This window comes from Hydra vulgaris, chromosome 02 (assembly GCF_038396675.1).
Source record: "Hydra vulgaris chromosome 02, alternate assembly HydraT2T_AEP".
Taxonomy (NCBI): Eukaryota; Metazoa; Cnidaria; class Hydrozoa; order Anthoathecata; family Hydridae; genus Hydra; species Hydra vulgaris.
Window position 1 is genome coordinate 66161342 of NC_088921.1, and position 144179 is coordinate 66305520.

General features: G+C 27.8%; 2 protein-coding genes and 1 pseudogene across 11 annotated transcripts in view; all 3 read left to right on the forward strand.

Moving 5' to 3' along the window:
• Positions 1 to 1820: 1820 nt before the first annotated feature.
• Positions 1821 to 100586, forward strand: LOC100199249 (uncharacterized). Of its 5 annotated transcripts, none has more exons than XM_065791733.1 (9): positions 1821 to 2096; positions 16818 to 19751; positions 36922 to 36982; positions 50833 to 51429; positions 60871 to 60918; positions 67379 to 67426; positions 76211 to 76633; positions 84923 to 85012; positions 99952 to 100586. In XM_065791733.1, exons 2-9 carry the CDS (start codon positions 16965 to 16967, stop codon positions 100365 to 100367), a joined length of 4470 nt encoding a protein of 1489 aa, XP_065647805.1. In that variant the 5' UTR covers positions 1821 to 2096; positions 16818 to 16964; the 3' UTR covers positions 100368 to 100586. The 5 variants fall into 5 exon arrangements, with proteins under 5 accessions (XP_065647805.1, XP_065647807.1, XP_065647809.1 ...); XM_065791734.1 differs by lacking the exon at positions 1821 to 2096 and adding an exon at positions 7949 to 8128; XM_065791735.1 differs by lacking the exon at positions 60871 to 60918 and having other exon boundaries at positions 1926 to 2096.
• Positions 100587 to 134110: 33524 nt separating this feature from the next.
• LOC136077115 (zinc finger MYM-type protein 1-like) lies at positions 134111 to 136307 on the forward strand (annotated as a pseudogene).
• Positions 136308 to 140557: 4250 nt separating this feature from the next.
• Positions 140558 to 144179, forward strand: part of LOC136077116 (uncharacterized) — a 5240-nt gene continuing 1618 nt past the window's right edge. For 4 of the 6 annotated variants that reach the window (XM_065791741.1, XM_065791739.1, XM_065791742.1 and 1 more), the window contains exon 1: positions 140632 to 143732. In XM_065791741.1, coding sequence (XP_065647813.1) covers positions 141231 to 142478 — 1248 coding nt within the window. In that variant the 5' untranslated portion in view covers positions 140632 to 141230 and the 3' untranslated portion in view covers positions 142479 to 143732. Of the gene's footprint in view, positions 143733 to 144179 lie in introns of all 6 variants that reach the window. The other 2 variants (XM_065791738.1, XM_065791740.1) reach the window with 2 other exon arrangements.

The following is a 144179-nucleotide window of genomic DNA, read 5'->3' on the forward strand; positions in this document are numbered from 1 at the left end:
CTTTTGTCAATGGAATTTTTAAAGAACTTGATAACTTTTCTTTGAAAACTGTTGTAATAGTTTTAATTTTTTTTTCCCAATACTCATATGATTCGCAAATGGTTTTCCATGAAGCGTGACATGCCAATTATACTGAGACAATCAGAAAGTTCTTGTCTGTTTTTATTTATTTCAGCTTGTTGTTGAACGTTAAATACGTTTTCTTTATTTATACTTTCATTTGTGTAATTATCAGCAATATCAATGTTATCAGTATTAATTTCAGTGGAAGCTTTTAATTTGACTAAGCAATTTGTACAAATTTTTTGAACAGGTACAATATTGAACCTGTTGTTTAAAGCTATGGTTTTTAACATGACTTCTCTGAGAGATGCTAAATTAAAAAATATAACTTAATTATATAAAATGGGCCTAGTATTATTAAACATAAAGAATATAAAATTATGACAAAGTAACATTTATAAAAAAATTTATTACAAGCTTTCCTAACCTTTGCACGGTCTTTTGTGAACTAACAGCAGATCACAGCATTTATTCTGAAACACAGGGAACTTTTCAAGATAGAACTTTGATGATGAAAACATAAGTCAATAATCAAAACTAAATTTTGCTCATCTGTAGCTAAATCTTGAAGAAAGTTTATTCCGATGTGGTTTGTAAACATTAAATTGTGACAATTTGATGTTAAAATCAATCCAACTGAGCATTGTGATGTTTTAACCATTATAATAATATTTAATTTCAACATTTTATTTTTCTAAAACCAACATTAAATAAATAATAATTTCTCACATGAGTATTATAATCAAAACTCAAATGTTACAACCAATTGCTCCATTTAATTAATTAAAGAAGAAACCAGAAATTCATTTTTATTTTAAACTAAATAAGTGTAATCATAGCTATGATTACACTTATTTAGTTTAAAATAAAGCTGAATTGCTGGTTTCTTGTTTAATTAATTAAATGGAGCAATTGGTTTTAACATTTGAGTATTGCATTTCAAAGTTTTTCATCAACTATAAGATCTAATAACTTTAAGCAATGATTTTTGATTTCTTTCTTCAAAAGTTTCTATACCTATTAAATTTTGTAAACGCATGGTTAATGAAACTGTGTATACTTTAACATTTTGGTGTTGCTATAGACGTTGCTAAGAGCGCAGAGAATAAAAAAATGTAAAAAATCTCAAACTTTAAAAACCCATATCTCTTAAAATAATGAAATTGGCTCCAAATTATTTTTGATTATTCCTAACGACACTATTAACTGCATTTGTGCCAAAAATCAAGTATTTCTGAGATGGTGGGTTATTTCGACTTATTGTTTTGACATGGAATTACCCGTTCGCAGTTCGCATTTCGCAGTTCGCAGTTCGCAGTTCGCAGTTCGCAGTTCGCATTTCGCAGTTCGCAGTTCGCAGTTCGCAGTTCGCAGTTCGCAGTTCGCAGTTCGCAGTTCGCAGTTCGCAGTTCGCAGTTCGCAGTTCGCAGTTCGCAGTTCGCAGTTCGCAGTTCGCAGTTCGCAGTTCGCAGTTCGCAGTTCGCAGTTCGCAGTTCGCAGTTCGCAGTTCGCAGTTCGCAGTTCGCAGTTCGCAGTTCGCAGTTCGCAGTTCGCAGTTCGCAGTTCGCAGTTCGCAGTTCGCAGTTCGCAGTTCGCAGTTCGCAGTTCGCAGTTCGCAGTTCGCAGTTCGCAGTTCGCAGTTCGCAGTTCGCAGTTCGCAGTTCGCAGTTCGCAGTTCGCAGTTCGCAGTTCGCAGTTCGCAGTTCGCAGTTCGCAGTTCGCAGTTCGCAGTTCGCAGTTCGCAGTTCGCAGTTCGCAGTTCGCAGTTCGCAGTTCGCAGTTCGCAGTTCGCAGTTCGCAGTTCGCACTATACCGACAACCTTGCTTTAGGAAATTAGTAAAATATATTATAAACGCAATTCGTGCGGAAATTATACAAATCCATTAGATGGACTTGAAAATGTGGTGTTTATCTGAAACGATTTTTTTTTTAAAGTTTACTGTTTAAATTAAAGTAAATTATGTGGTTAGATAGATATGTTTAGTAAATTACTCAGTTAATGTAATTCAGTTAATATTTTATTTAAAAAAAGGTTTGTAAAATAATTAACTACTTAAATATTTTTGATGTAGATCTATGCATTTGCTGATATTATAATACTCGATATAAGATACGGTGTTGAATAAAAGTTGAACAATTCTGAAAATTAATGCAATTTTGCAACAATACCTTAAAGTAATACATCGTTGCAATTTATTTATCTAAAAAGTTCTTTCAAGTCACTTCTGGTGTCTTTAAAACTCATCTAGTTCAATACATTTTTTATACAATCATTACTAAAAACTTAAAATGATTGTTTTTATTAAATAATTTTTGACAAAATAATTAAAAGCTTTTAGATTTTAATGCAATTTTAATAAAGATTAAAATTGCAGCTTTTAATAATATGAAGTGGTAATTTAGCTCAATCAATGTGATTTTTTCATCAGGTTTTACAAGTTTTGGTTATGGTGAATTTACTTTTGATATGTTTAAGATAATCAAAATACAACATTTTTCAAAAGAAAGCAGGAGAATATTTGAACAACTTGAGGCCATGCAATTCACAATGTTACATATGAGCCATTCTGAAGCCAATGTGATTAATTCATTAAAACAAAAATGAAGAAAACCTGATTTTAAAAACATTAAAATGAAAAATTATCTTGAATATAATCAGAGCTATTAAGTATAAGTACTCTTTAATATATAAAAACACAACTCCCTTAAAAACCAAAACATTTATTATTTATTCTGTTAAAAAGATACCAAAATTAAAAAAATTTCTAAAAGTGGTCTTAATCATGTTTTATTCTGAATGACTCTTACATATGGCTTTCAAAGTCATTAGCAATGACTTTAAAAGCCATATGTTTAATAACCATAGCTTTATTTTTTGAATTTAAGTGAAGGCTACTAATATGAACACCTTCTTGTGTGTTGGCATCAAATCTAAGAGTAAATTAAATTTGCAACTATCCAAAATATTAACTCAAATTGTTTATCTAATTTTACTTATATATTTTATAAAATCACCTAAAGAGAAGAATGTATTTAGTTAAAAGATAGAACTTCAAATAGAACTTCAAATATATTAAAATTAATAAAAGCACTAATCTTTCAATTTTTTAATAGCGTTATATTTAAATTTCTCCAATAGTCTCTTTTAGTTATATTCTTTGTGTATACCACAATGTGTAAACAATCATTTTTTTGTGTGTATATCACAATGTGTAAATACGCATTCTTTCTGTATATCACAATGTGTAAATATGCATTCTTTGTGTATACTACAGTGCGTAAATAGCAAGTGACCAGGGTCCCAGCCTGGCTCCATCCCTGGCTAAAAATGAGACTTTTTGCAAACCCAGCTCCGGCCATGGCAAATAGGAACTATTTTTTAACTTCTCTGGTCATTTTTATTCTATGACGATTTTTGTTCTTTTGTCAAAAAAAATATTTATTAACAATTAATTTCATTATCTGACAGTGTTAGTTAGAGATATTTGATGACTGTTAAATTTCTTGATTATAAAAAATGTTTAATTACGCTGATTTAATTTAAATTGTATATTGATAAAAAGGAAATTTGTGAAAGTATATGTGAGATCCTGATTTTGCATTACTAGTACAACCAAATACAAAAACCAAATACAACCTATAACAGTACAAGTAGGCATTATAAATTTTGATTATAAGTTTACTGTTCAGTATTTTATAACCATCAAATTAAAAACATTAAGTATGTATATTTGTGCCAGTTTTAGACAATTAACATTTAACAAAAATACAGACAAATTATTATTAATTAATGCAATAATTAACACATTAATTAATGGCAATAATTCAAGACAGATCAGATTCTTTATTTATTAACGAACGTCAAATTTAAGAGGTATATCGAATAACAGGGACAACAACGCAGGGGGAGGGGGCACATGCCTCCCCACTTCTTTTCTAAAGGCTCTTTTCTTTGGTTTTTTTGCGCAAAATTCGGGTAGTTCAGAATGTCAGATGAAAAAACTTTGTTTTTTTTCTAATATATTTTTCATACTATGAGAACAAATATGTTCCTAGGACTTTTTTAGATCTTAGAATAAAACAACGCAATATCGCATAATTTTAGGGGCTTTTTATTTATTGCTTAGTCATTCTAAATAATTAGTAAATTTAGTTCAAGTTAATATTTCAATATTTACAGTTGCGATATGATAAAAAAAAGATGTTTAATGTTGAACTTTTTATTTAGTTGTTATAAAAAGACTTTAGTACTCCTTTCATTAAAATCATTTGTTTTAAATATATTTCGACATGATTATTTATACTAAGTTTTTTTGTTTGACTTCCTGAACTTCATGCAAAGCAAATTTAAACAAAATATTGTTAACCAAATCAAAATGCTATTACTAATTTTATACCGGTAATTAATATAAAATTTTTTTTTATCAGAATCTTGATTGAAATAATAAACATTCATCATTTATTAACATTAAATATAGCGCAATAACAGTTTATAGCAACAAATAAGCATAAAATACTTGAGGTTTTTGATATCTTTTTAAATGTTAAAGTTAGAAAATTAATCACTAAATAAATAATAAAAAGATTTAAGAAAAAAAATTTAAATTTTTCCAAAGTTTTATTTGTCAAAAGTCTACTGTGACATCAAATACTAAAGCTTTTATGAATTAAACGCGCTTCAAAGAAAAGCCGAAGTCTGTAGATTGCAATGTATAATTTAAAGACTCTGATTTTTTGAGTAAAATGGAGAAGGCAAGCTTGACTAAAATGACAAGATTAGTTTTTCTCGGTATGCATTCATTATTTTTTTTTAATCTAAAAAACTTGGTTCAAACCTTTTTTTTCAACATTATCTTTAATATGAACACAACAGGTGTTGGGAGTTTAGGATCCCTTAAATTAAGAAACTGCTTAAGATGGTGAAAAATGTGGAGTAGAATGAAGCTTGACTTTAAATTGTAGAGAAAAAATAAATGCTATTAAACTTTTATTCCAGGAATAGAAGTTTCCAAAATATTAAGTATATAGACATATATGTTTGCTATTTATTTAGATGCTGGCATACAATATCCTGTCATATTTATATAAAATTCAGTATTTATATGGTATAGTATTTGCCGAAAGAGAAGGTGATCAGTTGGATGGTGGTGTGACTCAAGCGAGATAAGAAAATTAGGCATAAGCTTAGACAAGTTAAAAAAAAGGTTGTATTGTAAGTTAAAAAAAAAGGTTGTATTGTAGTTAAAAAAAAAGATTGTAACAACGTTTGTTAGAAAAGATTAAAGTGATTTTGGTATCAGCATGTAGAGAGATAGCAGCTTTAGGAGTGGTAGAAATAAGAAAATTTGAAGAAAGTATCTTACATATTGTATGAATGAGCTTTAGTTAAGAAAAGAAAATGCTTTAGATTGTTTATACTAGAGAAAAAGCATAAAAGAGGAAGGCTAAAGCCTGATAATGATGGTAATGATTATCATGATCATGTTGATCATAATGATGTTTATATATGTATATATAGAGTAAACTAGGGTAAGAGTAAACGAAAAAAAAAGTGAACGGTTTAGCAATTTTGTCTCTTTTGCATTTATTGAAAGCTAAAACAAAAAATCTTTAAAAATGCCAAGCACCATTTTGTAGAGAATTTTGTGCTCTATCTAAAGGTGTAAAAATTATTTTTAAAAATTTAGTTTTGCCTTAGCAAACCTCTATATTCTCACCCTTGTAAAAAAAAAAATTTTTTTTTAAAAAAATCAACTTCTAAACTCCCAAAACTAAAATTAAATTTTACTGAACAAAAAAGGCTTTTTTGGAGAAAATTTTATGCCGATCAAGATTATCTTTTCAAAATTGAATTTGCTGGTTCCGGAAAAAAGTTATGAGCGAAAAACCAATATAAATATTTTTCGGGGAAAGAGTAAACATGCTAATTGCTTTGCTATTTATCTCAAAAATTACAAATCGCTCAATTTCAAGTACCATCTGAGCCTGCTTCATCATCTTCATCTGAGCCTGCTTCATCATCTTTATCCAAGCCTGTTTCATCATCCTCAACTAAGCCTTTTTCAACATCTTCATGCAAGTTTGTTTCATCATCCTCAACCTAGCCTGCTTCATCATCCTCATCCCAACCTATATATCATCTAACATCAGTCAGCATCAAACTCCAACGATTCACCAACTTCAAAATTTAACAACAGCGCCAGCTGTTAAAATGCTTTGTTTACATTTTAAAAATGCGCCAAAAAAAAAAGTATTTAAGCTATGAGGAAACTTAAAAAAAAACTTACATGATTATTTTATATTTAACTTATTATTTTATATTTAATATATATACATATATATTAATATACTATATAATATATTTATTTTTTTAATTTATAAAGTTATGCATATTTTATGATTATAAACGCTTATAAACTAATTCTATAATTTATTCTATAAACGTCGTTCATAGAAAATGTAAACGTTTTTCGTTGACGTATTTCTCACAAAAGAAACAAGTTAGTTATTTTTTCTTTTGTTTTTACTACGAAGAATTATTAAGAATCTTTTTTTGTTAAATGCGGGTATTTATTAAACAATCATTAGAAGTAAGTTGTTACTTTTTTTAAAAGAGTTTCGTATAATATTATAAAAACATTAGCCACGATAAAAGTTTAAAAGTTCCAAACGTAATTATAAACTTAATTAAGCGTTATAGTTTATTATTTATTTTAGTCAAGTATTTTTTCGGTTTTTTTTATTTTAGTTTCAGTTAAGTTTTTTTTATTTTTCATTATTTTCTTCTACGAAGATTTCTTTTCTTTTTTCAAAATAAATTTTGTTTAAGTTTATTTATTTAAGATAAAAGTTTCTTAAGTTAAGATAAAAGTTTTTTGGCGCATTTTTAAAATGAAAACAAACTAATGTAAATGTAAACAAAGTCTTAACAGCTGCGGTCAATTTTTCAAAATGATTTAAAAACAACAAATATTTGCGTGGTCATATTCGCACTCCAAATCGCACGCCTTCCTGTCCAAGCCTGCTCCACCATATACCACACGCAAAAAAAGCCCAAAAGAGTCAGCATTCTGAGAGTTAAAGGCCAGTGTCTATATACATCTGAGGTGCTCGAGAAACTAAAGCAAGGCAATGAGGCCAAAAAGTCAAAGCAATTAAAGATTTAGATGAAACTCAGCAAGTGCAACATTCAAAAAAACCGAGACAAGATAAAGACATCAAGAGGTGCAAAAAGTGTCGCAGAGTTTGGGAAGAAGCATTGCCAACTCAAAACAAAATGTGATACCAATGTGAAGCTTTTAATTGTAAGTCTTTGCCATCGTGTTTGCCAAAAAACTACAATATTGTTGAAGAGTTTTTTTTTCATGAAACAAGGCTGCGAACCTGCTTCTGCTGATGAAACAACTCTTTTTTTTAATTAATAAATATAATTTTTTTCATATATTTGATTAAAATAGTGTAGTGTAAACTTAACTTCCAATAAGATTAGTTTTCATTTTATTTTTAATTTATTTTGCTTGATTTTCTTAATATCCTTATTTAGTTTTGATTTTCTTAATATCTTTATTTAGTTTTCATTTTCTTAATATCTTAAAAAATTGTTATTAAAAATTAACTAGTTTATTTTTCCCCAATTAAAGGGAAAAGTAAAAGTTTTTTTTCTTCATAAAAATCAATTTTTTTAAAGATTTTCAAAATATTTTTTCTTAATTTTTATATATTTATATAATATAAAAAAATCTCTTTAAAGCAAAAAAAAATAAATAAAAATAAACATAAAATATTTTTTCTTTTAAATATTCGAGTTTAAAGCTAAACCGTTTACTCTCACCCCAATTTACTCTATATAAATTATAACATTTATTTTGAATAAAATTTTTTTTCAGATGTATAAATGTTTATGCAGCTCCTGTCACAAACCTGATCCTGGCGCTGGCTATATTTTATCAAGCCCAGCCTTGGCCCTGATCAAATATCAACCCTGGTCGCTTACTAATCGTAAATACGCATTCTTTGTGTATACCACAATAAATGAATATGCATTCTTTGTGTACACCATAATATGTAAATATGCATTCTTTTTATATATCACAATGCGTAAATGCACAATCTTTGTGTATATATTAAACATACAACAAGAGTTAGAACACATATCAAAAAATATTTTTTTAAACCAATATTGGAAATCCTAAGGTAAAATCTTTGAAAATTGATGAAAAAATACTAGCATAGGAAAGGTATTAGTAAAGAAAAAAAATTCATAAAATATTTTCTGAATAATTTTGAAATGCCACATTTTTTTATATCATGATTACCAAAACAACATTTAAAAAAAAGTCCGCCTCCATTTGTATAATAAAATGCTGGATTTCAAATATACATATATATATATATATATATATATATATATATATATATATATATATATATATATATATATATATATATATATATATATATATATGGGCAATTCCACATAAAAGAGGAAAAAAAAAAAAATTATCGGCGACTTATAATAACTTCATTAAATTTATTTTCCAACTATTTAAGAATACTTTTAAGAAACAAATTTATTAAAAAAATAATTTTATCATACTATAACATACTCTTAAAGTTGTAAGGGTTATATGAGCATTTTTTGACGTTTATATATAGTTATGTTGTGAAGCGTTGAAAAAAGTTTCAGTGCTGTTTTTTTAAATAACTATTACTTCTAAGTTTGACTAAAAGGCAAAATCAAGCATTATGCATAATATTTTTTATAAAAACGAACTCTAACTAGGTCTATAAGAAGAACATATTAATGAAAACAAGACGTTACGACCGTCACAAAAAAAAGTCGAAAAGCTTTTTCTATCCTTCGTATCGAACTTTTTAAAACTACAACCATGGTAAAAGTAAAGATACTCATACATATTTTATCATCGTTTCAAAAAAAAAACATTAAAATGCTTTAAATCACCCTTTCAACATATTACTAAGTACGTTACGACCATCACGATACGTTTGCTTTTCCGTAATGGCTTCTTGACTTAAAAAATAAAAGTTTAAGCGCGAACGATATAATCCATTTCAAACGATTTACGTCATTTAAACCAAGTTATAATATTAATCAACTTTGTTTATTGTTTAATTTGCAGTTTGTTTATTCATTTTATTACTAAACTTGTTAAAGTTTTTTTTGAAACCATAAGTAACTGTTTTCAAAAAATTGATGTAAATAATTTTTTTTTAAGAAATAAAAACTTTTTAACAAAAAGGCAATTTTTTTTAGATTAAACGTTGTTTATAGTTTGCCCTGCAACTTTTTGGTTTAATCGATTTCGCGGTTGTTTTTTTATTTACAACATTTCGCGGGTTTTTTTAAAATATATAACGGAGCATATATCATAAACAGCAGCCGTTATATTTAATAACATATTTAAAATGCCAAAATCAGATGCTGAAAGATCGAAAGCTTATAGAGCAAGAAACAGAAAAGCTTTGTTAGAAAAAGAAAGAATTAGAAGTTATCAAAAGAGGCAGTTATTGACACCAAGAAAAGAAAACAAACAAAAAAAATCAAGCGAAGGTTCGCAACCAAAGGCTAAGAATGAAAAAAAAACTTGATTTCATAACTAACGTCAGTCTAAATTCTACGCAAGACAATTCTTATAACTGCATATCGTCAATGAGAAAGGCATTAAACAAGTATTTATTATATTAACATATATTTTTTAATATAATTGCTTACACATAATTTGGGTTCTTTTATATCAAATAACATATTTAGGACAAAACAGGCTCTTCCAAAATCTCCAAATAAAAGACGAACTATTTTAGAGCAGTTGGGTGCTGAATATGGCCTATGCACTGCTAAAGAAACACATCGAGTTCACTTTACATCAGAAGAAATTAAAAAAGTAAAAGTATTTTATGAAAGAGAAGATATATCAGTTATGTCTCCTGGAAGAAAAGACTTTATGAAAATTGACGGAGATATAGTTCAAAAACGCTACTTAGTTATGAATTTGAAGGAGCTGCATCAACTGTATTGTGAGGAGAATGCTGACAAAAAAATTAAATTGAGTAAGTTTTGTGAATTAAGGCCAACATACATTCTTACGTGCAAAGATACACCACTTGAAACATGTGGTTGTATTTATCACAGTAATTTTACTTATTTGTGTGCTGCTTTGGCAAGTAAAATACCTTTTCCTTTGTATTGCAATAAATGGTTAGAAAATTATGTATTGTGCAAGCCCCCAACGTACCAATGTTGGATAATGAAATGTTCATTGTGCTGTGATAGTAAACTATTGAAAGTTTCTTTGCCCGAAATCGGAGACATGGATACCTTAATCACCTATAAATGGTGGATTAAAGAAGATCATCGCTGTGTACTTAGTCAACATAAAAAAAACATAAAAGATACTTTTAAACATTTCCGCGACTATTTACCAGAGTTTACTGAGCATCATCTCACTAAAAAGCACCAGTCTGAGCAATACCGCAGTCAAAAAGAAAATCTCGAACCAGGCCAAATTTTGATACACTTTGATTATTCACAAAACTATACATGTGGTTATCAGGATGCTGTTCAAGCTGCTTATTGGTCGCAGTCAACTATTACCTTGTTTACAGTTGTAATCTATCGCTACCAATTAGAGTCAAAATCATTTGTAATAATATCCGACGATAATGATAAAACAAAACGCGCCACTACAACATACTTAAGTGAAATATTTGACCTCTATTGCATTGATTATTTAAAAAAAGTTATATTATGGAGTGATGGTCCATGCACTCAATTCAAAAATAGATACATGGCCAAATTCATACAACATTGCTCTGTGAAATATCATTTTCAAAGTATAGAATGGAACTTTTTTGCTACCTCTCACGGTAAAGGAGCAGTTGATGGGGTAGGAGGGTCATTAAAGCGATTTGTTTGGAACAGCGTAAAATCTCGTGAAGTGATCGTCTTAAACGCTAAAGACTTTCTCTTAGCATCAAATGGGTGCAAAACTTATGTTAGACTTATCAACACAGATGATATTAATCTAAGGTGGGCCTTAATATCTGATAAAATAGAAAAAGCGAAAGCCGTTACAAATATTACCAAAATGCATTTCTGGCAAGTAAAAAATGGAAAGTTTTTGGTTTCAAAATTCTCTAATATTTTGTAATGGGGTTGCGGAACTATTTTAAAATTTATATATTAGTAAAAAAAATTTACTTGTCTAAGATATTTTTTTCCTATATTGGATTCCCGGCTCCGCAAAACATTTGCGAGTCGTATGAAAGTACATACTCCTAGATATTGAGCTATACTAAATAGAGTTAATAAAACAAAAAAAACAGGGAGCATAAATAGCATTAAGCGTTCGTTGCCTACTCCAAATAAAACGATCCCAGTATTGAAGAATCACCATGGATAACCTTGATAATGTTATAAAGTTCATATTTTTTAACATAATTTAATTGGTTTTTATAGACATTTATCTTTTTTTATTTCATTTATTGCGTTATTTGTTGTTTTTCATTTTTGGCTTTTTCGTTACGACCGTCACGACATAAAACTTAATAAAATTCATGGAAAACTTCAAGCGAAAACTATGAAACTTACCATATAGTAAGTTCAATGTGTAATTAAAGAACACAGCAAAGGATTTTTTTTCTCTCTGTGTAGGTAGCTGCATAAAGATTGACAAAGTTTATTTGTTTAGATTTGTCAAAAAGTAAGCGTTACGACCGTCACGCTACGTTGAGTTGATTTTTCAAATAAATTGAACACTTGAATAATTTAACTTTTGAATACTACATTATATAATAGTATTTAACATTTCTGGAAATTTTCATGTAAATACCATTCTTGGTTCATTTTTAATGGCTGAAAACGAATCAAATGTTACGACCGTCACTTGCGTGGAATTGCCCATATATATATATATATATATATATATATATATATATATATATATATATATATACATATATATATATATATATATATATATATATATATATACATATATATATATATATATATATATATATATATATATATATATATATATATATATATAGATCTATAGTTTGTTGGCTTTGGGAAGAGCGGAAGGAAAAAAGTGATTCTTACGCCAACACATACGTCACTTTTAATTACTTTTGACTTTCGTCCAACATTTCCGTGTTGGACGAAAGTAAAAACCATTAATTTAATTACAAATTAATTGTTATATAAAAAAACCACAAAAACGCAAATTTAATTGACCGGAATGTTTTTAAAAACATTCTGAATGTTTTTAAAACATTGTGAATGTTTTTAACAATATAAACAATGTTTTTATTTTTATTTTTTTTAACAAAATGTTTTTATTTTTATTTTTTTTATTAAAATGTTTTTATTTTTATTTTTTTTACTGTAAATCATGCGCGGAGTGTTGCTACATCGACTATCTTATAGCCTGACTCGCAAGGGAGTGCTGCTACATCGACTGACAAATAGCCTGACTCGCAAGGGAGTGCTGCTACATCGACTGACAAATAGCCTGACTCGCAAGGGAGTGCTGCTACATCGACTGACAAATAGCCTGACCCGCAAGGGAGTGCTGCTACATCGACTGAGGGTTTGGTTCGGGCAGGCAGTCTATCATTATTAAAAAAAAAAATTCCGGTCTTGAATTTAAATTTTTACCTTTTGTCAACAAAATATGGAAAAAACTTTCGGACAACATCTAAGGGTTCTATATATATATATATATATATATATATATATATATATAAATATATATATATATATATACACTTATATGTTGTCTGAAAGTTTTCTTCCATATTTTGTTGACAAAAAGTAAAAGTTAAAATGCAAGACCAGATTTTTTTTTTTTATTAATTGATAGACTGTCTGCCCCAACCAAACCCTCAGTCGATGTAGCAGCACTCCGTTGCGAGTCAGGCTATTTGTCAGTCGATATAGCAGCACTCCCTTGCGAGTCAGGCTATTTGTCAGTTGATGTAGCAGCACTCCCTAGCGAGTCAGGCTATAAGATAGTCGATGTAGCAGCACTCAATGCATGATTTACAGTAAAATAAATAAAAATAAAAACATTTTATTAAAAAAAACAAAAATAAAAACATTTTAATAAAAAAAAAAAAAATAAAAACATTGTTTATATTGTTAAAAACATTCAGAATGTTTTAAAAAACATTCTGGTCAATTAAATTTGCGTTTTTGCAGCTTTTTTAAAAAACGATTAATTTGTAATTAAATTAATGGTTTATACTTTCTGACAACACGCAAATGTTGGACGAAAGTCAAAAGTAATTAATTTAATTAAAAGTAAAAAATTGAGTGACGTATGTGTTGGCGTAAGAATCACTTTTTTCCTTCAGCTCTTCCCAAAGACAACAAACTATAGATCTATATATATATATACAACCCTTAGATGTTGTCTGAAAGTTTTTTCCATATTTTGTTGACAAAAACTAAAAATTAAAATGCAAGACCGGAATTATTTTTTTTTATTAATTGATAGACTTATTATAATTGATATATCTATATATCTATCTATCTATATATATATATATATATATATATATATATATATATATATATATATATATATATATATATATATATATAGATCTATAGTTTGTTGTCTTTGGGAAGAGCGGAAGGAAAAAAGTGATTCTTACGCCAACACATACGTCACTTTTAATTACTTTTGACTTTCGTCCAACATTTGCGTGTTGGGCGAAAGTAAAAACCATTAATTTAATTACAAATAAATCGTTTTTAAAAAAAACCACAAAAGCGCAAATTTAATTGACCAGAATGTTTTAAAAACATTTTGAATGTTTTTAAATATATAAACAATGTTTTTATTTATATTTTTTTTAATAAAATGTATTTATTTTTAATTTTTTTAATAAAATGTTTTTATTTTTATTTTTTTTTAATGTAAATCATGCGCGGAGTGTTGCTACATCGACTATCTTATAGCCTGACTCGCAAGGGAGTGCTGCTACATCGACTGACAAATAGCCTGACCCGCAAGGGAGTGCTGCTACATCTACTATCTTTTAGCCTGACCCGCAAGGGAGTGTTGCTACATCGATTGAGGGTTTGGTTGGGGCAGGCAGTCTCTCAATTAATAAAAAAAATAATTCCGGTCTTGCATTTTAATTTTTACTTTTTGTCAACAAAGTATGGAAAAAACTTTCGGACAACATCTACGGGTTGTATATATATATATATATATATATATATATATATATATATATATATATATATATATATATATATATATATATATATATATATATATATATATATATATATATATATATATATAATAACATTGTAATAACTCATTTAATTGGTTTACAATAATACAATCAGAAAATTTGATTAAATTTATTTTTTGTAATGATAAAATAAATTTTTTATTAAATGTTTTTTAATGCAGCTGTTAAAATCTTTTATAGTAAAAACACAGTTTCTCTTACTTTTCTTCAGAAATAGTAAATTGTTTCTAATGTGACATATTTTATGTTTTTCAGTCAGAATCATTTTCACTTCCTGAAGAATTTTTTTATACCCTCTCAATCATTGAATTGCATGATGTAGATAAGGTTATAAATATAAATTCAAAAATTAATTATTCAAAATTTAATTTTTATTTTCATAAATAAAATTTTTCTTAATGCTTGTTTTGTGTTTTATGTTTGCATGTTTTGATGTTAATACCTAGTCTGTATATGTTATGAGATCACGTGGTCAAGGCTTTTGTGGGTTTAGGAATTTTGATTTAGTTATGGTTTTAAAATTATGTTGATTTGTACTGTAGAGAAAACTCCATTTTTTTATCAAGCTTCAATAATTAATTTGTCATTCTTTACATAATTTTTTTATCATGCTTTATACCATCATAATATCATACCAAAAAACTATTTATTAACCACCCATTCGGCTAAAATTTGTCTAGTCTTATTGCAGAATTTTTTTAATATAAGAAAAATCTGGCTAAAGTTTTTTAAGTCACAAACTCCTATCCTTGATTAATTTTAACTTAAAATCTTTGATTACAAGTTAAATAACAAAGAATAAAAGTAGTGCGCTCTGTGTGAACATTTTTGCACACCCTAAGGTAAAGGGATTTTAGTTATTAACTTAAAAATGAAAATCGTGAAAATTGGAAAATATTTCCAACACAAGGAACAGTATTTTAGTAAAAGATTGTCTAGTCATAGCTGAATATGGAGTTAAACAGGACATAGATAGCTAAGGGTACATGCTTAATTACAAGACCCAAAATATAGGTGGGGAAGACCAAAAATATAAGTTTTTCAGGAAATATTTAATGAATAAATTATCAATACTATATACTTAGTTGTATAATAGGTTAATAATAAAATTATATTATAAAGTTTGTTTAAAATTAGTAGAATAAAACCAGGTCAAAATGCACACTAATCAATAAAAATTAAATAACTACGCTTTGCAATGAGTTTAGCAACTTTTACCGTCTCTTTTGTAGCTTTTTTTTTCTTTTTTCTTTGATGAACTTGATCCCAATTTCTTCAGTAAAACATTTTATGCTAAGTTTTGACATGTTGCACTACTTGGATTTCTGGCTCAAAAAGTTGGCTTTAACTTCATCTTGATACCGTTTTTGTAATGCTCAACACATGCTTGATACCTATCAAAGCTCAAAGTTGGTATAGTTTACAAAGATGGTAATCGATGTGTAGTTAGAGTAGGTGCTGCGGCAAGTGCTGAAGATGATGAAGCTGTGACTAAGCTAGATGGTATAGTTAAATAAAGACATAAACCAGTCTTTGTCAGGCTTGCCATTTTTGAACAAGTGCAATTGATCTTTGCATTTAAGGTAGCCATTAAAAAATTCTAGGAGTTCAGTTTAAAATATAAATCCATTCATCAAGTGTTTGGTATGCATGCATCATCATTCTTTCTGTTTCATTTGAGAGTAACATGGTGGTTTGTGACCTTTTAGTGTTGAGACTAGAACGCCATGTTTAAATGCAGCTTTTTTCAGTGAGGTTATGTTTTCTTTCATATCATTTAATGCGACTAGTATATTATCTTCCTTGTACTAGTATATTATCTTCCTTGTACTTCCTTGTATGTTATTTTAGTTGACATTTTAAAATGAGGTTAAATTGAATTGAGTGATATAATCATCACTCAATTCAACTTAACTCAGAAATAATATAATAATTAAATTTTAATGAGTAAGTGATAATTGTATTGACAAATAACATAATAATCCAGTTTTAGTTAAACTGAATTTAACACTAAGTTAATTAGATTAAAATAGGTGTTTAGTTACTTGCAAAAACTTAACTAATTAATTGTGTGGTTTTATCAGATAAAAGATTTTTTTTACTTTTTTGATTTTTTATTAACTTTTTGTTCTTCCTGCATAAATGTTACACTATCAAAATTGAAACTAAATTTTCAACATGTTGCTAAAATTATTTTATATCAGTTTTGTTTCTAGTCCTATTTTGTTCACAACAATAAGAAATATATAAAAAATTTTGACTCTCCATTAAAGTGGTATAAAAAATAGAGTTAAATAAACATATAACTTTATCAGTTCAAATAGAGGAGATAATTCTGTATTTGAATCTATTTTTATTTTTTTATAAACCATATCTGTTATGTTTTTGTATTAAAAAATTATATTTTATCATGTTTGGTAGAATTTGTTTCATCTGATTTAAAATTTTCATTTTATTTTAGGTTTTTGAAATTGACTTCCATCTTGATATTGGTAATGTTGCAGATTTTATGAAGAAAAAAGTTTGTTTTAGACTACTTCAAGTAAATAATAAATATCACATTTACTATTTAATAAATAGCATACAGATCGATTAGTGATATTTAAAGATGCATGAAGTCAGTCTAAATTTAGAATGTAATCCATTTGCACAGTCAAGTTTAAAAAAAATACTGGTTAATGATACTAATAGTTGTAGTCCACGAAAAAAGAATTTTAAAGAATTAAGTCTAAATAATCTGTTTGAGTTAGATTTAAATGAATTAATTAATGGAAGTACTGGGTATGAAGTAGTTTATCTTGATGACAATCAAGTTCTAAACTTATCTCAACATGAAGACATAGACATTGTAGATGCTGAAAATATTCTCAAGTTATTCAAAGAAACTGAAAATATTGATAAAGTAGATGATTCAGTTCTTACAGATAAAACTTTTAATACCAAAAACTCATTTATTGAACTTTCACAGCAGAACCATCACCAACGAAGTATGCCTTTAACTAGCCCTGTTTTGGAAACATTAAAGTCTGATTTATTTCAGCATTCAAATCTTCAAAATTTTACAGGTAAAAATTTTAATACCAAAAAGTCAATTGTTGAGCTTTCACAGCAAAACCATGACCAACATTGTATGTCTTTAACTAGACCGGTTTTAGAAAAATCTAACTCTGATATATTTCAATATCCAAATCTTCAAAATTTTACAGATAAAACTTTTAATACTGAAAACTCATTTGTTGCACTTTCACAGCAAAACCATGTCCAACATAGTATGCCTTTACCTAGACCTATTTTAGAAACATCTAATTCTGATTTATATCAACATCCAAATTTTCAAAACTTTTCAGAGGAAATTTTTAATACCAAAAACTCACTTATTAAATCTTCACAGCAAAACCATGACCAACATAGTATGCTTTTAACTAACCCAGATTTGGAAACATCTAAATCTGATCTATTTCAACACCCAAATCTTCAAAATTTCAGCAGTATAGAAGGAAAATATTCAATGAAAAAAAAAAGTCAATCTATCATAAACACAATTATTTCACTTTCAGAAACATTGCGTATTAAGGAAAATGATTTAGACACATTAGACACTGATTCAGAAGATCAAATTTTAGTTGATAAAAAAACTTTAAAGCGACTTCTTGATCTAGTGATGAACAGTAAACCAGTTCAGGCAATAGCAAAGAAGGAACAGCTATATTGTGGTTTTTGTTTAATAAAGTTTAACTCTTCAGTTAATCTCTATAAACATTTAAGTAATTTTCATTTAAATGGTAATAATAAAGAAAAAGATGCTGAAAGAAGTTTAAATAAAAGTCAGCTCTTCATGTGCCAAATCTGCAAAAAAATATTTGCATCAAAAAATGTTCTTGATCAGCATGAGCTTTCCCATCTGGATTGGAAAAATTATATCTGTTCATTGTGTGGTTTGCGATTTGTTGGAGCTCAGTTATTTTTAACTCATACCAAATCTCATTCAAATGGAGAAGAAATTAATCATCTTACTTGTCTTGAATGTAATATTGATTTTAAAACGGAATTATTATTTGAATCCCATTTAAAAAATGAACACAACTGGAAAAGTGTAATGTTGTCATCAACTAATCAATTGCAAATTAATGAAATTACATCTAGTCAAGATGCTAATGCTGCACAAAATATGGACAATTCAGAAATTTTTTACAGTGATCATTTTATTTTTCGATGTAATAAATGTTGTAAATGCTTCAGCAACAATGAAAGTGTTGTGGCACACATGAATTTTATGCATAAAAATATTCTTTGCAAACAATGTGATATATTTTTTTCATATATGACAGACTATGATCAGCATATGGCAGATCATTTAATTGGAGAACGTTTTGAATGCTCTATTTGTAAAATGTATTTTCCTAGCTCTGAAAGCTTACAACAGCATTTTGATTCTAAGCATACCCTTTCTAAAGAATTCCTTTCTAAAGAAATCCACTCGATGAGTCAAACTATTACTCCACTTGAATGCAAAATATGTCTGGAGAAATTTGTGAATGTTCAAGATATTTGGATACATGCTAATTATCATTTTAGTAAGAAAGACAATATTTTAAGTGCTAATGAAATCCTTGGTAAAACAGAGATTGTACCCTCAGAAGATGATCGTGTTGACAGTTTTAAATTATTGGCTTTAAGTTTACACAAGTCGCAATTAAATAATTGTAACTTGTTTCTAGATGAAAATCAAGGAGTAATATGTGTTTTTTGTCATAATATAATGCCCCTTGGTGAGCACAAAAATCATATAAATAAACATATGTTTTTGCCAAGTTTTTGTTATATGAAGTCTTCATCAAGAGAATTAACTCCAAAGAAAAATGCAAAAGTTGATTACAATAAAAAAGTATCAAGTAAAAAAACATTTCAAAATTTGAATAGTGAAGGAATTTCAAATAATGATGAGTTTGTAAATAATCTATTATCAAAAGTTGACATGACACAAATTTTTAATATCTTAATGGGCGAACAAGACACTGAAATTCCTAAATCAGAAGTTTCAAATAACTTACAAAACAATAATTGCTTACAAAGCGTCAGTAATGAAAATTTTTCTTTTTTTCCTGATGATTCAAATCGAAACTTCAAAAGTTATTACGAACTTCTGGAAAGTAGCCCTGAAAAACATGATACCCATGAAAGAAATTTTACTTGCAGTAATTTTAATGAAGATATGCCACCAGATATATCTTGGAATATGCGCACTTCTCTAAATCCAGCCGACTATCAACCAGTATCATCTGAAAACCTTCAACCTTCCTTTAGTGACTGCAGAAACAATTTTGCACTGAGTGAAAATGATTTTCATAAAATAACAGAAACTCTTAATTTTGATCTAATAGATAGTTCTACTAGGGTAAGTTTTGATATATTTCAAGTGTGTCTAATAGCGCTTCTGTTATAATATGTATATTAGTGTGATTCTATTTTTTAGTTTGTCATGCAAACCTTTTCTAAAACATGAATAATTGTATTCTAAGAGCAACTAAATAAAAAATAATTAAAAATTTGAAAATTTTACTAGGTCAAAAAAAAAAGTTACTTTATGGAAATAAGACAAAATTATTTCTTTTTTTTAGTCTTTTTATTTCATACATAAGCAAAAGAAATACGACAAAGTTTATAAAGTGAAGTTATTTTTTATTCGACATTGCATAAACATTTCTGTTAAAAAAAGTCTCTCAAGAGCATCATCAGACTTAGCCCGGGAACATCGGATGTCCATAGCTCAGAGTCCTCTCTCAGCTACCTTATTTGTTCGATGCACATTCTTGAATGAGATTTTAACACCAAGAATATGTCTTGTCAGAGCTTCTTGGGCTTTAATGCAACTTGATGTAGTTTCTTTTAAGTTTTCCCAGTTGGGTTCCTCTCTCATTTTAAACCATGCAAGTGACCAAGAACAGCTAATAAACTTAGCTATTTCTTTCAATAATAGTCGTTCTTCAGGAAGTAGAAAGTAGCCTAACAAGACATATATTGCTCTGCTGTTCCACCTTGCTGAGTGAGAACTTGGTAATTTCGTTGGTAGCTGCAGTTAGGGTAAAATATTGGTGTCCAAATAGTGCCTAAATGCAATACATAACCTGGAAAAATAAACAATAAAATGGATCAAGCATTCATCACATATACAAATCATTGATATTGAAAATAATAATTTTTAATAAAACAAACCTAGCCAATAGCTTATAATCATCTCTCCAGGTTTTTACAGTAGGAGGAGGATGAGGTGTTTTATGCAGGATATTGTATGATTCTTTCAATTGCGGATACTTATTTTTTAGTTTTCGAATGAACTTAAAATCAGTTAGAGTAGGCGATTTTGATGGTGTTGGCAAGTGGAAAATTACCATTTTTTTCAAAACAAGGTCCAAAATGTGAGCATTGCATCCATAATAAGGAACGGGCCTGTTAAATAGCTTAGATCTTAAAATCCCTACTACTCCACCAGAACCATCATAAGATCCACCTGAAGTAAAATGGAATAACTTATTTAATTGTATTATTTTATTATTTAAAAATAAGTAATTTTAATTTTACTAACCTGTATTGACAGAGCAGGTGTCACAAATTATAAGGGATATTTTATGCACAACATTATACTCTAACAATGTTTCCGTTATCAAAGCGGCTAGATTTTTAGAAGTTCCGCTAGTATGTAATGTTTTGAGGCCAATGTACCAAAATATTGGTCCATCAGACTGAAGGGCGATGACCATGCGTTCCACTTTTTTAATCCCATAATCATATGGTGCCACACCTTTTCCATCAAAGTGTAATATAAAGGATAATTGAACAGACAAAGCTTCTTTAAGTTTAAGTAGAGTTGTGACTTGCAACCTTTTACCAGCTTTAAAAATAGCCGATTGATTTGGAGTTGGAATGTCACTATGGAAATAACTTAATGAGCGAGTTACACTAACTCCTTTGTGGGTTGAGATACCAGCTTCTGCGCACATAATGGCAATTGGCATCGCCTTAAACCAAAAGTAAAATTAATATAAATTTAATAAAAAAACTTTTTTTATTTCCAAAAATTATTATTACTCACCTTTGATTTAAACTTCCGTTTGGGTCGTTCAAACAAAGGCTGAAAATCATCAACGTTATCATCATTTCCAGAGCTTGACTCTGTGTACAGTTGCTCTACATAATCAAGATCCATGTTTTTTGGTATCAACTGCCTGTTAGCAGGATGCTCAACAACTGTTTGGCTGGTTAATACACAGCTCTTTCTATCATCCATTTGATGATTGTAGAAGATCTGCTCTTCCCTCTTTAGCTTTATATTTTTATTAAGGATATCAAATGGCATAAAAAAATCCATATTCGATTTTCTCTTCAAACTTAATTTATAAGCATTCACAACTTCATTCAATTTTTTTGTGATGTCAGCTCTGGATACTGAGGGCATGCTAAATTTCACATTCCAGAACTGCTCCAAATCTTTTGCTATTATTTGCATAACAGCTCTTGATGGTGGTGCGGGGCATGTGTCAGCTAGATGGTGATAGTAGCCAAGAATGTGGCGGACTTCTGGAATAGTCTTGAAATTGGCTAAGGATTTAGTCCGTAATCCATAAGGCGCTGCTGAAGCAAGCAGTTCCCGAGATTCCTTTGAACACGGTGGTATTAAGTTGTTTGCTTTTCTCTTTAATGCTCCTTTAGCACTTATGTGGGACATATTTAGGTAAATATAATTATAACTAAAATAGAAAATGGAATACAGTTATTTTATTTCTAATCCACCAATAATTGTTAAGCTAGTTTTATATTATATTCACTATTAACTTCAGCTAATTAAAAAAATATCATACAAATTATCCATTTTTTTGCCTAAGTATTTTGTCTTATTTCCATAAAGTAACTTTTTTTTTTGACCTAGTAAAATTTTCAAATTTTTAATTATTTTTTATTTAGTTGCTCTTAGAATACAATTATATATATATATATATATATATATATATATATATATATATATATATATATATATATATATATATATATATATATATATATATATATGTATATATATATATATATATATATATATATATATATATATATATATATATATATATATATATATATGTATATATATATTATAAGCATTAAAACATCATATACGGTATCATACTATTTATTTCTTTTTTAAGTAATATTTCGGCTCATAGTGAGAGTCATTATCAAACTAAAACAAGGTTTAAAATAAAATTTGCTTTTAAAGTTTTAGAGTTTTAGTTTGATAATGGCTCTCACTATATGAGCCGAAATATTACTTAAAAAAGAAATAAATAGTATGATACCGTATATGTTTTAATGCTTATAATATTATTACACATACTATTAAAGATGTCGCTTAAATTTTATATATATATATATATATATATATATATATATATATATATATATATATATATATATATATATATATATATATATATATGTATATATTGTGACTTTAGAATAATAGTGTTTTATCTTCATTTTTTAATGTTGAGATAATTTAACTTTCAGTTTTTAATTGTTTTATCATTTTACAGTTGTTGTTTGTATTGATAAACAATGTTTTTAATGTTATTTATGTTTTATAATTAATCTTACATTTATTTGTATATATGCTTATTAAACTTTCCAGAATAAATAATTTATTGAGATATTAGCAGAAACTTTATAATTTTAGAGACTTTTTTTTTCTTTTTCGAATAAAAATTCTGGCTCTTTAATTTTTTTTTTTTTTAATACTGGTTTGATAAATGTGTTTTTATAGTTGATTATGATGTCAATGCAAAAAAGGTTTTAAAAGTAACATACACTTGAGTTATTAAAGATGAAATAAGGAAAATAAAATGTTTCCCTTATGCAATTAATTTTTATGTAGAAGAAAGGCTTCATATATAAACTTTTATAAAACTTATAATGATAGAATAAAAGTACCTAATACTAACTGAATAAAAAATAAATTGTTTCATAATCATCGTTTCTTTGGATTCAATTGAATTCTTTATCTGATAAACAGATATACTCAAAGGAGAAAGTTTAGAGAAAAGATATCGAAACCGTCCTATAAAGTTTAAAAGATGTTTATTGGTGGAATCTGCACTAAGTAGATAGGAAGAAGGAAAACAGTGTGCTTCCATTTAAAAGAAATTTTTTGAGAAAGAGTTACTCCCTGTCAAATTCTGCTTGACTACAGCAAGGCTTTTCTCTCAAAACTCATTGGTGAATTATGCGCATAATAGAGAGTTTTCTATCCTGTTTTTTTTTGCGCTTACAGGCCATCTGGAAATGAAATTGTTGAATGTTATCATGGCACAATCAAGCATATTACAGCCAGAAGCAGTAAAAATTTGTTAAAGATGGTATATTGGTATAGTGTGGCTCCCACAACATATGGCAAGGAAACATCTATAAAAAAAAAAGAAAAAGAAAACGATTCCTCACGAAAAAGAAAATATATGAGCTTTAAAATATCTCAAAACTCAAAAACTCAAACTCAAGGCGAAATTTACTTTTTGTTACGTTTTTAATTGCGGTTGAAATAAATTACTTTAAAACTTATCTTTTGAAACATTTTATTAAACTTACATTAAACGCTTTTACTAATTACTTCTAATGATTGTTTAATAAATGAAAATTTTTTATATAAATTGTTGTTTATTTAAAAATTGAAATTAAATTATTGAAATGAAATAAATATAATATTTTAAAATTGTATTAACTTTTTTTTTTTAAAGTTGCGAAGAAAATTTTTTTTTTAATGTAATGTTGCCAGCCTTCCCAGGAAATGCGTGCGGTTTTTCATCTTGTATGTCCATGCATGATTATTTTATTTTAGACAACTTGGTTACGGCCGTTAGCAAGTTTTATTATGTGTTGGTGAAAAAAGTTTTAAAAACAAAGAAAGCAAAATAACAAAATAGGATATTGAAATAAACTTAAATAGAAAATAATAATAACAATAATTTAAATAATTTGTGTACTGTTTTTATTTTTGTTTCTTCATAGTGGTTGTTATTTTCGAAGTCGAAGCAATAAAAAAACAACAGTTTTAAACATTAAAAAGAATGATTTTCCCATATTTTATTAGTTTTTTTAGAAGGTGAAAATATAAATTGTCATCTATTTGTAAAACAAATTTGTATAATTTTAGAGTAACAAGTATATATCTAGGGTTAATTAAAGGGTTAATCGTGATTTGCTAACTCTGGAAAAATATCTGGTCTTCAAAATTTTAGTTTTTGCAAAGCCATGTACTTTGTTTTCATGGGGCAAATTATTATTAGTTAGTTAGCGAGAAAGTTATAAAAAATAAAACAAAACAATAAACTTACGACTACAAAAGTAATAACACTCTAGTCACTAACTGCATTATAAAAGTAATAAAACTATAATAGTGTTTTTACTTTTACAAAGCACTTATTACTTTTAAAGTTTATTCTTTGTTCAAACAACATTAGCAATTCTAAACATTAAATAGAGTAGAAAAACATCTAGAAAAAAATAAAGCGGATATTCAAATATTATTAAAACCTTCAGTAACATTTACAAATCACTTAAACATTTTTATAAAATTGTACTTTATAAAAAGTTTAGCATTATGAAAAATACCAAACTTTTATTGGTTGATTTTAAAATTAATGCACGTTTTTACAGACCATTAGTAACATTTTTCATAATGCTAAACTTTTTATACAGTATGTTTTTATATAGTTGTTTAAGTTCCTTAAGTTTTAAATATTATTTAAATATCCATTCTATTTTTCTAGATGCTTTTCTCCTTCAATTAGAATTTGGAATTACTTATTTTGTTTGAACAAAGAATAAATTATAAAAGTTGTAAGTGCATTATAAAAGTAATAAAACTATTATAGTGTTATTACTTTTATAATGCAGTTAGTGACTAAAGTGTTATTACTTTTGCAGTTGCAAGTTTATTGTGTTATTTTTTATAACTTATTTGGAAAATCATTCTTTTTTATTGCAGACTTGAAAATGTTTTTTGTTTTTTTTGCTTCACCTTATCTAATTTTTTTCTTTAAACATTTTCGCTTCCAACAAGGCTGCAAGCAACTACTAATTAAAGTTGGAAGTTTCTGAAAGAGAAAAGATTAAGATTGTAGAATGAGTTAAAGATTGACAGACCACTTAAAGGATTGCAAATTATTAAGCAAGATGAAGGAAGCGAATTCCAAAGGACTGATGTTCGAGGACAAAAACTTGAGGAATAAGAGTTTTTAGAGCACTTAGGAACAGTCACAGAAAAAGGATGAGACTTAATTGAATAACGAGTAACACAAGAATGACTTTTAGTAGATGGCACAAGAGACACTAGCTCTTTAGAGCAGTGCCCATTATAGTATTTGTAGAAAAGAGAAAGAGAAGCAACATTACAATGATGTGATAATGGTTGGAGGTTGGCTGCAAGAGCAGGTCTAACTATGTTTACAATGCGTTTTTGCATCTTGTCTAAAAGAGAAAGCGTCATTAGAAGATCCGCCCCAGATATGGCAACAGTATTCCATACAAGGCCGGATTTGAGATTTATATTGATAGAGAATAGAATCTGAAGTAAGAAAGTGATGAGCTCGATAAAGAAATGCAACCTTAGCAGATGCTAATTTTGCAACAGATTTGATATATGGTTTCCAAGAAAGATCGGAAGTAAGAGTTAATCCTAGAAGATGAAGAGTGGATGACTTATCGAGTACATTACCATTCATAAATATAGGAAGATCTAAATTATTGCGATAACAATTGGCTGAAAAAAATTGAGTTTTATCTGTATTGAAGTTCACCAGCCACTGTGAGCCCCATGCTGTAGCAGAAGTGAGGTCCTTTTTTCAAGCTCAAATGCCCCCTCCAAGCAATCAGAGGGTGTTGGTTTCTTATCACGACAAGAATAAATGGTAGTATCATCAGCAAACAATGCCACCTTAGATGTGAGAATATCTGGAAGATCGTTAATGTAAATTAAAAAGAGTATAGGGCCAAGGATAGAACCTTAAGGAACCCCTGAAGTTACGGAATAAGAAGAAGAGTGTTGTCCATCGAGGACAACTCTTATGCTACGATTGGAAAGGAAGGATTCAATAATCTTAAAGATGTTACCAGATACACCATAAACAAAAAGCTTATGGAGAAGACCAGCATGCCAAACTTTATCAAAAGCTTTAGTGATGTCAAGAGTGATGACCTTAACCTCTCCACCTTTATCTAATGCATGATAAAACCTATCGGTTATTACAGTTAGCAAATCAGCTGTAGAACGAGAAGATCGAAATCCATATGGATGATTAGAAAGGAAGTTATCAGACTCAAGATGAGAAATTAAATGTTTGTTAATTAAAGATTCAAAAACCTTCCTTATAATAGGAAGAAGACTAATGGGACGGTAGTTAGATGAATCAGATCGCTCTCCAGAATTTTTGAAGATAGGGATAACAGATGCCGCTTTCCAGCAAGCTGGAAAGCAAGACTCTGATAAGCACTTGTTAAATAGTTTTGATAGTATATATGACAGCTTTGGAGAACACATTTGCAAGACAATCACAGGTATGTTGTCCGGGCCACAAGCTGTAGAAGAGTCCGAGCAGAAAGTCACTTTAGATATGAATGTCCAGCAAATATCAACCTGTTTGTTGGCAATATCAGGTAGAATGCAACTAATGGAATAAAGAGATGATATTGATGAAAAGTTCATAGCAAACAATTCAGCTTTGTCTTTAAGAGAGGTGACAAAGTACGAACCATACAAGAGAGGTGGAATTGCAGATTTACCCTTATTATTGATATTGTTAAAGATTCTTCAGAAGTCACGAGAACCAAATTTATGTGATGAATTACGAGATTTCATGACCTGAGAATAGCGGGCTTTGGTGTTAGACAAAACCTTTTTACAGTGGTTTCTAGCAGTAATAAACAGATGTCTGTTATCTAGAGAATTGTTTTGCTGATAGATATGAAAGTAATGATTTCAACTGGCAATTTCAGCAGCACAATGTGAGGAAAACCACGGGGAAGAGCGAGGCTTGACCTGGAGTCGTCGATTGGGAATAAAAAATTCCATGCCAGCTTGAATCCATAAAGTTATATAAGAAGCACGTTTGTCAACAGAAAGACAAAAGATTTCTACCCAAGGGCCATCATAAAGAAAATCAGAATGTAAATGCCCAGGCCAAGCATGTGGCTATTGGAGTCTTTACGAATTAAAGGAAGATAACCATCAATACTAAGATCGCAAGATGAGACATCTGAACTCAAATTAATCTCACAAAGAGCAAGTAGGTCTGGTGCACTTTGTAAGAGATAAGACTGATAATGGTTTTTTGTGTTTTTGGTACTTTATTCATTTTTAAATTTGTTGAAGAACTTGACTCAAAGCATAAATAGTACTCAGAACACTGTTTAATAGCCCCAGCAATTGCCACATTACTAATAATAAGCCCTAAACCCTAACAAATGGCTCCAAATGTGGCCTTGGCAATGCACACCAAAAGTACAAACAGGGACACCATCCATGTGCAACATGGCACTGTTAATACTTTGATATTTTTCAGGAAACCTGACTACCAGCCGGCCTTAGAACCATAAAACTGAGTTTTAGAGCTGTACCCTCATTAGGAGATAATAGAATGAGTTGCCTAATAATAGAAATAGAGACACTAGCAAAACCCATGCATTGAGTCAAGATGATCCACCATTCAACATCCTAAACTAGAAACAATGTATTAAAAATACATCTGCGCCAGCCTAATAGATAAAGAAGGGGTGCGAGGCTGGTCAACTGATGGAATCTGTTTACCTCTTAAGTCTTTGCCTAGGAGGCCTTCTACAAGACAATATTTGGATGTATTTAACATCTGGGGGTGTTTTAAGTTGGAGTTGGCATCTCCTAGCCTTTGCCTAAAAAGGCATATATTACAAGGCAGCAGGACATAAAGCAGATTGTACTGGGTTACATGTTACCAGTAGCAGGATCACCTGACCTGACCACAGTAGCAGGATAACCTGACCTGACTTTTGTTGCTGAATATAACAACCACTCTAAAGAAACAAAAATAAAAACAGTACACAAATTATTTAAATTATTAATTTTTTTTTATTTTTTATAATTAAATTTCTTTCTACTTCCTATTTTTTTAGTTTTGGTTTTTTTGTTTTTAAAACTTTTTCCGCAATGATTATTACAAAACTTGCAAACAGCTGTGACCAAGTTGTCTAAAATAAAATACCTGCGTGTGGTCATACAAGACAAAAAACTGCACATGTTTTCTGGGAAGGCTTGATGTAGTCTTTTTAAAATAGTAATTTTTAATCATTTCATTAGTAATTCAAGTTTAAAAACTAAAAGCTTTCAGACAATTCTTAGTAAAAATAGAGACAAAAAAAATAAAGCAATTAAATTATTTTATTGCAACGGGAAGATTTTAATTAAACTTATTCATAATTTAAATTATTTAAAAAAAGTAATCCTATGAAAGATTTTTAAAAAGACATGGAAAAATGTTTGAATTGATCATAAAAATCACATGCCTACTAAAAAAATATTTACATATTTAATTTACACAAAATGTGTTTATTTAAACAATCTTAATTTTTTATTTTTTTTAAAGCCTTCGCGTAAAATTAAAACGTTAGAAAAGATTAACAGTTAATTGTTATTCATAAAGTAATGATTTTTTATTGCATTTAAATTGTTAAAACATTAAAACATCTGTGGTCAATTTGTAAAGAAAAATTATTAGTTTGGTCAGTTACAGAATGCAATCACATGCCATTCCTGTCCAAGCCTTTATGTATATTAAGTAAAAATATTCACAAAGATAGAGAGAAAAAACAAACATAGAGAGATTATACAAACATGATAAGTAAACGTTTTAAAAGTCTAACTTATATTTATTTTATTGTATAATTAAAACTAATATTAGTGTTATAAATAGAAGATATGTAAATTTCAAAATTATACTAATGTTTGTTTGTTTTGATAATGATAATGTTTTAAAACTAAAAATCTATTTTAATTTTTTTTTTCTTTGGATTTAGTAAGAAAATAATAACAAAATGTTAAAAAATGTAATGGAAATAAAAATAAAACAAAGCAGAAAAGCGGTATTCTTCGTTTAACTATAATTTTTATTTTTTCGAAAGTTTCCAATTGAACTTATATGCGAAACGATTTTATTAAAAAAGAAGTAAACCCAATCTAAGTAAATCTGCTTAAAAACTCTGCGTTAAGTACATTTATTATTCAAACCAGATTTATTTTCATTGGAAAGAACTATGCAGATTAATGAAGTTAATATTAACCTCTCAATCAGAAGTATAATGGCAAAACAACAAATGTTTTTCCTTAATAACTCAATAAATAAATTGTTTCGGTAATTTTGATAAACTCAAAACTGTATTTCTAATGTTTATTTACAATATAAACATAAGTTGTCTTGGCACTTAAAATCCCTTTAACAATGTAAAAACAAAAACATGTTTTTAATTATTATATAAATATTTTATTATTAATAAGATTAATATACTAAAATTATATAATTTTGAATACAAAAATAATATAAATAAGAATACAAAGTTAAATTTTTTTGAAAATTAGGAGGTAGAACCTTATATCTCTCATCTACCAATATGCTATTTTGTCTTATACCAATTTATATTTTATTGTTAAATTCTCTCAACATTACTAAAGGGAGATAGAACTCTATTATTCTAACGTCACAATATATACATGAGTCATTACATGCCAAATGAACCAAGTCCAACATGGACCACCTCAGATTTTTGTGAAACTTGGTGGATTGGTTTGTATCAATGAGAAAAGCAGATTCAATAATTTCAACTTAAAATCTTTTGTAATTCATGAAATATGGTTACTTGAAATTTCTGATTTTTTAAAAAATAAAAACATTAGCAAAAACATGTTTTGTTCATACTTTAAAGCTTTATATGTTGAAAAGTTTTTCAGAAAACTTTTTATTTTTTTTTATTTTATGCAAATCTAGACTTTGTTTAATAAAACTTTGACATCAATTTTTGGAATGTCACATTTTATCCATAATGGCTACCTAAAAAACCTAAAAATTTTTCTTGCTATTATAGAAAGTTGATTTTTGATGGGTCAATATACAAACCCTGCTATTTAAGAAGTGAAAAAACATTTTTTTTTTAAATAAATGGTAGACTTCCAAATTTTTAGAAATTTAGTTATAAGATATAAATCAGTACAAAGTTCTAATTGATATAATTCAGTACTAAAAGATATAAATCAGTACAAAGTTCTAATTGATATAATTCAGTACTAAAAGATATAATTCAGTACAAAACTCCTAATAATGTCTCCAGCTAAAACTTAAGAAATTGTGCCTTCACTTTAAACCAACGGTAGCCTAGGATCAACACTGATTTTAGTAAGAATTTTTTTCAACAGATTTAATCGATTTTATTACAATGATTTCAGAAAGAAGAATAGTGGTTACTCATGTGGAAAGTTACAATATCAGAACTATGAAATTTGCACAATATGCATTATAAGCAATAAATATAGAGTTGTTGTACTTTAGTTTATATTATATATTGTAATACAAAGTATGTTTATATGTAAAAGTATTTCATAATCATACCAGAAATAAATCTTGAACTTGAATTAAACTCAGTTTTTAAATTGCCATAGCACCCCTTTTTCCCCTTCCATTATTTACTTTTTAACATGTATATTTTTGGCCAGAATATAGAAAAAATTGTAGTTGAACATTTCTTCTTACACAGTGTCTCTAGTTTTATGTTTGATGCATGAAGTGTCTTTATGCAACACACAACTAATCATGAACATTTAAGAGCTGTGACAAAAGACATGTTATTGTTCTTTTATATCTTTATATTTAAATTTTTTCATTTTTTATCTATTTATTGAGCAAAAACTCTTAGAAACCTTATTTTATATTTAAAAGCTTGTATTTAAATATATCTTTTTAGTTATTAAAAATTAATGGCAATTTCATCATTAGATCTAAATCAATGTTAATTTAGATCTAATAATGCACTTTACACGTTTACAACTTTGTTTTATAAACACAACATGGAAGAAATCAGCTTTAACCATTAGATAAAAGCAAAAAAATAAAAATAAAAACATGATATAGTTTATGTAACTCTTCCAGTGGATGATTTTATTCGAAAAGTTCGTTAACAAATAGACTAATTAAGAGGCCATCAGTACATAGTCAAAAATCAAGCAACATATTTGCAGCATCTAAAAATTAAATTACCAAGTTACCAAGTTTTACTTGACATTGCTGGTATTACTATATGGAAGAAAATAAGATAAAATGTAAAAGTGTTTGTATCATCTCAGATCATTTGCAACACAATACAAACTCAGTCCATTGTTTCGTTTATAAAGCAATTAAACATTTAACAAAGTCGACGCCTTACTTTAACCATTGCATTTATTTTAGTGATGGTTTATTTTAGTGTCACAATACAAAAATTATAAAATCATATTAAAGTTATGACACCATGAACAAGATCATGAGGTATCTGCAGAATGGCATTTTTTTGCTACATTGCATGGAAAGAGTGCTTGTGATGGCATTGGGGACTCTATCAAAAGACTTATAGCACAGACCAGTTTACAGTTAACAGATCTTATCAACTCACCTTAGAAAATGTATAATTAATGTAGACAAATTATTAAAGGAATAGATTTTTAACAGATTTCAAATGATGCAATCGTATTACATTGCATAAAGTTTAAAATAAAAAAATGCTATGCTACTTGTTTAACTATTCCAGAAACAAGAAACCACCATTGTTTTACAGCACAATTATCAACTACTTTACAGATAAGATGGGTGTCATTAGACAATATGTATATTCATGTAAATTTTTCTACAATGCTGTTTATGCTTCTTATTAACCAGGAAGTAATATATCATGCGTTTATGATGCAAAATGGTTTTAAGACAATATTGTGGAAATATCTAAAGTAAATCAAGATATTTTTATCAAGTTCATAAAGCAGTCTATTTTCTTTCAACTTGGCCACATAAAGAAGATAACTGATTCCAATAACGTCTGTTTCATGCAAAGTTTGATCTGTAAAAGTTCAATATATTTTTTATTGTTTTCAATGCATTTTATCCAAATTTCATAGTTCTGAATTTGTAATTTCATATCTCATGACCCACAAAGGATTTTATGCTAAAGTTTTCTGGAACTGCTCATTGATATAAACCAACCACCAAGTTTCATTAAAATCTGAGGTGGTTCGTGTTGAAGTTTTAAAATTTGGAAGGGAATATATAAATAATAATTAAATAAAAAGTAATAAGTAAATATAGTAATAACTAAATAAAAATAACAAAAATAATTTTAAAAAATTTATTTTTATACCAAAATATTAACTTTATATGTATAAATAAATATAGACAAATCAGGCTTTTTCTAATTTAAACTTTTATCAATTAAGACTCATCAAAAAAGATTTTCTGTCGAATCTTTATTGATGAAACAGTATAAAATGAAAAAAGTTTGATAAGTGATTTTCTACTAATTTATTCTCTCTTTTATTAAGTATATTGATCTCTCTATTTTGTAAAATATATTTAAAGTTATTCACAGACACACACACACACACACACACACACACACACACACACACACACACACACACACACACACACACACACACACACACACACACTAGGGTGCATCACAAAATAACAATTTAAAAAATTGATTTTGTCTGACACCTAGTTGTGTTCTATATATCAAAAAAACAATGACTTTCAAAAATTTTAGAATAAGAAATATTTTTAGAGGTCTCCCGACACTCTTGAATATTTGACCAGTTCCTAATATTTATAAAATATATAGTTTTTTAAAAGTAGGTCATGTTGGGTCTCAAATTAAGCAAAATTTTTAAAAAATTTCAAAAATAATAATTAAAAAAAAAAAACATTTTATATTTCACTGCTATGTATATATAAAACTACAAAAAATGCACCTTTTTCATTTTTATTTTAAAAATGTCATATTTATTGCATGAAAATCAAATGTGAGTTTCTTTTAATAAAATGATGATTATTTTTAAAATTTTTATAAAATATCACTTAATTTGAGACCCAACATGACCTACTTTTAAAAAACTATTTTTTTGAAATCATCAGGGACTGGTCAAATATTCAAAGGTGTCGGGGGACCTCTAAAAATATTTCTTGTTCTAAAATTTTTGAAAGTCATTGTTTTTTTGATATATAGAACACAATTAGGTGTCAGACAAAATCAATTTTTTAAATGTGATGCACCCTAACACACACACACACACACAAACACACACACACACACAAACACACACACACTATATACAACCCTAAATATAATTATATATATATAAAATTATATACAACCCTATATATATATATATATATATATATATATATATATATATATATATATATATATATATATATATATATATATATATATATATATATATATATATATAGATCTATAGTTTGTTGGCTTTGGGAAGAGCGGAAGGAAAAAAGTGATTCTTACGCCAACACATACGTCACTTTTAATTACTTTTGACTTTCGTCCAACATTTTCGTGTTGGACGAAAGTCAAAACCATTAATTTAATTACAAATTAATTGTTATATAAAAAAACCCACAAAAACGCAAATTTAATTGATCAGAATGTTTTTAAAACATTCTGAATGTTTTTAACAATATAAATAATGTTTTTATTTTTATTTTTTTTTAATAAAATGTTTTTATTTTTATTTTTTTTAATAAAATGTTTTTATTTTCATTTTTTTTACTGTAAATAATGCGCGGAGTGTTGCTACATCAACTATCTTATAGCCTGACTCGCAAAGGAGTGCTGCTACATCGACTGACAAATAGCCTGACTCGCAAGGGAGTGCTGCTACATCGACTGACAAATAGCCTGACTAGCAAGGGAGTGCTGCTACATCGACTGACAAATAGCCTGACCCGCAAGGGAGTGCTGCTACATCGACTGAGGGTTTGGTTGGGGCAGGCAGTCTATCATTATTAAAAAAAAAAATTCCGGTCTTGCATTTTAATTTTTACTTTTTGTCAACAAAATATGGAAAAAACTTTCGGACAACATCTAAGGGTTCTATATATATATATATATATATATAATTATATACAACCCTCGGAATTAGGAAAAATGAGGTCAGCAGTAATTTGCCAACCTAAGTCTTTTAGAGGTCGGCAATAATTTGCCAATCTAAATTTTTTAAAGGCCGGCAAAAAAAATTTGATACAAAGGTCTTATAATAATTCATAGAAACAAGGTCTGAAATTTTATCTCCAACACTATGAGGTCGGCTGTTAGGTCGGCATTGCTGAATGTCACTCTCATTCCAAGGGCTAATTCTAAAGCCTCAGTCGATGTAGTAGCACCCTGCTGCGAGTCAGGCTATTTGTCATTCGATGTATGTACTGAAGCCCCTGCAACTTCTGTTTTTCTGTCTTTTGCATGCGTCAAGTGCTGCATTTATATATGTATATATATATATATATATTTATTTATTTTATATATATATGTATGTATGTATGTATGTATGTATGTATTTAAATATCATTAAAAGGTAACCATATTTGATAAAGACTTTTTTTTTTTAATTAACATTACAACTAACATTTTAATAATAATTTGATTTTGTGTTATTTTTTCTGTTAACCCCTAAATTGCTTTTTATGTATGTCATGAAAAGTGCAAAAAAAATTATAAGCAGTAACTCTGTAAAACATTTTTTGAGACTAATGATTTTTAAGACATCATTTATAATTTTTCAAATATCTAAAATATCTTATTTTGTAAAAAAATCAATTTTGATTTTTTTTACCTTTCAATATTAAAAAAAATGCTTCTGAGTTTAATTTTATCAAAGGAAGTTACATAAGTAAAAGTAAGTTTTAGTTTTAACAAAAAGCATAACTAATAATTTTGTTAAAAAAAAAAGAAACACAAACTTTTGAATTATTTTCTGTTGTAATTTTTTTTAACATAACTGTTATTCATAATTATTTTATATATTAATTTGGAAATTTCCAATGAAAGATTGCATTAAATTGCTTATGATAACTATTTTAGTCACATTTAAAGACTTTTTAAATAATTTGGTAAGACTTTAAAGTTAATGTACATAGAAATGTGTCAAAAAGCAGTAAGCAACAAAGAGGCAAATAATAATTGTGAAGGACAGCTTTATATTTGTAACAGAAAAATTGCATGAAGATTAAAACTTCAGAATCTTGTATCAGAAATACTTCTAAAACATTTAAAGTGAAAGTTGGCATCTAATGTCATACATCTAAAAATCTTTAGAGCTTGAAAACAGTCTTATATTTTGTTAAATACAAAAATCCAAGGTTCAATTATCTCATCAACTCAATAACACATTCAATGAAAACTTTGAAAAACACATTTATTTAAGTACATTGAAAAAACATTTTACTTAAAAAAAGATTAAAAAAGATTCATTTTCAGTAATGAAAACAACTTTAAAGTAATAAATATTAAAAGCAAAGTTTTTTAAAAAGATTTATATCTGAAAAGTATAGTAATTGCTTTGTTGTGCCAAGATTACATGTTTTTTTTTTTAACAGATTGTGTGTTTCTCAAGAAGCGGGTGCTGCTGCAGGACTTATATGACTACGCATACAATAATTGTTTTTAGTCAAAGCTCGCCTTCTTCGTTTTGTTGTAGGCCAAAAAGTCAGCATAGTATATCCTGCAATCTACAGACTGATAATTTATTCAAGAGCGTTTTATTCCTAAGATCAGTACATGACATCATTGCTTTTTTTGTTTGTGTAAAAGGTCGATTATGTAAACATACAAAAAAATCAATGGCATCATGTAATAAAACTCCTAGGAAAAAAATGGGCTTGAATAAATTATCAAGTCTGTAGATTATATATTATGCTTACCTTTTGGCCTACAACAAAACAGAGAAGACAAGCTTTGACTCAAAAAAAGTTAGTTTTTCTTGGTATGCATTTATTCTTTTATTTTAATCAAAAAAATTTAGCCCAAACTTTTTTTTTTATCATTCTCTTTAATATGAACACAATGTCTCAGAGGTTTGGGATCCCTTTAAACCATTTACTTTTTAACTACAAATGAAATAAGTGAATTTTTAAATATTTTTTGATAAAGATTTATTTTTACCTGATTTTTGTAAAAAAACAATGATTATATGAAAAATCATTTAAAAAAAAAAAATGATTTTTTTTTGAAATTTTTTAAGTTTTTGGCTTCTTTTGAGTACCAGGTTAATCTACTTTAAAAGAACTTTTTTTTTTCAAAATATTAAGGAGCAATTCAAAAATGAAGGGTTTTGAGACACTCCTAAAATAACTTCTATTCAAAAAATTTTTCAAGCACAATACATAATGCACATTGACTGGATTTAGTCCTCATTATTTGCTGAATACATTGATATAATATTTTATGTTATTTAACATTATATATTACAGGGCAATGATCATTTTGGCACAAGAACTGAAGTTACTAAAAATAGCTTTGTTTCGAGTTCTGGTAAATGTTTTTATTATTATCATCATTTTAATCTATTTGTATAAATTATTTTTGTTGGTGCACCAACAAGTGCATTTCATGTAAAAAGTTGCTTTAATTTTTATTGTTACATTTTAATAGAGAAAATGGCATCCTGGAAACTCATTTAAACTACACAAATGTTGAACAAGTTTTTATAAGGCATGTGTTAAAATATGTTTAAACAACACAATCATAAACAAAAGTATATATGTATATGTGTGTGCATACATTTACTTTTCTTAATCCTATCCTCCCCACCCCCTCCCTTCCTTTATAGAATTAGGATATATGCAATTTTGCCATAAATAAGCTAACAATAAATGCCAACTCAGCATTTAAATAAGGTTTACATAATAAGGCAGTATTTGAAGAAGATAAAATATACAATAATATATTTTGCTTAAAGTGATGTTTGATATTGTAAGTTGCAAAAAGGCTAAAAAAATTATCATTTAGACCATCAAAGTACTTTAAAGTGTGTGCCTTTCTTATTTAATTTACATGTAGTTGAGGTCTAAAAAAATTATGATATTTAAATCTGCTCCCCCTAAATTTTTATTTATTTAAGAACTCATATTGACAACTGGATTTTTTTGTACTTTTATACTTTTCTAGATAGTTATATACATACATACATAAACAACGTACGATATATTTTATTACATACATATTTACAGTTATATTTTAAATATATTTTAAAAAATAACATATTTTACCTTTAAATTTTGTTTATTTTGTTCAATGATATATGCCAGCTCAATTTATATACCACCATTTGTTGTAGAGGGGAGATCTTGTGTGGCCAAGAAAAGCTTGAACTGGAACCATGTGGATGAATAAATTAAACTTTATAATCACCTTCTCTTATGTCTTTTTTAGTTATAATTCCAATCCACTAAAAGTTGTTATATTTGCAAACTACATAATCCATATGATTATGATTAATCTGCTGCACAACCAGGTCATTTGGTATCTGCACAATGTTAAATGTCTAAAATTTATTTTGTTGATTCCTCATTTTAATATTGTACTTTATTTATTGGTATAAAATGGTGAAAGCATGTTGTTCCTGGAAGTTCTTCTGATTGATTGGTTGATAATCAAGCTTTATTTATTTTTGTTTTATTAACCATTATAAAATTGAATATTTTTTATATTGGTTTCACAAAATACAAGCAATACTTAAATCTGTCCTTTTTAAACTGGCTTATGCAGTTGTTTATTTTACTGTCACCGATGTCATGGCAAGCAGACTTACCATGACTTGTAGCAAAAAAAAAACCATACAGCTTCAATATCAAAATTTTTTTGAATAAAAAGAATAATAATTTTTGCATTGTGCTCTAGATTCATCAGAAAAGTATTTAATATTACTAACTTGAAGAGTGTTTGTCTTAATGTAATTAGTTACCTTAATATAATTGATATGAAAAAAAAAAAAAAAAGCTGTTTTTTAAAAATAAAGTATATATCATGATCAATTTCATCAGAAAGGAACCAAAATGACTTAGATATCAGTACACCATTTGATTTATACTATATAATAATAGGATAAAGTGTATATTGTGATTTATTCCAGTGGTAAATTTGCACTTAATCCTGAACAATAAATTGGAAGTTCTTTGCAAAGTTACTCAATATTGTACAGTGATTGCGATTTAATAACTTTTTATAGTCTTTAAGGTACTTAGCAAGGTACTTACAATCAATCTGTTAAGAATATAGAAACACTCCTTTGATGTGTTTTGAATATTTTTTTAAATCTAAAAATCTATTTTTTATTTTTGTTTCATTCATTGTTTTAAAAATATCATAGTAAAAAAGATAATTTAATATATCTGTTTTTTATTTTTGTTTCATTCAATATTTTACAATGAATGAATAAAATAAAGAGAATAATAAATTTTCATTGTTTTATATATTATTTGCTTTTATTTTTATTTTTTTTAGGTTTAAATGTAAGACTGTTATTTGAAATCTGGCCTAAAATTGTATCTAAGGTCACAGTGTATTATCTCAGAATCATTACTTGAAGTAATGAGTTTAAGAATTGGCAACTTATTAAAAAGTAGTTAAAAATTATACTACATAACTTATTTTAATAACAGGATAAAAACAAAATAAGCCATAAAAGAAATCTTAAATATCTAAACATCATCACACAAAACACCTCAGCTAAATCTGAATGAAAATATCATCACAGGCCATGCAACTATTTCAAATTTATTTGATAATTATTTTAATTCTATCCGTAAAAAATCTTACCATCAAAATGAACTTTATATAACTTTAAATAATGACTTTTTTTAATTGCTTAAAGCTAATAGCTTCTTGATTGATCCTGTGAGTGAAGATGAGGTATCAAATCTTAATAATAATGCTCCTAAAGTAAATAAATGTTAAAAGTTATGGATTATTAACATAATTACCTTTTTTCTTAGACTTACTTTTAACCAGGGATGCGGAGTCCTAAAAGGACTCCGGCTTTATATCTCCATTTTTTCCAAGTCTGTAGTGTCCAGAAGCTCTAAATATGATTGCTGACTTATGATCTGCTATAAGAAAAAAGTTCATGAGATTTAATGACGTAAGACTTTTTGTTTTTAAGCCCGGAGTCCTGGAGTCCCAGAGTCCTTGCCACCATTATACCTAAGGACTCCACATTCAAAAAATGATTGTTCCTCTAACCTAAAAGTAGGGGGGGGGGCCCAAAATTGTAGTGGGGGGTCCAAAAGTAGGGGGGGTCCAAAATTGACTTTTCAGATTTTTTGTAGTTTAACCACTTTTTCTTAATTAATTATTTATGCTGATTTCCAATTTCACAATGTTTTACTTCATTATCAATATTTAGCCTTTTACTTCAATTTTAATAAAAGTGATTATTTTGACAAAACAATTTACTGTTAAATTAAATGTAATCATTATTATTTTCAAAAATAAGCAATGTAAAACACAAGGTAAATTTTTATTTTATTTTATTAATAAAACATGTTATCATTATGCCTAGTTATAAATAACACAAAAAGTTAGACATTGAACATCATCAAGATAGTCTAATATTAATAATAATTTGTTTCGACCTCTATTGAAAGTGCGAAATAACTTTGTGGAAGTCATCGTAGGTGATTGTGGATTGCTGTGATGACTTTCCAGGTAGAACCTTCAAATTAGTAGCATATTCTTCTATAGGCATAAGAGGACGCTTTTTTGTATTTTTATCAGAAATCATAATTTTAAATAGAGTTGATTTACGCGACAATGACCTATTTGTATCTCTAAAATAAATTACTTCATTCTTCAATCGTTTTTGGAATTTTATCAGATCTTGCCCTTTTTCAATATTTTCACAGACATCTGATGCACTAGTAAATGGGCCACCTTGTAGTTTTAAACAAGTTAAAATGGAATTTCTCCTGAACGCCTGATGTAAAGCTTGTTATTCTTTTTTACTTAAGCCGTTTTGTCTCAGTTGAATCTGTCGCTGGTTCCAACTGTATTCTATACTTTCAATTTTTCTAACAATAGGATCCATTTTCCATAATAGCTCTAAATTATTTGAATCTTCATTTCTTAAATGGTTTGAATATTTAAGAACATTACCACGTGAAACTGTTGAAAGTGGCCGTTTTTTTCGAAGTCGATTGCTATGAGTTCCATGCTGACGCTCAAGTTCAATATTATTTGTAACTGTTTTATCAACTCCAACAACCTGATTAAAAAATTAATACTCATCAGGTAATCGATCATTGTTTCTATCTCCTCTTTGGTGTTGAAGAACTATAGCTAAACTTGGCCGAACTATATTTGCAAGAATAATGCAATCATCAAAGTTCTTTGATGTGTATTTTCGAATTACATCAACAACTTCTAAGCCATAATCTTCTTTAATGAGATTTTCAAAAAGTCTCTTTGATACTCCTTGAACACATGGCTCTTTAAATTCAAGGAATTGTTCATTTATGATATCATTAGATAAGCTTGCATACATCTTGCTAAAGAATTTTTGCAGTTTAGAATGCGTGGCTTTACCTTTAGTTTTACAGAAAAATGGTGAAACAACTTGCATTCCAAAAGCTGCTACCACGACTAAAGTAACTATAATGTAATCAAAATTCATAGAATCTTGGACTAAACAAGCAAGTTTGTTTGTGATATATTCATGTTGGTCTAAAAACTCCTTAAAGTCATCCCAGTGAAAGCAAACTATAGAAGAACATTTCGAAAGACATTCAAATCGAACATCTTTAAATTAAAAAAAAAAAAATATCTTTGTTTTTACGCTGCATAACAGTTTTAAATTCTTTATGATAATTCCATGGTTTTTGAATAAAACTCGAACCAAACAAGTTTAGTAACCATGATAGAAAGGTTAAGGATAACATTTCCGTACTTTTGTTAATAGATATATCTAACAGAAAGCCTTTAAAAAGATTATCCATATTCATTTCATTTTCAATTCGGTTTAGAACTTTTTCAATAGCTCTGTCAAAACCTAAAGCTGTATGTGAAGTGCAAAACAGTTGACCAGCAGGAATTTCTCTATCGAGTATATCAGCTGTGATTTTAGATTTTCCTATGTTATGAACAGTACTGTCAGTCATATGAACATCTACCTTCTGGTATAGTTCTTCTGAGGTGTATTTTGAGGCTTCCTGTAACATTTCGAATGCTGTTTTTATTCCATCTGCAATATTTGCTGTAGTTTCTGAAGCAATTGCTAATGTAGGCAAAGGAAAATAATATTCTCGGTTAATATGTAAACCAGAAGGTGCAAAGGTCCCAACATGCTTTCGAGTGGTAGAGTCAGTTGCGTGAGTTAATATCGCCACTATTTTTAGCTTGAACACCTATATTTGCAATCAAGCTAAGAGAATACACATGCATCTGTTTTAGTTTTTTAGGTATGGCACTGCGTGTTGGGAGTGTGTTAGAATCAATAAATGTGTTCTCAATAGCTTCACAATCATTTTTATCGTACTTAGATATACGGTCAGTTTCCTCTGGAATTTTCCATTTTGTTTTAAAATTTGATTGCCGATTACTTTCAGTGCAATTTGTATTTCCCTCATCGAGAATCCTTCTCCATCTAACTCTGCACATGCATGGTAGATATCACTTAAGACAAAGTTTTTTGATTGTCGCACATTAGGTGAAACATAAGTATTGTGAAAACTATCTTCAAATATTAATTTTGGTTTTGATCTTGTCATGTATGGCAGTTTTGGTTCACTTACATCAACAAACATAACTCTCTTTTTTTTATTTGGTTCAGTGTCTTTTTCAAAGAACTGATATTCATTTTTTGTTAATTCTCTTTCAAGAAATTCATCTTCGTCTTCAAATTCACTTAACTCGCTATCATCATTATCAACATATATCGTCTGATAAACTGCTGTTTCACTTCTTATCTTTTTCTCCATTTTTCTTTTGTCATTAATAACTTTTTGATGGAAAGATTTATCAACATTTTGACATGTAAAATTCCTGCAACCGCGCATGTTTTCTAGATACGAGTAGTCTTCAGCATTCATTGAAATACCGAAAAACTTCTCTAACTTTTCACGACGTTGTGGATTGAAGCAAAAAATGTCAAATAGTTTTTAAAGGGATTTGTTTATAGAAATACATCTACTTAAAAATCACCTAGCCTGTTTTTGTCAACACCTTTTAAGTAGTGATATTCATTGATTTCACTTTGCAGACGTTTTAAAATGGCCTGATATGATATTGTGTAGATATTACGTTCTGTCCAATAAATTTCTACTAACTTTGTAACTCTTCGACAAGCACTTTCAAAAGATAATTTATTGTTGACTTTGATAAAGACAAGTAAAAGAACATCTCTGAGTAAAGGCAACTTTGTATGATAAAATTTATTAACTACTGGGAGAATTTCTAAAAGGTGTTTGTTTATTTTGATTTAAAACTATTTTGTTATTACGTCTCATTACAATTTTTTTCATTTTAATTGATATCTAAATTTAGTTAACAATAATAGAAGCAAAGTATTCTCTTGCAAAGTGAAACAAAAGCTGTTTTTTAAGTATTGATAAAGTTTACGTTTAAACAAAAAAAGTTTTATTACATTTTTTTTTAAAACGCAATTATTATTCATTTTAATTCAAATTTATCCAATCAAAATTTAAGTTGCATAAATTTTAACATAAAGTTGCTCAACTTTTTGCGCAAAATAATCTTTGCAATAATTTTTTTTTTTTGTATCTTTAAAAATGTTTAAATAGAAGTAGAAGGCCAACCACAAAAAAATAGAAAAAACTGAATTGTTTTTTAAACTTTTCTAAAAAAATTAATAAAGAATAACTGTAATAATAAACAAAAAATATAGAATTTTGGACCCCCCCCCCTCCTACTAAAAGTCTTATTTTTTTTCCTATTAGTAGTCTATACACTTACTTATATTTTTAAAGTTCCTGGATACCAAAAACTTGGATAAAGTAATCTTTTTGTGACTTTCAAATCCGGAGTCCTTTTTGAGACTCTGCATCCCTGCTTCTAACAAAACAGAGCTGATCATCTTTAAATTGAATCTGACACCAATTAATAAGCACTTAAATTTTAGACCAAAAATTTATCCTTTAGGTTTTATTGAATATCTTGGAATTAAAATCAGTTCTAATCTTTCTTTTTAAGACCATCTAAATTGCTTGGCAATAAAACTTAGCAGACCTAATGGAATGTTGTTCAAATTCTGCCATTATGTAAATCTATTCTAAATTAGTGTATTAAAACTAAGGGACCTTGCAGTATTCCTTTAATAACTTAAAACTTAAAATGAAAACTTTCCAATTTATCATTTAACAGTTTCTATTAATTCCTTAACTCACAATTTTTCTGGAATTAACATCACAAAAACTTTCCCTCATCATTTAACAGTTTCTTAACAAGTAAAAACTGTCCTTTTTGCTCTATCAGTAGCTTAATCTTAAATTCAGTACAATCTTTTTAATTCAAACTTAATTGGAAAAAATAAAAGTTCGAATTTGAGAGATTTTTAAATTATAGAAAGTTGACTTTTTACGGTGACATTTCATGGTGACTTAACATTTAATCGAATTAAAGAGATTTGAATAAGAGAGATTAGGCCAGGTGAATAAAAAAAAGCATAATTAAGTATGGAAATAAATCCATTTAATATTGATGTATTAGATCATAGAAGTAACTACCTCCTGATCTAAAATCTTTTAATTTAATTTCTGACTTTAAAATCAAGCTTTTTAATTATTTGTTAAAAAAATACAATTATCTTTGCAATTTATTGAAAGTTATTGAAATTATTTATTATATTTATCAATTTCCAATCTTTCGGTTTTTAGTTTTGATATTTTTAACATTCTGAAATTACTTATTTATCTGTCTAATTCCTCTGGTTTTCAATCTGCTGTTTTTATTCTTTCATTAAATATTTCATTCTGTTAGTACTAATATTTTGACATTCTTTATTTATCTATGTATTTTATTTTTTTTATTCACCTAATCTCAAATGCTTAATACAAGGAGGGAGTGGGGCGGAAATAAAAGTGAAATCGGAATTTTAGTCCAGATTTAATAAACAGGGGGTCTTAATAAACTGATAGGTGAGAATTTTACAGAATAAAAGCCTTTCCGGGAAGTGTCTGCAGTCGCGCAACTTGTTCATCCACATTTAAAGTAATTTTTTTAGACACACTGACCACAGGAGTTTGCTCTTTTGAACTTTTTGGCGTTTTAATAATTCGCGACAAAAAGCTAAACTTATCTACTGAGAAAAAAAAAAATTTAAAAAAAGGAAACTAATTTGTTACAAAAATATCAAATTTTAATTATATAAACTAGAAAAATTTAATAACTTAAAAATGGAAATTGAAAAATTTTTTTTACAGCTTTTGTATTCTTTACTTTAGGGTGGTTGTTTGGCCACAAACAACCACCCTAAAGTAAAGAATTTTTTTCTCAATACTTATATAATAGGAAAATAAGAAAATAAATTTATTTGTTTGCTATTTATTTATAAAGTATATTATTTGATTAATAAATTATGTAATCACAGAAAAAATTAAAAAAAAAAGTGCATGGTTTATTTTACAAATTTATTTACCACATTTGATGCTTGTCTGAAATTGTTTCCTTTATATTGCCCAATTTCCAACGTTAATATAAGATACTAAAAATAATGAACATAATGATTATTCTGTTTGAAAAAATGTATTTAAAAACTCTTCAAATTTTCCTTAAAAATATTCAGTAAATTAACCATGCACTAGCCTTTGCACAAGTTTTTGGAACTTATAAAAAATTATTTGGATCTTTGTAGTACCATCTTCAATATATCAATAGTTCATCAGGAAATAAACGTTTAAATGCACGATTTGGAAAATCTAAAGAAAGTGCAGACTATTTTAATGGGGGTAGTGAAAATAACCAAATATTTTAAATTTTAACCTTAGTATTAACAACTTTTTATTGTTTTGCATGAAAAATTTGTTAAAAATAAATTATTTTTTTTTACAAATAAATAGCAAATACTTTTCTTCTATTCCTGTGCAATTATAGAAACAATAAGTTTAACAAAAACATAAAAAGAAGAATTTAAAAATTATGCGTATTTCCAGCACAAGTAGTTAAGTCTTTTCTTAATATACTGACTGACAAGTTGCAAATAAATTGTATATCAAAAAATGTTTTTTTTATGTTATATTCTTATCTGCTTTTTTCCTCGACTTTATCAATTTTGGTAGTGGAAAATAAGCATCGCTCTTAAAAAAAAACAGTAAAATATTTAGGTATATTTTCTGTTTCATATATGATTTGTTTCCTTTCTTCAAGTATTGCTGTTTTATTCTCTGTAGTTTCTTAAAGCTTTTGCCGCAAATTCTTAAAATGCTAACTATATAAAAACGTGGTTAAGTTGTCTAAAAAAATTACCTTATATGTGGACGAACAAGTTGTGTGACTGCACTTGCTTTCAGGGAAGGCTTAGAACACAAATAAATAATTTTTTACAGCTGTATTAGTATAGTTCCATAGAATTCATTTTTTTAATTTATCCTACTAAGCATGGGTTAGGTGTAAAGTTTCTGAAAATTTATAAACTTTCTCCACCCCCACCCCCCTCTCTCTCACTCTCCTTGTATTAAGCACCTAAGATAATTTTCTGTACTTTTTACTAAATTATTGTTGCTGCTGTCATTGTCTTAGTTCATAAAATTCTTCTACTATTATTATTTTTGTTATTATTGTTATTATTATATTATTATCATTATTATTATTATTGTTATCAGTATTATTATTATTGTATTTACTATTATTGACAAAATTTATAATTGCTTTTACTATTTTCATCATGGTTTATATTTATATGTTGTATATCGCCGGGGATAGTGCAAATCCGCGTAACTAGCTTTGGATAATACTGTGTATCTGACAAATGTAGCCAATTTGAGATTTCGTTGGCAATGCATGCAGGATTCTAATTGGCATCCGCCAATATTGAGCTTACTTTCATTTGACCTACAAAATGCAGGTTATTGCCCAAGAACAATACTGCGTATCTGGGGCCAGTAAATGTCAGTACCGCGTATGTAGTTGGTTATCATCTTGAGCGTATCTGTAATGTTGTTGTTAAAATGTGTATTTAAAAAAAGTTACCTCATTAAGTTTTATCGTTTTTTTTTTAAAAAAACCTAAAATGCGCGATCATGTTTTTATAAAGAGAAAAGTTTTTGTTTACATTTTTTTGTCGATTAATAATACTTTTTTTAAATTTATTTTCACTATCTATGTGTTTGCAGGACTATATCTCTTGTATAGGATTAGTTTTCCTACTTCTAAATTGAATATGATGGGAGTCTGTTAGTTTTGTTAATATTAGCATTTTAAATAAAATTAGCATTTTCAATAATTTTAAATAAAATTAGCATTTTAAAAAATTTTCAGTTTAAATTTTCATCTTAATGTCATTAGCACGGTTCACCTTACAATATTCAGTCATTAGTAATGACTGAATATTGTAAGGTGAACATTTTGTATTTTAGCCAATTTATATAAATGCATTTCTTATTTAAAAATTTCACCAAATATATAAATCATTATGAATATTTTTTCTATTTTTAAATACATAATTTTTTTTAGATTTAAGATTAAAATGGCAAATAACAGAAAACTCTTGTCAAGAAGATAAAATACATCAAGTTATGACATTGAAAGCTTTTAAGAAAATGACTGATAATTTACCATATGTTTTTGTGGAGTTTGTACATACTGAAAACAATAGTTCTCCAAGTGAATTACCAACTTTTGACTTTTCAATAGATGATTCTGTTGCTGATCCAAATAACAATCCAATCTCTGAAATAACAAATGTTGAACAGATAGCTTTCATTCAATCAATAGACAGCAATAATGATTTTTTTCATGAAAGAAATTTGGAACCTGAAGTAGCAGTTAAATCTAGGAAAAGGAAGCGAAAAGCAGAACAAATGTCTTCAAAAAGATTTAGGAATAAGAATTTGAGAATGCTAGGTCATGAATACATAGGTTTTAGAAAGACTGGTGAGGAAAAATTTTTACAAGGCGCTGTAAGACCTGCGCAAAAACTTAGAGAGGCTTGTAAATCAAACAAATGCTTACAAAGTAATGTGATTAACTGCAAAAAGTTTACAGAAAGTGTAAGACTAGATATTTTAAAAAAATTTTGGGAGATGAGCTGGATAGCCAAGAAAATCTTTGTTTTATTTTCAATTGATAAAAAATCAACTAAAAGAAAAAATACTGACAGGGCTAATACAAGACAAAGTATTAAAAAAGTCTGTTATTTAAAATTAAATAACAATAAAATGAGAATATGTTTAAAGACGTTTTTAGGAACGTTGGGTATTAAAGAGTGGACAGTTAGGTACTGGCTAGGAGAAAAATCTTATAGGGATACAACAACAAAACGTTATGATACTGCATGGCCTTGCGATCATTGAAAGAGTTAGTACAAATATTTTTAAGAGTCATGCCTAAATTACCTTCTCACTTCTGCAGAAAGGAAAGTAAAAAATTGTATCTAGAACCCATAATACAGTCTAAATGTGAGCTCTATTATAACTATGTTAAAAAAACTCCAAAAAAAAATGGACAGAAAACTATTTGAGGATGAATACATAACTTTGTTTCAACCAAAGAAAGATGCATGCGATCTATGTTGTTCATATAAAACAGGAAATATTACAGAGCAAGATTATCAACAACATGTATCACTGAAAGATTTAGCTAGAAAGGAAAAAGCTTTAAACAAAATAGCTGCAAAAATGGAACAATTCATGTTAGCACTGCTGATTTACAAGTAGTGAAATTATGTCCATACTTGACATCCAGTGCATTGCATTTTAAAATAAAACTGATGGTTCGTAATTTTTCAATATACAATCTTGGCACTAATAAAGTAAAGTGTTATTAGTTTGATGAAACAACAACTGATTTAAAGGCATCAAACTTATGCTTCATTTTTTGTTGATTATTTAAATAAAATCATCGATGAATCCCCAAAAGATGTCATAATTTTTATTGATGGATGTACATCACAAAATATAAATGCCATTGTTTCGAACGCACTTCTGCAATTGGCAATGCAAATAAAAGTAGTCATCTCACAAAAAATTTTAGAAAAGGGTCATACTCAAATAGAGGTAGATTCAGTTCATTTGGTAAGAGAAAGAAAGTTAAAATACTTCGAAATATTTTTACCTAGTCAATACTCTTTAGGTACCAAAGAAGCTAGATGCAATCCATCTCCATATGAGGTAGCAATCGTAGACCATACATTTTTTAAAGATTATAGTATTAAAAGCTACCTTATTTATGATACAATCCGTCCTAGAAGAGGTACTGGAGCAAAATGTGTGGTTGATATCAGAGCTCTAAAATACAATCCCAATGGTACAATAGATTTCAAACTAATTCACGATGAACAATTTAAATAATTACCACAAAGACCAAAAAGAGTTTAACCAGTGATTCCATCACAACTCTTTACTGAAAGATTGCCATTTTCAAAATCAAAATATGATCATTTATAACAGTTAAAAAGTGTTATGACAACTTACATTACAAAAATGATTTTCTTTTATTCTGTTAAACTATAACTATGATGACAGTTGTTATTTTTTGAGTAGTTGAAATAGTTCTTATACTTTTTTTTTGATGTTTTTTGTAATTTTGATGTTAATGAGTAACATTTTTCTTAATTTATAATCATAAAGATTTATTTATAAAGTCATAAAGATATATTTTTGTTAAGCAGCTGAAGATGTTCTTTTATTGTTATGAGTTTATTTTGTGATATTATTTCTAAAACTTGCTCTATTGTACCTAATAAGGTAATTAAAAAGGCTGTTCAGGCTAAGTAAAATGTAAAACTAAAGCAAACTGTTATTGAAATATTGTTATACTATCAATGTTTATATTTTGAAGAGATTTCGGAATATGTATATATATATATAGATATAGATATAGATATAGATATAGATATAGATATAGATATAGATATAGATATAGATATAGATATATATATATATATATATATATATATATATATATATATATATATATATATATATATATATATATATATATAGATATATATATATGTATATATATATAGATATATATATATATATATATATATATATATATATATATATATATATATATATATATATATTTTCTTTTTAATTAGGCATGTATGATGTAAGGCTTTAAACAGATATTACAATTCATGTTATTATTTGATTATTATATATTTATTATTTTGTAATGATATTACTAGTTTGATTTCAATACTGCATAACTTATCCACGTAAGTGTTCTAGCAAATTATTAGTTTAATAATTTGCTAGAACACTTACGTGGTTCTAGCAAATTATTAAACTAATTTAAAACACCTAATAGCTATTATTGACATTACAAAGAACATTAATAAAACTCTTTATGCCATAATGAGCCCAAAATCTGTTTAAGTAAAAAGAAATACACAGTTTTAACCATCTACTGTAAAACTATCTGCAATGCAGATATGCGCTCCTTACCTGTAGTAGATTTACGGGTTTGCACTATCCCCGACGATATGTAGATATTTACTTTATATTAGTTTTTGTACTATTGTAAATTTTCTTGAAATGTCAGATCTTATTTTGATATATATTTGATTTAAAAAGTTAAATTTGAAAGAATTGTGTTATTTGTTTAATTACTTAAGTGCTGTCTAAAAATAGTTTTAATGCCTAGTTAATAGTTTCTTAAATATTGTGTAAGTGAAGTATAAATTGGACTATATATTGAATCTCTATCTTTTTTTTCAAAACATCACATTGAATGTCTACACTTACCTATGAACCACATTGTTTAAAAAAAATTTGCTTCTTTATAAATAAACTTATACTGTGTTTATCTTTTTTTGTCATATGCTTTATAGTTATTAAAAATAAAATAACATTTTTACCTGAATATAAAAAATTAATGTCATCCTAATAGTATCACAATATAAAATGACTAATTAATATCATCATTATAATAATAATATTATATAATAATTAAAATAGAAATCTGTTAAAAAAAAGTGTTAATGTTATGTATACGATTATATATAAATATTGTGCGTCTCTAGGTGGTTAGCTGTTCAAATTTTATTTATTTTCAAATTTTATTTTACAAACCATATTGTTATGGTGATTCAAATTTTATGATTCCTTTCATTAAATTTACAGAGGTGTATAAATAATATAATCTTAAATTATTCCATAGGTTTGTTACAAATCCTCTGTGTTTATCATATAGATTTTTTCATATAGATATTCCAGATGAGCAGCTTCAAAATGTTAACATCACTGAACCTTCAAGATTTGACTTGACAAATACTGTTACTGACAAAATCTCCTCTTATTGTGACAAGTCAAAAGTGGATCTAAATCTGGATTTGTCTGCTAAATCAGATATTTCAAAGTTAGAACGAATTTATGATAATTCCAAAAAGTATAAATGTGCTTATTGCAGATATTCTTCAAATAATACACAACATATACAGGAACACACTAACTCTCATACTGGCGAAAGACCTTTTAAATGCAATGAATGTGCTATAAATTATACATCAAAAACTGCTTTACGAAGACATTGTTCCCGAAAGCATAAAAATGCAGAAAAAAATTTTAAATGTGATCAGTGTGAGTACAAGACTTATCAGCTAAGTACACTTAACACTCATAAGAAAATTCATTTAACTGAAAATCATTTAAAATGTGATAAATGTGGGTACACCTGTTACAGTAAAGCTCGATTAGAACAACATATTCGAAGTCACACTGGTTTAAAACCTTATAAATGCAAGAATTGCAACAGAAAGTATGCAAATAAATACTATATGAGGGTGCATGAGGTTAAATGTCAGTGTAAGTATTTTAAAAATATTTTTGTTTTTTTAACTTATTTAACATAACAATTCATAATGTATCTATCACAGACCTTAAATTAGACTTAAAAACAAACTTAATTAAATTTTTCACTACATGCATATATCATGCACAAGCCTATGAATGCAATATACTAGCATATATGACTAGATTTTTTTTTTACTAATGGCTTTCCATATATTATTACATATACAGTAGGCAAAAAAAATAAATGGCGCAAGCTTTTTTTTAAAATTTGTATAAAAAGATTTAAAAATTGTTGTTAATTTTTAAAGCAAAAACTATCAATTATTTGAAAACAGCATTGCATTGAAGCATTGTATTTAAAAATTGTCAAATATAAGATCATATGAAAGAAAAATCAACTGTGCATATAATCATCAAATATTTTCTTGCAAAAAAAAAGATCACTTTGTCTTCTGTAAACCTGATCTCCAATTTTAAGTCTAGGATGTGCCACAATTGCCTAATGGGATTAAGATTAGGAGACTGGGCAGGTCATTATATGACATTAATATCATTCTATTGAAAATATTCCTTTGTTGCTATGGCAATATGTTTCAGGTCATTGTCTTGTTGAAACACAAAATTATTTAAGAATCTAAATTTACGAGCATTGAGCCTCAAATTTTGTTTTAAAACGTCTATGTATGAAATGGTTTTTATAGTTGATTCAATGAAAGTTAATTTGCCAGCTCCTCCCCAAACCATTAATCCCCACACCATGACATTTCCACTGTGTATTTTACTGTTCCTCTCATGCAACTTAATTTGTATGTTTCGCCGTATTTCTGCCAAATTTTTTTGAGTCTGGCAGAATGAGATTAGGTTAAATTTGGATTCATCATTCTAAATTACTTTCTTCCAATACTCAATCAGCATGTGCACATACTTTTTTGCAAACAATAATCTTCCTTTCATATTTCTTTGACTCAAATAGGATATTTTGGGATATACTATACCGTAAAATCTTGCTCTCAAATTCTACTTCAGATAGTTTGAGCTGAAATCATGATTTTATGGTTGTTTTGAACTTTGTCCGCAATCTTTTGAGCAGCTTTTAAGTTGTTTTGCTTAACTTGTAAAATAATGTTTTGATCAATGGCAGCAGATGTTTTTCTTATTATCTAAATGTCTTTTGAAAATTATTGATATTAATAAATACTTTAAATGTTTTTTAAAAATCATGGAGGTTTTTATCTACATTCTATTTTTAAACTGATGTCATTTTAGACATGATATTCATTTAGAAGTTTTTAGAGATTATTTTTCATATATTTCAGCCGTTAAGAAGACTCAGTAGTTTGATGGGTGCAGTACGCAACATAAAAAAGTTACTTAAAAAATATAAAGTTATCATAATAGAGATAATAGCTCAAACCTGGCCTGGGTTAGATATCAACCCTGGTCGCTTACTACTGCAAGCCTTGCTTGAGAAAACTTAAATCAAACATAATAATATAGTATCAATTTGCAGTTGCAGACTACTGGTTACTGCGTACTGTGCTCAATCTCTTTTTCTGCACAGCTGCCTTTTTCAGCTACTAAATATTGTTTAACAATAAATGGTGTTATGTTGCTATAATAATTATATTTTTTAAATTGCAATCACATAATGTTAGAGTAGCTATCTATATAATGATAGCATTATATATATTAAATAATGCACACCAATTTACTTGTCTAATAGAAAGGTTTGTTCGGTGGAAATTGAGTTTTTGGGGTATCATGTTGGGTAGTCAAAGTAGCTTGTATGATAAAAAAGCTAGAACCAGATGTAAGTAGCATGTAAAGGTTTAACATAATTAGCCATGTGTTAAAAATATAACACATTACACAGTTAGTGATATCTTTACCTACTATTTTTTTTTTTTTTTGATTTCTTGAAAAGAGGTCACATGAGGCGTCTTTAGTTATTTTTTATTGTGATTTAAAATTTTGCTAAAGAATGTGAGTAACTTATTAATATTATTTTTTTTAACAGACTAATTATTTATCTTGAAAAAAACTGTTCATAAATTAAGTCCAACAAATAATTTAATTTCAATCATTCATTTATAGCACATTTTTTAAAATCAACTTTTTTTCTTATAAAATAACTAAATAAAGTTATTACTAACAATAGTTTGTAAGTGTGAATTCAAAAACATTATTTATTGTTTATTTTGCAACACCTTGAATAACGGAATGTTCACAAATCATGGTTTAAAAGGAACTTTTTATCTCTCAAATTTTATCTCTTACCAATATTAACCAGGTTTACTTGCTTTTTGTAAGCTTATTTGAGTTCTGTTGTTTCGTTATTAGATCTCAGTGTTGATGAGTAAAATCTCTGAATTATTAGATTTGAATTTTTTGAACATTTATGTATTGTATTTGTATAATATTTTCTACATCTTCACTCTTCTCTTTATTAAGTGTTCTCTTTCTTCTCTTGGCCACATTTTTTCCAGTTAGGTTTTTCATCATTTTGATTTAAGTACATTCTTTTTATTGCTTTTATATATATATATATATATATATATATATATATATATATATATCACAGGTCGCAGGAGTTTTAAGAATTTGCGGCAGTACTTGAAGAAAGGAAATAAATACTTCATGAAATTGATCCAAGTTGAGGAAAAAAGCTGATAGGCACATAAGAATATAATGAAATTAAAAATGTTTTTTGATATACAGTTTATTCGAGACTTGACAGTCAGTATATTAAGGAAACACTTTATTATTTGCATTAGAAATACAGGCAATTTTGAAATTCGTTTTTCAAATATTTTTGTTAAATTTTGCTGTTTTTATCAATGGACAGGAAAGCAAGAAAACTAATTGCTATTTATTTTTAACAAGTATTAATAAGTTTTAATAAGTTTTAAATGTAAAAAACTAAAGTCATTAATACTAATATTCAAATTCAAAATATTTGCTTATTTTCTCTACTCCCATTGAAATAGTCTGCACTTTTGTTAGATTCTCCCAATTATGCATATAAACTCGATAGTTTATTGAACTATTGATATTGATCATGCTCCTAATGCTTGTGGGCTAATGCCCGCAAGCTTTTGGAGCATGAGTATTTTGTAATTTACTGCACGGTATTTATTTAATTAAAGCACAGTATTTTGTAATTTACTGAACTTTTTTAACGAAATTTTTAATAGCCTATTTAAAACTTTTTTTAAAGTTTTTGAATAAATTTTTTTCAAACAGAGCAATTGTTATGTTCATTATCTCTAGTATTTCGAATTAGCGTTAGAAATTGGGCAATATAAAGGAAACAAATTCAGACAGGCATCAAATGTGGTAAATACATTTATAAACATAACCATGCAATTTTTTTATTTAATTTTTTTCGTCATTACAAAATTTATTATTCAAATAATATTTTTTACAAACAAATAGCAAACAAATAAATTTATTTTCTTATTTTCTATTATATTAGTATTGAGAAAAATTTTAAATATAGCAAAAACATTTTTAAAGGCAAAAAGATGTGAAAACGAATAAATGTAAGAAAAAATATTAACAAAGTTTCACAAATAGTTTCAAATATATACGGGCTGATAAAAATCGTGAAAAAATTGCATATCAAAACTTTCAATTGTTGTTAAATTGTTATAAAATGTTTTTTTTCCTCAACATGTATCAATTTTGTAAGCTAAAAATAACAACCACCCTAAAAAAAAGAAGTATAAAAATTTCATAAAATAATTTTTTCTTTCATTTTTTTTTTTAACTTATTAATTATTTTTAGTTTATTTAATTAAAATTTTAGTTTCGTTACAATTTTTTTTTTTAAAATTTTTTTTTTTCTTAGTAGATATGTTTAATTTTTTGCTGTGAACTATTGAAACGCCTTAAAAGTTAAATGATGCTAACTGCCGTTGGCAGTGCGTCTAAAAAAAGTTTCTTTTTAATGTGGACAAACAAGGCTTGCCACTCCACTTGCTTCCTGGAAATTTTGTGTATAATTATATATATATATATATATATATATATATATATATATATATATATATATATATATATATATATATATATATATATATATATATATATATATATATATATATGTACATATTTTAGGGTGCGTCATAAAATAAAAATTTTTGAAAGTATCTGATGATACCCCCTTAATGTGTTCTATGTAATGAATTAATACTAAATTTAAAAAATGTTTAAATCAAAAAAATTTTTAGGGGTTGCTCAAGACCCTTAAACATTAGATGGGTCCCTAATATTTTGAAAAAAAAGTTCTTTAAAAGCATATCATATTGAGTCTCAAAAGAAGTGAAACTATATAAAATTTCAAAAATAATTAAAAAAATTTATGGAAACACAAGTTTATTTAAAAAAAACTATGAAAATATGTACTTTTTCATTTTTTGTTAAAAAATAATAGTTTTTAAGCCATTAAGTTTAAACTAGTAATCTTTCTATAAAATGATTGTTATTTTTGAAATTTTTATAAAATTGCACTTCTTTTGAGACCCAACATGATATGCTTTTAAAGAACTTTTTTTTTTCACAATATTAGGGACCTGTTGGATGTTTAAGCGTCTTGAGCGACCCCTAAAAATTTTTTAAATTTAGTATTAATTTATTACATAGACACACCTATTTTATATATATATATATATATATATATATATATATATATATATATATATATATATATATATATATATATATATATATATATATATATATATATATATATATATGTATATATATATATATATATGTATGTATGTGTATATATATATTCATATACATATACATACAGGCCTCGGCAGGAAGAAATGAGTGCGAGAGCAGCAAAAAGCTCTCCTAAAACGAACATGGCGAGCTATGAGAGTTGCTTCTCTAAACAGCTTCTTAGGAGAGCTTTTGGTTTTTCGAGAGCTATCTGTTCATTCATTAAAAAAATTGATTGTTAATTACAAAATTTTGGTTTTATACTTGTTACAAGCCCAGGGCGCGACAAATTGTTTTTTTTAAATGAACATTGGTGTTCGTATCTTTATTTAATGACGAATGTCTAATATAAGAGATATATGTCATTTAAGGAAGTTTTATTTTCAAATAATTTTTATTCCAGTTAATAAGTTGTTAGATATATCAATGATGCTTATTGAATTTAATTAATTTTTATTTCTTCAAACCAATTTTTCAGGCATTTGCAAAGTGCGGGCAAATTAATGATAATTAATATGCAATGACCTAACTGTTGTAAGTTGTTATTCATTGATACTAAATAATGAATTTTTTTCAATTTATTTACAAATAAAAAAAATAAAAAGAGCTAAAAATTAAATAAAAGTTTTTTCAGCAAAACTTCTTTTCAACATTTTAAGTTTATTTTGAAGTAAAATTTTGCATGCTTTTGTTAACACATTCAAAAACCATGGTAAAACATAATTACTATCTTTCATAGCGTACTTAGTTATTTTACTTAATAGTATCATTATTGAATAAAATAATCACGTTTTAGCATGGTTTCTTTTAAAGTCTTTAAATGTATTTTAAATTTTGGTAACTAATTTTTAAATAAATCACATGATTATTTGGAGAAAAAAAATTGCTGAAGTAATGCGTATTTTTTTAAATATTAGGCTGAGGTTTCCATATGCAAAAATATAGAAACGTGGTGTTCATTTTTCTGCCTTCTTTTTCTAACAAAAGTTTGTACTTTCATAGATTTGTCGCGCCATGTTAAGCATATGTTTGTTACGTTAATATTACAAGAATACAAGTTTTATATCATTGCAGCATAAAAAAATTCTTTAGACAAGTGTTGTTTTTATTGCTTATAAAAATAGCTTTATATTTTCTTATTGTTACAGAATGCAGGCATTTGAAGAATTATTAAAAATAATTATTAAAATGACTGCCTTTTTTTATTTTAGTGACAATTATAACTATACTTTTAAGAGAAAAAATTTTACTTCTGCAAGAGCCATAAATTGCTTTCATAAACCATTTTAGGAGAGTGTGGGCAAGAGCTAAAGCTCTCAATTCCCTTCGAGGTCTATATATATATACAGTACTGTAAATAAACTTTAGACCACTTACATTTTTTCAAAAAATCCTGGAGAATTCTTCTCTAATATTTAAGTTTGTAGTTCTAAATTATAAACTTATTAAAACACATTTATTTCACACAAAATATTGAAATATTACAAACTTTTTAATGTCAAACTTCATAAAAAACTCTTAATATTTACTATGTCCTCTTTTTGCCTCAATCCCAACCAATATTCGTCGGGGAATAGATTCATACAAGTTAGTTATAAAATTCTGGGGTATGTTGTGCCATTCTCTTTGAAGTACTTCAAAACATTCTTCAGCATTCCGGGTTAATTATGACCTATTAGTCTCATTACGGATGATACAGCATGGTGCCTTAGGATATCCACAAAACGTTCCCTGGTGAGTTGTCCTCCCCCCCCTATTTTGATCAAATCACCTACTCCAGATGAAGATAAACAGTCCCAAACTTGTAAAGAGCCTCCTCTGTGTTTAATAGTAGGGTTTAAACACTCTGGCTGATAGGCTTCTTCAATTCTTCTTCAAACATATTGGTGTCCTTTCGTTCCAAAAGTTTCGAATTTGGACTCATCGATGAACAGAACCCAATTAAACATTTCCTGGGCCCAATCTTTGTGTTGTTTTGCATATTTAAGTCGTTTTTCTTTATTGCCACACTGTAATAATGGTTTATGATTTGCAACACACCCTCATAATCCCGATTTAAGTAGGTGCCATTGAATAAAAGAAGAGCTGACATTTTTCCCAGTTGCTGTGTTAATGTCTTTTGCCAGCTCGGTTGATGCTATTTTCAAGGGAGTCAGTTTCTCTGATTTCTGTAACAGCATTCTTCGAATATCCTGTTTTGGATGTAGTTGTTATGACATCATTTTAATAAATAAACAAACAAATCCCTCATGTTTCCTCGTCAATTTTGTTTATTTATTCAAAATAATATATTCTTTCAACTTTTTTTATATATTATTAAACTTAAGTACGCTTTAAAAAAATTGCATAGGAAAAAAATTGTAAATACATTTTGTATTTTTTGTAAATATATATATATATATATATATATATATATATATATATATATATATATATATATATATATATATATATATATTGGTGACTTAATGTTCATTGTACTAAATGGTTTGGTTCTAGTACCATCTTGCTTGGGTTAAAGCCTAAAAATTTCTTATTTATTTACTCAGATTTTGTCTATTTCCAGACAACCCAAACCACTAACCTTTGCTCTTTGATTTGTTTCTTATCACTGGCTTGTGTTCTCAGTTAAGTTCTCAGTGTTCTACACACTATTCAAAGTATTTAATATTATGATTTTACTAATCATTTTGTTTCTTTACAAGTTTACTTTAACCTTATCATGTTAGAGTACGATGAGTACATCCTTGGTCTCATGTTGTTTTTCATTATATTTAATGTATTTTCTAATTATATTTTAATTGTACATTTATTATATATTTTATTACTACTGCGCAGACCTGCAACTGTAGATTTTGTTTAGTGAGATAAGTGAGTAGTGTTACACAAGTAGTAATAAATATTTGCATGACTCTTATTTTGAATATTTGTTTATATTATATTATTTAACTTATAGATAAAATAATTGCATAAGAATAGAATTATATTATATTTTAAAAATACATTAGAACTGTATTATATATTAAATACATTAAAATATATTAAAAATAGTTATTTTAAATTCATTAAAAACAATAAATGAATTTTCTATGAATTGTTGTCCACAAACAGAAGACATCATTGTGCATTTTTATTTACTCAAAAGGGTTTTGCTTATGTTTTGTGTGTGCAGAACTTTTTGTATGTTCATAATGTTTTTGCAACATATTCTATGTGTTCCAGAATGTTTTTGTAACATTGTAAAGGATGATATTTTAAAAAGAATAAGATTCTATCATGTTCTAATTATCATTATTGATAGTTATTCATGGAATAAAATAAGGTTTATCCTCTGAGATAAAAAGGAGTAAACTAAATGTCAAAATGCATCTGAGGTAAATGTGGCAAAAAAACACCCTGTGTGTGGTTTTTTATCAATTAGTATGTTAGCATCTTTATTAGAAATGTTTGGCATAAAATGTATTATAATCTATCAACAAATAAGTTATGAAAGAATGCTGCCACAGATGCAATTATGCAAGCAGCAGTAGTGGAAGCTCCTCATTAAAACTGTCAAAGATATTTGGTTATGTGTGTTGTGTGTATTCTTTATAGCATTTAAAGGTATAGTTTTGTTAAAGGGATTCCCACATGCTGAGACAAGTTATGTTTATTTTGTAAATAAACATTAGAAAATATGTTTTATGGTTATTAAAATTACCAAAACAATTTATTTATTGAGATCAACTTCATCAATCTGCATAGTTTTTTCCATTGTAGAAATATCTGGTTTGAATAATAAATGCATTTACCGCAGAGTTTTTTAAACAATTTAAATTAAAAGATTACATAGGGTTTACCTCTTTTATAAAAAAATGTACTACGTTAAACATTTTAGTTCAGCTGGAGACTTTTAACAAAATAAAAATTGTAAATAAACAAAAATTACTGCTTTTCTAATTTGTTTTATTTTTATTGCCATTAAAATATTTTGTTTTCGATTACTGTGAAATAAAATGTATTTTCAGTATTTCTTACTAAATCCAAAGAAAAAAAGTATTTTTGGTTCTAAGATTTTATTAAAAGAACATTTTTCAGTATGATTTTTAAATTTACATATCTTAAATTTTATGGCACTAATATTAATTTTGTTTTTAAAGTAAATAAATATAAGTTAGACTTTTAAAGTGTTTTATTGAACGTGTTATTTTTATTCTGTTATTATAGGTTTTATATAAAGTTATTATAGTATTTTATATTAATTATTCTTCTATATAAAAAATTAATTGCATAAGGGAAAACCTAAACATAACGTGTATAACTCAAGTTTAAATCATTTAAAAAAACTTTTTTGTATTGACATCATTTATTAACTACAAAAGCGGATTAATCAGACCAGTATTCAACAAGCCTGAAATTTCCTTCCAGAAAAAAAAAAAAAAGCGTCAAAAATTATAAAGTTTTAGCTAATACTTCGATGAATAATTTGTTTTTTTAAAAGATTAATTAACATGAAACTTATTTTTTAAGGATTATTTATGATATGAACACTTAATCACAATAATTTCTTACAAAAACTCAGAACAGCTAAATAACAAGTTAGCATAGCTGAACCCTGTTTTCGAATGTCCTTAGGGTGACTTAGTGGGAGGTTGTGTTGAATGTTGACTAAAATTTAGAAGACTGTTTTAGCAATGGCAAATATATAAAATTATGTATATTTATATTATATTTTATTATTAGCCATGAAATTACAAGATATAAATAATCATGCAAATTTGAATGAAACAGGTAATTTTTTATGTAAACATGTTTAAAGTATTAATAAATTTTTTTATAAGTTGTATGATTTGTAATTTTTTATTTTTTTTTTAAATGGTAGCCTATAGTAGTTAAGTAGTAGTAATAACAATCACAACAAGAAAACAAAATTGATTAGACATGGTTTGCATCTGTTTTTCTGTATCTGTGTTTCTTTATATTTACAACTATAATTTTTTGAATGAACACATGTATTAAAATTTATGAAAATTTGCAAAATTGCTTGTTTACAAAAACATTTTTTTACTTAGTGATAATATTTCTGCACATTTTTTACACTTATTTTAATTTTTATGAAAAGTCTTTTTTTCTGGTCTATTGCCTAAACAGTAGGTGTTTCAGGATTGAAGCGTTAGTTTGGTGGCCAGCTGACTTGGTTTGCTGCAAACTATTGGGAGTATGCATTTTTTTAACGTTTTTAAAAATAAAATTTAACAGTTTATTTTGAGAAGACTATCAGACTCAGATCATTCAAAATACTGTCCATTGGCAGCTACGACCTTCTCTTATCTTTCAGGTAGCATGTGAATTCCACGCTGGAAAAAGTCTTGGTTTTTTGAGGCAATCCAGTCATTGACTCATTTTTTGGTATCATAAGAAGAAAAATGCTGCTCAGCCAGGCCATATGTCATCGACAAGAACAAATAGTAAAGGGAGGGGGGGGGGAAATGTTTGGTAAGTATGATGAGTGAGGTAGGACTTCCCATTTAAGTTTCTCCAGGTAGTTTTTTATATCATTTGCAACATGGGGTTGCGCTTTGTCATATTTAAAAATAACCTTGGCATGTCTTTTGTGTATTTCAAATTTGTCCTGCATATTGCAAACTTTTATTCTTTAATGCTTGGCTCAGCTCATCAATCTTCCCGTTTCGTTTAAGCTCATAATATATTTCACCAATTGCAGAGCATGAGCTTGGAATCATGAATTTGGTTTTGCTATTGATGTTGGTTGCTCATCGGGCTTGACCCATGCTTTTCTGCATTTAGGGTTGGTGTAGCGTATCTACTTTTCATCACCAGTATTAATTCTATGTAGAAAACTTTTTTGTCATGTGAGCAGCTGTTCGCATGTAAAAAAATTGTCTTTTGGTGTCCCTTGATTAATCAACTCTCAATGTTTCTGCAATCTCTTCCTGTGTCTGGCATAGATCTTTGTCAAGTAATGCCTTTAATTCCTTATCTCTCAGCTCCAGGATGTTCTTCATTTTAATTGAGAAGAATGAAATCCCCACACTTTAATTGTTGAAACTATTTTCTGCATGTTTGTTCTGAAGGAACAATGTCGCCAAATGGTTCCACTAATGTTCTATGTATCTTAGCTGCTGTTGTCTTTCAGTGGAAGTAATGTAAAAGAATTTTTGAATGGTTTTGTAGGCACAAAGTCAGCTGTATTTAAAATTATGGATAAAAACGTCTTTACACTCCAGTAGTTGAAATTAGACTGATGTTTGCAACCTAGGGTTTTAGCTTTCAGGTAAAATTTATTTTAGCTTGATTGGATATATACCTGCCATAATATGAGTCTCAATACAAAATGCTCATTTTTAATGCATACTTCTAATACTTTACTTGTTTTTTGTTTTAGAACATAGCCCATTGTCACATTTTAGCAGCCCAATCCTTGTGTTCTTTGCATAATTTGAGGCAATCACATATATTTTGTTAAGAAAGCTGTTGCTTTATTCCACTACAATACAGTTAAAGATTAAAGTCTTTGGCAAGACATCTTTAAACTATATGGGCACAATACATACACTAGAATGCAGTTGAGTAAGAATTTGTGAACTTGAAATCTTTATGTTTTGCATAGCCAAACCTCATATCATGTAGGTTTGTGTGATAATTCTTTGTCTTCCACAGGATTTTCCAGGAATGATGCTATCTGATGGCTTGGTGCACTAAATGATATTATTAACAGTCTTGGGCATCTTCAAATATCCAATAATCGTTCATTCAGATTTATTGTCTTCCATTGAATGCTGTACTTGTGTACGTTTAGCAAGTGATCTTGCAGCTATACTCTAAGATAATGATTTAGTTGCACATGATTTAAATGTATGTATATTTTAGTGTAAGATATTTTTGTATAGGTTGATAACTATGCAATCACTTAAGCAATGTGTGATTGTTTAAAAAGTTGTCATATTTTGCGTATATAAGTAGTTTTTTATAATAAGTGTGAGTGGCCTTTTTTGTCTCAGCTGTTTTTTTCTTTGAACATCATATAATTTACCTATGACTCCAGAGTCATTACACTATAATCAAATTGACTACTTTTTTTTTTTTTGTGTTATTTTTATATATTTAATTATTTTTATTTGCAACTTTCTTTCCACATACAAACCCAAAACTCAATCCTTGTTAAACAAGAATGCTTGGTGGAGTACATATTAAGGCTTACCAAAGTCTTTTATAGGTCTCTGGAGCTTATCTTAAATAGAATATAAAATGTACTGAATTAAGAATTGTGCGTATTAGCTTGCTATGTTAAAATGAAATTTTTTCTGAATTGTCATGATTGTCTGAGGATAAAAATAAAGAAAATGGTTTTGGAAGTGCGATTGACACAAAGGAAATAAAACATTGAAATGAACAAAAATTGACTCCAAGAAATCTCCAAGAAAGGATGTAAAAACATATTTTTTTCAACATGAGAGTTTATCTAATAGTTTTTATTGTTTGATTTTTAATAACACTCATAAAAATTTATAATAATTTGCCTATTATTTACTTTTGAGAAATTTTTTATAGATATTTTTACAATTATTTTTAATAATAGACACTTTATTTTCATAAGAATATAAAAAGAGTTAAACAGGAAACCAAAGCTTGATGCTTTGGTTTCCTGTTAAACTCTCCTTTTAATTGATTGCCAAGGCCAACTCAGATCATTTATAAGCTGAATTATTACCACTTTAAATTTTTTTTGTTGCCAGGACCTCTAATTAACTCTATACTGTGATTTACAAATATAATAAATTGTGTATTTGTATGATTTAAATATTGTTAATAATAAAATGAAATTCTTTAAACAGTTATTATATTGTTGACCTCAAAATAACATTTACATTCCCCTAGCAGAGCATGATCTGTATGATAGACTAAGAAAAAGTATACCAAGCTGAACTTTGAACTGTTGGCATAACATTTTATATGATTAATGTTTTAAAGGGCTAAGCTTTTAAACTCTATTTGCCATAGCCCTTCAGAAAGTATGTGTTCAACCTTAATTTTAAACCACATAGACATGTAAACTCTAACAATGAACTCAACCACAATGAATTAATTTTAGGTTTTTTGAGTTCTTACCATCCAACTGATGTTTCATGTTTGAGTTACTGTTAAAGAAAGTTGCTGGAAGAGAAAAGATGAAGTTTATAAAGCAAAGTAACAATTAAGAGATGACTTAAAAGATTGCAAATTATATGAATAAGGAAAAAAAGAGGAAGGGAGCAAATTCCAAAAACCTGATGTTCAAAGAAAAAAACTAGGTGATTAAGAATTTTTGGAACACTTAAAAATAGTCACAGTAAAAGGATGAGATTTAATTGAATGATGAATATGAATATTAGTAGATAGCACAAGAGACAATAGCTCTTTTGAGCAGCGCCCATTGTATTTTTTATGGAAAAGAGAAAAAGAAGAAACATTATGACGATATGACAATGGTTGAAGGTTTGCTGCCAATCCAGGTCCTACTATGTTTAAAATGCGTTTTTGCACCTTGTCTAAAAGAGAAAGGCATCACTCGAAGATCTGCTTTAGAATTTGATATATGGTTTACAAGAAAGATCAGAAGTAAAAAGTAATCCTAGAAGTCGAAGTGTAGATTACTCATCGAGTACATTACCATTCATAAATATAGGAAGATCTAAATTATTGCGATAATGATTAGCTGAAAAAATTTGAGTTTAAGTTTACTAGCCACTGAGAGCCCCATACTGTAGCAGAAGTGAGATCTTTTTCAAGCTCAAATGCCCCTCCAAACAATCAGAGAGTGTTGGCTACTTATCAAGTCAAGAATAAATGGCAGAATCTACATCGAGTCTGCCATTAATCGTAACAATAATTGTTACGATTGAAAATTATAACAGCACAATGAGTAGAAAACCATGGAGGAGAGTGGGGTTTGACTTGAAATTGTTTAGACGGAATAAAAGATTCCATACCAACCTGAATCAAAGAAGTTACATAAGAAGCACAAATGTCAGCAGGAAGAAGAAAGAATTTTACCCATGGCCCATCAAAAAGTCAATCACAGAAAGAATCCCAGTCAGCTTCAAGGTAGTTGTAAGAGGTGCAATGATATCACAATATAGGGGAATTCTTATAATGAAGAGATAATAGTTTTATAGAAATCAAATTTTGATCAGAAGCACCTAAGGGTGAAAGAAACTGAAGACTGACTAAGATTAGAAACAAGACATAAATCTAGTAGAGAAGGTAAATAATTTGGATTGTCTGGAAAGCGATCATATATTATCTAGATTTTTCTAGATTAATAAAAAGCAAAATGCTAAGTTTAATATTTTGCTTTTTATTAAAATTCTTTACTAAATGATTCCTGTTTTTCCAAAGTCAAATTGAAATTTTTTTTTCTTGTTTTCTAATGGTTTGTTGCAATTCTTTGTATGTTTTTTTGTTGAAACTACAAATAGAATAATTGATTTTTCCTTATTTAATTTTTTTTTGTAATTTCAATACAAGCATATCTTTTCTAGGACTTATATCACTTTTATCCACTCTTTTTTCTTGATTTTTTTAATGATATCCACTCTGCCATGATTGATGATATCGATTAACTTGCAAACTTTTGAAGACATTTTGCATAAATGTTGTTTTATTAAAATAGTATTTTTTTTAAATATAAAAATAATTAGTTTTGACAATTTGAATAAATTTTCTATCGTTTTTATATCACATAGAATTAATATTATGTAGGTGTAAACAAATACTTACATTAAAAACATGCATGGATGCAGTACCTATAGTTAGATTAAAAAGTCAATTACAAAAAATTAATAAATTAATAATTTTCATACATTTCATGGTAGTTTAACATAATTTTTTTTACTTTTTTAGTTTTAAGTTTGAAATATTTTACACAGGTTTTCCATATAACAGGTTTTTGTAATAATGATTTTTCAAAATTATCAAATAGTCTGATATGCCTTAGTTGCTTTCACTTATCTTATCAGGCAAGTTTGAATTTTGTAACCCTTATTATAGAAATAATGATAAAATGCTTATACAATTTAAATGAAATAATAATTTTTTGTCTTATTTTTTTATTGTAAGTATGTTTAGAAAATCAATATAGTTGTTTATTTAGATCTTTTATTTTAAGTTTGGAACTTTTAAAGTTTGAGTGGTAAAACTTGTCTGCCTCTCAGAATATGAAACAAACATGAACTCTTAAATTGAATTATTAAAATCCATTGTTCATCCTCCTAAGTATAAAATAATGTAACTTGTATTTACATCTATACCAAGTTTCAAATGGAGAAGAGTTACCGGTCCTGATAATTGAAAAAAAGGAGATAGAGCCTCACGGAAAACTATGTGTTTTTTCAACATCTTTTCACATTTTTATAGATTTGGAAGTAGCTCTTTGTTTTAAGTAGGTGTTTGATTTTATGCATGATAGCAATTGTCTCGATGATTTTATTTTCAATGTGCAATTTGTATACCATTTATTATATAAATGGTACATAAAAATAAAAGTTGAATCACACCCACTCTCCACAGTAAAGGTTTTAGTTTTTTCCTGACATTCATTTCAATTTTACTAAAAACTTTTCTTTTTCTTTATATTTACCAAATACAAAATAACTAGTTTTGATTTGGTGGTTTGATTATTGTATTTATTGTTTATAATTTATTATACTGTTATTTTGTATTATTATTTATATTTATTTATATTATTTATAATACATTTTATATTTTTTTATTATTTATATTATTTTTAAGCAAATTATTTATTAGTAATATTATTTATAAGCAAATTATTTATAAGCAATATTCTTAGAGACTCTAAATCAAGATTTAAAATCTTTAAGAAAATTTTTTTGTAAAAACATATTTTTCAGATTTTTTTTAAACTTTTTTACAAAATTAAAAAGAATTATGCAATTCTAAAAGAAGTTATCAAGAAATTGAAAGAGATTAAAAGAAATTATTAATAAATACATTTTATTGCTTTTTTTAAAAGTAATAAAACTTTTTAAAAAAGCATTCCAAGGTATAGCATTGCCAATAATTTCTTGCAAAAACTCAGAATAGCTAAATAACAAGTTGACATAGCTAAACCTTGATTTTAAATGTCTTAAGGTGACTTTATGGGTAACTGTTTTGAATGTTGACTAAAATTTGAAGACTGTTTTAGTAACTATATAAAATCATGTATATTTTTGTTATATTTTTTTATTAGTAATGAAATTACAAGATTTAAATGTTCATGCAAGTTTAAATGAAACAGGTAATTTTAAATAAAAAAGAGTTGTTTTATTGATATTATTAATTATTATTTTTTAATTAATTAAATATTGACAACAAGAATATAAGTTGAAAATTAAAATTTCAATATTAAATTTTTTCAAATATTCCAACTATGGTTTTTTGAACAAATGAATATATCAAAATTTATGAAAATTAAGTAAGGGTAACCAACATTTTTTTTATAAAGACTTAATGCAACGATAATGACCCTTGAGATTTTTAAAAACATTTTAAGAACCACTCAATTAAATTTAATATATATTTTTATTTTGTTTTAAAGCAAACTTAACTCCTTTTCAGACAATAAACTTGTAGTTTTTTAAAACTTTATTGTAAACAAAGAAAATATATTTGCAAGTAGAAGTAAGAACGTTCATTTTGAATAAGTGAGGAGTAAAAATTGTAATATTTTAATTCGCTTGCAAAAAAGTTCAAAGGTAAGCCGCCAGTTATATCAAATCATGGAGTGAAGGTCACAGATTAAAAAGAAAGTTAAGAAACCAAGAAAGAGGTTTGTCAAGTTTAAAACTTGATCAAAAAAAAAAGTGATTAGATGTATCAATGCAAATCCAGAGCACTCTATTCGGGATATCGAATAAAAAAGAAACAGGTGTTCCCAATTCTACAATTAAAGAAGTCAAAAAGAGATACAGCTACAAGACATACAAAAAACAGAAGTACCCTGGAAGATCCCAATAGCATGCGATAGTGATGTAGTGGTAGAGCACTCGCTTTGTCCTTGGCAGTAACGCACTGAACTTGTTTCTCTGTGCAGCGGCTTTGTTCGTCAAGGTTCATGTTTTGGAGTTATAATGTTGAGAGTGGGTTATAATCACAATTAAGTAGCCTCCTCATCTGTAGTGGCCTTCTTGGCCAGGGGGGGGGGTGAATTAAAATAAAGAAAGAAAGAAAATTTCAGTAAAGGCAAAAAATGTAGAAGAAAATTGTTACAAGAAAAATTTCAAAGAAGTTAAAAGTGCAATATAATGAATGATGAACTAAAATAAACAGAAAGAATTAAATAGTTTCAAAAACTTAACATATATAAAAAGTAAAATAAAGAATAAGTACATCCGAGGAGATTTTTTAGATACAAAAAATTATAATAAACAACAACAAAAAAAACAAACAAACAAAAAATAAAGAAAAACTAGACTGAATATAAAAAATAAAAATAATAATAATACTAACAACTATAATCAATACTACTAGAATACAACCGTTACAATAATAATCCAAAAAACTTAAAATAAACACGTCACACTCTAATATAAAATAATCAAAATCTCCAACTAACAGATAAAAATAGATTAGGTGGGTAAAAATGTATAGGAAAAGTCAACAAACGAGAAAATCAGGAACATTAAAACACAATACAAACACACACACACACAAAACAAAACATATATCATAATATTAAAAAACATAAAATAGGGACAAAATCACAGAAAAAATAAAATTACACAACATTTAAACATAGAAATAAATTTTTAAAAGTATATATTTTTGTTACATCTTCGACTTTTCGAATTTATAAAAACGTTCCATATTTTTCTTAACTTTGTTTAGCGTTTAACTTCTTTTTTTTTCATACATTTTAATTGAAAGATATTTTTTTGTTGTATATGATTGACTTTTTTTTACTTTTTTTTTCTTTTGGCTTAATTTTGTTAATGCTTTCATTTATTCTTTAATATATATATATATTTCTTTTTTACTTTTAATAGTTTTTGTTTTTTTCTAGATGATTCTTTTTTCTTTCTTTTTCACCGTTAAAAAAAAGCAACCGCCATTTGCTATGTCATGATATGATCATGCAAGTAACATTTTGTTTTGACAATTTGACCATGGCTTTCAACATGTTTTCAAAATTTAAAAACTTTTCTAGACTTGACTAAAAACTTTATTTTAACCCTTTGTTCCTGTTCCTGTCTAACCCTTGTTCACTGTTGCCATATAGCAACAAAATCAATTTAATTCTAATTGATTCTTGTTTGGTATAATATTAATTTATTGATTTTTTTTACACTAACTTAACTTTGTTTTTCGTACTAAAATAAATGTTGTGGCTAAGGTATATTTACCCTTCTTTTGGAACAGTTTTGAATCAATCCAAAAGAAGGAGTGAGCAAAAAGTATGTAAAATTTAGCTCCACTTGATAAGCAATTAAAACCTTGTTTTATCTTTTGTTTATTACCATTGTTTAGCTGTTTTAAAAGTGTGAAAATTAGAATCTGCTTATATAGCTGAACTGAACATTAGCAGCAGTATTTTTCGGTCATGTAATTTATTGTTTATAATGTGTTATTTTAGAGTATTTTTATTATTACTTCATTATACTAGCTTGATGGTATTAATGATGATGATGATGATGATGATGATGATGATGATGATGATGATGATGATGATGATGATGATGATGATGATGATGATGATGATGATGATGATGATGATGATGATGATGATGATGATGATGATGATGATGATGATGATGATGATGATGATGATGTTAGTAATGAAAATAATAAGATGTTGTTAAAATGGCAAAATAAGCTTTAAGTACTATTAAATGCTAACTAAATGGCAACAAATTAAATTTAGGTATTATATATTTATAAAAGAAAATTGGAATTTTTGTTTATTTGTTTGTTAAATTAATGGTATTTATTATAAAAAATTATTTAGATTATTTAGACTTTTTTAATATTTTTTTAAAAATTTAACCATTAAATGGAAAAGAAATTTTAACAAAAAATAAAATTTAAAAACTTTAACTAAAACACAAAAACAAAAATTATAACTCAGCTGAAATAAAACTCAACAAACTAAAATGCTAAGTTTATTTAAATTATATTTTTAATTACATTTTGAATAATTATCTTTTATCTTTTTATGTTTATTTAATATCATGAGAAACCCTAAAATAAAGAAAGAATTTACTTCGAATGATTGTTTAAAGTTATATTCGCATATAATTTAAATTATAGTGTTTTAAGTTTCCATGTAGATTCACGCTAGAATTAATTATGCATTAAAAACTATTTGATGCTTTGTTTAAACATTTGAATGTTTTTTATTTAAATTTGTTTTAAAAGATTAACATTATAAAAAGTGCATAATTATATAAATAAAAAAAGTATATATAATATTCATTGATACTTTACATGAAAAATCATTTGCATTGTTTTCATGCTTCATTTCACATATATTATATTTGTTTCAATAATATAAAAGTATTAAAGATCAAACTTATTTAATTGTAACAGCTTTTAAAAAAATTTGTCATTTTTTATTCAACTTTTTTTTTTTTATCTTTATAAGTGTATTAAATTTATTTAAATACTAAAATAATTTAAGGCTACTTAAATAATTCTTACATAAAGTTCATTAGTGACTTTTGTTGTCTAAGAAAGTTGTCATTTACAAAAGCAAAATAATTTTTTTATTTTTAATGTTTATTTAAAAAAATGCACAATTAAATAATTTATATAATACAAGTTTAAAAAATTTTGTACGACTTTTAATAATACTTTAAGCAAATATCATTATCAGTAAATTATTACTTTATTTAAATGGGCCAAAATAAAAACATTAGTAGAGATAAAAGTTTAGATATCGTTTATTTCTCTAAGATATAGTTCAGATTTTTTTTCATTCAGCACTTTTTCAAAATGTTTTTTGAAATAGCCGCAGTCAAATTATTTAAAAAAGTAAAGTAATGTCATAGAAATTCAAAAATTTAGAGGAAAAGCATACAATAATGTTGCTGTGATATCTGGTCACCTAACTGGTGTTCAGAAGAGTGTTGAAGAAATCAATGGCAAAAAAGATTTTGTTGCAAGTTCAAACCATTCACTAAATTTAGCAGTTGTGCATTAGGGTAATAACTATTATCATTATTTACCTAACGAAACTGAAACCTCTTACATTTGAGGAACATTTGCCGGTTTCAATTTTACAATGATTTTTATATGACATTCTACACTGCTTTTGAGCAAATATCAGTCAGCTGTTTACATTTGTTTATAAATTTAACAGCTAGTTATTAATTTTATTTTCTTTGTTTTGATCCCAGCTATATCGTGTAAACTCACTCCAGCATGAGGCAAGTTCACTATATATAATTATTTTATTATTGTTACATTTTATTTATTTTTTATTTCAGGTGAAAATATATAACATATAATCTGGAATATTTCAAAATATTTGGAAATATTTTTGAATATTTTTTATATCTTATTTTCAGTGCAAAATTGCAAGTCTTACAGAGAAAGAAAAGTGCAAGACATTTAATCACCTTTAAACCAAAATAAAATGTCTTATAAAAATTCTAGCAATGGTCTAAAGTAAAACAGGTGCATTAGGGTGAAGAATCTTCTCTCCTTTTCTTTACAGAAAAGGGATCCAAGGATTCCATCTGTTAAAAAAGCTAACCTATCTCACAGATGCCGACAAACCATCAAATTTATGAAAATTTCACTTTTCTGTTCAATTGTGAAAAACTGTGAGTGGATCGAATAAAAATTATGGTTACGGATATAGAATAGCTACGAGGGATTTTCTAGACTTTCCGCTTTTATCTAACGCCCTCATTAGAAAGAAAATAGTCTGATTGATCTATATGACAAAAGCAAAAAGAAACCATCAGATAAGTTCACTAAAATACTTTCTCAGTTATTTGATGTCACCTACACTAATTGAAAATGTAAAAGGTTTAAGAGAAAAACTAGTTATTAAATGATCAAGCAAGCCCTTTTGGAATCAATCCACCCAAGAAAACAAATCCAACTTTCAAAAGCTCAACCTCAAGCCTTTTTTCAATTACATCCCTTATAAATACATAAAACTGAATCAGAATCTTTAGATTCTGTAGCCACTTCCTCACTAGAGTTGCCAACCTCTTCTATGTCATCTCCTAAGTGCATACTGAAATACGAAAGAGCAAACACTAAAGCAGCGGGTTAACTAGTACTGAAAAAAAACATTTCAACACATAAGGTACATGTTCTTGCAACCATTGCTGAACAGGGTCAAAATGTGCTGGTTCCAAGTCAGACAGGTGCCTTGAAACGAATATTCTCTGAAGGACAGAAAATGAAATCCAAAATTGTTTAAAAACTTCAAAACAATGATCTCTATTGTCTCCAGATAGATAGAAGATTGCAAGGGGAAGAGTATCAATTAGTTTTGGGAAAAAACATGACAACCAAAATCAAACTTGTTATTCTTAAATGTGAGAATGGATTTTTTGCTATCATTCACAAGGAACTATATAAGCTAATTGATGAATAAAATGCTTAAGTAAATGTTTACATGATAATCTGTGACATGACTGCAGAAAATACTGGTCATTTGCACAGGGTTGTAAAGCTCACACAAGATGATGTCTTGAGCATGGACTTTCATAAACCACAATATATTGACTGTTAGCACCATGTATTTAACCTCCTTCTGAAGAATTTCATGAATTTCTTATTCTAGAGTAACCAATGAAACGAGTAAACCAATAATATGGGGAGATGATTTAAAGTTCTTATATGAACTCTGTCAGGCGTATTATCATTAAAAAACAACTTCACTTTTAGCCTCAAATCAGCTGGAAGAAACTCCCAAATTTACATTAGACATAATGGAACTTGCATGCTATATATGTTGTTATAGTGTTCTTTCTGATACCAGAGTTGCACAGCATCCTTGCTCCAGCATGCAACTTCATCGCTGTAAATGCTTGTTTTCATTCACAACACTACAATGTAGCAAAATCAGATTCCGCCCTTGAAGGCATAAACCCTTGTTATGCCACTAATTTTTTCCAAACCTAAAATACAATTATTTGTATTTGAAAAATGCTGATATATTTATAACTGATATAATAATTAATACATACATTTGTATTTAAATTTGTATTTGGAAATCTAAAATTAATGTATTTGATCAGATGTATTTGACACCAACGCTGTTGTCTGGTCATATAATGGCGTGCCATTGCCAGAATATGCATGTAGTTCAGAAAAAGCTGACATTAGTTTAATGTAAAATTACTTAGATATTACCAGGGTTTCTCTAGCAGCTATCAGGTATGGATTATCTAACAGAGGTGAAGCAGCCATTGCCACTGCTGCTTTAGCTTCTGCAAAAGATGTTAATTTTTGAAAGAAAAATTTTGATATTTTTGAAAATTTTGAAGAGTGTAGGCCTTCAAGAATAACTTTAATACTGCGGTTAGAAAGAAGTAATTTAATAATCTCAAAACCTTTATATAAAGTAACTAGCAACAGAGGGAAAACTAATCATAGGATAGTTAGAGAGGTCAAAGTGTAATCTAGAGTTTTGAAAATTAGAACCACTTATTTAGCACTTTTTAAAAGTTAAGCAAAAGTTGAAGAGAGTTCTGGAGAACACTTTTTCAAGACTTTGATAGAAATCATGTCTGGAGCACAAACTGTAGAAGTGTTAAATTGAGAATTAACTTTAGTATTGGAAGCCATAGTGATTTTGATGTTTAACAATGGGTTAATCTATTTATCTTTATTCTGAGTATAACAGAGCTTAACATCAGACAGGACCTTTTTACAATGACTTCTTGGAATAATAAAAGGATAATTGTTTATAAGCGAGATATGCTTGTAAAAAAGATAAAATAAATGATTAATAAAGCAACTGCTCAAGATGGTGAAAAATGCAAAGTAGAATGATGCGATTTATGCATACATATTATGGGTATAAACATATGTTTGCTATTTATTTAGATGATGGCATACAATATCTATTTATATTTATATAAACTTTAGTATTTATATAGTGTAGTATTTACCAAAAGATGATCAGATGGATGTGTGGTGTGACTCAACTTGACAAGAAAAGGAGGCATAATCTTAGACAGATACGAATAAGACATCGTATCGAGCAACATTTGTTGGAGAAGATTTAAGTGATTTAAGTATCAGCATGTAGAGAGGTAAAAGCTGCAGGAGAAAATGGTAGTGTTAAAAGTAAGAAAACTTGAAGAGAGTACTTTAAATATTGTATGAATAAGATTTAGTTAAGGAAAGAAAATGCTCTAGATTGTTTATATTAGAGAAACAGCATAAAAGAGGAAGGTTAAAGCCTGATGATGGTGATGATAATGATGATCATGATGATAATTATGATTATGATGATCATGTTGATCATAATGATGTTTATGCATATATATATACAAAATAACATAAATTTTAAATAAAAAAATATTTAAGAATGCATAAGTGTTTATGCAGCCCCAGTCACAAACCCAGCCACGGCTATATTTTATCAAATTCAGCCCCGGCCCCAATCAAATATTGACCCCAGTTACTTACTACCTTTTTGACATTTTAAGATTTAATTTGACACAAAAACTACATTTAAAAACAACTTTTCTGGTTCTATTGGAAAACTTTTTTATGTAAGGTTATTAGCTTCAATGAAAGCATAGTGATAATTAAATTTCCCAATGCCAGGATAGAACTTGACTTTAAAGATGTAAAATTTATTTCAGATGATAAAAAGTATCTTTATGAAATTACCCATCCAATTTATGCGGGAATTTTTCCAGACCATCTTAAAAGCAAAAGAATTTAGAGATTATGCGCCACTTCGGTTTAAAATCAAAGTAAAATGGATATGGACTGTAGGACCAAACCATATATTTAAGCAATTAAAACTCTTTTGTGATCCAAATTGAAAAACCAAACTATAAATTTAAAGCTTCTTTGTAATTAAAAGCATTGTGATGCCTTATATTTTATCATCTTCATGGAATGCTCATTGTGAAAATGTTCTCTAAGTGCTATTATGTAGTTTAGAAAAAACAGATAAACAATGTGCTATTAAAACTACTTTAAAGTTGAGGAGATTCAAAATTTACTTACTTATTTACTTATTTATTGTCAAGGGAGTAACTTTTAAAATACAATGAAACTCTGATGTATGTACCTTGTTTTCCTTGTTATAGATAATATATTGAAAGATGTATTCAAGTAAAAAAACAAATACTTATTTTACAAAAGTATTTGTTTTAAAATTTACAATAGTGAACATTATTCTTACATCTACCCTGTTTGTATGGCCTTAAGTAAAGCAGCAATAAAATCTATGTTCAATTTTCATGTATTTACTGTGTCTAAACATCTTTAAATGATTGAATTCCCATAAGCTGAAAAAAAAGTAATTGCTAATTTGATGAGTTTTTAATAACTGACATTTTTCAAATGTCCTGCACTTTCACAAAATATAGTTTTTAAGGAAGAAAAAAAAAATTCATCTTTCTTCCAATATCATATTCTAAATATTGTGGCCACCACCATTTTTAACATTTAAATATATAATTCTTTTGTAAAATGAGTAATGGTGGACAATTTTACTTAGGTTTACTGTGTTTATATGACCTTAAGAATATCAGCTATAAAAATTGTTATGTTTATTTCTATTTATGTCTGAACATATTTGGAAAATGGAATTTTCATAGGGTAAGTGCTAAATTGATTAGTTTTTAAAAAACTGATATTTTTCAAGTGCCCTGCACCCACAAACTATTTAAATTATTTACATCTCTTCCAATATAATACATAAAAAAAACCACACACTCTTATATCTAAAATTTAAAAAGTATGACCCACCTTAATTCACTAATAATTTTAAAAATGTGCAAACAACTTTGCACACTTTCAGCTGATTGACTATTTTTTTAATAAATTATCAGTTTAAATCTGGTTTTTGTAATGTGTTGATTATGTTTATTTATAGATATGTCATATATTATTGATGAGATACCATCTAGCAGAAATGAAGTTTTTTTATCTAATCAATCGCTTGAACATTATATACAAAATTTTGATCCCAATAAAAATACCACAGAAACAAATTTTTCTACAGCAAACCTGGATAATACATCCTTTAACAAACAAGTTTTGGATTCTAGGAAGGTTTTATCTGTTAATGAGTTAATTGCAAATGCTGAAATAAATTTGCCAGATATACCTATAGACCAACAATTAAATATTTGTCTTGTTTCTTCGGTTGAAAAACCTGCAGACCTTAAATTACAACAAATTGAATCTAAAGATGAAAATAATAATAAAGAGGAATCAATAACAAGTAAAAGATTGAAAAGAAAAAAAAGAAAAACTATCTTTGGTTATAAAAAGCACAGAAAAGTATTTCAACCAGGTATTTTTTTAAATAATGTCAAGTTATCAAGATTTTTTTTTCTTGCAGAGTTGTATATTTACAAAACATATTAAAATATATTTTTGTCATATAGTTTAGTTTCAATAAATTTTTTTTAAATAAAAATTAAAAACATCCTTAATTTGAACATCATAGATCAAAAGAGCGAGAACTTTGAAGTGTTAAAGTCAATAAGTTCTCTAAAAAAACTTTTTTTAACCACAATAAAACTTGAATATTCAAAAAACTTTCCATGCAATATATAGTGTTTTTATCTACAATCATCAATTAAAAAGTTGGTTCAGCTATTTAAAAAATTACAAGATGATTGTGGAAACTGTCAAAAAAGTTTCGTTTTTAAAATTTAATGCCATTAAGCATTTTTTTTTTTTTTTAATATATTCTTTAGATTTCCCTAATTCCGAACAAAATCGTACTTAAAATTGAATAACTCCGCTTGCTTTTTGAACTTTATATTAAATAAATAAACGTTTTTTTAAATAAATAAACTGGAATCTAAACTCAATCGAACCATATTAAGCAACAAGTATATTTATTATAAGAATATTGTTAATTTTTAAATTTAAAAAGTCAAGTTTTTGTTCGGAATTTAGAATACGTGTTCCTAATTCTGAATGTACATATTAAATCCCAAAAAATGGCATTCAATTTAAAAAAGTAAATAATTTATACTAGCGTAGACCTCTAGCTTAGTGTTAGATAAAAAGATTTTAAAAGTTTAAAATTACTTTTATTTTAATGTAAGGGTGTAACATTGTGTTGTTGCAGAGTGTTGGTGCAGAGCTTCCATTATTTTTTTGAAATCAGTTTAAAAAAAAATCTTCACAGTCACTGCCATTTCTGTCAGTTAACCGTCGTTAGTCAGAAGAAACCTCAGTTATTAGTATCAGGTTGGTTGCATCCTTAGAGAATGCTCCCCCATTAATCAAATAGGAAGCTTGTAGTGCTTTTTTATCATATAGCAATGCAGTTTTAACCTTTAGGCAGTTGTATTTTGAAATGGCAGTAATTCAAAGACTGAAACATTGTTCAGTAACCCCTTAATTTTGCTCACTGAAAAGTATTATTTTATAACCTTCCATTATTATAACCACGCCATTATTCTTCGCCATTAAATAGTATCACAGTTGGTTTTATTAAATAGTATTGCAGCAATATATCTATAATTTTCTATTACCTGTAAATTATCAAATCTGTACAGTACAACTACGGTTGCTATCTCCAAATGAATACTTATTTATTGGGAGGTGGCAACCCTAGCTGTGCTGTACAGATTTGATAGTTTTTAAAAAACTATAATGAAAAAGTTGTTGTATTCAAAAAATATTGTTTTAAGGCATCAAGCTACAAAAACTAATAAAAGTTATTCACACTCCTTGCACACAAATTCGATTGTTTCATGATAATTGATAATACAAGGAATACACGACCAGTTTTTTTTTTTTTTTTTTTTTGTTATTCACCTCCCCAAGGCCGGGAAGGCCACTACAGATGAGGAGGCTACTTAATAGTGGTTATAACCCTCTCTCAACTCTATAACTCCGAAACACGAACCTTGACGAACAAGGCCGCTGCGCGGAGAAACAAGTTGAGCGCGGTACTACCAGGGACGTGGTGGGAATCGAACTCGGAACCTCTCGCTTATGAAGCGAGCGCTTTACCACTACACCACTACCGCAAGTTAAAACACTTTTCACATGCAACCCATTTGCTGCTTGTAGTTTCGTCCCAAAGGCTTCCGCAGGAAATATAAAAGCGATTGATATGGTAGGGATTACAGCCGGCGGCAGGAAGACACTCAATATTTTGACTAGTAGACATCTTTGTTGTTTTGTTATATTTCTGAGACTGTTTTTGGGGTTTTTTAAGTTTTAAAAGGTTTTTTTCTTCTTTTTTTTAAACTTTTGTTCTTTGAGAATTGCTGAGTCCAATTTTTTTTTTCTCTAATAACTTTTCTGGCTTCTTTTTCATCTAGTTTTCTTTTTTTAGCAGCTTGTGTTGCTTCGTCCTGAGCCATTGCAGATACTTCAGTCATGTTATAACTTGTTGTTCTTTTAATTATTGTTCCCTTTTCTTTACTACTGGAAAGAGGTTTTAATCTATCTCTAAGCACACTGAGCACTGATTTTTTAATATCAAATGCTTGATGCTTGTTTAATGGCATTTTGGATGCTATCTAATTCTTTGAGCAACACTTTTTCTGTTGAAAGTCTATTCATATAGTTTTTTGAATTTATTTTATTAGTTTTATCGAGTAAAACTAGTGAATCGGTAGACTTTCCAAAAAAACAGTTCTCAATTTTGTTATTTGTTACATGTTGAAAAATAGCGCCAATTGCATTTTTATTTGGAGTTATTTTAGAACAATTGAGTGGAAATATGCCTGTATTTTCAAAACCACTGCGTGCATTTTCCGCTTTAAAGCCTTTATTTGCAATAAGGTCTTTTAGCATGACTGGAAACTGCCGGTTACTTAAACTTAAATAAGATTTTCTAACCAAGTAAACTTCTACAATTCGCTTCCATTCTGCCTTTACAGTTTTAAAAACTCCAACATCTAGTGGTTTCAAAAAATGACTTGTGTGAGCTGGCAAACGGAATAAAATTATGTTGTTTGATTCAGATAATCTTTTTAATTCAAACTTAATGTGAGATGCATGGCCGTCTAAAAATAGAATTTTAGATCCTTGAAGTTTGTTTGTGTGAACTAAAAAAATTGAACGAAACCATTCTACAAAATTTTTGATTTCCATCCAACCTGATTTGCTGGTAGAATAATAATCATCAGAAGCACCACCTTGAACAGAAAATTTCATCAAATTTTGACCTTTGTAAACAACTTGATGAGGTAGGAAATGTCCAAATTAAAATTGTAGTCATATGTTTTTCATTTGTTAGGGTAAGTTGTTTTGAATTTTTTATTCCTTTTGACAAACAATGTTGACTTCACCTTGATCAAATTTCAATTCACTTTCATCACAGTTGAACACATGAAACGGCTTTTCATTTAAATTATGCTCTCAATAAACAGTGTCAACTTGGCTGAACCATTCATCAATAATTGCTGATTGCGAAGACACCGCTCTTACAGCTTGCATGCTAGTAGCTTTTCTTTCACAGATATTTTTTGCATATTTTTTCATGAAACTATTGTACCACTTTAGTAGTTTTATTGTTTCATGAAACTATTGTACTACTATAGTAGGTTTACCGTTCTTGAATAAATAAGTTTGTTTAGATTCCTTCAAATAGTTTTCAACCACAGTTAAAATATCAATTCTTTTTAAGCTGAAGCCAATGTTACTCATAAACTGTACAAGTTCAACTATAAGCCTCTCCGTTACTTCCTTTTAGTCTGTAAAAAATAGTTGTTTTAGGAATGTTATAACTTAAAGTGGCTTCTGAATATGACATCTTATTATTGATAGCCTCAATACAGAGTTTAATTTTTCTTTCGCGATCTTCATTTTTTCAAACTTTAAAATTTTTTCATGAACAAGCGATCAGATAAACAAGACGTTTAGAAATTCAATAAAAAAGTTAAAAGCATTTATGAGTTTCTAAGTTAATGACGTTAAAATACTATTGTTAAATATTGTGGTTAATTACTAGCACGTAAAAATGCTAACTTTTCAAAGAAAAGTTTATTCCAAAATCTGTTCGGAATTTGGGAAAGGTTTTAATTAAGTAGGAAAGTACTGTTTTTAAGATATCTTACGAAGTATTGCTAATTTTTGACTTTTTTTTCCAGATAAATAATCACCATCAAATTTTACATCAAACAGTACGCAATTTAAATTGTCTTTTTTTTTTTAAGTTGGTTTTATATAGTTGGTTTTTCCGGGTTTTAAAAAGTGTTTTGCTTGCGAATAAAAAGTTTAATGGTATCAATATATATTTTGAAAATATTTTTTCATATTCTCATTACCTTAGTCTTCCAATTTATTAATCAGTTTTCCTTTTAAAAATCACACAAAAATAAAAGATGTAACAATAAGTGAACTAAAGGTGTTCAGAATTAGGGACTGTTTGGAATTAGGGAAATCTACGGTATATATATATTTTTTTTTTAATATTTATTTTTTTATATTTATACTTATTATAGATAAGACAATATATGTAAATAGTTGTTTAAACATTTTAATGTTGTACTTAAAAGCGAAGTACACAATTAAAATAGATCAAAGTATTAAATCCTTTCAAAGTTTAATTGCAAATGATTGTCTTTTGTTCTCAATTTCTCTCAACTTTATCACACAATTATAAATGTGAAAAAACTTAAGATTGTTCAAAATAATACAAGTGAAAACATGAAAATTTAATTATAGTTTTAATTAAATTTAATTACAATTTAACATTAGTAAAAATTAAAAATATCTTTAATTTCCGCTATAGAATATAATCTACCAAAAAATAAAAATTCTAATATTAATGTATCTAAAAAATGTCAAATTTTTCTACATATGTAGGACCTTAATTTGCTCTTAAAAATTGAGTAGGGAAACCATGAACACAAGGCATGGTTTGTAATAATTTTTTTTTTTTTCTTTATCTTTTTTTTTTTTTGCTTCTTTAATCATCAGCCAACAACACGTAAAGTCCTATTATTGCGATAATGCTTTTTTAAGATTTTTTCCTGGCTTACGCCCTTTGTGTGTGTGTGTGTATATATATATAAAACCAGTAGCCCCCTCAATGTACTAGGGCTGTACTTAGGGAAATTAATTTTTTTTGTGGTTTTAATTTTAAAAATCCCCTGTTTTTAGCAGATTTATTGCATGGTTTTTTGCTTTACAATGTTGTGAGACTATTTTAAAAAATTATTCAACTGTAGCGCGATTGCTTCCTTGACGAGCTTCTTTATCATTTTAAACAAGCTTGAAGTGAAATAAATTAGTCTGTTATTGTTAAGTTAGCTTTGGGACTCTTTTTGAGCAAGGACATTACTTTTGCTTTAAACCAATAGTTTGTAACTTTTTTATTTTAGTCCTAAGAATAACATGGCAAGTAAAATACTTGCTTCACAGTCAAGAGGTTTGAGGTTTAAATTCAACCTAAGTCCCTGTTGTTTAACCTGTTTCTTTGTGCAGCAACTTTGTTTAGCAAGGTTCATCTTTTGGGGTTTTAGGTTGAGGGAGAGTTGCCAATAAAAATAAAAGAAAATCAACTCAGCAGCATCCTTCAATGTAATAGGAGCCTCTTGAAAACTTTGAAGCCCTGTGGAGATAATTTAATTTTTTAAAAAAGTTGAAATTTTACCATATGAGTCAAATTCAAGTCAATAGTCAGTGCTTTAAAACATAAGCAGAGAACCTGATGGCTAACAAAGATTGGCAGTGTTTGGGTTGAAAGTGATAATTTTAGTAGAGTAGATTGAGAGTCAAATTGTGATTGGTAAGAGCAAGACCAGAAGCAGTGTCTTGTTTCTTTATAATAGAAATCAATGTGATTTTATATTTTAAGCTGATGTTTTGGCCTCAAAATGATTTAATTTTCTTTAGTCATTCGTGATTATTTTTTGCATGATGGTTTGTTTGGCATACCTGCATTAAATTGAACAAAATGTTAGTTTTTTTGTTGTGCTGAACCTGTTAACATTCTAGCCAATCTCGATAACCAAAACTGATTTTTTTGTCGTCCCAAGCTTTTAAATAAATTTAGAGCTATTGTAATATGATGATATGTTGCTAGAATTCAGTTTGTATTGCCATGCAGTTGTTATTAATTTCGGCTAAATTATTTTTTTCTTGAGCGTAGGACTGATGTTGATTTTGTTAGTGCAATCTGGAACCTTGACAATTTGGTGAAAATGTAGGCCTTAAACAAAATAGATAAATAATGAACTGATATTGGTTTGGATGATTAAAATAAATATTTTGATATAGTTTTTTTAGTTTACGTTTCACTATTTGCCTATTATTCGCCGCCTTCAGTTTAGTTAAGAAAGTTCAATTGGTTGTAGGTTTTAAGAATGGCAGTTTGTCATTAAACACTAGGTCTTGGTGATAAAAATAATTTCAAAAAAGTTGTTTTCAAAGAATTAATGATTTTTTTTTAACTCTAAAATTTATGTAGCGGAAGATGTCTGTGAGCTAGATTTTGAATATTAACTTGTATATGTAGAATTTATATTGTAGAAGTGGATGTGAGGGTATCATTTTCACATGATGCATTTTAACTAGAGTTGTTATTTTAGTGGTTCAACTTGAGTTCTTGTGGAGTTTAAGAATCAAGGTTCTTCTGGTTACGGTGGATCATCAGATTTATTTTTAAAATTTATTCCATTGCTTTTCGTTTGAATTAACCACAAAATGATTTTTTCTGTAAAGAACACCAGCCTTTTAAGGGTCTCTTTGTTTAGATTTTACCCCAGAGTTTCATCTAGTAGAAACAGGCTAGATGTTTTTTTACTGGTACATCAGTGCACACTCTTCCTCATTTTCCTCCCAATCAAATGAGCGCAAGTCCCTGTTGTCCAGTCTATTAGTAAGCATAAAGTCTGTCTTTCTGTCAATCAAGTTTTGCCAAATAAAAATAGCTTCTTTAACTTATAATTCTTACTGGCATATTGCATTTTTAGGGATTTGTATTAGTCATTTTTTGAAGTCCAAGAATTAGACATGAAAGCCACCAAACAGGGTTTTTACTCTGTTGCAATGTTTGCTATTGTTGCAAGTACATCATAGTTACAAATAAATTGAAATAAATTGCAAATAAATTGAAATTTTAACAAATAAAATTTCTTGAGTCTATTAAACTTAATAGTATTAAATTAGATTGTTTGATTATTTAAATTGATATGTCTATTAAATTTAATTTTTTTTGATTACTGTCTATTAAATTTAAAACTATCGTTAGGAAATTGAGTTCATTTTTATCTAATTTAGTGTAAAATTATGATTCAGCATTTACCATTTTAAATTATGACTTTGTTTATTTAAAAGCAAATAGGTTACTTCAGTTATGGTTACAACCCACTTTCAACTTTATAACTCCGAAACACGAAAGCTTGATGAACAAGGCCTTTATGCAGAAAAACAATTTAAGGGGGGTACCACCAGGAATTTTTAGTTAAATAAGGATTTAGTTTTAGAAATTGTGATTAAATCGTGTACCAGAAAAAATCTGCGTGGATATTTTAATGGGTATTTATTAAACTATTAAGTAACCAAGAAAGCCCAGCCAAATATTGTGAAAAAGTTGATGTTTAGCATAAAACGCAAAGTTCTCATGTACACAACTTAACAAACTTACTAAAGTGAAATTTAAGAATATAAATATATGTTCTTTCAAAATATAACATTCAATATCGAAATACAATTATTGTATTTTGATATTGAATGTTATATTTTGAAAGTACATATATTAATATTCTTAAATTTCACTTTAGTTTTCTAAGCCAGTTTAGAGTTGTCCCAGAGTGACATGAAACTAAATTGGGCCAAAATAACAGATTACCCATATGACTAACTGAAAACTTTTTAGTGAGTATTTGCATTCAAATGCATTTATATTTAGAATTCAGTTTCTTGCGGTTAATTGCTGAATATCATTGGAATATAATTGCTAAATGCAAAAAAAATTTTTGCTTCTTATCTTGATTTGATGACATTTCAATTAAAACTATAACTAACTTGATAACAGAGTTGTTTAAATTTTAAATAACACTAATACAATAAAATTAAAAAAAAATTAGCTAATTAAAGTAATGCACAGTTTCCGTAAACACCACATCAGAATATGCACAGATTTTTTCCGGTTCATATCTTGCAGTTTTAAAAAATACTTATATATAATAGCTATTAGCTGTTTATTGCTTATATAATTAGTATGTTGTATAATTGTTATTCACAATTATAAAACAGTTCCAATTATTGAAATATGATTCCAATTAATTGAAAAGTGATTTAAAGCTATCTGGTAATTTTTGTTTAAAAATTGCAACCCTGATGTAGAATATGGAGCAAACTGATAGGCAGTTTATTTTTATTTTAACCTCAATATTAAAATTTGCGTTGCACCATCCTACTTATCATCATCAATATCATCATCATCATCATCATCCTCATTTCCGGTTCATTAAAAATTGTTTTAACTTTTTGTTAGATTATTATTTTTTTCGTTTTTATACTTAAACTACTTTTCTATTTTATTGTTGCTTTCTTAACTTTTTAAGCACTTTTAAATAAATTTAATAAAATTTGAATTATTTTGCATTATGCATATAAGTTTATTGGTATGAGAATATTTAGAAATTGTGTATTACAGGGGATGCAGAAAAGAATGTTGAAAAAAGTTTTGAAAGCCTTAAAACTCAGGAAAAAACTCATTTGGAAAAAACCTCAGAATCTGCTAAAGGTTGGTTTTATCATTTTTATAAAAGTTTTTAATTTTTTTTTTTTTACTAGATACAATTACAAGAAAATTTTGAAATAAAGAAATTAAATCTTTGATTTAATAATTATATCTCACATAATTAAATTTGCAACTTTAAAACTCCATGCCTTTAAAAACATTTAGAGTGATGTTGATAATACTTTTTTGTAATATTTCTATTTATATACACTATTTGAATAAATATTATACTTTAGATTTATTTTTTCCTTTTTTTTTTGTTTGATTTATTTTTGTTGAACTATTATCACCTTTTATGGATCAATTATCAACTATCATTATCTCGTGTCAAAATCTTTTGTCTTTTTATAGATGTATATTTTTTTAAATTTTGTTTGTTTATTTGTTATTATATATTTCAAAGACTTTAAGGGTAAGCAAAATAATTCTGTTGACCAGCCTCAAACCCCTTTATCATCTATTAGGCTGGCATAGATGTAAACCTGTGTTACATTAATTCCTGCCTAGAATGATGAATGCTGGATCTTCTTGACTTTTCTCATAGGTTTTGCTTGTGCCTCTTTGATAGTGGCTATACAACTCTTCCTGTTATCTCCTAATGAGGGTAAAGCTCTAAAACTCAGTTTAATGGTTCTGAGGCCAGCTGGTAATAAGGTTTCCTGTACTCTGCCATAGCTCTCAGAGAGGCTGGTTCCATCAACAGCTGCAAAATATCAGAGTATTAACTGTGCGATGTTGCGCATGGATGGTGTCCCTAGTAACGCTTTTGACAAAAAGTATTCTCTTTTCAATTGCTTAGAACAGGCAGCCAATCTTGAATCTGATCTCACTTTTGTAACTGAATGGGGCTCACAGTGGCTTGTAAATTTTAACTCCAAAAAAACTCAGTTATTTACTGCAAACAACTATCGAAGTACTGTCGACATTCCTATATTGATGAATGGCAACCCTCTCACTGAGTCCTCTTCTTTACATCTTTTTGGATTATCATTTACTGCTGACCTTTTATGGAAACCATATATACAATCAATTGCTAAATTAGCATCTGCTTAGGTTGCTTCTCTTTTCTCATGCTCGCCATTATCTCTCCTGATTCCATTCTCTACCTTAACAAATCTCTTATTCGTTCCTGTATGGAATACTGTTGTCATATTTGGGTTGGTTCTTCTAATGATGCACTTTCTCTTCAAAGCAAGGTCCAAAAACGCATTTTAAACATAGTTGGACCTACTTTATCTGCTAAGCTTGAGCTTCTTTTCCATCGTCGTAAAGTTGCATCTCTTTCACTTTGTGTATAAAGTCTGTGATAAAGGCATAAAATAAGTCAGAAAAGGCTTAAATATTTTATCAGAAAGTGGAAGCATTTACTTTAAGAGCATAAGAGATTTTAAAAGGTAGTTCATGGAGTTAGTCTTGAATATTTTTTAGCAAAAGCAGATCAATTAGTTGGGAGGCTTACACTAATCTTCAGAGTTTTTAAAAACAAAAAAAAAAAGTTCAGTGATAAAATCACCTGATAAAATAAAAATAGTTAAAGGCATTTAAGTTGTAGTAAACATTATTCCAGTTGTAGTATTTGACTTTTGAGTTTATTTTTTAAATGCCATCTTATGTGAAAAGGAGTGTAATCATGTATCTAATGTTTGTTTTTTACAACTTGGGTATGGCTCATTGCATGTTTTTATAATTTGCACTATAAAAGCTAAACTAAACTAAAGACTATTAAATGAAACCCTTTTAAATTTAAAAAATGTTATTTTTATGCTTATCTTTTCTAGTTTATCTTTTATTTGTTTTATTCCTTTATTGTTTTTATTCCTTAAGATTTTGTTCTCTTTTCAGTTTATTGTTTGTTTATTTTGCACATTTTCAAAACATGCAATATTTAAATCATTGTAAAAAAACTAGAGTTTATAGTTGTATCTTCAGCAAAATCATTCATTGTTATTGATGCAACACATGACCAAGAATGAAATTTTGTGGTACCCCAGAAATTACTAGAAATGAAGTAAAGTGCTGTCAATAAATATCTTGAAGACTGTAGTTAGAAAGGATATAATAATTGTTTTGAAATGATTTCAGATCTAAAGCCCTGTTGGCTGATATAGGAAAAATGATAGAATAAAAAAAACTTTGCATTTATTTGTACGCAATCAATGGAACAATTTTTTATATATTTAAAAATACCTTGACAATGCAAAATTTTCGATATTAACAGAGATTTTCCAAAATTTTATATTAGGTTCTTTGAAAACAAGAAACTTCATCTTATATCCATGCCTAAAAAATAACTTATTTTGAATTAAGAAAAAAGAGAAAAAAGATGATTTTTCAGTGTAATGACATCAAAACCTTTATCGGTATTTTAAGTAAAAGCATGAGTAAAAGATGTCTTTTTTACAGTTTGAAAAAATGATTCATGCCATCAACATTACTTATTATTATTAAACAAAGTTTTATTAAAATAACAAGTAAAACACACACACATTTACTCATGAGGTGAACAATCTGCTCCAATATTTTTCGAAATTTTAAAGTAGTTTATACAGTTCTGTATAATTATTATGCTGTTAGAAAATAAGTTGAAATATTATTTTTAAATCTTGGTTTTCCAAATTAACAATTATTAAATTTCAAGAAAAAAATCCACAGGCCAAAAAAACTTTCCTCACAAATGTCTTTAAGATTTCTGTAAGAATTCAGACTTATTTCTGTTTTTTTTAAAATGTCTTTAATAATTTTGTGTTTGAAAAGTTAGATAACTGTTTCCCAAACAGTTTGAATTTTTATTTGAAGGTGAGCTCTACAAATTTAACTCAAAATTTTTGTTAATGCTTGGTAATCTTTTTTAAATTTGACAAATCCATATTAAGCTGAACCTGAGCAAAATCTTGCATTGTAAAGCAGAGATTTTTTGAGAATGACCTTTGTTTGGTCGAGGTATCCGCCCAGTTCTCTGTGGTGAGCATCTTTTGTAGAGATGTGATTTTTGTGATCTGCTGCAGTACTATCTTCTACAGGAAGCTGCTTATGATTGATTCTGAATGTATTTGGGTTGATTAGAAACAGATAAGTGCATTCTTTAACTTGCAGTATTATTTTGATTTGGATTGGTAAAAAAATTAAATGAGATTAATATTTCACTTTTTACATCTTGCCTCATAGGAACAACAGTTCTGCATGCTACATTGAGAAATAAAATTGATGTGCATACAAATAATTTGTACAATACTTTGTTTAAAAAGCTGGAGTGTATTGGAACATTTTTTCGTGCAGAGAATTCAAATGATTTTTCTCTTTTTTGATTTGGCTTTTCTTTTTTTCAGTTTACTATTTTAGTGATCTGTTGTTTGATTTTTTAATTTATTGCTTGATCCTAAGATTTTAGTTTCAATAAAGGAAACTGTTTGGTTTAAATTAGGAATCAAGGATATCATTGAATGGCAAGATTTTAATTCCAATCTAGGAAAAAGTTTAGTTTCCGATCATTTGACCGAAAATGGTGACAGTAAGTCTTATATATCATTTAAAACTCAAATAAGTTTATTTTTACGTTTGGGTAAAAGAAAAATTTCCTAATTTTTAAAGTTACCAATAAATAACTTGCGAAAATCCATGTGTGAACATAGTAATGTTGTAAATTTTGGTATATATTTTAATAAACAGGACTTTTTAAATAATTAACGGTTTCAACTGATGGTGGTTGAGCATAAGAGTCAAAACTTGAAACAAAAAAAAAACTTGAAGTAAAAAGTGAAATATTAATCTCATTTAATTTTTTTACCAATCCAGTTACAAACAGAGATGAAGCTATTAAATTAGCATCTAAACCAAACTGTAAAATTAGAACAATATTTGATGAAAACTTAATAGCAATAAATATGAAAAGAACAAAATTACTTTATAACAAACCAATTTACTTAGGTATGTGTATTTTAGATTTAAGTAAAACACTAATGTATGAATTTCACTATGATTACATAAAGAAAAAATATTCTGATCGAGCAAAACTATTATTCACAGATACAGATTCGTTAGCATATGAAATAAAAATAGAACACTTTTATGCAGATATTTCTAATGATGTTGAAAGCAAATTTGATACAAGTGAATTTAACCAAAAGCACCCAGCAACTAATAATGGAGGTTTTAAAGTTGGTGCTAATAAGAAAGTAATAGGAATGTTTAAAGATGAAACAACAAGAGCACAAATTGAAGAATTTATAGGACTCAGATCAAAGTTGTATTCTTACAAAGTACACAGAAAAGATAACAAAAAATATAAGGGGGTAAAGAAAAATGTTGTTGAAAATATATAACACATGAAGATTATAAAGATTGTTTATTAAATAAAAGGAATGATATTAGGAAAATGAATGTAATAAGATCCCATTTACATGAAGTTTACACAGAAGAAGTCAATAAAATAGCATTAAGCTCAGAAGACGATAAAAGATTTATTTTAGAAGATGGTATACACACATTAGCATATAGGCACTACAAACTAAAAGAAGAAGAAAAAAACAATTTATAAGTAAAAATGAAAAAGATTAATAATCATAAACTTATCAATGTTGAAGGAATAATTTTACCAAATGAGCCACTAACAAATTTTCAATTGATCAAGGCAGCAAAAAAGCTAAAAATAAAACATTTTACAGGTGTATTTGAAAGAGATGAATTACCTAAAAATACACAAAAAAAGAATGTGGAGTATTAAATACAGGAGATTGAAGTACGCAAGGATTTCATTGGATTTTGATTTGGATTGGTAAAAAAATTAAATGAGATTAATATTTCACTTTTTACTTCAAGTTTTTTTTTTTGTTTCAAGTTTTGACTCTTATGCTCAACCACCACCAGTTGAAACCGTTAATTATTTAAAAAGTCCTGTTTATTAAAATATATAACAAAATTTACAACATTACTATGTTCACACATGGATTTTCGCAAGTTGTTTATTGGTAACTTTAAAAATTAAGAAATTTTTCTTTTACCCAAACGTAAAAATAAACTTATTTGAGTTTTAAAAGATATATAAGACTTACTGTCACCATTTTCGGTCAAATGATCGGAAACTAAACTTTTTCCTAGATTGGAATTAAAATCTTGCCATTCAATGATATCCCTGATTCCTAATTTAAACCAAACAGTTTCCTTTATTGAAACTAAAATCTTAGGATCAAGCAATAAATTAAAAAATCAAACAACAGATCACTAAAATAGTAAACTGAAAAAAAGAAAAGCCAAATCAAAAAAGAGAAAAATCATTTGAATTCTCTGCACGAAAAAATGTTCCAATACACTCCAGCTTTTTAGACAGAGTATTGTACAAATTATTTGTATGCACATCAATTTTATTTCTCAATGTAGCATGCAGAACTGTTGTTCCTATGAGGCAAGATGTAAAAAGTGAAATATTAATCTTATTTAATTTTTTTATTGATTCTAATACAACTTGATTCTTCGTTGCAAATGGAGCAGTTGTGATTATAGTTTCTCCTGTATTATTATCAGTATGCTCCATTTCACAAGATAGAACTATATAAACCTTTGATTTTCTATTTTCATTTAGTATTTTAATTGCACTATTTTATTACAAGATTCATAAATGATAAAGCATCATAACCTTTTTCACCTGCAGCTGTAATTAGTTTTGTAACATTCTAAATAGGTATTTGCATTAGTTTAATTCTATTTGTTTTTTAAATCCAAATTTATTGCACAATTTTGCAACTTAAGACCTTAATGCTTCAATATTTTCATTAGTTGTTTTTTTAATTGTATCAGGAACAGATGTAATCCAATCTGCAATAGAGTTTATATATATTACTCGATTTTATATATTACTCTATTATATATATTACTCGATTTTGAGATATTGCTGTATTAGTTGCAATAAAAGGTGCAGGGGTTAAAATTGTGGAAGATGCTATATCCATAATCGGTTCGTCTAATATAATTTGTAATGATCTTATGAGATCACTTTTCCACATTCTATAATATCTAATTTTTCGCTCTCTGGCAATTTGTCTCAATTCTTTGACATTTTTGTTTTCCATTTTTTTTTATATGACATGATTTTTTTTTTATATTTTTATTTTTCTTACATCAATTTTAATATATTTTATTTTCTTAACATTTTTTTTTTATTTATTTTCTTTATGTATATTTATTAAAATATAAATAAATTTTTATATCATCTCTGTGGCTGTTATTTTTTTTTTTTTTTTTTTTTCAGTATTAAATATCTCAATTTTAACACCATTATCAATCTTTCCATTGCGTAATTCAAAATATCTCCATCCATGCTTAGTTCCACGCATAGCTCTATATAATGATGGATATATTGTAATTTCTCCTGTTTCCATGTTAGTTAATTTAATAGGAACTAGTTTATTTCTATTTGATTTTAATCTTTCATATTTTGGATCTGTAATTTTTTCTGGTGTTTTGCGATTTTTTCTTGGTCTTCCGACTGGATTCTTCACATTTGTTTCTTTTACTGGATATATTCTAGGTCTATCAACTGATCTTTTCTCATTTACTTCTTTCACTTCAGTCATAATAGATTCTTTATTTAATAACACATTATCCATAGCAATCATTAGCAATGTAGCGAGATTGTCAGATGTTTTTGAATTGTTATTTTCTTCTTAAAGATTTTTAAATTTTTCTTTGTATATTTCATATTCTTTTTATTATATAAAGAGAAAAAATTTAACTAATTTTCAAAAAAGTTTTAATAAACAATATTCATTTTATTTCCATCTGATTGAAATTGTAACCATTTATCAAATATTACAACAGCAAAAGTTTCAGTATTTGCTGGAACAGTCACATTAAATGTTGCTTTAATTTGTACATCTACTGCTGATGATTTTAATCTTTCTGATTGTTTACAAACATCAAAAACCATAGGTGGGTATAAATCGTTATATTCAGAAGGAGGTATGTTGCTTTGTGTGATCAATTCATTCATTCCATAAAATTTTTTACTAAACACAGATGCATCTCTATAAGCTCTTGAAAATTGCTGATTTGGGAATGATAAATTATAATCAACAGCAGAATATCTTTCCTGATTAAGCATAATGTACATATTTTTCTAGTCACAATGATCGAATATTGAAGGATTAAGTTCTTGATCTCCATCTTTATTTGTTTGAAATCCAACAATAATATATCTTGGTTTCTCAGGAGATATCTTTATGCTTAATCTCCAAGAAAATGTAGTAGATTGAGGAACAGGTATAGTATCACACTGCCTCGCTTGAAAAGTTGCTGGAATTGTCACTTTTGATTCAATAGTTATAAAGATTAATCATTTCTACATCTAATGGAGTCACATGCGGTATAAACAATAATATTTTAATAAGATTAACTTTTCCTGCAGCTGCAGCAGCAAGCCTAAAAATTGCATCATCACTTTTTCTTACAAGAGTTAGTGTATGTTTATATCCATAAATAACTTTTTTGTAATCATCACAGAATCCACATATGTGTCTTAAAGGTATGGTGAATGAAAATGTTCCCTTGTATGGTGAATGAAAATGTTCCCTGTAGTTGGTTCTTGAATTATGTATGCTTGTCTTACTGCAAACACTATGTTATCAGCAAGTACTGTTGTTGCAGAATCTTTATACCACAATTGATTTAATCCTTGTGCTGATTGAAAGTCGTTTGGGTATTTAAGCAATCCTAACATTGTAGTTGCTTGTCCTGGATGATTAACATCTACTTGTTGGTTTGATAATTGATATGATATTTGACTAAATAAGTGCATAATACCATTATTTGTGAGTGACACTGCATCTGCATTAGCATAAGCTGCTCTATCAGCTTTAAAAAGTGTTCCTTCAAACAAGAGAAAAGCCTCAGGTGGAAGTGTGAACAAATCTTGTTGCTCAACATTGATTCTACTTGCTCCAGAACTATTTAGATTTGTATGAGCCACTGGCTCATATTCATGGAATTCAAATCTTTCAATTCCTTCATCAACAGTTGAGATTTCTGTAATTTTAATACTTCCGAAGTTGCCTTTTTTTTTTTTTTTTAAACATACAATACAAAAAAAAAAATTTCTTTTGCTAACTAATAATTGTAAAAAAATTACGCAAATCTAAGACCACATCCTTTTTTAACTAGATCTTCTATTTTTAATGCATTTTCATTTGAGATTTTTTAACTGATTTTATCGATTTTATTGATTTTATTGAAGTTCATTAATTTACTTATATTTGTCGTTACCTCATCTCCATTAAATTTGAAATTATTTCTTTACTTTTTTTATTAATAGCAATATTTGGTTGTGAAACTAATTTTGAAGATGCTTTTTCAATTAATTGTTTTCCTTTTTCAACTGCAACATCTCTAACAGCTTCTATTGCTGATGTTGAAAGTTCTTTTCCTGCTGATTTAGCAGCAGTTAATGCAGTTTTTCCTAATTCGCTAGCAGTCAACCTATTTAACATAGCTGATGATACTCTGGTTGCTTTTGGCGCTGCTGCTTGTTTAAATAAATTTTTTATGCTGTCGAATATACCACTTCCTCCAACAACATTTTTCTTTACATATCTCTTATTATGAACAATAAGCATTTTTACGTAGTTCAAGCATTTCAATTAGTGCATAAGGGTCACTAGGAAGAATTATAGCTTATAATCCTGTTCCTTTTGATTCACGCTTGTCATTTTTCTTTATATCCTTTTTTTTTTTTTTTTTTTTTTTTTCAGATTATTCACCTCCCCAAGGCCCGAGGAGGGCCACTACAGTCGAGGAGGCTACTCATTTTTTTTTTTTTTAGTTGTAATTCGTGGTGCAACCCTCTCTCAACTCTTTAACTCCGAAACACAAACCTTGCCGAGCAAGGCCGCTGCGCGGAAAAAATAAGTTGAGCGCGGTACTTCCAGGGACGTGGTGGGAGTCAAACTCCGAACCTTTCGCTTACAAACTTATATCTCTCCAAGTCGGAACTATTATTTCTCTGTATTTTCCACTCCTATATGACCTTGGTTTGTATGGGTTTTTAGTAGTAATTGCATCTGTTTGTATTAATATATTTTTATAATTTTTAAGATCATCTTCAGTATATAAGTTCTTATCAGGATTAAACTTTGTTATCACTCCCAAAGACCAGGAGTACCATATTCTGTTTTACTATCAATAGTTATATCATCATCGTTAATAAATATTGGTTATCACTCCCAAAGACCAGGAGTACCATATTCTGTTTTACTATCAATAGTTATATCATCATCGTTAATAAATATTGGTTTTTTTTCCAATGTATAACTTGTCATCCTTAAAATGTATTCCAAATGTAGTATTTGTAGACTTTTTACTATTTGTATACATTCTTAGATAATCTGTTGCAATTTTTCCGAGCCTCAAGGCGTTAGTTTCTTCATAAGAAGGCATTAGTTCTTTAAATGCATGCTCAACCATTATTTCAGGATGAACATTTGAAAAAGTGAGTGCAAATTTATTAGCAATTTAGATATGTTTTCTTTTATTCCAGCTTGACTATCAATTAATGGTTTGTACAATTTTGTCAAGTTTAACTGTAAATTAGCTTCACCCATCTTTTCATATAAATTATTCTGCTGTATTCTTTTTTTACTATCTAAGAGTTCTCTAACTTTTCTGCTTTTAAATTTAATTTTTAATAATTTGTCCACCTATTTTTGATAACGCACCTGCTCCTAATGCCATACCTTTAATTACAATAACTACTGCTGCTGCAGTTATTAATTTCAAAAAATCAATTCTAATAGTTCCAAGTGCCATAGTACTTGCTAGTAATACATTATCAACTCCTAAAACTATTTTTACAGCTCTATGATACTTTTTAGTTAACATAGTTCTCTTTTCTCTCTCACGCTCTATTTCTTTTTGAATCTCATTAATTTTTTGTAGACAATATACATGAGCTTGGTTTTCAACAGGTGACTGATTTTCATCAGGTGCACCTGGAAAAGTTGGGTATAGTTTATTATAATTATATTCCATTTTTAATAAGGGAAAAAAATATTTTCAAAAACTCACAATAAATTAATAAAACAAACTTTCTCCTTTTTTAATTAATACATCAGAAACAGAATTATTAACAACATTTACTACAATATCAGCAACAGACTCTGATATTACAGTCTTGTAAACTTAATACTTTTAATTTAAGTTCTTGTTTTAGTGAAACTAACGCAACACCTTCATTAATTGCTACACCAAACTTTAAAGGAATATTTTGATTTGATAAAGATTTTATTGTAATGTCATGTTGTGCAAATATTTCATATCTATTCTCATTTATTTATATTGAAAGGTGTTCTAAATCTTTGTGTGGCTTAAAAAGTATTTGAGGAAGTTCAACTCTTTTATATTTGTTTATGAATTTATGCATTGGCAAATTATTTCTTGACATTTTTTTTTTTTTTTATATGCAATGTAAATAAAAGATTTTCAAAAAAAATCAGAGAATCATATTCAAAAATGGAATATTAGCAAATGGTGAATTTGGTCATAAGAATGAACCAGAGCCTGCTGATGTATATCCATTCCCACTACGCAAGTGCATTCCATCACCTACAGAACCCTTTTTACTCGATGGTCTCAAATATGAACCAGATCACGCAGCTGTCATTTTAACTCCTTGTCCATTCTTTTTTAAGTACCTTCCAGAAATTTTATCAACCATAGCTGATCCAGCTGCTGAAACTACTCCTGTTAATAATCCTCTTGCAAGTGCCAGAGCAACGCTTAATGATAAAAATCTTCCAGCTGTACCAAGTAAAGGTAAAAGTGCTCCAATAAATCCTCCCTCTATTTGAGAATTGTGAGCTAGTTGTGCTTTACTTAAATTTATTATTACACCCGTACCTTTTTCATATGCTCTTGTAATTCTATTCAATTGTGTATTTCTTACAGCTAATACATGTTCACCATTAAGATCTGAATGTGATAGTTTAATACTAGCTCCATAACCATCTTCAATTGCTTTTTTAAGTTTTTCTAATTGCCGATGCGAAACATTAACTTTCATATTGGTATATTTTCTCATTTTATATTATAAAAATTATTCTCTTATATGAAATCTAATAGACAATTCTTTTCCTCGTAAATTCAAAGGATTTCCATTTTGATCAAGCAATTTAGTTTCTATTTTTGAAATTGTTTTTAGTGTTACTGGTAAGTAAATTAAGTTTAACGGCTCTTGACCAATTTTAAATCCAAGACCTACAGTTGGTAAAAATGAATATAACGTTTTCTGTTCCTCAATTTATATATGATGATTCTATTATATCACTTGCAACGCTATTAACACTTAATACGTTTACAATATTAGTTGGTTCATGGTAACCTGTTAAAACTGTTAAAACCAAAAACAGTTCTAACTGAATTTGAAGTTGCAAAATCAACTTTATAACCAGATACAATATTTAAAACTGATCTTAATGTATTATTATTTTCTTTATTTTTCTTTATTTTCTAAGTTTAATACCTGCAACTCCTGCGCTAATATGGTCGGTTTCTGACATAATCAATTGAATATATCCATTTATATCAGTTTATTTATCTCATAACATCCCTCTGAAATATTTATATTATCTCAAGTTATTCCATTATCTGTGCTATATCTAAAATTGCTGTTTGAAAAATCAATATTAGGAAAACTGTAATTTGTCACTAAACTAACTAGAGCCATTTCATATTCTTTATCTTGTCTAAGTTGAATAATAGGAGCAAACTTAGTTTTTATGTTATTGCTATTTCCACTTGATAATATATAATATATATAAAATGTTATATATATAAATGTCTATATCATTATATATATATATATATATATATATATATATATATATATATATATATATATATATATATATATATATATATATATATATATATATATATATATATATATATATATAATGATATAGACATTTTGTTTTTTTTATAAATTTTTAAAATTCACGAATTGGTATATAAAAATTATCTAATCCACCTCTATATTTTGCATAATCTCTTTTAGAAGAATGATCTATAATAACAAATCCATGAGGCTCTGACAAGCATCCTTACAAAATCTTATAAACTCGTCTTTTGACATATCACTTGAAACATGATCTTTATAAATATGATTTAAATTCTCTAAATCTTGTGGAAATAAGCAAATAAAGTTTGTATTTTCTCGTTTAGTTTTCCTAGGTAACTTAAAACAATTTTGTGCAAGATAGAAACAATCTACATTACTATGCCTTCCACTTATATAATATTTTTCACACTTATTTTGCTTTGTTAATTGTAAATCATCAAATATCATCAAATTATTCTTATGAATATCAAGATCTTCAGGATCTGGTGTATCTTCTTATGTTTCAAAAAACTTGCACTCCATATCTGTTTTCTCATTTAAATTTTTTGAAATGACTTCAATTATAAACTTAGGGTTTGCATTTAATTTTTCTATTTTGTCTTGTAACTTAAATAGTTCAAGAATAACTTCTTTTTGTAATTTTTTTTCAAAAGATTGTTTTAATATTTTATATTCTGGTTGAAAAAGAGATTTTCCAAAAACTTGTAAATTATTATAGTCTAACCAACCAGGTCTTAAAAGTAAATTCAATAATGAAGTAGTTTTTTCGCAGCCTGACTTTCCAACAATGATTTTTCTTATACTTTTAGGTAACAACTTTTTATTTCTCTTATTGTTATTTACATTCCATGATAAAGTTTTAATATCCATTTTTTTATTTACTCTATATGAAAAAATTTACTGTGTTAAATGTAAAAACAAAACAAATACATTAAACTTACAAAATGTTGTAAGTAAAAACAAAAGAAATATGCTACGTGGAACTTGCGCTATTTGTGGAAAAACAAAAACTAAATTTGTATCAGCAAAAACAGGAGGTGATTTAGTTAGTTCAATTAATTCAGCAACAAATAAAATAAAACTACCATGGTCAAAGCTCCCAGGCGAAATGCATTTACCTGGTATGAACTTTGCAGTTCCTGGTACTAATTTAGATGAACGATTAACTTCTACTGACGCATATAAAGAATGGAGTAAACCTGTAGATAGATTTGATAATGTAGCCTACGATCATGAATTTATCTTGCTCATAAATACTTTACAGATATAGCAAAAAGAAATGAAACTGATAAAATTATGCTCGAAGAAATGGATGCTATAAAAATTCCAACAATTCGTGAAATAATTAAACGAAGTATTATTAAACCTATTATATCAAATAAAGCAAAGTTTGGATTGGGTGTTCAAAAAAACTACCAACGATCTGTAAAAAAGACGAGGATAAAGAATTAAAATAGACTGACAAACTTGCAAACGAACTTCATAGATCAGTTGTAAAACATTTCAGAAAAAGAAAAGTTATTGTAAATGGAATCGATGAAATATGAGCTGTTGATTTAGTCGACATGTAATTTTTCTAAATTCAATGACGGTATAAAACTTTTATTAATGGTGATAGATGTTTTTTCAAAATACGGATGGATTGTTCCATTGAAGAGTAAAACTGGAGCTGATGTTGCTGATGCATTAAATAAAATCTTTAAAGAAAGAAGGTGTAATAAAATATGGGTAGATAAAGGCTTACATTTTTATAATAAACATGTTAAAGCGCTGGGTGTTCAGTTATATTCAACTGAAAATGAAGAAAAAAGTTGTGTAATTGAACATTGGAATAGAACAATGAAAGAGAAAATGTTTAAGTACTTTTCAACTAATTCTACTAGAAAATATATCAACGTTTTAGATGAAATGGTAAATAAATACAACAAGACAAGGCATTCTTCAATTAAAATAAAACCAGTTGCAGCTAGCGATAAAAAGAATGAGAATATTGTTTGGTTGAATCTAAATGGAAAGGTACGATCAGAGCCCGTTAAACCAAAGTTTTCAATTAGTGATAGAGTTAGGATAACTAAAAAGAAAGTTACGTTTGAAAAAGGATACACACCGAAATGGACTTAGGAGGTTTTTACTGTGTCTCAGATTCAGTTCACAGATCCGCTGACGTATAAAATAACTGACGATTAAGGTGAAAATATATAAGTTACTTTTTATAAACAAAAACTGCAAAAAAACTAATCAAAAAATAATTAGGATTAAAAAAGTTATTCGTAAACTCAAAAACAAAACATTGGTAAAGTGGTATAGGGGCCCTGATACGTTCAACTCATAGGTTGACAATAAAGAATTTACAAGTCTGTAAAAAATAATGGAAGAAGATTAGTAGTTACATTAAACTCTGGGGATGAGCAAATTGGACAATCTGGAAATTTTAATAGGACAATGTTTTAATAGGACAAATTTACTTTTACGCTTAACTTAAAAAAAAATTTAAAATTACAAAATTTTTATAAAATTTTTTTTGGCTCAGAAATTATAGTTATGATGTAACCATAATATATTAATAAACTATGGTTGTGATATAACCATATTTTTATTTTTTATTAAGTTCAGGAATTATGGTTATGATGTAACCATAATTTATATATAGATTATGGTTGTTATAATACCATTATTTTATTTTTATATTTTTTATTTTATTTATTATTTTATTTTTTATTTTGGCTTAGGAATCGTAGTTATGATTTAACCAAAAATTTTTGTACAATAGCATAATTTATAGTTGTGATGTAACCATAATTTTTAATACAATAGCACAATTTATGGTTGTAAAATAGCCATAATTTTTTTTGGCCCAGAATCTACCTTTTATACTCATATATATATATATATATATATATATATATATATATATATATATATATATATATATATATATATATATATATAGCTATATTGTGCAACTTTTGTTTTCTTCTAATTTTTTTTTTTCTCCTTGTTAATTTAAATTATTTTCTTTTATAATTTTAATTTCATTAAATAAAGTGTAATAAAAATATTATAGGGGAAACATTGTTAAAAGAAAATTTGGCTAGTTTTCTTCCATCTTCATATTATAATGGTATCGAATGTCTAGCATCTACCCTATCAAAGGTAAATAGCGATTCGAACGCTCTATCTATTGTATCCAACGCTTCAAACAAAACATCATTAGATAAAAACGCAGCGGCCAATTCTTCTAATAAACAGTCGACGATTAAATCAATACCCTATGAAAGAGATTTAATTTCTATAGAAGAGAAGACATCAAATGGACTCAGTAAAAAATTTCAATCTCAAAGAAAATCAACTCGCATTAATAATATTTTTAATTCTAACGTCAACCTTCGGGTTTTCTCGGCGAGTTCAGAAAAGTTATTGGAAACGAAGCCCAATTTTAATCTATCTGAATTTACTTTACGTATAGATAAAATAACGTGAAGATCCATTTAATGATTAGTAAAAAAATTTTGCATACTAACTTTATGAGACATTGTTCATTTTTTGTAATATTTATTGAAACTTTTATATAAAACATGTTTAAATTTATATACCAAGAGACTACTATACTGTATAAAGTATTTTAAATTTCAAAAATGTTTTAAGGCTTGTTTTTTAAACAGTTATTTTGAGTTAGAAAGAACATGGTGTTTGCTTAAACTAAAGTTTGGTTAACTCTGTTACACATAAAAGTCTAATTAAAGTTGGTACGCCACCAAAATGTTCAAAATGGTTTAAAACACACACGCACATATTTATATATATATTAAACATTTTTAATGGGTCCCTTTAAAACGTAATGACTCGAAATACATTTGTACAATATCCATGAAATTTGTTACACACTAGATTCTTAAGCTATCGACATTTATTTAGTATGAAGTACAAACATTTTATTCGATTACGTCATCATTTATCAGACTTTTTTATTATAATATTCAATATTTCAAGCTTAAAAAAAAAAAAAAAAAAAAAAACGCTACTGGTTACACGGTTTGTAGATTTGGGGTCCTAATATCAATGAAATACCCTATGGAAACCCTTTTAAAGGGTGATAGTGCATGTCATATGGAACACAAAATGAGTGATTTGAAAATCCTGGATAAAAATCCAACAGACTTATTTAACTTTGAATGTTTTACTACGAAATACCCTTACATTTAGGCTATGAGTAGCCCAAAAAGTTTGTTGAAAAAAATATTTTTTTGCATTTTTTTTTACAAAACACAACATATTAGCCTGTAAAATTCAAACCAATATTCTTTAATTAATTTATTTTCTAAGTGAGTTTGTTTTCAAGTTCTGTTACAACCTTGGATTTATATTAATGGATTACAGAGAAAAGGCATGTTCTGAAGAAAATTTTCTTTTCTAAAAAAAATTAAATTCTCTTGCTGTTGTAGGCAATGACACATTTTAAAAGGTGACTGGCATAATCTGGGTGCAATGGATCTCTCTTAAATCTCTCCCAGTGAGTTTTGAAGTTGGAATGTAGAGCTTCTGTTGCCTGCTCACTAAAGAGGCCGAGTCCAATTTGTTTCATCTTGGTGAACTATGGCACGTGGTAAAACACTGCATGCACTCTGGGAGTCACAGAAATAGGAAGGTTGGTGTAGCTAAGTTTGAACTGTTCATTCCTTGGGGCCATTCCTTGGCCACAGGTCGCAAAGATTTTTAAAGATGTGGTTCACAAGTCCAAGTAATAAGTGGAGCTCCATTGGTGGAATAGCCTCAAGGACAAACTTGTCATCTTGAAATTCAATCAAAGGTACATGAATGACATTTTTGAATTCCTTCGACTTTCTTGAATCTCCTCCTACCTGGATGTATTCAGAATGCTGTCTTCTGATCTGGCCAAAAGTCCGAAGTTGTCCACAATTTTCAAGACCTGGAGATGCAGCATCACACCAACAACAAAGGTGTTTGCTACTGTGAGACTGAATGCCACAAATAATGTTGGCCACCTTTAGGTCACAAGAGACAACCAAAGAACCTGTTTGGCATTTTTCTTTGACTTGAATGAGGTCGAAAATGGCCTTCACATTCTGGTAACTCTCAGGAGTGTTTAGTGACAGTGCTATCAGCATCTGCTGCTTAAGACTTGTTTTTTTGGTTGATGCTGGTGTCATCAGCTTGATTGTCTTCTGTACTGAGCTGTGTGTAGGAGTCTCATCATCTTCTAACACAATGTGAGTGAAGCTCACTTTCAGAAATGATCCACCACCATCAATCCCGAGTTTTAAAATGGAAGATTCTGATAGTTTTCGTGATGCTCTGACATCGCTGAGATTGCTGAGGCTCTGGCAGTACACAACTTGACAAGTTTGACCATTCTCTGCCACACTGATGTTGCTGACCATGAGCTGATCATTAAGTTTCTGGCCGGCTAGAGCAAACTTTAAAGGAAAACTTGGCTTCATCAATCTAATTGGGCTGATTTGATTTAGTGCTGAACCTAGTTTTCGCATGCCATTGTTTGAAAGTCCTGTATTTTGCTGAATTTGAACCATATTTTCTGTTGTGAGTGGTTCTTTGAATAGCTGCTGAGCCGATGACGGACCTTTAAAAACAATAAAATAACATCCATTAGGAAAAAAAATATTTATTCTTGCAATGAGAATGATTTAAAATAAAATTAAAGTAAAATTAGGTTGATGAAATAAAATTGAAGCAGGGTAATTAATTAAGAGATGGATTTTCAATAAAAGCAGTTGCAATTAGCATTTTAATTAATATAAAAGCATTCTTGTTTCTTTTTCTCATAATTAATTATTACAGGTCATAAATTAAATGTTTGTGAATCAACATTTTGACTGCCTTTAATTTAGCATAATGATACTATGATAATTAACTAGACAATAGAAGTAATTACCTCTCCTCAATGGCAAAAGTTTTCCACAGTCTAATAGTGCCATTTGGAGATCTAGGATGCTAAGACTGCTGCAGCCACTTGCTCTGCACCTACGGGATCATCTGTGGCCATACTTCTCAGGTTTTCATGGCGAGTTCCAATGGTGCAGTTTTGAAGAAGTCCTCGGCCAATAATTGACAAGCACTTTGTGCAGCGCTTTTCAGAATTCTGAGAAGTTTGCTTTGGAATTTTTTCCTCGGATTCTTTGACTTTGTCAAACGGATGCTTCTCCTTTCCTTTGATCTTGGCAATTTGGCATAAAAGGCACTCACAAACTGACGAAACTCTGGTTGTAGGTTTGATAGAAATTAACTTGAAGTCAATAAGTTTAGGCACATGATTGATTTTTCCAGCACAAAGTTTTCCAATTTGAGATCTGCATGAAACACAAGTAGCCATAGGCACTCTTTCATCACTGAAATCTATGTCTGTTTGAATCAGTTGAAAATTTTCAACTTATAGTTTTCAGTCAACTCTTGGTCACCCTTTTTCATGCATGTAACACAAACAGATTTTCTGCAATCTTCATGAGTTTTTGCAAATGTAGGCATCTTTAAATTTATTTAAAAGCGCTCACTGTGTTTACATTTTGCTTTCTTCTTTGAATAATTACTGCCATTTCCCGAAAAAATTATTGGCCGGTAATTTTTTAACCAAGGGGCAAAGTTCGAACTTGAGAATTTATCCTAATACATCGGAACAGCAATAAGATGCATATTTGAATAAAAGCTTTTAAAATAAAAAAGTTTTGTTTTTATGCATTACATTTTATATTTTATATATTGTTTAAGCAAAGCATGTCTTGTAGCATTTTAAGCACTTAAATAGTTCGCATTATGGTATGCAAAAGCTTATAAACTTCTTGACCAAAATTATACTTTGGATGTTAATGAGGGATTTCAAAACCCTTTATTTTGGGCTCCCATAGGCATGCACTATCACCCCTTAAAAGGATTTTCATAGGGTATTTTATCAATAGATTTTTTGACATTTTGTGTCAGTTTTTCAATTTCTATATCAGGGTATATTTAACATTTATGTAAATTTTATTATCTTCACTACCTAAATAATAAAATATCGTAACGGCGATTAAACATTGCAGTTATCGATAGAATGTTAAAAGTTTTGCTCATCTAGCTCCATACTCCTAACAGAATCTTGGTAGTTATGCTTGGAAAAATTCGTATTTCTCTTTTGTGCATAAAGTTGGATCAGATTTTAGAGGTCGTGAGTTACTCTACAATATTTGAACATGACTTCACATCTAACCTTCAGCCATTAGCAGTAGAAATAACAAAAAAAGACGTTCTACCTAATTTTCTTGCTAGTGCCATGTACCATTGCAAGATACACAAACACTGGTTGGTGTCAAACATGCTTTCGCAAATTAACAGCATTTATAATTTTTTGTTCGGCTGCAATTTTTACCAGCTGTTGCAATTACTTTTATCTGTTTTTCAAAAATGTTTTTAGTAATAGGCTCGAGTATTTATTTATAATTGTACAAAATGTTTTGGTCCGGCACATCCGTGCGCCAAATTGTCGTATGCAATAAATTATTTGCTTTTTGATTTCAACTTCTTTTTAATTATATTCATAATTATAGGTGTAGAACAGATAGAGTTAGTTGAAATTTCTTTTCAGACACATAGGGGTCGTCCATAAATTACGTCACGCTCTAGGGGGTTGGTCAAAAATCGCTTGACGTTATTTATATATAACCCCATAAGATATACCATGTCTCGTCTAATGAAAGCTTGAAACAACCAGACTCTGGACACAGAAAAGAACTTAAACCACAAACTAAAGCAGCAACATTTACGGATGCGCAGTCCCAAAAAGGACTACGAATTTGAAAATTACAAAAAAATTACTTCTTCATAGTTGTTGGTATCCAGGAGTTCTTCAGATATAAAAAAGTTTATGTACTATTAACAGAAAAAAAAAAAGAATACTTTTAGGTAAGAGGAACAATCATATTTTGAACCCGGAGTCATTAGGTATAATGGCAGAAAGGACTCATTAGGTATAATGGCAGCAAGGACTCCGGGCATAAAAACAATAAGTTCCAAGTCATTAAATCATATAAATTTTTTTCTAATAACAAATGATAAGTCAACAAACATCTTTTGTACTTTTGGACACTACAGACCTGGAAAAAATAGAGATAATATGTCGGAGTCCTTTTGGGACTCCGGCATTATATCTTTATTTCTTTATTTTGCATCCCTGGCAACATTAATGATAAAATAAAGTTTCGAAGTATGTGTACCTATTAAATCTTCAATTTTATGAAATAAAGCTGAAAAATTAAGTGAGTTTTCAAAAGTTGGGTCGAAAAACGCGTGCTGTTAACAGCATTTGAATCTGATGTCACAGTTCAATATTTACACTACTTTTATTATTTACTGAGTTATGAACATTTTCCGTAAACCTTTTTCTTTTATTGTGAGTTTGTACGTTGCTTCACTTGAAAAACTCTAACTGGTTCAAATTATTTGAACAAAGTAAATATACTAAAAAAGATTTATCAGATACTAGAGGATAGTACGGTTTAAAAATAATTAGAAACTGTTAAAGATTTTAGTTACAAAAATACGTTTTTACTTTCTTAACTAAAGCGTAAATGTGATTTCTAATTTTTGGTGTGCAGAAAATTTGTGTTGCTTAAACCAGGCTGATTAGAGGGATGGGAAAATATATGAATAAGATAAAATCAATAATAAATTGTAACGTAAATTGTATTAAGTGCTTAAATCAGATAATCTTCGCGGTGATGATAGAAAAATTGTTTAGTTCGGGCGCCGCTAGTCATTTCAAATAATTAATTTTTTCAAATATAGATATACTTTTTAAATAAATAAAGAGAGAATAAATTTTCTTAAAATTAAGAAAATATCTTTGTCAGTGCACTTTTTGGCATAATGTTTCTAAACCAATGTAAACTCTAATATCTCATCTCTAAAAACTCTAGATAACTAAAAAATAACAGCAATAACAAAAATACTAAAAAAATAAATAACTGCAATAACAAAAATACATAAACAAATAATAGACTTACTTATCAACACTTGAACGACTACATATTACCTATTTAGCAAATCGTGTACCTACTTCTATTTATGTGTATTGAAATAAAATTAAAAAAATGAAAAACTTCTTTTTGTCTGCAATCTTAGTTTTTTTGCATTTTGGATTTTTATTTTCATTCTGCCGAAAACTGATAACATTTTTTCGCTTTAATATAAACTTATTTTAAATGAAGTATTTGAAAATATTTGTAACGCATAGCGGTTTCTTGATGACAAGACCGTCGGTCTTCTGCAAGTTTTCCGCGTTCTTTGAATTAATTTCTAATACTTTACAGTTTTATTTTATATAGTTTTTGTATAACGTAACTTTGTGATTTTTTTTATAAGTTTTTCTTACTCTGTAAAGATTCTATTATATATTACGAATTTGTAAAGATTAAAGAACAAAAAAACTAAAAAAAAAAAAAAAAAAAAATCCTTAATACAAAAATCTTTTTTATAAGTAAAAACTTAAAAAAGGTTATGAATTGCTTTGATATCTCTTGCTTTTTTTGCTTTTAATATCGTTAAAATATGGAAATTTTAAAAAATACTTTTCTCATTGCAATTTTTGAATATCCAAGTTTTGTCACATTTATCATTTCATTTTTGTCAAAAATTAAATTTTTATTCATCTTTTTTTTGATATATAATTCATATTAAAGGCGAAGTTTATACTTCTTGTACATTCAGAATATTACATGCAGAAAAAAAAAATTAGATTAAAAAAATTTGTAAAAACAGTTTTTTTTTATATTAATTCAAAGTAGGAGAGATCGGTACCGAAATTAATTAGGTTTTGAAATAAACTAGGTTTTGAAATAACCAGAGCATAAGTCACAACCCAAGTTGACTATTTACGGTAGTAAATCCTAGAACTAGAGATTTTAACATTTGCATGGAAATCAACAAAATTATAAAGCTTTTCAGATTTATGCTATCAAAAATAATTTTTATAAATAAATGTACATCAGTTTGCATTTAATGTTCCGAAATCAATTATTGGAATTGTCATAAAACGTTTTTAGTAGAACAAAGCTATAAAAAGTAAACAGGGAAGAAGTAGAAAATCAAGATTTAATGACTTTTTGTTAAAAGCAAATTTATTAGGCAACATAAACATAAATAATGGATCATCTTGGAGATTTTCGGCTTCACATTTTTTAGGTTTTGTAATTATTTCCGATCGTCCCGTTTATCAAACCCCCTTTCCCTTACTTTCCCCTTTTCCTCGGGTTTATTCAGCAGGTAAGACAAGGATGCTTAAAAAAAAGGAAGAATTAATTTTTCAAATTTAACATTTTTAAAAAAATAACTTTTATTTATCTTACAAAAAAAACAGATTTATACAAGCTCGGTGTTTTTGCTTCCTCGAGCTATGCTCATAGCTACGTCAAATATTTACTAAACTTTATAAAACCTAATCATTCAAACAAATAACTGCTTCTTTGTTATTATTTTTTCTTTGTTGGTTCTTGTATAAAATTCCAATCATTAATAAAAAAACAATGATCGAGAAGGGAAGGAAAATAGTTTATTTGTATTTTTCGAAAAAGAAATTATGAATAAATATTATAATAAAACTTATTTTGGGTCTATTATGACAGAAACTGACCTAAATTTAGACGTATAGAAAAAGCTTACACTTTTTTGTTTATCTCATTGAATTTTTGAACATTTACAATTTTTGAATGGTTACATAAAAACATTTGAGATATCCATCCCGTAACTTTTAACTTTCCAGGAAAAAAATATTCAAAGATTATCTAAAATTGTGCACATAAACCATTTTCAAAAAAAGCTATTTGGAAAGATTTTTAAAACTTATCATTCGAAGACAAGACCATAAAAAGATCTAAATAAGACCCTTTTAAAGACTTGTGTTTAGTGTGGAGTCATAAAACGTTTTGCTTAATCTAGAAATAGTCTAATATAATATATTTAATTTTATGTAAAATTTTTTTTAAAAAGATATTTCTTATTCTCTTAGTATTTAACTATATTTTATTTGGAAAAAAAAAAAAAAATTATTATTATCTATTTCACCATAAAGAAAAATTTATATTATATGCGTTTATCATATAAATTAATATTATAAGCGTTTGTCGAGACATTTGCAACTAAAAAATATTTTTTTTGTAAACTGCTAATTATCATCGCTTATTTTAATTGTAAAATAGATTCGTCTTAATTAGTTACTTTTTTTTTTTTGTAACTAATTTGTCACATAAAAAAAAATGTTTCAATTCGTAAAGTTACGTTTCAATTATTTTATTTAAGCTTAAAAAAGTGCAACTTTTAAATTGTGGAAACTGAAACGCAACATTCATTAGGTCAAAATGTTACGTGTCGTTACGTAACATTTTGCACGTAACGTTACGTTACAGTGTTACATATTGTTACGTAAAATGTTACGTCTCGGTTACGTAAAAATAACGGACATTTTGCACGTAACGTAACGAATCTCGTTTACGTTACAATACGTAATATAAACGAGATATATATATCTACAAATACAGATGAATATCGATTTAGACAGATGAAAGTTTATTTAAAATATACTTTTAGTACTAAACTTGATTTTTTTTTTTTATGCTTCCGAAAGTTACGGTATTTCTCATTGTTGCTTGATAGAAAAAGTATCATTGTAAAATGTTATTTTAACCATGAATTTATTCGCATTATCGGAATTAATTTAGCGTGAAAATGGAGCTAACACGTTCAAATTGTTGTTGGTCAGATTTTATACTTTATAAAATATACATATTTCAAGAAAATAACAAATGATCTTTTGCAATTTTTATGTAACGTAAGTTGAAAAAAACATGATAAAGTTTTGTTTTTTTCTAAAATTTAGTTAAAAAACTTAAGTTTTTTAATAATATATGCGAAAAAATATTAAATGTTACGTTTTTACATTTAAAGTTTTAAATAACGATGTTTAGTTAAAAGCATATTTTTATTTTAAATTTGTGTAATGTACGTTAAAACTACAAGCATTTACTTAAGTTCCGTTAACAAAATGAATTACGTCATAAAGTAATTCGTTGACAACTCGGTGTAATTAAGGCGATTTACAAATTGTTCAAATTCTTTTATTTCGAATTAGCATAGTTTTATCAGCGTATTATGTCCAAGCAAGGGCCAATTTTTGCCAGAAAAATTGAAAAAATTCACAATTTTTATGGCAAAATTGGTCTACTAACTTGTATACATGCTCACGCCTGCCGATGTCATAAAGCCCTGCTTGACCCCTTTCCCCCTCCTCCCCCCTTACCTATCGCGAGGGCACTAATTTAGTAAAATTTTCAACTTTACTATCTAAAACTAAAGTTATATTTATCGACAGATTTTAAATTTCGTAAAAATAAGGTAAATAACAAAAGTTATGACCATGCAAATTTTTCGACCCCCTTCCGCCAAAAAAAAAGAAGCCTTTAGGGCTTTTTGTTCCCAGGCCTCTGCTATCCCAATTTTTTGCAGGGCCTCCTCACAAGTGTTCCTATCTGGAACATCAAAAAATTCTGTTGACGCCCATGCACACATGCCACCCCTAATATACTGGCCCTGAGTAAAGTGTATTTCAGGCAACCTATTTTTTGAGTAAAAAAAACAGGTTTTAACAATACCGTGGCTAATAGAACGGAGGCCTCCCCCCAAAAAAACGTGTCATTAGGGTCTCAAAATCTTCCAAATTTTACCGCTAGGTTTTGCTAAAATAAAAAGCTCCTAAAAGGGCACAAAATTTACTGCCCCCCTCTAATTAAGGGGTATGGGCAGCCTTTTTTTTAGGCTTTTTTTTCAATATTACTGATCTCGCGTAAGACTCGTTTTTTACGGACTTTTTACGGACGAATCAAATCACTCGATTTTTCGTAAAAAACGAGTGATTCGATTCGTCATTAAAACAAAAAAAACAATAAGACGGTCTCTGCCGTCAATGCTCATTACATTAACCTCTCGGACAAGCGAACATACTCATTATATCTAATTTAACTTTTTTTAAATTAATATTTGTATATATATTTGAAAACGTTATTTAAATTGGAATCCTGTGCCGCAAACATAGGGCTTTGGGGTCGTATAAAGTATCTAAGGTACCTCCTCCACCTTTTTATTTTTTCAATCGCCTTTTTTATTGATAAAAAAAGTTAGGGGGTTATATGACAAACGTACGTACTTTTTAAGGGGGGTGGGGACATAAAAGTACTTATGGCAACAGCGGGAAGGGGTAAAAATTTTTGGCGTACGTACTTTATGGTTGACCCCTAACCGTAAAAATGAATAGCGGAATATTCTAGAATAAAAGCGGACCAAACAAAACATAAATCAAATAAATAAAATAATCAGAACAAATAGTATTTAATACATATTAAATGGTAAAACCAATTTTAAATATAAGGAATAAAGAAATTTTCGATTACTTACTTTAAAGGAAAGTATAAGAATCAATATGAAAATTTAATTACTATGCACAGTGGGAAGAATTTACTTTTACTGGAAAAAATTCATAACTAATATAATATTAGGGCTATATTGACTAAAATTACGGTGAGTAATAATATGATTTCTGCGCTTCTTATGAAGGTGTTATTTTTTAATTCGTTGCTATGGATACCTTATTTGAAATAGCAAAAAAATAGCTTTTTTTCAAATATTTTTACGGGTGCTATGTTCACCAAATTTTACATAAGTATCAATATGAGGTCACGCTTTTTAAAAAAGTAAATATATTTTTTATTTAGTTACTAGGGATGCCTAATTTTGCTTAGCAACAACTAAATTTTATTAGTTGCATATGTTTTGTTAGTGCTATGTACACTATTTAGCACGTGTTTTATTATGAAATCCTCGCTATGATCCTCGCTCGCGGAAAGCAAAACTTTTTTCAGTTTGATGTGATTAACTAGTGTTATTATACATGCTATTACACGTTGCTAGATAAACTTGGTTTCCTATTTTTTCTAATTAGCAGATTTTACAAGCGTCTACAGAACTTTTCAAATTTGTGTGGGTATTTTGTACCCATGCGTTCAAAATTACCGAAAACCTTTGACAATGTATGCTACAAGTAGTGCAAGCTTAGTAAGTGGTAGGTCTATATATTTAAAAATACAAAGTGCTTATGTACAATTGTGTACTTCAGGCGAAATTACAAAATAAAAGAATGGCTTTCTTTTAAGAGTTGCACAACACCATCTGGAAAATTTTCTTTTTTAGGGTGCTTAGGTAATCGTAAAGCACTGATTACTAGATCGGATGAGCACATAAAACGCAGTAAAAGGTCATTGTTTGTCTTTAAACGTACACAGCACAACTTATATCGTTTTAATTAAATGTACATCAACATCGGTAATTGCTGCTGCTTGTTCAGCATTTTTGAAGAAACGTCGGGCAGTATTGCCATTATTTGATGATCCAGAACCACCAGACCTAGGGATATCAATCTCCGGTCCAACTTCATTTCTGAACCTAGATTTAAAAGAATTCAATTCTTTTTAGCTTTAACTTTTTCTTTGTCTGCATCTGACCTTGATGCCCATTTTTTCACTTCAGCTATGTAGCTGGCTTTTAACAAACACTCCATGCTACGAATCCATGTATGAAGTGTTGACAAGCCAGTATGATCTACCAATGCTTGGAAATTGATGCCTGCAGAGTAATCTGTTGCTGTCCATGATTCATGACTAGACAAACACCTCTATTTTGCCTCACGTACATCATTGAATGGTGGATATAAATTACTTTTTTTGCTTTTCGCATTGTTTCTTAAGCGCTGATATTGAGATTTGCTCATCTCATTATCTAACAAAGAGCCAACGCTTCTTCAGATGTATTATCAGAATGATCTAGTTCAGCATCTTTGTTATCAGCCAACTTTATTGCTATCTGAGCATCTTTTCTTCTACCTTCTTTCCACAGGTGTGTGCCACTAGCAAACAGCAGCTCACAAGAGTTTGAAGCTGACAAAGTTGCAACCTTTCTTTTCTTTGTTTTTGAAGATAAATCTTCAAATGGTAATGTAGGTCTGCCGAGTTGTTTATTTTTACTCTCCTTCATTAATGTGGTATTCAAATAATTTTCAAGCCAGGCTGAATTCTTCATAATAAACTTTGTATCGGTTTGTTTACTTCGAGTCCATCTTTTACCATAATCAGAAATAAGTAAATGAGACTCTCAAACTTTTCGCCTTGAAACTTCAAATCATGTTCTCTAATCAAGTTGTATACAAGTATACTATCTTCTTTTTTATGTATTGACAGATTGCTGAGTCTAATAAACTGGTGAATTTCGTTTCTTGCAACACTCATTAAGCCTAAATAAAAACAGCAGTTCAACATCTTTAAATGAGTAAACCAATTAAAATAGAGTATTAAATCCATTTGGTATATATATATATATATATATATATATATATATATATATATATATATATATATATATATATATATATATATATATATATATATATATATATATATATATATATATGTATATATAAATATACATATATATATATATATATAATATATATATATATATATATATACATATATATATATATATATATATATATATATATATATATATATATATATATATATATATATATATATATATATATATATATATATAGATCTATAGTTTGTTGGCTTTGGGAAGAGCGGAAGGAAAAAAGTGATTCTTACGCCAACATATACGTCACTTTTAATTACTTTTAACTTTCGTCCAACATTTCCGTGTTGGACGAAAGTAAAAACCATTAATTTAATTACAAATTAATCGTTTTTTAAAAAAACCACAAAAACGCAAATTTAATTGACCAGAATGTTTTAAAAACATTGTGAATGTTTTTAACAATATAAACAATGTTTTTTTTTTATTTTTTGTAATAAAATGTTTTTATTTTTATTTTTTTTAATAAAATGTTTTTATTTTTATTTTTTTTACTGTAAATCATGCGCGGAGTGTTGCTACATCGACTATCTTATAGCCTGACTCGCAAGGGAGTGCTGCTACATCGACTGACAAATAGCCTGACTCGCAAGGGAGTGCTGCTACATCGACTGACAAATAGCCTGACTCGCAAGGGAGTGCTGCTATATCGACTGACAAATAGCCTGACCCGCAAGGGAGTGCTGCTACATCGACTAAGGGTTTGGTTGGGGCAGGCAGTCTATCATTATTAAAAAAAAAAAAATTCCGGTCTTGCATTTTAATTTTTACTTTTTGTCAACAAAATATCGAAAAAACTTTCGGACAACATCTAAGGGTTGTATATATATATATATATATATATATATATATATATATATATATATATATATACAGTATGGTGCAAAACTGAACCAGAGTTTTTAAAAAAATACAAAACTATGGTTTATTTTGTTTTCAATATATTAGCGCTGTCGGGATTATTACAGTAGTAAAGTGCTAATTTTTACGACTTTTTACGCCTCCTCCTTTTACCCCAATGCACAAGTATTTTTATTTAGTGACAAACATCTTTTGACTCAGTTTAGCACCATACTTGATGAAGGCAATATCTTTATTATTTTTCTAAATTAATTTAATAATTTTGTGTGCAAACCAATTGACTATATTTATATCTAAAATAATTTTCTATTTTCATAAATTTTATTGTTTAAATTTATTGTTTTTGATAGTTTTTTTTAATATAATGGGAATTTCAAAGACAAAGAGTGATTTAATAAAAAAGATGATCGAAGAAGGAAATACAACTCGTAAAATTGCTTCTAAATTAAAAGTTAGTGAAAGTACTGTGCAACGAATTAGAAAAAAATGTGGACATATTCTTAAAAAAAATGTTGGCGGTCGACCAAAGAAGTTGAGTGTGGTAGACAGTAGAAGAGTAATCAGATATTTGACTACTGGAGAAGCAAAATCGACATCTCATGCAGCTAAACTTTTTCAACGTGATATAGGAAAAAATGTGAGCAGGTGGACAGGGCAGCGAGATCTCAAAAAAAGTAAATTTCGAGCAATTGAAAAGAAAAAAAAACCATTACTTAGTAAAAAAAATATCAAAGCAAGATTAAACTTTGTAAAAAATATGAAAACTTTACCGAAGATGATTGGAAGAAAGTTATTTGGTCAGATGAAACTAAAACTAATTGGTATACCACTGATGGCCGCCAATGGAGCTGGAAAAGAGAAGGTGAACCATTAACCCAAAAAGATTAGCAGCAGTTAAAAAAGCTAAAGGATTATGGACAAAATAATAAAAATTGACAAAATTGACAAATATTGACAGTTTTTTTCGCGTGGTGCCAAATTGATTCACCATGTTTTTCATTTGTTATTTTGAAAGTAAATATTTTTCTTCAATAAATACTTAATAAAAATTGTTTTTTTAATAATAATTCCTACCAGCAATATTAATTCTCAAAATGCTAAATTCTTTACAAGAAAATAAAAATATTATGCATTCTGGTTCAGTTTTGCACCATACTGTACATATATATATGTATATATATACATATATATATATATATATATATATATATATATATATATATATATATATATATATATATATATAAATATATATATATATATATATATATACATATATATATATATATATATAATATAGATATATATATATATATATATATATATATATATATATATATATATATATATATATATACATATATATATATATATATACAATATAGATAATGTATTATTATGGTACAATAATAATAATACAAATACTGAGTAAACCAATTAAAATAGAGTATTAAATCCATTTGGTATATATATATATATATATATATATATATATATATATATATATATATATATATATATAAATATATATATATATACAATATAGATTATGTATTATTATGGTATAAAAATAATAATAATACAAATACTCTTGTCTGTTTAAGAGTTCCTGATGAACTCTTCCTGATGATCCAGCAATGGTGAAACTTGTAGAAGATAAAAGTTAGATAAGTGTTTTTTACTAATTTATTATTGCTCTGTTCTTTAAGAACATTGAGCACTCTATTTATAAAATACACTAACATAATTTACATATATATATATATATATATATATATATATATATATATATATATATATATATATATATATATATATATATATATATATATATGCACAATAACATATATACTCACATATATATGCACAATAACATATATATTCACATATATATATTTATATATATACGATATATATAAATATATATATATAATATATATATATATACATAAGTTGTTTAAATATATATATATATATATATATATATATATATATATATATATATATATATATATTTAAACAACTTTAAAAAGTATTCTACACAATAGAGTGCTCAATGTTCATAAAAGAACAGAGCAATTATATTAGTAGTAGAAAATCACTTAACAAAAATTTTTTCCATTTAACACTGTGTTTTATCAACAAAGATTCATCAGAAATGGATGATCAAATTAATAAAACTTCAATTTATACCAAAAATTAAATTACAGGAAGTTGCAAATGTCTTAACTACTGTAAATTTTCACACATTTGTGGAATTTGCTGACACTATTATAAAAAGAATTCTTTAGAAATGATTACTTATGCTATTTTTTTAAAATGTTTTTTTAAAAAAGGTAGTTAATGTAAATATTATTTGAACTCATTTATTTTTATAGTTTTTTAGGAGAAACTTTTTTTCGTGCCTACATTTAGAAATTAATTCCGATCTTTTGTTTAATAAGCATTCTTGATTTGCATGTGTAAAATTTTTAAAAATATTGGCTTTCAAATCGAAATAAACATATTTATCAAGAAAATTCACAATTTTTAAATCACAATTTAAAAATTGTGAATTTTCTTGATGTCACATTTAACCTCTCTAAAAATTCATATAAGCCTTTCAAAAAACCAAACGATGAACTATTATATATTAACATTAACTCTAACCATCCACCCCAAGTTCTAAAACAAATCCCGATTTCAATTAATAACAGACTAAACCAAAACTCCTCAAATGAAAATGTATTCAATTCCTCTAAACGAATATTTGAAGATGCCCTAAAAAAAAGTGGTTTTGAAAATTTTGAACTAAAATTTGACCCTGAAAAAAAAAAAACAAAAAAACGAAATAGAACTAGAAATGTAATTTGGTTCAACCCCCCCATATAGCAAAAATGTTTCTACTAACATAGGAAAAGTGTTTTTAAAATTGGTCGATAAGCATTTCCCGCGATCTAATAAATTACATATAATTTTTAATCGAAATACAATTAAAGTTAGCTACAGTTGCACAAAAAATATGGAAAGAATTATAAAAGGTCACAATAAGGCTTTGTTAAACAAAAAAGAAATCCTAAATGAAAAAACTACAGAAAATTGTAATTGTAAACAAAAAATCAATTGTCCAATGAGTGGAAGTTGTTTATCAAAAAATGTGGTATATAAATGTGTTGTTTCCTCTAAGAATGTACTTGATAAACAATATATTGGCATAACAGAGGGTGAATGGAAAAAACGTTTTGCCAATCATAAGCAATCTTTCAAGAATAAAAAGTATTCAAAAGACACCATGCTGTCAAAATATATATGGGAATTAAAAGAAAAAAATATTGATGATTTTATACTGAATTGGTCTATCCTTAAAACAGCACCTGCATATAACAATATTTCCAAAAAAATGCATACTATGCCTAGAAGAAAAATTTGAAATAATTACACATGCAAATCAAGAATGCTTATTAAACAAAAGATCGGAATTAATTTCTAAATGTAGACACGAAAAAAAGTTTCTCCCAAAAAACTATAAAAATAAATGAGTTCAAATAATATTTACATTAACTACCCTTTTAAAAAAAACAATTTAAAAAAATAGCATAAGTAATCATTTCTAAAGAATTCTTTTTATAATAGTGTCAGCAAATTCCACAAATGTGTGAAAATTTACAGTAGTTATGACATTTGCAACTTCCTGTAATTTAATTTTTGGTATAAATTGAAGTTATATTAATTTGATCATCCATTTCTGATGAATCTTTGTTGATGAAACACAGTGTTAAATGGAAAAAATTTTTGTTAAGTGATTTTCTACTACTAATATATATATATATATATATTTTATTGTTCAGTACTACGCGAGTATATAATATGAGTAAGATCGTATTATATGTTTTGCGCGTTTTTTAAAATTTTGTGCATATAAAAATTTTTGAACGCAATTACAGATTTTTTTGTTAGGAAAGAGATATTCAAACGTGAAAGAAAACCAAAGTGGCGCCTAGTGGGAGCCACATTTATGAAATTGTTAGAGAGAACATATATAAGCTTCAAAATATCTAAGTATAAAAGCAAGATGTAGCAATAAAAAAAATATTTTGTCAAAAAAAAGCAAAAGTTATACAAATACATATAACATAATAAACGTGTTTAAAATTGCTGCAAATATGTTAATTACTTACCAACTTTAGTTAAACAGCTTTTAAAATCCAGATAATATATAGAGTTATAATATAATATTTTAAAAAGCGCAATATTTTTTGTAAACGTTATTTATTTCCATCGATTTTTTAAACAGCACTTTTCTCTTTATAATTTATTTTTTTTTAATTCATGTTCGCGTCAATCAATTTACTTCAATCGCATCATTAGTATATTCATTAAAACTTTAAGTGTATCTAAACGGTTTTAAATTGTTTTTTAATATCTATATAATGGTTTAAAACCATTATGACATTAAAATTCTGACTTTGGTTTTTTATACTTTTGTCCAGTCACTGGCCCACTGTGCTATGAAAGCAAAAACCGAAACTTGTATATTGATTTCTCAATTTATCCGAACTACAATTAGATGATAACCGGAAAATTTATGAAAAACTTAAAAAAAAAATGGAATTAGACAGGTAGACAAAAAGGAAGGTTTATAAATTGTTACGAGAAATTCTTATATATGGAATTTATTATAAACGAACCTCAACAACAAGATAGGATAAAATTTGAACAACGAGGTGCACCTTCAAAATAGTTTGAAGAGATCTCAACAAGGTCTAAGAAATGAAGTTTTTCAGAAATTACTGAAAAATTAGGTATTACCACTGAAAGTCTGTTTCATGCCCTTTTTCTTAATCTCAATAAAGAAGAAAGATTTAAAGGTGCCAAAGTTATTAAATATTTGATGCAAAGTAAAACTGATTGATCCTGTAATAAATGATGCTCTTAAAGCTACTCAGCACAAGTAGTTTTAGTTTTAATATTAGACTGTAAATGAGTCGAACTGACTATCAGTCTATCATCAAGGGGCTTTATCTTAGATAAAGGTTGGATGTTATACCCTGCCTACAATTTTATTTTGAAAGCTAAAAGTGATTGCATTCGAGATTCCGAAATTGTCACATCAAACTACAGTGCCTTTGTGAATTTTAAAGGAATAATGGATCACACTACAGAGTTTGAAAAGTTATGGGTAAATTGAAACTATCTGTTCTCTTTTTGTAAACAAAGAACTGAAGATTAAGCCGTTAGATTACCAGTTTCAGTTAAAGAATCTTTCTTTCTTTCATGTACAGTACCTGTGCAACTTAAAATCCTGTTTCGACTTATCAACTTAATCACTAATTTGACTTATCAACTTAAAATCAACTTACAATCCTGTTTCGCTCTGTTCGAATGCAATACGTTAAAGAAAATTATTAAAGCAGAATATGATTTTTTTATGTTAACTGAACTCAGAACAAAAACCATAAACTTATTTTAAGTCAAGCACAAGTTAGAATTTACTATGATTGATGGAAAAGTTTTCACTCTTCTTTCTCCATTAAGTGATTCTTATCAAGTTTGCAATATATGCGGATTGAATGCCAAAAAAATGAATGACTTTGTAATAGCTTACTATAGACTACCAAATCAGATGTCTTTGGACCTTGGAATTTCTTGAACCTATTGTTGATGTACCGAATTGTGGTGGCTCTGGTACACCCAATGGTGGAAACACAGCGAGAAGGGCATTTAGAAGCCATGAAACTTTTGCTGAAATACTTAGAATTGATAAGGATCTTGTTAAAAGATTTTTCATTATACTTTGTGTATTATCCTGTGAGTACCTAATTGATCCAAATAAACTAGAAATATACTGTAAAGATACATTTAAGACATATTTATCACATTTAAATGGTACCCTATGTCTGCTGGAGTGCACACAAGATAGTTATCCATTCACATCAGTTTGTAAAAGACAAGCCATTTCCAATTGGCCTCTTATCTGAAGAAGCCTAGGAAAGTTGAAACAAAGATGTTCAAAATTTTTGAGAAAAATTGCAAATAAAGATTAATGTAAATAAATAAAGTGAAGATTACTCTGCTCATCAGACCCCTTTATTACTTCTATGAGAAAAAGTTCTGAATTAAAGAAGGAATTTGCTCTTCCAGCAAAATGTTTTGACCTTCTTTTGTAATTTTATTAATACAATTATATTCTTGAATGTAGTATTGATAATATGGGTCCTAAATAGATTTACTTTATTTAAAGAAATCTGTAAAAAGCTGTATGTTTACAATAGCACATTTATGCTTTGAGTAGGGATGTGACACATGTTTCATTGCTGTTTTTTAAAAACTTAAACCCTTTATAATTATGTATTTTTAAATAGCTCAGTTTAGTAATAAATAAATATTGAAATAATAAAGAAAATTTATTTTTATTTATAATCTTGGTGTAAAACCAATATTAGGCGTTCTTTTTAAGTAGTCATACGTTCTTGTTGTTCTCCCATATGCATAGAATATTCACGTCTAGGTAAATATAAAATATGTGCCCCTGATATTTCTGTTTACTAATTGACCTGGAAGTCAAACTAGAAATGAGTATTATTGAAAATATTTTAAAATTTAGATCTAAATATATATGCAAAAAAATGTTACGTCATGTGTCCTTGGTGTGTTATTTTAGAGCTTGTTTATTCCACACATAAATATTCGTAATATTCGTAAGTGTACCATAAATCATGGAAATTATTAAATTCATTCAAATATTGTCATGTAACATGTGTCATATGTTGTGTCTACTTTTTGTTCTTGTGTCACATGTTATGTCTACTTTTTGTCCTTGGTGTGCGACTCTACATGTTTATGCAATCTACCAAGATGTAATAAATGTGTAATTTTTCCTCCAGAGAATATTTAATTAAAAGGTATTCCAATAATAATCATATTAAAAATAATCATATTATTAATAAATACGTTAAATGTGAGCTATGACGCAATGTGTTCATGGTGTTCTGCACAAGTATGATAATTATTCAAACAAAAACGTGTCATACGCGCTGGTAACTATTCATAATTAAAAGAAAGTTAAAAATTAAAAATGAAATATGTATCACATGTTTATTATTTGTTATTTCATTTGTCCTTGGTTTCGTGTTTTTGGTGTGTGACAGAGGTATGACAACCGACATTACAATGGTTGTTATTGTTGGCCAGGGTATAATGAATATTCACTAAAAATTTAGCTTTTTAGCTTGGCGAAGATATGATTTTTGCCTCAAAAGTGACATTTCTGGACCACTGTGCACCGTGTAACCAATAAAACTTACATCGTTTTATGAAAAACACCGTTTTGTATGACGGTGTAAGAATGAAATTATAATTTTGTAAAAAGATGTTAAGTTAAGTTAAAACATCGGTTTATATTAGTTAAACTTATCCGTATAAAATTCTTTATAATATAATACAATATTTTTAGGGGTTATATATACCCTCGTTGTTCAAGTAATATAAAAAACCGTTAAAAAACAAACAAATAATAAAACTTAAATGTAATGTGTTCATGCGTCTTAAATAAGAAAAATAAGGTTTTCAAAACGACGATGTAACGTAATCACTGTCATCTACATTCAAACCACCTTCATTTGGAGAACATTGGTGATACTGTATTTCCAAAGACTCACTCACTTTTCTCTTAAAATACTCTGACTTTACTTTAACCGTATTGTTTTTATTTAAGCCAAATGCACCATGGCAGTTTCTGGAATGGCCGAATTCCCAAAAAGAAAAAATTGAATACTTAATTTACCCATGGTAGAGAATTACAATTAAGTTCTAGTTTTTTGATGTTATTGTTGTTATATTTCTATATAATTATACTTCTCTACCATGGGTACCAAAGTTAAGTATTCAATTAAAAAAGATATTTAAAAATGCAGAGTATACTCTAGCTTTCAAATCACCAAAAACCTTCGACAATAAATAACTTAAAAAAACAAACCTCGACTTCCCAACAACTTTTATCCTGGAATCTACAAATTAGAGTGTTCGTGTGGAAAACTCTATATAGGTGAAACAAAATTCAAGGTTTCAACACGCATTTTCCAACATAAAAACATACTTTTGAGGGAAAATGAAAAAATTCGGCAGTGGCGGGGTATTCCAGAAATAGCCATGGTGCATTTGGCTGGAACAAAAATACCACGGCTGTAGTAAAGTTAGATTAAGAGAAAACTGAGAGAGTCTTTGGAAATACAGTATCACCAATGTTCTCCAAATGAAGGTGGTTTGAATGTATATGACAGTGATTACGTTACATCGTCGTTTTGGAAACCTTATTTTTCTTATTTTAGACGCAAGAACACATTATATTGAAGTTTTATTATTTGTTTGTTTTTTAACGGGTTTTTATATTACTTGAATAACGAGGGTATATATAACCCCTAGAAATATTGTATTATATTATAAAGAATTTTAAACGGATAAGTTTATTTACTATAAAACGATGTTTTAACTTAATTTAATTATATAAAAACTTATCTAAGATGTTAACTTTTAAAAATGTAAAAAAGTGTAAAACAGCTTTACACCGTTTTAATTTTTTTATTTTTTGTTAATTTAAAATTTTTGCATAAATAACTTTTAAAAAGCACCGTTTAAAGTTATGTAAATACCAAAACGGGGTAATTTTACACCTTTTAGTTAATAGCGTACACTCTGAAGTTAAGTTTTTAATAAAACAATGTAAAATAACACCTTTTTATATTTACTACACCGTTTCAAAAAGGTGTAAAAATCGAGTATTGTAAAGTTTTTGCTTCTTTTACACCTTTTAATAAAACGGTGTAAAATGGTGTAAAAAAGCTTTACACCGTTTACACCATTTTATTAAAAGTTGTAAAAGAAAAAAACATCACAATATTCGATTTTTTTTTAAAACGGTCTTTTTTAAAACTGTGTAGTTAATAAAAAGAGTTATTTTACACTGTTTTATTAAAAATTAACCTTTAGAGTGTATAATTACACAAAAACGGTGTAAATTTAAATTTTTTGCTTAAATAAGTTTCAAAAAACACATTTTGAGACTATATTAACACCATAACGGTGTAATTTTACACCTTTTAGTTAAGAGTGTACAAATTAAAAAAAGTAAAAAATAAAAATTAAACAACATTTATTTACTCAAAATACAGTCAAAAAGAACAAAGCCCCGAATGTTTAAACAGTTTTTATAAAACTTTTAAAATCATTCATGCGATATCTTTTATGCGGCATGCTAACGTGCTAATTTAAGAAACTGTTTTAAACAAACAAAAAAATAATTCTATTTCAATGGTTGAGTTTATGAAAATAGTCCCTAAAGGACTATTAGCAAAAAGATCGAACAAAAATGATGACGTAATAAAAAATATCTATCCAATAACGTCTGATAAAACCTTAAAAAATCCAGACAATACTTACAACAAGCAAAACAGCGAACTGTTTAATATTGCAGACGAATTGAGGAAAGTGTTCGATGACCTAACAAACGAAGATTACAAATCAAAAATTAATCGATTAAAGCGATGTTATATACTTCAACAAAATAGCTTAATAGAGGAGTTCGAAAAAGAAAAAAGATATTTGTTAGAATTGTTCAAGCAGCAAAAAGTTTTAATGAGTCGTGCGTTTGAAAATGAGAAACTTGAATTATTAAAAGAAATTGAACAAAAAGATAAGATGCTTTTTCAATTAGCTTCTCTTATGAAAGAAGAAGGTAAGGTTGAATTTAATTTAGAAAAGAAAGAGGTGATACAATCACTAGGAAAGCTTGGTTTACACGAAAAAACACAAGATAATCTACTTCAAATAATAAACAATTTGCATGAAATTATTTGTAACAATAATACGACTTTTAAAAATTTAAAAGCTTTTGAAAATCTCGAAAATCAATTTAGAGCATTACTAGATGCAATTAAACAAAAAGAACACGAATCAAATTTTGTTTACGACAATGTAGTTGGACTCCGACAGTTGAAGCTCGATAGAAGTGAAGGAAGAATTGTTAATGAGAAACAAGATAACGATAACGAAGTTATTATCCAAAAAGAGTTAGGCCAAGCACACAGAAAGCAAAAAAATGAACTTTTAAAACTTTTTGCGAAAGAAAAAGATGAGTATATAACACAATTTGAAATAGAAAAGAATATATTTGAGAAAGAAACTCGTTTAGAATACGAATCTCGAATGATTCTTGAACGAAAAGCATGGCAAGATACCATAGAGGACTGTGAAAGAGAAATTGCAATTTTAAGGTATGAAAGGGAACAAATGGACCGAAATTATTGTATTGGTATGAACGAATTAAAAATGGAGTTTGAACGAGAAAAAATGAACATATACAACCAACTTAAAATTGATCGTTTTGAGTTTAATACAATGCTTACTGACTCGTCTGAAACCTCAAAATTAATATATTCAAAATAATATTTTTAAAAGTATTTTTAAATCCCTATAAACAATGAATATTTATTTTTAATAAAATTTTATATAAGTGTTTTATTCCATACAGTGTAATTTTAAGATATAAAATGATTTATATGATATCTATATTTATATAATTATATTTTTTTGAATGAATGAAGTATTTATTTTTACTTGGCTGTTTTTTCTTTTTTTCTTTGATCTCTGCAAGATAAAAGATTGCCATTTTTACATTACTTATGCAGGACAAATGACCCTCAAGTTGAGTCCACGTAAAGTTTTATTCTCATTTTTCTCAAAACATTTGCTTGCATAAGCCTTATCAAAGACTGGTTTAACTATTCAAGTTTAAAATTGGTTTGTTAGTAGTAATAACTCCTATTGAGAAGTTAAGCAGATTAAATAAAATGTCAATAACGATAGCTGAAGATAATTTACCTTTTAGGGTAAAGTAGGATGAATTCGTAACGGGGCGATTAATAATGTTGCATCAGAAATAAAAAATCTATTTATTAAGTTTTTTAAAAATCTTTTCAGTAATTATATATGCTGAAAAGATTTTTACCTACTGATTTTAGCAATAGTAGTATCAAGTTTTAATGTTTATGTATCAAAGAAAAATGGGACTATCTCCTAAAATATTTCAGTTCTATTTTGAAAAAGTAGAGCATAAATATCCAAAAAAATATTCAAATAATAACTACATTGTCCCTAAGCATAATTCAAAACAAATTATATATTCAATTCAATATCGTGGACCCTATTTGTGGAAAAAGTTTCCTAATATTGCAAATACGGAAAAAGTTAGTATACATCAGTTTAAACAAGAATCGAAACAGGTGTTATTACTTATGGATTTTAATATATCCGATTTTAAATGCCTCTTTTAAACTAAAATTCAATTATATAAAATGTCTCAGAATTTATCAATTTATCAATTTTTGTTTGCTTTTTCATTATTTCAGTTATGGTGTTTCCTCTAATCTTAAAAGTTATTGGTGAAATATTAGTTTTTCAACATTTTACTTAACTATTAATGAGTTGTTATTTATTTTACTTTTAATTAAAAATATACATATATAAAACGGTTTTTTTTTTAAATTAAGTACTCTTTTATTTTGAATTTTTTGTTCTTTATTTAAATGTTACTTTATTACAAATTGTTATAAATTTTATTTTCATATTCTTCAACAAATACTTTGTATAATGTACGTATATAGTGTGGTTCTTGAAAATATGTGCTCTTTAATTAATTTATTTATTTTTTGTTTTTCTTTTTTACTTTTCTTTCAGTTTTTCTTGTTTACTTAATTACTACTCTTAACATAAATATTGTTCTTGAAGTATTTCTTAAACTAATTGTTATTTATTTTTACATTTATAATTTTTAATAAATAGTTTGTAAAGTATAAATGTATTATCCGGCTATTTTAAATACGTACGATTGGGGCTCGGTGATAAGACAAAATAATGTCTTCTACTTACCCCGGCAACTTAGCAGGGGCAAGTGGAAGACATTATTTTGTTAGTGTTTACTTATTATTGTTTTATTTATATATTTATTTATATATATTTATTACATTAAATTATTATATATGTTTTGTTATTGTTTACTTATTATTGCTTTATTTATTACTTATTATTGTTTTATTTATAAACCTTGTAAATTGTAAAAGTTATTAAACGGCGAAATAAATAAATTAAAAAAAATAAATAAATAGTATATGCTCAAATCAGTAGGTTACTTCGTCGTGTAAAACCAGATATCTTGTTTTTTTACAAAATTGCCTCTGATTTGAGCTTATGCATAATATATATTATTATATTGTTATCAGAGGCAATTTTATTTTTAAAAGAAACAGGCTTTTCATACACTAAGAACTCCTGAAAAGAGTTTCTCGAGCAAGAGCAAAACCATTAGTGAGAATCACATTTATTTTTTAATGTTTTATAACAATTATATAAGGAAGGCATCAAATATTGCCTAAATTAACATTAAAACATGATCACATAAAACACTTACTCAGCTAAATCTGAATGAAAATATAATCACAGGCCGTGCCACTGTTTTAAATATATTTAATAATCATTTTTTTTTTATTTGTAAAATAATTACTTAATGAAATCATGCTATCAAAATGTGCTTATAGTGACTTTATTAAAATGCCAAGTGCTTATTCCTTTTTTATTGATTCTATGAGTGAAAGTGAGGTATGTAATCTATGTAACAATCTATGTATGTAACAAAGCTCTTAAAAATGATAAAAGTTATTGACCTATAAGCATACCTACATTTATTCTTAAACTTACTTCATTATAATAAATAATTCTTTTAAAAATGGCATATTCCTTAAAGTTTTCAAAGTAGCTAAAGACCAATTTATGAAAAAAGTTTCTTAATAGACTTTCTAACTATCGTCCCATTTCCCTTCATTCCAACTTAAGCAAACTTTTTGAAAAAGTTATACATAACAGGCTATACAAGTTTCTAGAGATATTCAAATGCCTATTCCACCATCAATATGGATTTCGAAGCCAACATTTCACAACCCTCGCACTTATTGAAATTGCTGAGAAGATTAGAAGAGCTCTAGATAATAAACACCCTGGGGTATTTATAGATTTGCAAAAAGCTATTGATACAGTATTTTGATAGTTTTGATATTGCTCAAATGGCGTCCCACAAGGTTCAGTTTTAGGACCGCTTCTTTTTCTTCTTTTTATTAAACACTTCTTTTAAATTTGCAACTGCTTACCATTTTACTGATGATACAAACATACTACCGATTAACAAATCACTTGAAAAAAATCAAAAAATTTATTAACCATGATCTTGGAAATCATATTCAATGGCTTTGTTCTAATAAACTTTTTCTCAATTCTTACAAACAGAGCTAATCATCTTTTATTTTTTATATCTCAAACCAGTTTTTTTTTTTTTTTTTTTAAACATCTTCGCTTCCAACAAGGCTGCAAGCAGCCACTAATTAAAGTTGGAAGTTACTGTAAGAGAAAAGATGAAGATTGTAGAGCAAGATAACGATTGACGGACGATTTAAAAGATTGCAAATTATATGAATCAGGAAAGCAAGATGAAGGAAGCGAATTCCAAAGAACTGATGTTCGAGGAAAAACTAGACGAATAAGCGTTTTTGGAGCACTTAGGAACAGTCACAGAAAAAGGATGGCACTTAATTGAATGACGAGTAACACGAGAATGAATTTTAGTAGATGGCACAAGAGACGCTAGCTCTTTAGAGCAGTGCCCATTATAGTATTTGTAGAAAAGAGAAAGAGAAGCAACATTACGACGATGAGATAATGGTTGAAGGTTGGCTGCAAGAGCAGGTCTAACTATGTTTACAATGCGTTTTTGCACCTTGTCTAAAAGAGAAAGGGCATCATTAGAAGATCCGCCCCAGATATGGCAACAGTATTCCATACAAGGCCGGATTTGAGATTTATAGAGATAGAGAATAGAATCCAGAGTAAGAAAGTGGCGAGCTCGATAAAGAGATGCAACCTTAGCAGATGCTAATTTTGCAACCGATTTAATATATGGTTTCCAAGAAAGATTGGAAGCAAGAGTTAATCTTAGAAGATGAAGAGTAGGTGACTCATCGAGTACATCACCGTTCATAAATATAGGAAGATCTAAATTATTGCGATAACGATTGGCAGAAAAAAATTGAGTTTTATCTGTATTGAAGTTCACCAGCCACTGTGAGCCCCATGCTGTAGCAGAAGTGAGATCCTTTTCAAGCTCAAATGCCCCCTCCAGGCAATCAGAGGGTGTTGGTTTCTTATCACGACAAGAATAAATGGTAGTATCATCAGCAAACAATGCCACCTTAGATGTGAGAATATCTGGAAGATCGTTAATGTAAATTAAAAAGAGTATAGGGCCAAGGATAGAACCTTGAGGAACCTCTGAAGTTACAGAATAAGAAGAAGAGTGTTGTCCATCGAGGACAACTTTTATGCTACGATTGGAAAGAAAGGATTCAATGATCTTAAAGATGTTGCCGGATACACCATAAGAAGAAAGCTTATGGAGAAGACCAGCATGCCAAACTTTATCAAACGCTTTTGAAATGTCAGGAGCGATGGCCTTAACCTCTCCACCTTCATCTAATGCACGATAAAACCTGTCAGTTATTACTGTTAGCAAATCAGCTGTAGAACGAGAAGATCGAAATCCATATTGATGGTCAGAAAGTAAGTTATTAGATTCAAGATGAGAAATTAAGTGTTTGTTAATTAAAGATTCAAAAACCTTGCTTATGATAGGAAGATAACGTATAAAATAAACTCTAATTATGTATGTAAATAATATATGCCCCCCCTCCCCAAACTCATCATATTTAAATATTATCATATTCATAGTTAATAACCATTTAAACTTTAGACTAAGCAGACAAAAAATTTATCCTTTAGACTCTATTAAATATCTTTATATTAAAGACCATCTAAATAACTTAGCAATGAAACTCTGCAGATCTAATGGAATGCTAGCCAAAGCCGCCATTATGTAAGTTTAAAAACTCTGCTAAATATATACCATGCTATTTTTGGGTAAAATCTAAGATAATCATCTCAAGTATCGGAACAATCCCATAAACAAATCTTTTTAAGGTTGTCCCATCTCCAAAAAAAAGCCTTGAAAATAATATATTCTCAGTAAAATAACTTTAAATTTTAAGTTTTTTTTTTTTTGTAGTTATTTAGGTGCTCTAGAAGTCTTTATGGTCTTATCACAGAGTACCACGGGAGAGCATTTAACAGGAAGTTCACGCGTCTTTCCGTACCAATGTCACTTGTTGAGCTAGAGCTGGCGTCGAATCTCAAACATCTGGGTTCTGAGCCAGAACTCTAACCACTGCGCCACGGCTTCTCAAAGTGCTATACCATATCTCCAATATATAAAAATTAAGCGACCTTATGGTAATCCTTAATTGCTAATTTGTCTGGAATTATCATCAAAAAAATCTTCCCCTATCATTCAACAATTTATATGTACACGCTGTCACTATCCTTTTCATATAATCAGTAGCTTAAACTAGGTTATTCCAAAACACTTTTATGCTAAATATGGAAATAAATTCATTAAATATCAATGTATTAGCTCGTGGAACAAACAAACTCCTGACCTAAAATCTCTTAATTCAATCTCTAATTTTAAAATCAAGCTTTTTAGTTATTTAAAAAAAAAAAAAAAAATTTAGTATTTCTACAAATTAATATTGAAATTCTTTATTATATCCATCAATTCGTGATCCTTCATTTTTTTAATGATATTTTAAACATTATGAAATTCTTTATTTATCCAAAATCTATCTATTATCCAAAAAAAATTCGAAAAAAGATTTTTTTTTAAAAAAAAAAAAAAGCTTTTTATTTTACAGCTTAGAAGCATACAAGATAATTATACAAACTAAATAATTATACAAAATATATGTATTTTATAAAAGCTGAATGTTTAAGCTATAAAATAATATATTATAATGTAATTTTTGAGAATGTATTTTTTTTACTTTTGTCTACCACCTGGCCCAAAAAAAAGTGGCAAAAAAAGCTGACTTTTCTCGTATTGTTTTTTTTTTTATTTTTATTTTATTATTTGAAATTTTTTAAGTTTTATATTAAAAAAAAACTATTCTTAAATATATTTTATAATTATTTTGATTTTATTTTAAATTTAATCAACGATTAATATTAGCAAGTTATTAATAACTTTTTTTTATATCTTTAACTATCTACGTATAAATATTCGTAAATCCTAAACTATTTAGGTGGTCCCGAACCATGGTGCTTTGCCTAAAACTTCTTACGCGTCGAAGTGTAGAAAATGTGCGCTCAAATTCACACGAGTCAATGGAAAGGTGGCAAGTAACTTTAGGAAAACTTTTAAGTTTTCAAAACCTGGAAATTTTATCGTTTTTAAAGTCTCACAGATGTTAGAAGGGATATTTCGTTCAAAATTTAACAAGAAGGCTTCCCATAAATCAAGCTAGATAAAGCAAGTGGATTCGGTAAATCTGTTTCGTAAAAGTCACTGAAAGATATGCTGGAGTCTTTCCAACTGCAGTCACGAGAACAACTGAAATCATTTTTGTTGGAACTAGCATAAGTGCTTGATAACATTTTAAGGTAGTATCATCAAACCTTTTGTCTACACCTTTTCAAGATGTAATTTAGAACTTGAAAGTTGTAATTAAGAAAAGTAAGGTGTAATTGAGAAATTTTAAAATGTAATCGAGAAACCCAACATCTAAATAAGAAATTGCAATATGTAATTTGAAAAACAAAAGTTTTATTTAAGAAATCGTAATATGTAAATGAGAATACATTATTTGTAATTGCGAATTCAATGTAAGCTTAAAGGTCATTATAAAAGATCTTCTTAGACAAGCATTTCAATAAGTTAATAATATCAAATTTAGCATTTGTATGCACCAGCAATACAGTAATACAGTAATGGAATTAAAAGATCGTTGTGTTATTTGTCAATACACTATGAATACAAAGTCTGTTACTAAATTGAATCCGTGCAAGCATTTATTTCACCATATTTGTTTACAACCACTTCTGAAACAACCAGAGCCACCTTGTTTGTAGACATGAAATACATACAACTGAACGAGTTAAAAGAAAACATTATGTTTTATCTTCATCGAATGGTAGAAGAAGAGTCATTGAATGTGCTGAGCGAAACAACTCTGGCGCAAACTTTAGGTGTCAAATATAAGACAGCATACAAATGGGTCCGCAGCGGAAATTTAAATTTTATTGGAAGAGGTGGTTTTAAACCAAAAAAATTAACCGATGATCAAATTGAAGAAACATTAACTAGAATTGAAAGTGAATGTCAGTTGACATTGGTGGCCATTAAAGTAAGGATATTAAGACAATTTAATATTAGCGTCAGCACAACCACAATTGCCAATTACCTCGAAGGCAGACTATTTTCATTTAAAAAAATGCACAAGGAGCCTACTGCAATAAATAGTAATGAAAACAAACAAAAAAGAGCTGAATATGTTTGGAACATTAACGAACACATCACAAATGGTCATCAGATAGTTTGTTAAACCCAGTGGAAGCCATTTCGTATAAAATAAAAATAAACGTTAAAAATGTTATTCGCATTCCACCTGTATTTGTGCTGGGATTATGGAACAACGAATGCAGTATTTAGAAAGAATTGTTACTGCAGCAAAAAATACAATAATGGGAAATGATTGTACACACGCTGTACAACTTACGATCACGCTTTACGCAACGATTATAAATATAGAAGACGTCCAAGTTGGTGCTTAACTGAATATTGCAATGATTTTTAATGATGTTTTTTAAATTTAAATTTTAAACTTTTATGTAAATAAATTATTTGTGTTTCATTTATTATTCATCTGAAGTCTCAATCAAATTTTTCACAAACAAAAATAAAAGAAATTTTAAATTGACACCCAATAGGATTTTTCCAGTTACTGCATAAACCTCAAATGCCTTTTTCATGACTTTTTATATTTTATTGATATTATATTATTATTTCCAGCCTTAAAGGACTACAAAATTCAAAATACAAAGAACTTTGTATCCTTAATACTTTTCTCAATTACAACTTTTATCTCTCAAATTACATCTTACGTTTCTTATCTACAACTTTCATCTTCTCAATTACATCTTACGTTTCTTAATTACAACTTTCAAGTTCTTGTAACTAATTTCAGAAGAGACGATGCATTAGAAGATGTTAAGTGATTAAAACTCCTATTAATATTTAAAGACATTTCTTCAAGACAAGAGACGAAAGGCAAAAAATGTTCTTGAAAAGTATCCAAAACATTTACTTTTTCTCCCCAGCGTATTCTGGAAACACCTTTACACTTTTTTTTAACAGCTAATGGCACAATGCTTACAACATGGTCATCTAACTTTTGTTGTCTGGTAGGTGAAAAATTGAAAAATATAATATCTCTTAAACTCATGTGCCAGAAGATTCTTTACAAATTTCACGTTGTGCGAGACACAAACGATTATTTATTATTTTTAACAAAATATTAAATAATCCTTGACCAGTAACACCAATATATGGTGTAGCTGTTAAAGTTTAAAATAGGAAAGGAATGCATCAGTTTTTTTCATTGCACAAATTTCATGCAATATAAAAAACTGATAAACTCTTCTCTTGTATTAAATTTTGAATCAAAAAACCGTATAACTAATGATAGCCGTTCTTTATTTGAAATGTCGGAGGCTTCATCAGTAAAAATAAAAAAGTATTAATTTTAATTTCTCCTATTATTGTATCGGTAAAAACTTTTCCACAACACTTTATTATCTGATTTTGTGGTGTTTTAGATATGTAAAAAGCATTTTTTTGATGATAGATAATCTTCAAGAATTTTATCACCAGCTTTAACCCGAAGATTTAACAAATTCAATAAAATTTCATACAGTATGATTATAAAACTCACTCTTTTTAGGATGAAACTCTGAATCATCTCTATGACCTCGTAAAGAAAGATTAAGACGTCCACAGAGAATAATTGTTTCAATGATAGATTGCAATAACTGTCGGTTTTTAGAAATCTTTGGTTGAACTATTTGTTTTGCCAAATGCATGTTTCTGAAAGCTTTGCTTCGTGTGGGGAGTGGATTGAGAAGATTCCAGGAGGGCCACGTGTGTATACAAATATTTTTTTTCACGAAATCTTTTTTATTCATCACTTATTTTATTTATTGCTTCCGAAAAAAAAGATAAAAAAGATATGAGTTTTTAACGTAATATGCGTATAAAGTATAAGAGTTATATGTGTGTAACGTATAAGAGTTCTCGCCATAAATCTGAATACTATGAACGAAAAGAGCGACGAAAAAGAGATGAAGAAAATTCTAGAGAAAACATTAGAAAAATTGTTTGTTTATAGTTTCTTCAAAAACACAGACCAATGACAATTACGATAATAGAAACATTGACATGAATCCTTTAAGAGCAAGAAATGAAACGGAATTTGTTGCTTGAACAAGTGGATTTTTCAAAACTGGATTTTTCAAAAATGCATTTTTTCAATGTTACTAATCTTCCAATCTACTTATTTATTCAAAATAATCTCTACCAAATAAATCAACGTTATTTATCAGAAATAATCTTCTTCAATTAATGCAGTACTTGACTATTAAAGTGTTTATTTTATTCTTCAATTAAGAAAATTCTACATGAGATGAATATAACATATTTAGTGCCGATAGAAAATTCTTTTTCATCTGTTCTTGTGTATATCTTTAAGTAACAATAGTCTTTTGGGCAATCAGCTTAAAAATTCTTTATGCAAAATTAATAATTTGATTAAAAGTGTTTCAATCATAGCATATATTTTGTGACTTAAATTCATTTTTTTACTTGTATCTTTCTCGGCGCTAGTTATTTTACATAGTCTTCTGGCCAGTGCCGGCCTTAGGAGGAAGGAGGGGGGGGGGGCAAGGCTGGGCGCCGCTAAAGGGCGCCAGGAAACTGGGGCGCCAAACGTTGTATGCAAACTTTAACAATATAATAACTAGAAAAAATAAGTCAACCTAAATTTTTTCGAATGTTTTTTTTTTTTATAAAAATAATTTCTTTAAATAATTTATTTATTGTATTATTACACTGTTAAAAATTCTTTATGCAAAATTAATAATTTGATTAAAAGTGTTTCAATCATAGCATATATTTTGTGACTTAAATTCATTTTTTTACTTGTATCTTTCTCGGCGCTAGTTATTTTGCGTTCCATTTATTTAAATTTTAAATTTTAAACATCATTTTCGGTACGAGTTGCGAGCGCGTTGTTTATTAATTTGTAGAAGAAATTTAAAGTTGTATTTGTGATTTAAATTCAGTTTTTGTCAAGTTTTCAAATTTTGCGGTAATCAAAAGCAGGTAAGTATAAATAATGAAATTGTTTATGAATTAATAGCTTGCGAGTAATTTTTTATTTTAAAATTTTAGACAAATAGAAACTGTCAGCAGCAATCAATGGAGAGTACTCATAATAAAGAAAAAAATGTTTTTAAAACTCATAATAATAAGAAACCATCTGATGCTCAATACAGAAAACGTAAAGCAGAAAAAGTTGATAATTTGAAGAAAAATTATAAAAAACTTGAAAATTATTTTACATCGGAAAATAGTGATTTTAATAAAATAAAGGAAGGAGAAAATGTTGCGCATGTACTCAGTGATACATCAACCAGCGATGAAGAAGACGGAATAGTATCAGTTGGAAATGTTCACTACGATGAAAAAGATATCGATAACGAAAATGATGATGGCCAAGATGGTGATGTAAATGATCGCACCAAAGAAACAGCAATCGATTACTCAGACTGTGGCCAATTCATCGCAACATTCAATTTGTTGATTATGTAATTAATATAGGTGCAATACAAGTGAGTTTGGAAACATATCCACGCGATAATAGAAGACGACATTTTTCAAATAGTTATTACAACCGAAAACTTTCAAATGGTGAGGTTATTTCACGACGTTGGCTTGTGTGCTCAGTTTCTAAAGATGCGGTATTTTGTTTTTGCTGCAAACTTTTTGATTTCAACATGAATTTAAAGTTAAACGGAAATGGATTCAATAAATGGAAGAATTTAACAGAAGCATTAAAAATTCACGAAGATAGTAAGTCACTCAGAAATGCTTATCAACTATGGATTGAGACAGAAATACGAATGAAAGCTGGTGAAACTATTGATAAACAAGAACAAAAACTAATCGAAAAGGAGAGTTTAAGGTGGCGAAGTGTTCTTGAACGATTGATAAACATTACTTTATACTTGGCAACAAATAATATGGCCTTCAGAGGTTCTTCTGATAAATTGTATGCAGTTAATAACGGCAAGTTTTTAGGGTTGGTACAATTACTCGCTAAATATGATCCTATCATGTTAAACCACGTCACGCTAGCTCTTAAAGGAGATATTTCTGATCATTACTGTGGAAAAACCATTCAAAATGAAATGATAAATATAATGGCATCAAAATTAACCAACATAATGGTATCCAAAGCTCTAAAAAGTACATATTATTCTATTATTGCTGACTGCACTCCTGACGTATCTCACAAAGAACAGCTCTCGCTTACGATTAGAATTGTAAATATATTAGAATATCCTATAAAAATAAATGAACACTTTCTTGGGTTTTTCAATGTTAACGACACGACAGGTCTTGGTTTAACAGAAATCATAATTGGAGCTTTAAAAGATTTTGGACTGAATATAAGCTTTTGTCGAGGGCAAGGTTACGATAACGGTGCAAATATGAAAGGTAAAAAAATAGGTCTACAAAAGCAAATATTAGATTTGAATCCTTTGGCTTTTTACCTTCCATGTGGAAGTCATTCTCTCAATTTGGTTATTTGTGACGCAGCGCAGTCTTCACTAAATTCTATTAAAGTTTTTGGCATAATACAAAGATTATTCACATTATTTTCTGCATCAACTTCACGCTGGAATGTTTTACTTAGTCATACAACAAACTTCACTCTTAAACGATTATGCGACACTCGTTGGGAAGCCAAAATTCAGAGCCTCAAAGCCATCCAATACCAAATAAGCAGCGTACATGATGCTTTAATTACTATATATGAAACTGAAACCAAAACTCCCGATATTGCACACGAAGCGCAAACATTAGCAGAACAATTAAAAGACTATAGTCTTTTAGTTTCTTTAATTGCATGGTACATGTACTTTTCCAAATAAACGTTGTTAGTAAAGCAATGCAAGCCAAAGACATGGATCTAGTACAGTGCGCTGAAATGTTGAAAAATGCATCACATTTTTGGAAAATTACAGAACGTTTGGCTTTAAACAAGCAATGGTTGGTGCCAAAGAGTTAGCTAAAGATTTAAACATCGATCCAATATTTAAGCCGCTTAAAAGAGTGCAACGAGTGAAACGTCATTATGATGAAAATGCTGCTGACGAACCAATTCAAAATCCCGAGAAGAAACTTGAAGTGACGTTTTTTAACCCTTTATTAGATACATGTCTGTCGTCAATAAATGATAGATTTGAACAACTTAATGAATATGTAAATAGATGGAGTTTTTATTTAATTTGGACAATTTGCCCATCAAGAATGAAGTTTTAAAATTGTGTAAACAACTACAAGAAAAATTAACTGTAAATACAAAATCAGAAGTTGATGGTGCTTTGCTTTGCGACAAGCTAATAAGTGTGCAATTTTTTATTAAAGATAAATTAAGCAATGTTGAAAATGAAATAAATACAAAAGAGATGACACCACTTTTTGTACTGAATTTTATTTAAAAACATTGTCTACAAGAGTTATATTCAAATACATGGATTGTTCTGCGTATTCTTCTTACAATACCTGTTACTGTTGCTAGTGGAGAACGTAGTTTTTCTAAACTGAAGTTAATTAAAACATATTTAAGAAATACCATGTTGCAAGATCGACTTAATTCTCTTTCTATGTTATCAATCGAGCAAGAAATAGCTGAAAATTTAGATTTTTCTAGTTTGATAAGAGATTTCGCTGACAAAAAAGCTAGAAAAATTACATTCTAAAATTTAATAACTCTTGTTTATATAGTTAGAGGATTTATTATATGTTTAATAAAAACATTTGTTATTTTAAAAGCAGCGTTGCGTTGTCTATTTATTTAGTCACTCATTTCTATAAACCCATATCATGAAAAGTCTAAGTTTATAATTTTAATAAAAAATTAATTAAATAAGAAACTTGATGCACAATATGGATCTCTTTGCATTATACTATATATTCCCTTTAGCACTCTTGTTTATCATTTTAGAGCATTGGTCTCGTTGTTAATGGTAACAACCCACCCATATATACCTAGGGGCGCGCTCACAAGTTTTGCCCAACCTGTCAAAAAAGCTAAGGCCGGTGCTGCTTCTGGCAAATAGGTTTATTGTAAATATACACATACATACAGACATACATATGTACCCACATATACAGTCATACTTCCACGTAACCATAAGGTATAGATGAATACATATATACATACAGTTATACTTATATACCCACAACATATAGATGCACACATACACAAATACATACATAAAAACATACATACATAAATACATACATTCATACATACATACATACATACATACATACATACATACATACATACATACATACATACATACATACATACATACATACATACATACATACATACATACATACATACATACATACATACATACATACATACATACATACATACATACATACATACATACATACATACATACATACATACATACATACATACATACATACATACATACATACATACATACATACATACATACATACATACATACATACATACATACACAAAAACCCCTACGGGCATTTTTTTAAAAAATTACGTTCTAAATCTATTTTAAATGTCTTTTAAAAGTCTTCTAAACATTCTTACGCAAAGAACGTTTAAAAGCGTTCGAAAGAACATAACTTTTAAAAACAAATGGCCGTAGGCATATATCTATATATACAGGTATTTTTAGACTTAAATCTTATAAATTGTTTTACAATTTGAATAACAGTTTAGGTAAAAAATTATGTTGTAATAAAAAGTAATAGTCAAATTTAGTGTCATTAAATATTTATCAAATCAAGGTTCAAAAATTTGTAACGTTAAAAAAAGTATATAAAGTTCAAATAAATAAATAATTGCGGGGTGGGTAAGGGGGCTTTATATTTTATTAAAAGTAAAAATACAAAAGTATCTTTACGATAGATAAAATGATTTTTTTAAATTTTCTCTTAAATGAGTTGCAATTCCATTTCTTTTTAAAGTCAAAATACTTCAAAGCTATTTTATTCCATGGAAGGAAATAAAATAGTTTTGAAGTATTTTGAGGGAAAATGAAGTACAGGATTTGCCGAAATTAGTATGCGATAATGATTGTTAAATAAAAATTTTATTTTGTAGTTTGAATTTGCTTTTTTCTTTTAGTGTGTATAAGTTATAAAAAAGATTTGGGGAGTTGTTGGTTTTACATTTGTTCATAAAACAAAGAAGATTAAAAACATTAAGTTGATATATATTTAAAATATTCATTTCTAATTAAAGAGACCTGGGATGAGTAAAACGGTCTTTAAAATATATAAGACGTGCAATATGCTTTTGTTGACGATGAAAAGGTTCTAGTATACTTTTATTAACACTACCCAAAGAAATAAAAGCGTCGTTAAGATGGCAATGAACAAATTAATAATACAATTGGATTAAAGTTTGTTTATTTAGGAAAGTTCTTGATTTGTATAGTACTCCTATACCTCTAGCAATTTTGTTATTTAGATTATTAACGTGATTTTTCCATGTGAGGTTCTTGTCAATTTAATTGCCTAAAAATTTTGTAACATTTGTTGCGTAAGTGTCATGATGGAAATACTTATATTATTTTAGTTTTACATTTCAAGTTTTTTTCCGACTAAGTTGAGTTTGTGCAAGAAAAATGAGTATACAACATGTTTATATATAGAATATAAAATCTATAGAACTGTAAAGTTGTTTTGTTTTGCATTTTAAATAACAAAAATTAACAAACAAAGGAAGCTGATGATTTGAACTTGCAACGCAGCGACTATAACTTTTTAAAACAGTATTGGGGTTTAAAAAGTATGTTTATATAAGAACATTAATGAAATTTCTAATTTTATACTTACATTAAACCGTTTTATTGAATTAATTATTTTAAAAATAGTTAAAAGTTAGATTTATTTAATATTGACACAATAAGGAAATTTCGAGTTTTACCGGTATTTTACCACGCCCCCGTTAAACATTCTAAACAGAGTGCGCAACAACGGCAGAATTTAGATAATCATCAAAATAGTATTATACTCCATTATTTTTTAGCTTTATATACTTTTTGGCTGATCCCTAATATTAACTTTTAAATAAGGGATTGTCCATAAACTAAGCAACGCTAAATTTCTCTAATGAACTAAAAATGAACAAAATAAAAAAGATCAAAATTTTCCCTCGCAGAGTCGTATGTTAAATAAAAAATCAAAATAGCTCATTAAGTTTAATGAAAATCGCTACCTAAAAGAACTGAAGATCTCCTTCTTCTTTTTTAAAAATAAATTTAGCATTGCATAATTTATGGACGATCCCTTAGCATTATAGTCTATAGTTTTTAATGATCTAAGATCTTCTTAGTTCTGCTATTTGGATAGAGTTGCGTACAAACGTCTGTGAGTGTTAACGTATTTAGCATATGTTGAGTTTGATGGCACTATATGGAGCAATCAGGTATAATAAATTTATAAAAATGAGAAAACTTTTGAATTTTTTTTTAACAATTAGAAATCTTTTTTGCTATATTGATATTTTTTTGCTATAAATATTGCTATAATTATTATAGATATATACTATTATAAAATTTTTGCTATAAATATTGCTATAAATACAGCTAGATTGAAAAATTTCAATCTTGCTGTCTTTGTCTTTAATCCTCAAAAACAATACCGATGACAGCGCACTAAACCACTGAGCTATCAATGATATGCGGTTAAGAGAAAAGCAAACCAAAATAAAAATCTCCAATAAGCTCAAGGTATGCTGAAAGGGTGCGCATGTTAATTTTTTTGCTCTTAAAGCAATTTTTAAAATGAGTTATTTTACGAAAAATATTGAAGTAAACAAATAATAGGTATAGAAATGATCGGTGTGAAGTAGATAAGTATAGAAATGGTAGATTTGGTAAAGACCCATGTTTATTATTTTATGGTTCCGGAAAGCTAGGATATATATATATATATAAAGAAAAAAGTTTCTTATTTTTTTTTTTTTTTTCTCGTTTACATTTGTCGTATTTTACAAACAAACAAACAAGACATCTGAAAGAAGATCATAATGATCTTATCATAAGAACCTTTTATAGCTTTAGACATTTTAAAGCAAAACAAATATGAATAAAAAAAAAATTTCAGTAAACAGTGTAAATAAATCTGACGATGCTATATAAATAAAATAAAATTTCGCGTAAATAAATCTGACGTTACTATATATAGAATCTATATCATTTATATATAAGATAAAAACAAAAATTAAAAAGTTTCATAAAGCGTATTTTACAATAAAATAAAAGTTCTAAATAAAGATTACAAAGTATCAATTAGAAGTACTTGACTACGTCATTAGTAGATAAAATAAAAATTTTCAGTTTATATTTCAAATATATTTATATATTTCACACTTATCCCACTTCAAATATTATTTGAAGTGGGATAAGTGTGAAATATATCAAAGTTTGACAAAACAATCTTATTCCAAAGATACGGTGCGCGATAAGCAACATTCAACCGAACACGCAATTCTTGATCTTATAAATAATATAAATGACTCCTTTGAAAACAAAAAATACGTTCTTGGAGTCTTTGTTGATTTTCGAAGGCATTTAACACGGTAGATCACGCTATCTTAATTAAGAAAATGGAAAAATAAAAGGTGTTGCACTAAACTGGTTCAAAAATTTTTTACTAGACAGAAAACAATGCGTTATTGCTCATGGAAAAAAATTTTCAAAATTACTCAAAAGAAAATGCGGTGTTCCCTAAGGTTCCATTCTTGCACCTCTTTTGTTTTTAATATACATAAACGATCTTCCTAAAGCCTCAAGTAAATTGGACTTCATAATGTTCGCGGACAACACCAATTTTTTTTATACATCCTCATCAATTACAGAACTTTATGAAACTACAAATGCTGAACTTGAAAAAATAAACAGTTGGTTAAAATCTAACAAATTATCGCAAAACACAAAAAAAACCAAATACATTCTTTTTCATTCTAACCTTAAAAAAATACCACCCGATTTACATTCGCTAAATATAGATACTAAAGAACCCTCTAAAAAATGAAGCGTTGATTTGATGTTGATCAACGTTGATTTTGCGTTGATATTAGCGATCAACGGCGATCAACCATAAATGGATGTTGTAGCAACAGCAATGTTATCAACAGCAAATCAACGTTTATTTACAAACACTGAGCGTTCGTTGATTTACTGTTGACAAAAAACAAATTTATTGAGCCGTTTACTAACAGTAATTTGCTGAGCATTTTCTGCTGGGATTTTTTTTGTTATTTTTGGTGGTTATAAAACGTTTGTTCAAATTTTAATTGTATTATACGGTATAAAATGAGTATAAACTTATTGAAAAACATATATTTTATTAAGTAATTATTTTTTCAGTTCTTGAATAAAGATTATCCTAATGAAATTAGGGTAGTTTTTTAACTATTTGAGGATAATAGAACATCTTAATATAAATATTTTAACAATTTAACATGAAAAAGTCACAACTTAGCAGCAATTTGGCTTATTAATGCTTATTATAATAACATTACTATTATCATAGCAAATTATTAATGGCTGCAAGTATTTGCCTGATAAATTCTGACTGCAAACTTAAATCATATAGTACAAAATGCAATTTAAATTGATTTTTTCTGTATAAGAATAATAATGCCTTTATTTTTTTTTCTTTTGTGATGTAATAAAATAAAGATAATAATGCCTAAATATGACAGAAGCCTATATATGAGAGAATTTATGAAAGAAAAACGAAATACCGAAAATAGAATAAAATATCTTCTTGAAGAGTGCAACATTGTTGGTAGAGGAAATTGCGTTCATCTAGATTTAGACATTCAAAAGATTTTTGAAGTTTCTGAAGATGTGCACAGTGATATATTGATGTTTTCAATCACTTCGCCAGAAAATAAATTTTGTTTAAGTAAAGTTGAATCTAATTATTGTGATGTTGACAACATTGCATTTAAAAATAGTTTATACAGTAGTATTGATACTCTAACTTCAACAAAAGATTTTTTATATGAGTGGTTATTAAAATACTGTATAAAAGATGATGCTTTAAATGCACTTTTATTTCACTTAAATAAATTTACTCCATCTATACCAAAATGCTGGCAGACATTACAAAAATCTCTTCAAAAAGTTAATGTTTTATATGTCAGTGGAGGCGATTATATATATCTTGCAGTTAAAAGTGCAATTGATTATTACATATCAACAGTTGGAAATAAGGAAAAGCTTGATCTAATTGTAAGTATTGATGGTGCACCTATGTGCAATAGTAAAAAGACTTCCATTTGGCCTATACTAGTTACAATTAACAGAAAAGGATCCTATGCTGTTGCAATTTGGCATGGTCAGGGAAAACCAAACAATTTGGATGAGTGCTTTGAAGATTTTATTCTTGAAATGAAAAAATTGCAAACTAATGGGTATAAACAGCTGCTGGTGACTATTAAAGCTTTTGTTTGTGATGCGTCTGCAAGAGCATTTGTTAAATGCATTATAGGGCATAGTGGCTATCATAGCTGTGAAAGATGTATGGCAGTTGGCACACAAAAACATGGCGTAAGATTATTGGAAACGACTACTTTACTTTGTACTGACATGGCTTTTAAAAATAATTTTTATAAAGAAGGTCACCAGCTTGAGAGTCTTTCTCCACTTGTTCAGTTAAATTTCCCAATGGTAACTGAATTCCCATTAGACTATATGCACCTTATATGTCTTAGAGTAGTTAAAAAACTTCTAATAAACTGGTGTAAAGGTCCCCGATGTATTAGAATAAGTCAATCTGTTAAAGACAGTATTTCAAATGAACTCATAAATTTACGAAGTTATACACCATCCAATTTTCAACATAGACCACGCTCTTTAAATGAACTTGAGAAGTGGAAAGCAACAGAGTTTCGATTATTCTGCTTTATGCTAGACCAGTTGTTTTAAAAAGGAAAAATAAATAAAACTATGACTTATTTATTTCTCTTTCAATTGTTATGCACATACTGCTTTCTAATAAAATGGCCAAAAATGAATTGTTAGTGGCATTTGCTAAACAGCTGCTTATATAGTTTGTCAGAGAAGTACAAATTTTGTATGGGGAGATCTTGGTAACATACAATGTTCATAGCATGATTCATTTAGCTGATGATTGTGTTAACTTTGGGGAGAGTCTTGATCATCTATCAGCTTTTCCTTTTGAAAACTTTTTGGGTTGAATTAAAAAAATGGTGCAAAAATCACACCAGACTGTTGCCCAAATAGTGAATCAATTAGATGAGAGAAAAAAGTTGGATATTTTTTTTAGAGAAAGGAATGGTAAAGAAATTTCTTCCCAAGTGGTAAATAAAAAGATCACATCAAATCTATGAGACAGAGTTTATTTTATTCAAGACAAATGGTTTATTTTAGTAGAAGAGGTTTTGGTAGATCTTGTAAAATGCAAGGCTCTAAATCCTCATTCAGTTCGAAAGTTTTTTCCTGATTGTTTTGAAACATCTTATTTAGACGTTTGTTATGTAAATTCATTAGCCAACCTAAAAACAATTTTTCCGAAAAAAAAAGAACTTTTGAAGAAAGGCTTGATGATACCTGTTTAAAAAGGTGGTTATGCTTTTTTTGTGCTTAGACATTGTGATATTGCTTATGATCACTGATTTCTTGAATTAAAAACACAAACTTTGATTATACTTGCAGACCATCAATTTTTAAAGAATGTCTGTGCATGTGTCATTTTGTAAAATTTGTTGTAAATTTGTCAAATATGTAGTTCATTGAACAAATTTAAAGTGAGTTTAATGCATTTTAATTTATAAATTTTTTGTGTGAAACAAATACCTGGTATGTTTATAGAAATAATAAAATATTTACACTGGTGTTTTACATTAATAAATCTAAAAAGCGTTTTACAAAGTTCATTGTTTTTAATCTCTAATGTATTTTTAATTTTATTTTGTAACTTATATAAGATTGTTTAGAATTAAATTGCACCAGAATATTGAAATTTCATTTGCCATTGTTGAACTTTAAATGGAAAAATTAAAGAAGTGGAAGTGATTGCTAAAAGTTGGATGAAAAATGATGGGAAATGCTTCTGGCTGCCATTTAAAAGTTCCGCTGCGATTCGTAAAGCTGTCACAACCTTGCAGGCATCAACCTCTGATTGGAAGATATACCCTGCTAGGATTTTATACACTACAGGTTTGCATGTTACTATAAAAAAATGTAAAATAATTGAATTAGATATTGAACTGTATGTTTTGACCAGGGCACTGAAGAGGATAATCATGTGCTGGTGCAAATTTATTTTAGGCCTGCTTTACAATATGACTATAGTCTCATTTAATATCACTTATTTTAAATCCAATATTCCAACGGGCATTTGTTTAAATTATATGTTCTGAATGTCTTTAGAATGTTTAAAGAAGATTTCCAACGATTAAAAAAAGTTTTTTTAACTATGTTTTTAGTTGTTTTTTTTAACTTTTAGTGTTTTTTAAGAATTAAAAAATTCATTAATTTTCATGGGTTTTTCATTAAAATTCATTAATTTTTATGCGGTGCACCAATTGCACTCCATTCTCATAGGACCTGCTTTTGCCGCAAAAATTTCAATTACATCTTCATTAGATATTGATAAATGATTTT

What these genes read in the sequence shown, in the direction of transcription:
- LOC100199249 (XM_065791733.1), top strand. Translation starts at nt 16,965, where the DNA reads ATGCATGAAGTCAGTCTAAATTTAGAATGTAATCCATTTGCACAGTCA. An exon ending in TAGCTTTGTTTCGAGTTCTG is followed by an intron (nt 36,983 to 50,832) that starts GTAAATGTTTTT and finishes TTTTTCATATAG; the next exon opens with ATATTCCAGATGAGCAGCTT. An exon ending in GCATGAGGTTAAATGTCAGT is followed by an intron (nt 51,430 to 60,870) that starts GTAAGTATTTTA and finishes TTTTATTATTAG; the next exon opens with CCATGAAATTACAAGATATA.